We start from the raw sequence: 135,116 nt of genomic DNA, 5'->3' as shown, positions 1-135,116 counted from the left end.
TCTCATGTATCACTCTGCCGTATCTTTCTTCACACATACTAAAATAATGTGAACTCAAATTAGTCATTCATGTCCATTATGCCCTAAATGAAAAACAAATTTGGTGATTATAAAATATCCGCTTTCTGTCAGAGTTTATTTCTCATTACCTAACCATCTGACATTATCCTTTCACATAATACATTCTTTCTCAAACAGTATTCATTTATTTATTTAATTATTACAATTTAATAGGCAGTATACAGTATATACTAAACAGTATGCAGTACAGTATATACTGCACTCTATGCAGTAAACTATTCCATTCTGAAAATAGCCAGCAACTGCAGCACTGTCCACGAGAGCTACAGTGGGCCAAGAGATGGGGGTAGAGACAGAGAGTAAATGCTGCAGAGGTCCCCCCCGTCTGTGTCCATGGCCTACCAGCACTGCTACAACATTACATAACACTACTGCAGAAAGAGAGAGAGAGAGACCCACTGCTACTGTCAGCCAGGGAGGTAATAAATCACACACAGACACACTGCAGGATTCTCCACACCTTCAACAGCAAAACAGGAACGTGTGTTTGCGTATTTACAGAAGGACATGAGTGTGTGTGACAGTCGCAGTGTGCGACTGTGTGTGTTTATTTGATTTCATAACTAGAGCCAGTACAACCCTGAGGCAAAATGAAGATGGAAAGGGGATTCCTCTGTGTGCTGATGCACAGACGAGAGTGTTGTGGAATGAATAACAAGTCATTTACGCAACCACCACTTCTAAATCACCTAGGGAACCTTCTGTTGGATACAGAGTGGGAACATGGAAGATTAAGAATAAATAACAATCAATTTTCTTAAGAAAAGGTGGGTAACACTTTAGATACCCGCAACGTACTGCATAAGTAAACAGAATTTACAGCGTAACTTTTTGTAATTATAGTGTACCTATTTAATACTGTACTTCCATGTAGGTATAAGGGAATAATATGCAAAGTTTGGAACTGGAAACAGCTGGAATGGTGCTTAACGATCGAGTCAGTGTTTGCGGCACTCATGACAGGAATATGTGTTAAAAATACAAGAAAACTAATCAAAGCGAAGAGTATGTTCTCACAATATTGAGCGGTAACTGATGAGCGGTAAAACCGGGAACTGCAAACTAGTCAAAATGGTGCTTGAGAACGTGGATCAAAACGGTAAAATCAAAGATGGTAAAATCCTGTCAGTATGCTTTAATACACAGTATAATCGTGACTTTCAGAGTTTATTAGTGTGTTTATTGGCGTGATGGTTTGGCCATAATAGTTTAACCTCGTCAGTTGGTGAAAAACATAAATTTTATTTAAATTTGTTCTAAAACAAGCTTTTCAAAAGAATTTATTATCTGTTGTCTGTGTTGTTACTGTTGTCATATTGTGTGTGATTTTAATTTAAAAACCCATTTTGGGTTCATTTAACCCAGCAGTATGCCTATAAAAAATCAAAAAAAATAAATGAAATAAAAAAAACAACCAACCATATTTATATATAAACTAACATATATATAATGTACGTATGTATGACCTTGTATAAACAGTCGTTTCGGAATCCTTGGAATAAGTGGGGAACAAGCACTGCTTTAAACTACAGCCCACAACTGTTGTATTTACACTGTAACCACATGGAACAAGGGAGGAACACGTTGGACTTAAACACAGAACAAGTGTATATTTGCACAGTAATTACAGAGAAACATATTGCACTAGTTTTAATTTAATTTCTACAAACACCAAAAAAAACCCAATCTTGTTACAAATTTTGTGCTATAAAAACATCACAGTATACATCCACTGAAATACAAATGTTGTATCATGTATTTTTTTCTACGAACAGCTGGAAAGAGGTAAGCTTGTTTTAAACTGCACTGAACCTTGATGGTATATCATGCAAAGTTATTTGGTGATAGTGGTGTTATGAAGTTCCTGGTGTGAAGATCGACGAATAAGCTTTCATAATGTAAGTAGACTTGTGAATTATAAATCATAGCAGAAACTCATTAACTCATTTCACTAGATGTCCAGTTTTGTTGTTCAGTAATCTTGTATCATGTATCCTTTATGGTTAAAAATAACCTGGCCTATAATTAAATATCAACAGGCCTATAAAATGATAAAAAGTATACTGTCTTTCTAAATCACTCCCAAACTTATTGTTGTTAAGGCCATAGGCTACCACGTAATATTAGAATAAGTACCCCTAAGTTTCAAAATACTTACAGTATAAATGATTAGTAATTTTACAGGTTGTTACCCCTTTTTTCCCCAAACGTCACATATTATTCCCTTATGTACATGGAGGTACTGAATAGGTAGGCCTAAACTAAAATTACAAAAATAAATAAATGCCATAACTTCATACTTATGCAGTTCTTTGCAGGTTGCATATCTGGTTGTTACCCCCTTAATACCCAAACTTAACACATTGTTCCCTTATACCTATTGTATATTCTTTATAGGTACACTATAATTACAGAAACATACACCGTAAATTCCGTATACTTACGTAGTTCTTTGCAGGTTGAAATCTAAAGTGTTACCAAAATGTGAGAGGTGTTTGCATGAGAAAAATTTGTTGCCATGATGCAAGGATTGTTTGTTGTTGATTGTGGTTGTTGCCAGGACATTTTTATGAGGTTGCTTAAAGGGGTCATATGATGTTGTTAAAAATAGCATTATTTTGTGTATTTGGTGTAATGAAATGTGTTTATGCGGTTTAAGGTTAAAAAAAAAAAACATTATTTTCCACATATTATACATTATTGTTTCTCCTCTATGCCCTGCCTTTCTGAAACAAAAAAAACTTTCGGATTTTTACAAAGCTCATCGTTCTGAAAAGCGAGGTGTGCTCTGATTGGCCAGCTATCCAGTGCGTTGTGATTGGCTGAATGCCTCAAGCGTGTGACGGAAATGTTACGCCCCTTACTGTCATGCCATGTCCCGGTCAGAACATCGGGGTGATGAGACAAAAACAATGAAACTCATTTTAAACGAGGCATTTGTTGCGTCCAGTGGGGACATAATTACAGATTATAATGACTTATACTGTCTTTTTATGTGTTGCACTGCATCGCGGCGCGTTAACATAAAACCATGTCTTGCTTTGTGATAGGGGAAACGACAAACATCAAGCACTACTCTAAATTGCTCAAAACTCGCATTTGAATCATCAGTGGCAAATTCTTTAAATATGTAAATGTACTTACAGGCTGTGTACTTAACATGTACTTAACAGCCGGAATTGTGGTCTACTCCCAGGATCAGAAAACAGTCCTCCATAAAATGTGCTGCACACATCTGAATATTTGGGTTGAACTGTTCTGGAACAGTGTTGTAAATACAACTTAACCACTGATTTCTAGTCGTGTCCTCTTTTGGAAGGCCAAACAAAGTATTTTCACTTACACAGTGAAACACACGGCGTCTTCACAACATGGCGCCTGCTGTGGCAGCAACAATAAAGTTACGCCTTCTTTCTTTGCGTGAACATTTGGGCGGTGTTGTGCAAATCTTCCCACATCGTGATGTAAACATGTGGGGGTGTGTTTAAACGAGGCGTTTTAGGAGTTGGTGCACGAGTCTTAACTTTTAGAAAGAATATCTCTTTGGGTTTGAGACTTTAGTCTTTGCAACTTTAGGGATCTTATCTATTCACAAACATACATCAAAACCCCAAACATAAATTAAAACTTTAAATCTCACAATAACCCAGTCAGACTCTGTTCCGTGTTTTGTGTTTGTTTTTCTCTCTGTGACCCAGTTTCTGTCCCCCACATATTCAGTTCATTTGTCCCAGGTGTTTCCTATGTTGTTTCATTAGTCCCAGGTGTTCCTCGTCCTCCCCTCATCAAGTCGTGTATATAAAGTGTTCCCTGTTCTAAGTTTCTTCGTCGGCTGTTAAATGTCTTTTGAGTTCCTGAGAATTCCACATCTTTTAATTAAAATTCCATGTTGAAGAAATCTCCAGCGTCTCCTCACTCCTGTGTAATGTGACAATGACCCCTTTAAGAAACCATTGCCACATTATTAAATTACATTACATATAATTTTTTCTATAAATAAAATTAATTCTGAAAAATGCATCACAGTTTCCACACAAATATGAAGCAGCAATAGCCTTTCTGTTTCTTGAGCAGCAAAAGATTATTAGAATTATTTCTGAAGGAACATGTGAAACTAGAGTAGTGATGCTAAAAATTCACCTTTGATCACAGACGCATTTTAAATTACATTTTAAAATATATTAAAATAGAAAATAGTTATTTTAATTGTTATATTTCACAATATTGCTGTTTTTACTAAAAAATATTACAAAAAACTTAATAATCCTAAATCATGATACACATTTAAAAAATATTACTGACCCCAAACTTTGTGTAGGCCTACATGCAATATTTATTTTAAATAGGCTAGTTTGTGCAAGTAAATTTATTTAAACTGGTTGTTAAAAGTTATTGCTGTTAATAAATCTGTCAGAAAACAAAATATGCTAAAGTTTCACCTTTAGGAGTACAACAGCCTGGCAGCCTTTTACAAAAATTAACCATGGTTTTATTACAGTAACCACAGTTTACCACAATATTTGTAATAAACTGCAGAAACCACAAAATTACCATGGTAATAATAATAATAATAATAATAATAATAATAATAATAATATAATAATACATTTTAGTACTTATGTAACACCATGTTTATTTTTCATGAGGTATCCTCAAAGGCACCTTTGTAACTTATCTACCCGTAAAGCATGCATACTTGTCTGGTACTAATATAATATGCTCCCTTTTAAGGGGTATAGGTGCACCTTTAAGGTACTGCCCCAGTAAAGGGTTAAAATACCATTTTAGTATATTTTATTCCTGGCAGTGTAAACAATTAAGGCCTATGAAATGTAAAAAAAAAAAAAAAAAAAAAAAAAAAAAAACCTTGCCTTTAAAAATCTAATATTAAGTGAAAATAATTACTGATGATATTCTTTTAATAATTTAAAAGATCAGTTTAGTTTAGAGGTATCAGTATCGATATCGACAATACTTAAATACTTGAAAATATTGATATTGGATCGAAAATCAAATAAGAGGTAGCTATAGCCCATCCCTAGTAAACACTTTTAATAAAACATAAATTTGTCCCCCGCAATTTTTTGGCCAAGTCAATTGTGTTCATGGAGGTTTCCAAGTGCCAATGCGAATAAAACTAGATTTAAATTAAAAAAGACACGACATTGTCTGACCTGACGTTTTATTCTTATCCAAAACAAGATGTGATATAAGTGTGATACGCAGGCTACATACATACACTACCAGTCAAAAATTTTTGAACAGTAAGAACGATCCAATAGAAAGAACCAAAGATCAGGATTTATCTGAAATAAAAAAGCTTTGTAAAATTATACATATACCATTCAAAAGCTTTGAGTCAGTAAAATTTATGTTTTTTTTTTTTTTTTTTTGGGGGGGGGGGGTAGAAAGTAATACTTTTATTTAGCAAGGATGTTTTAAATTGATCAAAAGTGACGATAAATACATTTATAATTTTACAAATATATATATATTTATATCAGATAAATGCTGTTCTTCTGAACTTTCTATTCTATTTTCAGAAACCTGAAAAAAATTCTGCTCAGCTGTTTTCAACATAATTTAAAATAAATGGTTTTTTGAGCAGCAAATTGGAATATTTGAATGATTTCTGAGGGAACATGTGACTGGAGTAATGATGCTAAAATTTCAGCTTTGAAATCTCAGAAATAAATTAAATTGTAAAATATATTCAAATAGAAAACAGCTATTTTAAATAGTAAAAATATTTCACAATATTACTGCTTTTGCTGTATTTTGGATCAAATAAATGCAGGCTTGGTGAGCACAAGAGAATATATAAGTGGTGATGGGCCGCCTGGATCAAAAAATACTGGTGTGAAGGGTATACTCTGTTTTCTTGCCGAATCACAGCCCGTGCAAATGCTACAGACAAATGGACAATAACCGATTCTCCAGCCAACAATACTTTTACTGTGAAACTCAACAATTCATCAGACTCTGGATATTACTGGTGTGCTTTGGAGATTGGCACTTGTGCAAACCCTGATGACAGAAAACGTTTGTATTTAATCGTTCAACAAGCTAAAAAATGTTTTTCAGGCACATTATTATTATATTGAAATGTGGTTTTATAATTCAGTAGAAATATAAAAATATTTCAAAGTTTGATAACTAAAAGTTTTTGCTGTCTGTGTTCAGCTCCTGATGTGTCTGTGGTGAGCAGCAGTGTATCTGGACATGAAGGTGGTAATGTCAGTGTTCAGTGTCTCTACAGTTCTGGATATCAGAATAAACTCAGACAGTGGCGCAGAATTAAAGATCAGAGCTGTTACACAGTGAGGAGGACTGACACATCCCAGAATTCATTAGTCCAGATTAGTGATGATGGGAGAAGATTCTTCACTATGCTGATGACTGGACTGAGACTGACTGATTCTGGCTGGTACTTCTGCTCTGCTGGAGAGGCACTGAATCCTGTTCATCTCACTGTAACTGAGAACCAGGTACAATTTTTTCAAAAAATCATAAATGTTTTGATACGACATATGAAATAAAACACAACTAAACTTACTTTTTTTTTTTTTTTGTCCGCAGGCAGTCAGTGACAAAGTGTTAGTATTTAATCTGTTCTATGCAAATGGATTTACATATTACAAATTATTCTATATTTGTCTCTGTTTATTTCATAAATTACAGTAATTTCCTTGTTGCTCTGGGGATCTTCTTCCCTTTCTCCTCCTTTTTGTCTTTGCAGAAATGAAAGTGATTCTCAAGAAACATAATAATGAAACAAAAGACAGAGGAGCCACAAAAGTACTACAGTCGTGGCCAAAAGTTTTGAGAATTACATAAATATTGGAATTTGGAAAAGTTGCTGCTTAAGTTTTTATAATAGCAATTTGCATATACTCCAGAATGTTATGAAGAGTGATCAGATGAATTGCATAGTCCTTCTTTGCCATGAAAATTAACTTAATCCCAAAAAAAAAAAAACCTTTCCACTGCATTTCATTGCTGTCATTAAAGGACCTGCTGAGATCATTTCAGTAATCATCTTGTTAACTCAGGTGAGAATGTTGACGAGCACAAGTGCTGGAGATCATTATGTCAGGCTGATTGGGTTAGAATGGCAGACTTGACATGTTAAAAGGAGGGTGATGCTTGAAATCATTGGTTCTTCCATTGTTAAACATGGTGACCTGCAAAGAAACGCGTGCAGCCATCATTGTGTTGCATAAAAATGGCTTCACAGGCAAGGATATTGTAGCTACTAAGATTGCACCTAAATCAACAATTTATAGGTTCATCAAGAACTTCAAGGAAAGAGGTTCAATTCTTGTAAAGAAGGCTTCAGGGTGTCCAAGAAAGTCCAGCAAGTGCCAGGATCGTCTCCTAAAGAGGATTCAGCTGCGGGATCGGAGTGCCACCAGTGCAGAGCTTGCTCAGGAATGGCAGCAGGCAGGTGTGAGCGCATCTGCACGCACAGTGCGGCCAAGACTTTTGGAAGATGGCCTGGCTGTCAAGAAGGGCAGCAAAGAAGCCACTTCTCTCCAAAAAAAAACATCAGGGACAGATTGATCTTCTGCAGAAAGTATAGTGAATGGACTGCTGAGGACTGGGGCAAAGTCATATTCTCCGATGAAGCCCATTTCCGATTGTTTGGGGCATCTGGAAAAAGGCTTGTCCGGAGAAAAAAAGGTGAGCGCTACTATCAGTCCTGTGTCATGCCAACAGTAAAGCATCCTGACACCATTCATGTGTGGGGTTGCTTCTCATCCAAGGGAGTGAGCTCACTCACAATTCTGCCCAAAAACACAGCCATGAATTAAGAATGGTACCAAAACACCCTCCAACAGCAACTTCTTCCAACAATCCAACAACAGTTTGGTGAAGAACAATGCGTTTTCCAGCACGATGGAGCACCGTGCCATAAGGCAAAAGTGATAACTAAGTGGCTCGGGGACCAGAATGTTGGGTCCATGGCCTGAAAAACCCCCCGGATCTTAATCCCATTGAGAACTTGTGGTCAATCCTCAAGAGGCGGGTGGACAAACAAAAACCCACTAATTCTGACAAACTCCAAGAAGTTATTATGAAAGAATGGGTCAGGATTTGGCCCAGAAGTTTATGATTGAGAGCATGCCCAGTCGAATTGCAGAGGTCCTGAAAAAGAAGGGCCAACACGCAAATACTGACTCTTTGCATAAATGTCATGTAATTGTCGATAAAAGCCTTTGAAATGTATGATGTGCATGTAATTATATTTCAGTACATCACAGAAACAACTGAAACAAAGATCTAAAAGCAGTTTAGCAGCAAACTTTTTGAAAACTAATATTTATGTTATTCTCAAAACTTTTGGCCACGACTGTACATGTGTATTGTTTAAAATAAAATAATGAAAGCTTAATCTAATTCTAAAACCTTTGAAATACATTTAATCAAAGGGCTTTTCACACTGAAATATTTAATCGTGAGTCATTAAACCCTGGATAATCTGAAACACGGTGTTCCTGTGGATCAGTGGTAGAGCATTGCATTAGCAGTGCAAAAGGTCATGGGTTCAATTCCCAGGGAACACACATACTGGTAAAAAAAAAAATAAATAAATAAAATTGTATAGCCTGAATGCACTGTAAGTTGCTTTGGATATAAACATCTGCTAAATGCATAAATGTAAATGTGTCCTGTAACACACTGCTTATAATTTACTCGTGATTAAAGTCACCATGAAACGGAAGTAGCGATTGTCTTTTTTCTCTACTGTGATGTCCAGCGGCATCGGGCGGGACTTGATTTCGTACTTCAGGAATTGATTGGATCGTTTGAAGTTGGGGCGTTGCTAACAAAGTGGAGGCTATGTTGTGTTTTTGGTGTAATGCAATGTGCTTATGCAGTTTAAGGCTCATTATTGCTGCTCTTCTATCCCCCGCCTTTCTGAAATGCATTGATTTTTACAAAGCTCATCATTCATTCTGAAAAGCGAGGTGTGCTCTGATTGGTCAGCTATCCAGTGCGTTGTGATTGGCCGAATTTCTCAAGCATGTGAAGGAACGTAAACAACTCGACTGTGATGGCTCTAGGCACGTAGATGCGGCCTCCATCTTGTAACGGTCAACTTGACGTCATTCACCATACTGTAGGTTCTCACAGAGACGTTGAGCCGTTTTGTGCATGATTGTGTCATTTTTCGAATATTCAGTGAATACTATGTTGAATGACGTCAAGTTGACCGTTACAATATGGCAGACGGCTTTCGTATACTGCGGCGCGACAGGACAAAAACAATAAAACCCATTATAAACGAGGCATTTGTTGCATCCAGTAATTACTGATTATAATGACTTATGCTGTCTTTTTATTGGTTGCGTATCGTGCTGTGTAAACATAAAACCGTGTCTGCATTTGTGATCGGAAAAAGACAAACAACAAGTGCTACTCTACACTGCTTAAAACTCACGTTTGTTTCATCAGTGACAAATATGTAAACGTACTTACAGACTGTGAGTCAGAAGCACCAGACTGTCCTTGTAAAGTTGGAATTGCCCCACTTTATAGAAACAGACACTGGCATCGTAGGCTACTGGTTCAGGAAACAGTACTTGTCCTCTGTAAAATGCGCTGCACACATCTGAATAATTGGGTTGAACTGTTCTGGAACAGTGTTGAAATACAACTTAACCACTGATTTCTAGTTGTGTCCTCTTTTGAAAGCCAGGCAAAGTAGTTTCACAACGAAACACACAGCGTCTCCACATGGCGGAGGCAGCAACAGCGAGAATAAAAGTTATGCCTTCTTTTTCTTGCGTGAACATTTGGGCAGCGTTATGCAACGCTTCCCACATTGTGACATAGACATGTGAGGGTGTTTAAATGAGGTGTTTCAAGAGGTCGTGGATGAGTCTTAACTTTTATAAAGCATATCTCTTTGGATTTGAGGCTTTAGTCTTTGCAACTTTACAGATCTTCTTTATGCACCAAGAGCTTGTAACACTCCAAAGAGAAAGGAAAAATTTTAGTCGCATCATATGACCGCTTTAAGTGTTTCATGTATTAAAATGATTTTATATAAAGAAAATCAAGTCAATTTTGAATCAAGTCAATCATCAATAATAATCAAATATAAATACAGGTGCTGGTCATATAATTAGAATATCATCAAAAAGTTGATTTATTTCACTAATTCCATTCAAAATGTGAAACTTGTATATTATATTCATTCATTACACACAGACTGATAAATTTCAAATGTTTATTTCTTTTAATTTTGATGATTATAACTGACAACTAAGGGAAATCCCAAATTCAGTATCTCAGAAAATTAGAATATTACTTAAGACCAATACAAAGAAAGGATTTTTAGAAGTCTTGGCCAAGTATGAACATGAAAAGTATGAGCATGTACAGCACTCAATACTTAGTTGGGGCTCCTTTTGCCTGAATTACTGCAGCAATGCGGCGTGGCATGGAGTCGATCAGTCTGTGGGCACTGCTCAGGTGTTATGAGAGCCCAGGTTGCTCTGATAGTGGCCTTCAGCTCTTCTGCATTGTTGGGTCTGGCATATCGCATCTTCCTCTTCCCAATACCCCATAGATTTTCTATGGGGTTAAGGTCAGGCGAGTTTGCTGGCCAATTAAGAACAGGGATACCATGGACCTTAAACCAGGTACTGGAAGCTTTGGCACTGTGTGCAGGTGCCAAGTCCTGTTCAAAAATGAAATCTGCATCTCCATAAAGTTGGTCAGCAGCAGGAAGCATGAAGTGCTCTAAAACTTCCTGGTATACGGCTGCGTTGACCTTGGACCTCAGAAAACACAGTCGACCAACACCAGCAGATGACACAGCACCGCCAACCATCACTGACTGTGGAAACTTTACACTGGACCTCAAGCAACGTGGATTGTGTGCCTCTCCTCTCTTCCTCCAGACTCTGAGACCCTGATTTCCAACGGAAATGCAAAATTTACTTTCATCAGAGAACATAACTTTGGACCACTCAGCAGCAGTCCAGTCCTTTTTGAAGCGAGACGCTTCTGACGCTTTCTGTTGTTCAGGAGTGGCTTGACACAAGGAATGCGACAGCTGAAACCCATGTCTTGCATACATCTGTGCGTAGTGGTTCTTGAAGCACTGACTCCAGCTGCAGTCCACTCTTTGTGAATCTCCCCCACATTTTTGAATGGGTTTTGTTTCACAATCCTCTCCAGGTTGCGATTATCCCTATTGCATGTTCACTTTTTTTCTACCACATCTTTTCCTTCCCTTCGCCTCTCTATCAATGTGCTTGGACACAGAGCTCTGTGAACAGCCAGCCTCTTTTGCAATGACCTTTTGTATCTTGCCCTCCTTGTGCAAGGTGTCAATGGTCGTCTTTTGGACAACTGTCAAGCCAGCAGTCTTCCCCATGATTGTGTAGCCTACAGAACTAGACTGAGAGACCATTTAAAGGCTTTGCAGGTGTTTTAAGTTAATTAGCTGTTTAGAGTGTGGCACCAGGTGTCTTCAATATTGAACCTTTTCACAATATTCTAATTTTCTGAGATACTGAATTTGGGATTTTCCTTAGTTGCCAGTTATAATCATCAAAATTAAAATAAATAAACATTTGAAATATATCAGTCTGTGTGTAATGAATGAATATAATATACAAGTTTCACTTTTTGAATGGAATTAGTGAAATAAATCAACTTTTTGATGATATTCTAATTATATGACCAGCACCTGTATATTTGATATTCTGTGAAAATATGCCAAGCACGTCCTTGACAGATTTTGCCTTCTGTAAGCACATTGTTCAGGTGAATGTGTCTGAATTCTAATACCATAAGTTCAGTAATGCTAAATATGGGAAATAATAATACTGATACTGTCAACAAACACCACCAAAAGAAAGAGAAAAAAAAAAAAAAACACAGCAAGCTGGTTACTGCGTCTGCAGCTGTACTGTAGAGAGGTGACCTGACAGATCAGAAGTTCTGCAGTAATAAAAGAGAACAAATGCAGAGTAAGCCTGTATTACCTTCCAGGAAGTACAAGTGTGTGTACGTGTGCGTCATTCTGGGGCCATGGGGCGAGATCTGTACATAAACCACCTCTCAAATCTCTCGCCGGAAGATTCAGCAAGCACAGCTAAGAAAATTCACACCAACATAAACCGACACTCTCCATGTCAATAATAAAACTGCACCTGTGATGGATGTCCTCTCACCCAACAGCCTTCATAAATTACAGGTTATAATTAGATCATTTTATAATTTCACCACAACGTAAATAAAAAGTACAGCTTAAATTCATCTACACACACACACACAAAATTAACACATTTCATTATAGATTGTAAAACTTTTAACACATTTTAGTTAATTGTTTACTTAACTTGTTTGGTCATTTTAAATATATATATATATATATATATATATATATATATATATATATATATATATATATATATATATATATATATATATATATATATATATATATATATATAACTGAACAATCTTTCAGTTAATAAACCAGGCCACATCAAGGTTATTGCTGTTTATTGATGTGTTGTAATGATGAGCGTTTTCAGTCTTTATAAAATATACAAACAAATAACTGCAGGCTTGTTTTCTGGATTAACCACCTAGTTTATTGTAACTAACGAATCACAAAACGATAAAAAAAAATAAAATAAAAATCACTCGTCTTCCTCCTCCTCCTCCTCTTCATCACTGATGACATATTTTTTGGGTTTCTTGGCAGCAGATTCCTCATCTTCCTCTGCCTTCCGTTTTCCAGAGTTCTCTCCCTCCTGAAAGAAAGGTTAAATATTAATTCCCAAAATTAATTTTAATGCCCTAAAGTCCATTTACGTTAAGGTGTCTCAGACCAAAATCATTCAGCATTTATCTTTTCTTGTCTATTTTCAGTCTCTCAGAGCCTGAGAATTAAACACTGTTTTTGCTACTATATCTTTAAGACTTCTATATGTAAATGACCTCGGTTATGATTGGCTATTCTAATAACCTTTAAAAAGAACAAATTAATTGTCCCCCTACAGGAATTAATTTTAGAAAACACTTCACTATGTACAATGCTTAAAATTTACCAATCAGAACCAAGTTGCTGTTACCAAAATAAAAAAATAAAAAAAATAAAAGGTGTACTGTAGTTCAACCAAAATTGATTTACCCATCCTCATATCACTCAAAACCCACAAGACTTTTGTTCATCTTCAAAACACAAAGATATTTTTACTTTTTGGCTATCCAAGTGAAACCAAACTTTTTTTAAGCTTCAAAGTCATTAAAAAAAAAAGTTCATAAAATCTTCTGAAGATACATGATCAATTTTAGTTTAGGTTTTTATTCACACATAAATACTGATCAAACAGAAATGCAAAAACCACTGAGGTTCATACATCAAATAAGCATGGTGATTTACTTTTATAATGTCTTTTTGAAAGTTTTGGTTGCATGGACTTTAATGGATGGACAAAAATGATGAAAGAATACTCAAAATATCTTCATTTGTGTTTTGGAGATGAAGTGAAGTCTTGTGGGATTGGAACAACATGCGAGTGAGTAAATGACATTTAAAGCTGTTTAGTTTGGTTTAAGGGTTAAATCGATTTACTGATGAAAATGAATGGGAAATATACATCTGTTAACGAGGCTGCTGAGAAACTGGGCGGTCAGTGTTGTGCTCATGGTTGTGACGTTATAACCATTCCATTTCTGAAGCTTTTTATTTGACAATAAACTGTCCATTTGAACTGAAAGTTTCACCTCATCACTGTCCAGTCTCTTGGCCTTCATCAGCCGCTGGGCCTTATCTTCGTCAGAACCTTCATCGCTGTCTGAAGAATAGATCCTGGCTCGCTCCTCTATGACCCACAAACAAACAAAAACAATTAAGCACAGCTCAGAATTCAGGACTGATTTTCAAGCATTCCACAGAGATGTTCTTTCAGTAAATACCTGTTATTGGCACAAACAAATCAAACTGAACAAACTAATCCAAATCTCAGTCGGACTCTGACATAATGCAGTATTAAGGAGCCGACAGGTAATCGGCTAACGGCTGTACGGTTACTGTCAGTGAGAAAGGGTGTGCGTGAGACATGCTGTTTTGGGAACACAAGCTGTTGTTGCAGTGCACAATGTTCTAGCTGATCGCAGCAGGTCTCAAACTCACTCAAAGGATCTGTTGTGTAGAAACACTGACCTACAGGGGAGTGAGGGAATACAATATAGACGACAGACACAGCACCCCTCCGCAGTTCAGAGGCCTTTTCACCTGACCTACTTCCAGTTTCACACTATAGCTATTGGTGCAGAGGCAACTGGATTTGATTTTATGTTTGTGTAAAGGGTGTTCCTCAAAAAAAAAAAAAAAAAAAAAAAAAAAGTTTGGGGTACCATGTGTCTCTGCATGGATACGTATGGAAACTATTAGTGATGCACAAATTTCTGCAACTTAAAATTTGTACATTTTGACTGTGTTCAGTATCTATTTTGTTAGCTGTTTAGACACTGTTTAGGCTGTTGATACACAGAACCTAACCATAATAAAAAGAAATATGGCCAGCTGTGTTTATCTCGTGTACGGACATTTGAAAAAGTTAGGCTAAATGGGATTTGTAAAGTGGTCTTTGCATTGATTTGCTACACATACAATCTGAAAACTTAGGGGCAATGTATTAATAATGCCCCGTTTTGTATGTCACCTACCCCTCAGACCTCCACCCTTATATTTGCTCTTGATGGCGGCCAGGCTGATGGATTCTTCACCCTCCTCATCCTCATCATAGCGATCTGGCTCCAGGTACCCAGCATTCAGACCTCGCTGATGCTGTTTCTCTCTCATGCGCCTCTGCTGAGATTCACGACGGATAGATGCACGTAACCTCTCTTCTTCTTTCTGCACAGACAAACACACACAACCTTTGATGTCACTGCAGGATTACACTGAATAAACACATCCATATCCTAGTTTATCAGTCAATGTGGAAAAAAAATAGATGCATTTTATCTGACTGATGAAAAAGGATTTAAGAACTAAACCTTACTGGATTTAATACATAATTTTGTATATTAAATTTTAATCCAGGGTTCCCACACTTTTCACCAGTGATTTTCCATGACTTTCCCATGATCTCTCCAGTCGAGCATGATTATATATATACACATACATATAAACTTTTCTATTTTGAATATATTTTAAAGCAAAATGTATTCCTGGGAAGGATAAAGCTGCATTTTCAGCATCATTACCCCAGTCTTTAATGTCAAATGTTCCTTCAGAAATCATTCTAATATGCCGATTTGCCACTCAAGACAGTTGTGTGGCTTAATATTTTTTTGCGAAAAACTGTAATACATTTGAATAGGAAGTTAAAATGAACATTTATTCTAAACAGAAATTTTCTGTAACAAATTAAGTGTTTACTGTAATTTTTGCAGTAAATAATTATAAACTTACTGACACCAGCATTTGAACAGTAGTGTATACACAATGTAAATTCAGGCCCAGCTAAGTCATAAACAGGTCCAGACGGCATAAACGCTGTTTATGCATGATTATTATCTGTGAAAACCACTTTCAATAAACTTGTGAAATACTTTTATAGCTCTTCATTTACAAGAGAAATTATCCAGAGCACTGTTAATACTTTAACTCCAGCAAGGCTGTCTAATGGTGTCTGGATCTTTAGGACTGACTTATTGTTGTCCATCTGATATGAAATCTGGCTCTTCAGACATTAGACTTCTGGTCAGAGGGAGATAAATGAGAGAAAGGAAATCGATAAAAACATTTACAGTACTCCACTTTAGATGTTGGACAATCTGTTTAAATAACACGGATCAAATCATACACGTATAACCCACTGCTGCCAAGATCTGCTCTGTGTGTGCGTGTGTGTGTGTGTGTGTGTGTGTGTGTGTGACATTGACACTATCTACAATCTCAATTATGAGGGTCAATGGTCTATTTGAGCGATAGGTGGCGGTAATGCACTTATAAGTCTGCGATCCGCCGTAAAGCAAGAAGACGCCGCCTCATGCATAGGCTGAAGAATGCGCTCAGGACAGTTCAGACATTGCGATGAAAAGCAGAGGTAAAAAAACGATATAAATACTGTTCAGTTTCTTGCACAGACCATTCATTTCATTTCTTTACACATTAATGTATCGTCATGAGCCGCAGTGTTTAATTTGGTTTTGTTTGTGTTTTTTGACTCTCAAAGCCGTGATTCCCTTTCACTTCCATTATATGACTGATAGACTGCAACGGTTTGAGTTCAAAATCTCAGTTAGTGTTCTACTGAAGAAACACAGTCACCTACATCTTAGATGCCATTGGGGTAAGCAGATAAACTTTTTTTGGGTAAACTATCCATTTAATATAATAAAACACTATAGGGCTGTTACCAATCAAATGAAACCGTATAAACAAAACCGATCTTTCCAATGCAGAAGAAACAGAAGCAGCTAAAGCGGCATTTATGCTTTTACAGACAGTTTAATCAAGCTGAACTGCAGCATGAATGCATTTACTCTGCAATATTACAACAACATAACGTTATGAGCTTGGTGTTTTAAACCAGTTTTTTTAATATATATGCAAATATGAAAATTAGAAAAAATGCAAAGATAAGCTCTTTTTAAATATGAAAGTTAACGGCCAGTAGATGGCAGCAAGTGACTGTCTTAATGAGTGAGTCATTGAGGTGTTCATTCAAACGATTCAGACTGTCTTTACTAATGGACCATTGAATCATTGACTCAAATTATTAATTCAAAAACACCAAATCATTCAGTAAGGAAACACTGCTGCGTGTTGCTCAGAGATGCGATACTGTTCTGCTGTGATCTTTGTTCACAACAATTACCATAATCAAAATCAAAAAAAAAAATACAACAATGAAAATCTACAAATAAAATGTAAGTCACTTAATATTAATCAGAATCAGAATCAGAATGAGCTTTATTGCCAGGTATGTTTACACATACGAGGAATTTGTTTTCGTGACAGAAGCAGAAGCTCCGCAGTGCAACAGAATGACAGAAACAAAAAACACACAATAAAAGAATAAAAAAATACAAAAAATACAAATCAGTAGGTAAGGAATGACAATATACAAATTGACAATTGTATGGCAGATATATTACGAGCAGTTATGTATGTACAGGTATATTATGTGCAAAAAAAATAATAATTTAAGTGTACACTAAGTATGTGTTTTAGATAATAAGTATATGTGTCTGTAAAAATAAATAGTGTAATGTGTTCCACAGTTATTGTCAAGTGTTCATTAGATGGATTGCCTGGGGGAAGAAACTGTTCCTGTGTCTGGCCGTTCTGGTGCTCAGAGCTCTGTAGCGTCGACCAGATGGCAACAGTTCAAACAGGGAGTGTGCTGGATGTGAGGGGTCCAGAGTGATTTTGCCAGCCCTTTTTGCTCACTCTGGATAAGTACAGTTCTTGAATAGACGGGAGGGTTGTACCGATGATTCTCTCTGCAGTCCGGACTACCCTCTGTAGTCTTCTGAGGTCAGATTTAGAAGCTGAGCTGAACCAGACAGTTACTGAAGTGCAGAGGACGGATTCAATGATGGCGGAGTAGAACTGTTTCAGCAGCTCCTGTGGCAGGTTAAACTTCCTCAGCTGGCGAAGGAAGTACAACCTCTGCTGGGCCTTTTTCACAATGGAGTCAATGTGAATGTCCCACTTCAGGTCCTGAGAGATGGTGGTGCCCAGGAACCTGAATGACTCCACTGCAGTCACAGTGCTGTTCATGATGGTTAGTGGGGGGAGAGAGCAGGGGGGTTTCTCCTGAAGTCCACGATCACCTCCACTGTTTTGAGCGTGTTAAGCTCCAGGTTGTTGAGAGTACACCAGACAGCCAGCTCTTTAACCTCCTGTCTGTAAGCAGACTCGTCACCATCCTGAATGAGGCCGATGAGTGTGGTGTCATCTGCAAACTTCAGGAGCTTGACAGAGGGGTCCTTAGACGTGCAATCATTAGTGTACAGGGAGAAGAGCAGTGGGGAGAGAACACAGCCCTGAGGAGCTCCAGTGCTGATTGTATGGGTGCTGGATGTGTATTTTCCCAGCCTCACTAGCTGCTGTCTGTCTGTCAGGAAGCTGTTGATCCACTGACAGACGGAGGTGGGCACAGAGAGCTGAGTTAGTTTGGGGCAGGAGGAGGTTTGGGATGATCGTGTTGAAGGCCGAGCTGAAGTCCACAAACAGGATTCTCACATAAGTCCCTGGTCTGTCTAGGTGTTGCAGAACATAATGCAGTCCAATGTTTACTGCATCGTCCACAGACCTGTTTGCTCTGTAGGCAAACTGAAGAGGATCCAGTAAGGGTCCAGTAATGTCCTTCAGGTGGGCCAGCACCATTTTTCAAATGACTTCATGACCACAGACGTTAAAGCCACAGGCCTGTAGTCATTTAGTCCTGTAATTTTGGATTTCTTTGGGATAGGGACGATGGTGGAGCGTTTGAAGCATGAAGGGACTTCACACAGCTCCAGTGATCTGTTGAAGATCTGTGTGAAGATGGGGGCTAGCTGGTCAGCACAGGATTTCAGACAAGCTGGTGTAACACAGTCTGGGCCTGGTGCTTTTTTCCTTTTCTGCTTCCGGAAGACCTGGCGCACCGCATCCTCGCTTATCTGTATTGCAGGTGTGGGGGAGAGAGGGGGGATGCAGGAGGTGTGAATGGTGAGGGCGGTTGTTTGGAGAGGTGTTCAGGACGGGTTGCAAGTGTTGTGAATGGTGAGAACGGTTGTGTGGAGAGGTGTTCAGGGCGGGTTGCAAGAGGTGTAAATGGTGTGAACGGTTGTGTGGAGAGATGTTCAGGGCAGGTGATGGGTGTTCTTTCAAACCTGCAGTAAAACTCGTTCAGATCGTCTGCCAGTCGTTGATTCTCCACAGTGCTGGGGGGTGGTGTCTTGTAATTGGTGATCTCTTTCAGACTTTTCCACACTGATGCTGAGTCGTTGGAAGTGAACTGAGTCCTTATTTTATCAGAATAATTCCTCTTTGCCACTTTGATCTCCTTTTCCAGTGTGTATTCAGCCTGTTTATACAAGACATTGTCCCCCTTCCTGTAAGCATCTTCTTTGGCCTGACGGAGCTGACTGAGTTTTGCTGTGAACCACGGTTTGTCATTGTTGTAAATTAGTTGAGTCCTGGTAGGAATACACATATCCTTACAGAAACTGATATAAGATGTTACAGTCTCTGTGAGTTCGTCCAGATCAGTGGCAGCAGCTTCAAAAACACTCCAATCAGTGAGGTCAAAACAAGATTGTAAATCCTGCTCTGCTTCATTAGTCCATCTACTCGTTAACTACTCATTTGCACTCTTTTCTAGAATCAATGCCTGCACTCTCTCAGTCATGTCATGTTTCATAACAAAGCTATATGTTATGAATATAAAAACTATATTTTTACCGCAGTATGTTTCTTCTGTGTGCAGCTGTGTTCTTTTGTTTTGATTTCTTGTTACTGCCAATACATTATCTCTAATCAACTGCAGTTTACACCAAATGTAATAAAATCAGAATCTTTCTCACTGAAATTTCGGTGCTTCCCTGATTATATGTTTTAATCAGATTAGTTGTCCGGTCAGTCAAGTAAAATTCTCTTTCACTTGCCCCTTCAAAAAATCCACTTGTCCCAGACAAGCATTAATGTCAAGCTGTTACTGTATTTAAAATTGAGCCCACCAAAGTGAGAGTGACCATGTTACCCGCCACTGCTGAAATCCCTGACTGTATATCAGAAAACATGTTTCCACACAGATCATCAAAATCATTCTCTCGCACATCCTGGTGGTCAGTCTGCGCACCCCCGTTTGGGAAGCGCTACAATAGCTTGTTAGATTTTTATGATGAGATTTTGTAAAATGAAATGACAAAAGCTGAGTCATTATGTGTAATGTTGTCCTTTAAGTTCCAAAACATTTTGGTTTAACTCCTTTGCAGGACAGCTTTAAGACCTAGTTTCCAGGTTTTCAGGAATAAGAGTTTTTTTATTAAAGAGGATTTAAGTTATGATATAACCTCCCTCTGAAAACACACTGCATTTCTGCATTGATCTGGATCTTGGGCTAAACTCAGATCTCTTTGCTGAGTGAATTAGTGCACTTGTTACCTTTATCATCTCAGTTCTCTGGGATTCTGGGTCTCTGCCGGCCATGGGTAGAATTCGGATCTTCTGTGTCTTTGAGCAGCGGTCAGCGAGAGACAGGGTCATCTTCCTGTGTGTGGCGCTGTCTGTGGAGTGAGGTCTGCAAAGGCACACACATATAAGAATATAAAACCACTTTGAACATCATTTTAGATTTATTACAAATGCACATTAACTGAGAAACTACACGGAACAGGTGTACTTTTAAAAATCTGTCACACTTCAAAAAAGCTTAAAAAGGATTAAAAATATTTAAAAACTTGAAATGCACTTTTCCTTATACAGACCTACATTTAAACCTAAAAATCTTGCTGAAAAAAAACCCTCAAAGCATTCATGTCCATGTTATTTAACAAACCTGAGAGACCCTGCTGGTGGATAAAAGGCTGTTCAACATCAACTGCTTATTTAACAAAATCCATAGCTAAACCAAAATGTTAGTTGAGGATCTGGATGCTGATTGGTCAGTGCAGCATTCCAGTCATGATAAAACATGAAAAACCTGTCACCAGATTCTGTGTAGTGACCCACAGAGTTCAGCTATTTAATCTTAATAAAAAAAATTTTGTATTAAGATTTTTATAGACTTTGTGTCATTAATATTTTCATTTTGTGGAAGCCTTTATGGCCTTTAGCCAATTTTTAACCAATTTAAATGTAATCATGATTAACTTCTTTAAACCCATGATATTTCTTTAAAATAATAAACTTCTATACACCACATGGAGGTATTATGGATCTCCTTTAATGGAAAGAGATGAAAAGGGTTTTTAGTCTAAATAAAAGGCTGGTAGTATGTTTGTAAAATGAATAGATGTGATTATGATCATTTAATAAAACGAAAAGACCACACTGCAATTACATTTGGGATCATTTCACATTTCAGTTTCATATCCTGTCACGGAGACCGCTGAATATGCCTTTTTAAATGATTTCATGGTTCTCTTTGTTGTATTTTAAAACTCAATCACAATGTTTGCAATTGATATTATTGGCATTTACAATTAAAAGATCCCAAACGTAGCTATGGCGCGTGTATGGAATGTCAAAATGTGGAACTAAATAAATATAGAAATAAATACATAAATGTGGAAATAAATAAAAGTATAAATAAATAAAAGAAAAAAATAATTAAATGTGGAAATAATAATAATAATAATAATAATAATAATAATAATATTATACACACATAAATAAGAAGTAAAAGTAAATTTTTTTTTTTTTTTTACTTTTGTTTGTTTATTTATTTTTGCCTTTTTACATTTTTGTATATTTATTTATATGTTTATTCATTTCTAATTTTGTCAGGTTTGTCACGTGGGGCTGTAACGTGCGGTCAGTGACGTGCGGTCAGTGAAATTTAATAATATTTGTTGTTTCTTTTCCCCAATCCTTACAGTCTCACCCTCTAATTTCACAGGTTTACTTTCTTGCCATTCACATTCACATTAGTCAGTAAATCTGGTTCCGCGATTACCGCTAAATCGCCATCACCTGCTTTCAAATGGAGCGGCATTTAATAGACAGAGCCGTAGTTCACTGACAAGGTACGCAATATCACGTTGATTATCGAAGGCGACTCATCTGGGATAATGAACGCGATATTGCGTAGCTTGTCAGTGAACTACGGCTCTGTCTATTAAATGCCGCTCCATTTGAAAGCAGGTGATGGCGATTTAGCGGTAATCAAGGAACCAGATTTACTGACTAGACGCGCATGATCATATCGTTAGATATATCGCCCAGCCCTAGTCACATTCAATTTCAGCAAAGTTTGTTCTTATTAGACAAGGCACATCAAGTTTATTTAAATGAAAGATTTCATGGCCCCAGAATTAAGAATTCGCTCCTATGACTTATTAATTTGTTCCCTCATTTTAGTTTTATGAGAAGAGACAGGCACTGTCCTGCTCATGTCCCACAGCCCCGTCAAAGCACAGAGCCCAATATGAAACAATTATTTAGGGAAGTTATAATTAAACATGACTTAGTTACTAAATTTCTATTGCTTTCCATGTTGAAGGAATTTTCATTGTTTCTATTTTTTTGTACTTTTAAATTTGGATCACAATAAAAGCATAATTTGTACATTAGTGAATTATTTTCGCAAAAGATCCTCACAGTAGCTTGCACGTGTTTACTGCATGAGCCACACACACCCCAAAATGAAACTGCGTAATCGACCATCGATTGCTTTAATCAATTAAATCTCTTATCGACAATTCATATATATATATCAATCAACATTCATATATATAAGTTAAGAATTCAGAATCAAGACGCCTTGCATTATTGCAATTTAATGCTTAGTAAAATATGCCCCATAGTGCCACCTAGTGTTCAACCAGTGAAACATCACTACTATTCAATGCTTTAACAGCTGTAGTGTGCACCTACTTGACCATGTTTTGGGAACAAATTTGCAGCCAGAAGTGAGTTAAAATTGAATTTAGTTTTTTTTTTATTATTATTATTATTATTATTTGTAAAAATGCAGAGTCTCTTCTGTTAAGGTTATACTGTGTGTTCGGTATGTATAACTAGCTGTATATAAAAGCAATAGAAGTCTATGCAATGTCACTGTTTATATAATTAAATAAAGTGTGTGTGTGTGTGTGTGTGTGTGAGAGAGAGAGAGACACACCTGAAGGTGAGTTTGGTCTTGAACACAGCCTGACCCTGCAGTCCTGTACCCTGGCGGATGAAGAGGTGGTTGTGGTCACCCTGCAGTGGAGCTTTATACACGTCAAACACCTCATTCCCCAGGTGCAGAGACATGCTGCAGAAGGACAGTAATGCTGATTTCCATATCTTTGCACAATTATGCCATAAGAACATTATTCGGAGCGATTATTCAACACTAAAATCTGCATGCATATCCTCACCTGCCATCTGACCATTTAACGATTCGAGCGTTGCTCTCCTTGATTTCACTGCCTTCCTCATCGCGCCGAGTGCGCCACCTGATGGTGTTTTCCACCTTCAGCTTTAAACGGGTCCGTCCTTCCTCATCTAACATCTCCTCATCCTCAAACTCATCCTCGTAGTACTGAGGGTCAAACGGCCTGTGCAGAGACAGCAGGAAAGGAGACAGACAGTTCAGATGGAGCATTTAGCAACTCCTTCAGTTCTGCAGGAGACATTCACACACCTGGGCTCCACACTGAGAAAGTTGGGTAATTTGACGAAGTAGAGCTCACTGCCCAGATCTGTGCTGACTTTAGGAATCTCCACCTCAATCCTCGTCTCTGGAGCCGGCTCCTCCTCGGGCTGATCTCCCTCCAGACCGTCCTCAGCATCCTGTTTGTTCAGATCAGTCAGGTGTTAGAAAGGGTTCAAATGGTCATTCTAATGCTTATGAATCTAAATTAGGACAGTTTTGGGAGACAGAAACAGGGGTGCAAGCAACCTCATCAGGGGTGAAAAAGGTGACAATGATCACAATGTAATTTTTATTATTATTATTACCATCACTTAATTTTTATATTAAATAAAGAAATATTTTACTATAGTAATAATGCTATTGTGCTGTAAAATAAAAATAAATACTCATTTTATTTACAGTAAAATTACAATATTCATGGCTGTCGTTTCTTTGCTTTCAAACGTTAAACCATAGAACTATTAGTCGGTGTGAGTTGCATTTTCAAAGGCGCATTTTAAGTGACCCAAACTAATGAAGAGATAAAGTTTGTGTGGAGCAGCATTTACTATAAACCAAGCCCCTCAAGACAATGAAAACACTGGATCATGAGCTGCTCATGTGTAAATGAAGCTGCGCTTCAAGCACAAAGCTCTTTCATTTTGTTTTTATGATTCTCATATCATTGCCTATGACACCTCGCAGACCTGTAAGATCATTTCGAATTTCATTTTGGACTAAAAACAGCCAACCGATCATGGAAAGCGTCTTAACATTAGGAGTGAGCAGTATGACAACAATCTTATAATGGTAGAAGTAATTTTGTATCATAGTTAAGGCATATACATAAACATTATAATTATTTAACCTGGAAATTCAATAAAAAAATGCTTAATTGTAAATTAGGTTTAAAAAAAAAAATGCAAAACAAGAGAGAATATTTTTTTTGAAACAATTATCACAAAATGTTAAGCACAAAAGACTCGATAAATCTAATATTATAAGATGGATATTAGGGCTGTTCGATTAATCAAATGTTATTTTCGGTTCTAATTTTGACCTTCAACAATTATGAAAATAAGAAAATTGAGGCATTCAGTGTCGCACACCTTCCTTTCCTTCACAGTGGCACACTTTCATTCCTCCCTAAAAGCCCAAACTTAATCTCCAAATCAGCTAAATCTGCGAGTGTCGTCGTAAAATGCAGTCAACTGCAGGACATTTGATAATAAACAGATACTATAACAAGCATTAAGTCACGAAAGAGACACGTTCCACATGCAGCTTTCTGTGCACACACTCCTAAATAGAGTGGAACACAAACAATAAGTACACAGGCACGTGCCTAAACAGCCAAATATACAAAAAAATATGCCCGTCCTGGCAAATATTCCTGTGCTTTATGTTTAAGTGAACATAAACGGTTAACATTAAATTGGATGCGTATCACCATATTGGATATATGCATTAGATTAAATAACAGCAGTCTAATATACACCTGCTGCTGTTTGTGGCTTTAAAGTTAATCAAACAAAGACTCTGTAGCTTTAATAAGGATGTATCTTTATTTTTTGGCTTCTTTAATGTCTGTTGTATAGGCTACTGTTTGCCTCAAAAGACCTTTCAGAGAAGCATAAAGCATTATTTCATTTCTCTCTTTGTTCTATTTTACTGACCTTTTGTTTGCAATTTATTACTTTGCTCTTATTGTCTTAAGTTATAGTTTAAGGACTTTTTAAACCTACATTAGTTAGTTACAGTCTTTGCTGAAGTATCAAGATTAGTATCAATAATTGTGAAAATTCACTGATATCTTTTTAAGTCTTTATTCATGTCATGAAATGAGATGTTGTTGATCATAATGCCCACCTCTAACTGTGTTAAATAATCATGACTATGATTTTTACAATAACCAAGCAGCCCTAATAGACATTACTTGTCCTAGTGGACAAGTCATCTGTGGCCTGATCAGTCTCTTTTGCTCTTTTACGTCCAGATTGGTAGTAATAATACCAAGCGTAACAGTGCAAAAAAAACAAAACAACAATTACAGCATAAAACCTGGAATATGTTAAAATAAAGTCTTCATGTCTCAACACCCGAGGTGCAAAAATGAAAACCTTAGTTTGGCTCGGCTCAGCATTGAGAAAATGAAAATTCTGAGGTTGTGTGTGCAAATGTCTCACCATTGGTTGCCCAGGTGTAGGAGGTTTCTCTGCATCGCTGTCTGATGAAATATCATCTGCTTCCCCAAACAGATCATTTGCTGCAGGCTTCTTACCTACACACACACACACACCCAGCAGAGTTTAACAGAGCTGATGTGTGTTTGATCATAGCAAGCGTCTGTCACTCACCCGATGTTTCAGGGTCAGAATCTGAGTCGGAGTCTGAAGCTATTCTTTTCTTTTTCTTGCGAGTGAATTCCTCCTCACTGTCACTGCCCTTCATTGACTCTGAAATAAAGGACCGCAAACACAAGGATTTGTTAGAATAAACAAGTTAGAGATCTGTTTTTATCTGAAATCAACTTTTCAGACGTCGCCTGAGAAGATAGTTCTTTATTTTTGCCACAAATACACTGGGTTTCGTTCTTATCGATGAATAGTGATTTGTTCGTAAAAATGTTCATACCCAGATTTCATGTGCAAATTTGTGTGTATGCATGGAAACTGAATTTGACCTAATGTCACATTTGCAGCACTTGCAGTCTTTGCACTTGACATATTTCCTGTATTTGGTCCAAGTGTTCAAGTGAGCATGAAGACCACCAGTGTGTGTAGAACTTTTCATTACCTGATGGGACACACTTAGTGTTGTAAAAATGAGTGAAAGTATGATAAAGTGTTTACAGAGCTTTATTTTTATTTTCAATACTTCTAAATGTCTGTTCAGTAGTCCCTAATAACAGATTGCTTCTAATTAAGTTACAAAAAGCAGTTGCAAAATAAATATCACCACTAATCATTTGCACCAATAAAACATGCAACTCTTTAATATTTAACATATAGGCATTATTAATATTTAACATAGAGGTTTCCGTGACCTCTCGCGAGATCTCTGCAAAAAGTCTCACGGTTTATTTCCAGAACATGATGCGTGATGGGATACACTAAGCCAAGTGGCCAAGACCATAAGTGTGGGTATTCTGAGCTTGGGATTGTTAAAGACGTACACTGAACCCAGACAGATGTCAATAACAGCAAATTAGACCATTCAAATCTACCTCACCTGATTTTTGTCTCTCCCCTTCATCGTCAGAATGATCCCTCTCCTCATCTGAGTTCTGCTGTTTGTCCTCATCCTCTGATTGGTCACTTTTTCCACCCCACTTCTCATCTCCGGAATGGACGTCTTTCCCTGACACCTCTCCGTCTGAATGAGGTGTGCTGGGTTGAGGTGTGCCGGGATCTGAATGCCCACTTCCTGCTTCTGAGCGTGGGCTGCCCGCCTCTGACCCTGGACTTCCACTTCCTCTCTCAGACCTGTGGCTTCCTGCTCCTGAGGCTGGACTCTCCACATCTGATCTGTGGCCCCTCTCATCATCATCATCATCATCCTCCTCGTGATGGCCCTCTGAACCGCTGTGTTCGTTGTCCGAGTGCATACTCGCATCTGATTGGTTGCCGGATCGTTCTGATTGGCTGCCGCTGTGCTGGCTTCCGCGCTCGTCTTCACTGTCGTCTCCAAACAGCTCTTTATTGCTTGGCTTTACCCCATCTTCATCCTCATCTTCGTCAGGATCTCTGTCACTGATCTCGCTGCCAGAGGCGTTGCTGGCAGATCTGGGTCTCTCATGCTCCGAATCAGAGCCAGAACCAGAGCCGGAGTCTGGATGAAACACATCAACACATGCATTAATTTAATAACTTATTTAATCATAAGCTTTCATCCAAACTGAAAGTATTCTTGAGTTTAACTTCATTATACATGAAACACAGACAGTAAAACAGTCCATCAGAAACATTTCAAATGGCAAATACAGTAGAGCTGCACGATGAGGAATTAATCATATAAATTGCACAATTAGTTATTGTGTATTAACTTTAATTATAAAGCCTACTATCATATCCTATTTATTTTTGATCAGCTTGTGCGTCTGAATCATTTGGGCCTGTTTTTTTTCCCCTCCTCAAGTATGCTCCATATTCTCCTGTCTCATACTATATGTGCCACAAAAGCTAATGTATCAAATATGATACTCCGAAACACATATCCATAAAAAAATAAATAAATCTGTCTAAACGTTCAATAAACCGGATTATTATTATTTCCGGACTACTATTAATCTCAGGCTTTACAGGGCTAATGGGTCAATGCAATAAGGGTGTTTTTGATAAAAATATTTTTATTTTCCTTACAAACATAATAAATTATATCACTTCATATTTTTTCCTGTATTTCGTTAGACCTATGACTGATTGATTTGCATATGTTTGAAATATTTACTATTTACTATTCAAAAAACAGAAAATTTATAAAACTGACACAACTAATGTCAAAAAAAAAAAAAAAAGATCTAATTCAAATTTATCGATTTTAAAATAAACAAATTAATGGATTAAATAAGTGTCTACGTACCCTAATAGAATTTACCTCTAAAAAAATATTTGATATAAATAGGCGTATTTACAAACACTACTATCTAAAGTATGGAATAAATGAGATCAAATGATTGTGATTGTGATTAAAATAATGTAATACATTAACATACCTGATCTGATCATTTTAATAAAATAAAAAAATAAAAATAAAAAAATAGTGTAGCGCTGAAAGACTGATCGTCTTACAACTGCACATATCGCTAAATGAGAGCTCAGCTCATAAAAACATAACATGAACACACAAACGAAACACAATTTCAATAATTAATGCAATAATGCAAATCTAAAGTACCTCGTTGCTCATTGTCGCTATCGCCATCACTCCCGAACAGCTCTTCCATGTCCGCCATTCTCTCCGCCTGTATGATCAACATCCGGGTGAAGGTAGAAATTGAACGCGTCAGTAACACTTTATAAAATAAAAGCTCTGGTGATATTATGATAAAGTAAAAGCACTGGAGCTATATATTATACAGACAAAAGCCTCCTGCATGCAGTGAATCATTTGATTCGTTTGAGGTACCAAAGCAGACGAGAGCAGGCGGCTGTTGTCAGGGGACGAGAGAAATAAATACAGTGGTTTTATATGAAAATAAATAAAAAGAACAACACACCAAAGTAGGCCTGCAGGTCATTTATTTTCCTGGCTCAAAAACGAAAAATAAGAGCATTTCAACAAATAATAAACATAGTACCTGTTCTTATTTTTTCCAACCTGCACATATCTGTTAAAATCTCACCTCTGTTTTTGTTTATTTATTTCTTTATTTCTTTATTATTACAGTGGTATAGAAAATAATCACCCCCTTTTAAAATAATCACCTTTTTATATTTTTAAATAATCACACAGTGTTTTTGTTTTATCCAGCTATATTTACTATATATATATATATATATATCATATATATATTATATATAATATTATATATATATACTATATATATAGCAACTTATAACATCCAAGTGAAAGATATAACACCAACATGTCAGAAAAAAAATAAAATAAAATAGAAAACCTGAATCACTGAGTTGGAAAAGAGGATCACCCCCTTGTGTCAGTAATTTGTGTCACACTACAGACGTTGCAATATTTGCCCTCTCTTCTTTGCAGAACTGCTCGAGTTAAACTTGATGGTGACAGTTTGTGGACTGCAGTCTTCAAGTTATTCCACAAAAGTCTAAGCTCTGAGGCCATGCAAGGACATTCACCTTTTTCTCCTTCAACCACTGTGTGGTCAGTTTTGCTGTGTGCTTTGGGTCATTGTCATGTTGGAAGGTAAACCTTCTTCCCATTGACAACTCTCTCTCACAGATAAACAGATTTTCCTCAATAACAAAAAATTAAATTTGCCCCATCCATTTTTCCTTCTATTCTGACAATTGCTTCAGTCCCTGCTGCAGAGAAACACCCCCAGAACAGGATATCACCACCTCCGTACTTTACTGTAGGAATGCTGTTATTTGGATGGTGAGCTGTATTGGATTTCCACCAGATATATCGGTCGGTGTTGATAATTACATTTTAGTATCATCCTTCTCACAATCTTCAAGGTGCATTTTGGCAAAGCTCATTTATGACTGCATGTGGTCTTTCTTGAGGAGTGCCTTTTTTTTTTGGAGAATTTGTAATATTCTTTTCTCATATACGCAATGACCATTTTATCATGAATTCCTGCAACTGCTTCAAAGTTGCTGTATGGGCCTCTTGGTAGCCCTTGGTTTCCTCCTGGCTCTTTTGTCCAGTTAGGAGCGACATCCTGATCCAGGGAGGGTCTGTGTTGCACCAAATACCTTCCACTTCTTAATAATAGACTTCACTGTGCTACTAGGCATTGATAAAGCCTTGGAAATGTTTTTTTTTTTTTTTTTTTTTTTTTTTTGTCCATCTCCTGACTTGTGCCTGTCCACAACTTTATCCCAGAAATCTTTTGACAGTGCCTTGCTGCCCATAGTTGATTGTTTGCTTCATTGCACTACCAAGAACTGAAATGCTCCAGGAAAGCTTGTTTCATGCTGAGCTATTCAAAATGAAAGTCAGATGGCTTTGTGTGCCATTGGGAAGGTGATTAGCTACACCTGATTGAATTTACAAGCCATTTTTCGGAGGGGGGTGATCCTTTTTCCAACTCAGTGGTTCTGGTTTTCTATTTATTTTTTTAATTCACATGTTGATGTTATATCTTTACAGCTGGATAAAACAAAAACCATGTCTGTCTTCATTTCAGGCTGCAAAGCAATAAAATATGATTATTTTAAAGGGTGGTGATTCTTTTCTATACCCACTGTACCTTCACTACTACTACTATAGACGACAGCAGAGGTGCCCGGATATGAGTAGGGCTGTAACTGTGCGGAAGACAGATGCATTGGTTATTGAAACTTAGTTTTCTAAGGAGAGTGAATAGGTAAGTGCTGGATATGGAGTCATTTATTTATTTACTTGTTTATTTAGTTAGTTAGTAAGTACAAAGACTATAGAATACCTTAAAGGGACTTTGGTAAGTATTGTTTAGCCCTGTGTCTGACTTATAATGTCCTGACACACAGTACATGCCACTGATATTCTCTTATAAGTGTAGTTGTCTACAAGAAGCAAAAGTCTTTGCTGGGTCTATTATACAGTGTAGAGGGTTTCTCTTTAAAAGGCTTTGAAACATCTCAACCCTCCCTCTGGGTATTTTATTTCTGGTGAATGTGATGTGGGTAACAAGTCATTCAGCTGTGTCTGCACTGATCTGACCAGTTTCACTACAAGTCTCCACAAGCATCCTGTTCCTTTCTGATCTTTAAGGAATGATTAGGACGTTTCAATGGAAATTAGTGCTCACTAAAATACCCAAAAAGAATAGCCTATCTGAAAGTGAGCACACCTGAGAAATTCTCATTTAATAACAATATGCTTTCTAATTGTTCCCTTATAATTTATTAATTGACAAAAAACACAGAACAATTAAGAAAATGCAATGATTCAAATAAACTAATGAATATAAAACAATCAGATACTCAATAATCAATGAATAATTCAACTTTAAAAAAAATGACACAATAGCGCGAAAAACAAAGACGCCGCCTATGGACTTCATATCCCATGCTTCTTTTTACCCCTAAAACTTCACATTCTCTGATTGGTTGCGTGTTTCCAGTAGGCGGGAACTGTGTCTTATAGGCGTGTCCTTCCATTCTGATTGGCTGTTGTGGATGTCAATCATCGGGGCATTTCTAGTGTCTGGTTTCCTGTGTTACCGCCCTTGGGCTGAGACAGTGAAGACGGGTGTGGGATTTTTTTTCGCTTTCCGACCAGGAATAGGTCAATAAAGGGTAAAGCGCTTGCAGAAATTTCACTAAGGTAAGAAATATATTTCGTCCCCTGTCAGTGTGAGGTTAATATTAAGACAGAAGGCATAAATGTAGAGGTTTGTGTAGCTCAGGGTTAAGTTAGCTGGCTAAGCGCTCGAGCGCTGATATCCGTATGAGCGTGAGCAGATGGGCCAACAGTTTACGATATTACAATTATCAAAAAAATATCAAATTATCTCATAATTATAGCACACTGAGCCTATTATATATACTCATTTATATATTAAACCAGATGCACGATTAAAACGAATTAACACATGTTTACTGATTTATATCGAGGTGAGTCCATATGTGATATAGTAAATCATACATGTAACGTTACTGTCAAAACTACATAGATTTGATTCAGTCATAGCTGAATTACAGTATCGCTGGGCTACATCTCACAATGCGTATTAATACATTATTTACGATTTACTGGATTAGACATTTCGATCGTTATCAAAAATGCGCTGTGTGTAAATGAAGTTTTGTGTTATTGGCCATCTCTGTATGATTGTGATGATTTTATTGTACACATTTTTCTTTTTTACATATGTAACGTTACATTATTTAGTTGAATGTAAGTTCTGCATGGAGGTCCATTTAGAAGCATTGCAGACGCTGGTGCTGATGCTAATGCAGATCTCGCGGAGATCAGTTGTATGTTTAAAGTCAGCTGTAATAATCAAGTCAAGTCAAGTCAAGTCTGCTTTATTGTCAATTCTTCCACATGTACAGTACATACATACAGAGAATCGAAATTGCGTTACTCTCAGACCCCCGGTGCATACAGATAACACTAACATAAGAGCCTAAAAATCTAGATCAAATATAAAATATAAGATAAAAACTATACAATAAGGGAACGTAAAAAATGACATAATAGAAAAAATAAAATAAAAATAAGGTTGTTCTAAAAGCAGCGCAAGGCACATGGCAGATAGAGTGCAAACCAGTGAACAAACAGTGCAGATAAAAAGATTTTTAGTGCATAAAAAAATAGCTTATTCAGTCTGATTAAAAGTGACAAAGTGACAATTCTGTTACAAAGTGTAATCATTACTGTTATGATTATTATGCTGTCTCGCGCACATGGACGAGAACTGGAAAGAAAAGTTTTTTCCATTCCTGAAATGGCACATAAAAGAGCACTTCTCAAAACTTGTGCCTAGCACCTCCTTCATCTCGTAGCTGTGAGAGTGAGTTCTCGTTATAACGGGTGTGGTCTCCACCCGGGGCGTGACTCTGCTTGGCTTTACATAACTGACTCATGGGATTTAATGCACAATATGGTATAACGCAGTATAGAGCACTGTTGAGAAATGCGTTGTGTGTTAGAGAATGAAAACTTTTCCCAAACGAGCATGTTCTGTTTTCAGAGATGATGATGGATGGATGATCTATCTAGCACAGACTGGTACCGAAATTCAGCTCAATTCAGTTTTATTTCTGTAGCTCATTTCACAATGCACAACTGAGGTCAAATTTTAAAATAGATGAGATCTGACATGAGATGTAGCACTGCAACAGTGTGAAGGATCTGTGTTCTCCCTAGTTTGTCTAAGAACACCACCTGAAGGTTGGAAATTTGTTTGTAATGAGTTTTTTTTCCCTTCCTGAAATGGCACTTTAAAGAGCACTTGTCTCAAGTAATGGTTGCTATGTACCTCTTACACAATAAACATTTCAAAACCCACCCTCCATCTGGGTTCTATAAGCCACGGTCTCTATCTCTCAGAGGAAGTGGTGGATGAGAGAGTGAAGAGCTGAAGAAAATATTCTCGTTGTCACTTCAGCTAATTTTAGCTCTTTTTTTTTCTCCATTTCTAGATTAATGAAGCAGATCTCCTCAGTTGTATACACTACCTACCTTACTATAAGATCTACTCTAAATCTATCTATCTATGCTAACAAACATAATCTATATCTATATCTATCTATCTATCTATCTATCTCATATCTATATCTATGCTATCTATCTAGTCTATATAATCAAATATATAGTACTGTATATATATAAATATATATAATATATTTATAGGAGGGCTCCTCGATTATGGCAAAAATCATAATCATGATTATTTTGGTCAATATTGTCATCACGATTATTTAACACAATTATGAGGGGGCCATATGACCAAAACTTTATATGAGTGATTTATTTAAAGAAAGTGATTGGACATACCCGATTAGGCACGCACCTTGAGCTATTGAATATATATTTTCTGTAAATAAGTTGGCTATGACATCTTCACATTGTTTTTGGCAAGGGTTGCCCTGGTAAATTCACTACCAGCGGAATTTCAAACAAACAAAAAGTCGCTTTCAAAATTTAAAGAATCGCCTGCGAAAAATCGATTTTGAAAAGATTGTCAGTGAATTAAGGCTGTCAGCAATAAAAAGTCTCGGGTTGACAAATACCAATAACGAATAAAAAGTTACAAAACCCTGAAAAAAAACTGTGCTTTAATTTTTTTTTATGGGGAGTCTCAAGCAGTTTACAGCCTAGTACAGAACTGAATAAGCAACTGTAAAATAAAACAGCAAACTTGGCACTGTACGCACGTGCTGGAATATACTACTAATTCTTTACTGAATTGAAATCGTATTCGATTTTTTGCAATACTGAAAAAAAAAAAAAATCACAACTTTTTGTCATTTGGAGCTTCGGAGAAAAAAAATCACAACTTTTTGTCATTTGGAGCTTCGGAGCATTCGCTTATGTGTTTGTGTGTGTTGAGGTTGTGTGACCTTTTGCCCTGAGTCTTTTCATCCTTATTATGGATTTGTTCTGTAACACACTTACAGCAGACAGCAGAGGAAGTAGCAGTACTGGCTTCCTCAGTATTTTGTCTGTCTGTCGGATTAAGAGGTGTTGATACGGTTTGTCTGACGGACAGCTACAGAGAATACTAACATAACTATTTTACATTTTTTAAAGAGAATGAATGGTTCAAAACCTTGATGCTACCTTGTAGTGATTGGATGTTAGATTGTCAGAAGATCCCACCCCAGCACCTCTAAGATTATCTGGTTTTATCATAGTCCACACACAAGGGAAAAAACAAGCCACCATCATGTTTTGATTACTGCAGCAAAGTTTAGTATCTAGGGCTAGGGCTTTGTTAAGATCCCTAACACACACCACTAAATATGAGTACATTAGCAAGGACTATAGTTTTTATAGCTTCCCTCTATAGAACAATACGCTCTATCCATTTAAAGTGGGAAATCTCTTAAAAGGGAGTCATTTTTGTGATTCTTTGAAACATGCACAACTCTGAAACTCCTTTTCGTATTGGGACGTGTTCAGGAAAAGGAAAGAGGCTTGTGGTTAAGGATCTTGGCTGGTTGCAAGTTTGATCTAAGGGGCAGCCCAGTATCAGAAGAGCTATGAATTTGTTCCAGTTTTAGCACCATTTAACTCGTAAGCCACTTTATCGCCTGTTTTCTCCTGGTTTAACGGTTCCTTTGTCTTCTACAGTAACAAACATTGTGAGTAGGGAATCCTTCAAATCTGCTGCTAGTTCATAACTTCCTAAATACGGCTTTGGCTTGTGAAATTGGAAGTTAATGAGAACATTATGGTTCTTTACACGATGAGGGTCTTACTCATCTCACCTTACTGGATTTACCATGGGTTTTTCTTAGTCCTAGAGAAAGTCTAATTTGCTTAGCCATCGCTGTGATTTGTTATTAAGTTTGGCTCAATGTTCGGAGCGCTGGATTTAAAACTCTTCATGAAAAACACTGCTATTTTGCAGATGGATCGGCGCGCAGCTTGAGCTCTCTCTCAGGCCTTGGCACAAGCGCCGGTGAAAAAGAACTCCCTCCAACAGTAATACAGTATTTTATTCTCATGCAACAGTCCAATTTAGCACTTTTCTTCACCTTCACATTTACTATAAACTCTAAACATTGACTGCTGTGTTTACTGTGATTAGTCAGTCAGAATGGCTGAAGAAAATGAGCAGTAATCGAAACGAAGAAATGCTTTAATTGCAGGTTCTGCTGTAAATAAACTATAATCTTGTGCTGTGGTATTTCCCAGGGATTGTCATTACATACTTTGGCAACATCTAATTTGTCTTTAATATGCACTATTTTTGGTTGCCTAGTTGTGGGTCAAAAATGACAGTTTGTTCATGAATTGGCAAATAAATGACATCAGCTTTTCCTGGAGTATTTTTGGTTGCTGGAATTTCCTCGCGTTTTATGGGTCTGTTGGCTGACTTGAGCTGGAAGGGCTTGATTTAGGCTTCCCTGTATAAAACCGCAACCTTAAAGTCACAATTCGCAACCCAGAAATCAAGACTCCTTGTGTTCTGTCTAGCTGCTTTTGAGTATGTGAATGTTTAATCTGTGTGTGATTGACCTGACCTTAACCAGTGTTATTACAGTAAACACAGGCTTGCTAGTCCTTCATACAACACACCAATGAGTGGATTTTGAAAATATGTAGTTTTGTAGCCGTATACAGTACACTTACTGCAGCGATGGTGAGAGAGTGAAGTGTTGCACTCAGAATATAGCAGTGATGATTATGATTCATATATTTACTGAAACAATGCAGCTTGATGAAGTAGCTGTGGAATTTGGGGTTGGTGCAGTTCTGAAGGGAGTGAAGTTCAAAGGTCAAGGTATTTCCAGATGGGAATGATTGTAAAATCAAGTTCCAGTCTGAGGTTAAAGATCATAAAGGGGGAACATCTGTCCGATATCAAACAGAAGACTCTTTCTCATTGATTAGTGGAAAAATCAGCTTGTGTTTGTAAAGTTAGTTATGTAATGTTATTCTGTAAGTGCTTGTACTTGCTATTACAAGATATAGAGTAAATTTGCATTTTCATTTAGCCTTGTAATTTTTTTTTTTGTTAACGCATTGGTCGGAACAGAACAGGACTGTATGCACGTACACGTCCAAGTTTAGCCCCATGCTGTGGTCACACTGCTCTTTGAGCATGAAACATTTTTACCAGAACATAAAAATATTGTACTCCGCTTTACTGCAACACTGCAGTCCTAAGCCTAGTCCCAGACTAAAATGCTAAGCTTAGCTGTCTTAACTGAAAGCAATTTGCATCTTAAAATGTGTCAGTGCGATTGATTTGTATCAAGCTGCACACCAGTAATGTTTTTTTTTCTAAGGCTCATTTAAAAAAAAAAAAAGACTTAAATGTCCTAATTTAACTAACCACTAATTTTTGTGCCGAATATTTGTGTTGGTGTGAACAGGCCTTTATTCTAATGGCAGCACACTCTTCCATTTTTATTAAATATATATTTCATAGATGAATCAATAATATAATGTATTATAGGTTTTGCATTATTGCATTCTAAAATCTGTTAAAAATTTTTTGAAACTTATTTTGTAACGCAGGCACTGAAGTTTGCTACTGACAAGTTTGGTATATGCGTCACTAGGGCTGCACGATAAATATCGGCCGATAATTAATGTGCATCTCGTCAGTTAAGCCGGTTATCTAATCAGCGCTAAATTCCATCAGGTGCGTGATTTCACATAGAGCAGCTGTTACGACACAGAGCCGTTGTTAACTGACAAGCTGCGCAAATCCACGTTCAGCGTTAGAGAACCGGCTTTAATGACGAGATGCGCATTAATTAACACCCGATATTTATCGTGAACCCTTATGCGTCATATTTGTGTATGTATTTTTGACCAAAATTACCTTTGCAGGTACTTAAACTGGACTGCAGTCTCTCTGTGACGGACAGTGTGAATCATGGCTCTTCCGTTTAAGAAAGATCTGGAGAAGTATAAGGAGATCGATGAGGATGAGATTCTGAACAAGCTGTCGGAGGAGGAGCTCAAGCAGCTGGAGAGCGCTCTAGAAGAGATCGACCCTGAGGTGAGAAATTGTAAACTCACAGTTTACTCACATGATGGAGATTTACCAGATCACACTTGATCACACTGCTAGAACGAAGGGATCAGTTAATAAAGAGTTTGTTTACCCAAAAATGTAAAAATCTGTATGACTTACTTTCTTCTGTGGAACAAAAAAGTTGTATGTATTGCAAAAAGGCTTACACAAACCAGACGCAAACAATCACCATGTCATTCCTGGTAATTCACTGATAGCCAAGTGATGATGTAATTCCCAATGTTGTTATTGTGATGATGGGTGTGGTCATATATAATTTTGAACTGCAACGATAAAGTGTTGGTAAAGGAAAATCACTTGTTTTGCTGAACTGTTGAAAATTCCAAAATTTCCAAATCTGCCTTGAGGAGGTTCTGTTAAGACCTCTCATAAACAACTCTGTGTCTGTTTGTTTATGAGTAAACAGACCTCAAGTTTGCTCCCAAACACAAGAGGTTCCTTTTAAGCAAAAATATCTTAGCTGCTTTTCCTATTAAGCAACAATTTTGAAAACAGCCCAGTTTTGACATTCAGTGTTCAGGTTCACATCTGACTATCCTCATTACCAAGCAAATGCAAATATTAATAATTATTTACTTAAAAATTAAGCAATGAATTGGGTGTAACTTGGCATGAAGTTTGTGAGATATAAAAGTTTCATAGTATAACTGGGATCACATCTGTTCTGAATCCATTTTCCAGAATGCTTTGCTGCCAGCCGGCCTCAGGCAGAAGGACCAGACCGCAAAAGCCGCCACAGGTCCCTTTAACCGCGAAAAACTGCTGCAGTATCTGGAAAAGGAGGCTATGGACTATAAAGACAGAGAAGATTTCGTCCCCTTCTCCGGAGAGAAGAAAGGTAAGAAAGATATCCCTCTGATATTTGATAGAGCAGTAAACATTAACAGAAACACCACTAAAAAAATCTCATCTCTCATTCTGATGGGATGGAATGGGAGGAGGCGTAAAGGTCCAGGTATTGAAGATTAGCTACATTAATTTTTCCAATGAATTTCTTAGAATAAATCAGTAGGAATTTTAATAGTACAGCACAGTTTAGATAAATCAATTTGATTGAAGATTGAACAGTACCTTAATCAGGTACAGTAAATGCAATACACAAATATTCACACAATTCACACAAATATGGAAAAACATGTCACTTACTCATCCCCATGTTATTTCAGACCCTCATGACTTAATTTCCTTCCAGGAACACACTGGAAGTTTAGTAGAGTAGTTATAGTACAGTAGATAGTTGTTGTTTTTACAAATAAAGAAACAGTTGCCTAGGAGCTTCCTTAAAATGAAGCAGACTTATTTTTAAAATCAAATGCCAACCTTAATCAATTGAGACTCCAAAACCAACAACTCTACCATTGGAGAAAGAGCAATGGCCAACTTGGATCACATGTGCCTTGATAACCAATCACATAATAGCCTTGACATCATTGAATTGCTGGCAGAGTTGTATGCCAGTCGATCACTGTTTGTGGACACCATAGAAATGAATGAGACATGCCGTAGTTGTCGCAAAATTGTCAGTGATTTCTCTTATAAAACACGTTTTGTTCATCGTAAACTTCAAAAATAGATAAATCCTAAATGAATGTTTAATGGCGAACATGTTGAAGATTAGCTGACATGTCAATTCATTAAGTGATAAGTTGTTTCCTCACAAAAGCGATTTATACAGCATGAAGCCTCTTCTCCTTTGACATCCATTCCTGTTTTAGAACAGCTTTACCCTTATTTTTGCTAACCTTCCTGGACGCTTTTGTTAAGACACGTTCATGGTTCTTTATGTCCGTTTGGAGCTTGAATGTATATGTCACTGTACTTTTTCATTTATATGGAAAATAACAAGTCATGCAGGTTTGCTGAGTAAATAAATGACACTTTTTTTTTTTTTTTTTTTTTTTTTTTTTGGTGAACCTTTATTAGTAGACACAATGGCTGCATCCAAAATTGCATGTTCTCTGAGGGTTCTTGTTTTGAATAAGTACCTACTTTGCAAACTTCTGTTCTACATGGAATGAATGTAATCTGGACGTACTGCATACGTCATGTTGTTATTGTCATGTGACCTACTGCTTCACTGCCACTCGTCCTCTGTGGCCTCATGGGATAGTAAATTGTCTACTGGTAGGTTCAGTGATCAGAGGGTGGAGACAGGTAGGTTTAGGGATATGTAAGGTGGGAGGAGTTGGATCTGGATCCGACCTTGCCCCCTAGATCTTGTGTTCTGCAGTGAGGACCATCTCTGGTTTTGCGGAAGTTTTCAGAGCTTTTCTTGTAATTGTCACTCACTGCCCAGGCTGGGTATGAGCCTTTCATATCCTGCTGTGTGTGTGAGTGACGTCTGTTTCACACTGCAAGCGTGAACAGGGCATATTTTTTTTTCAGCGTGCATGTTAATCAATGAGTGCATTCACATCGGCAGCAGGAGCGTCGCGTAAGCAGCAGTGAAGGGGGGGGTTTCGGCACTGAGTCTATTTTTGCTGCATTGCTGACGCTCAATTAAAGTGAAAGCACACTTTTGATGGACAAAAATTATTTCACAGAAAAAGTGCTAAGATGCACAGAATAAGCATGTCTAGTGTGTTTTAACATAAATTGGAGTATGTCGGGAAAGAAAATGAAAAATGTTAAATATGTATAGAAGATTTGCGTATTTAAACTTTTATTTAATTATTCAGTTTGATTTCTTTTTGCCGGTGGGTCCCCAAACCCATCGCGTTGCCACCACCGAAAACTCACATGCATACATAGATAAGCAAATTATAACTTTTAAAACATTTTATTAAATTCACAACAAACAATTCATCTTGCTCAGGATCTTAAGTTAGATTGGAGTATATACACATAAGAAATTTGTAGAAAACTTATTTACAGCTTCTGCAATATTGTAATCTGTAGGTATTGCATTTGTGTTCACTAACCATTGATGTGGCAAACTTACGCCTTTTATTTATTTTCAGTTCTTCAGTTACAGAAACAGTGCTATATAGACACAATAAATAAACATGACATCTTCAACATTCGGCCTGATAAAAATATTATGAACGCTTGGCGTCTTCACCTACGGTTTGGTTAGAAACACACCTTTGTCATTTTTTTTTAAATGAATCTCTAACCTACATAAACAAATAATTAGGTTTGAAAGTATATTTACAGTGAAATGCACTAAACAAACACGTTTGAATTGAATTAACACCGTCTTACCTAATAAACATAATATTCTCACTTAACAATTAGCTAAAATAGAATGAATAACTATATTTTTCCAGATCTTCAGTAACATAAACGGACACAAGGCACAAATTACAAACAAGGACACAAGACGGACACAGACAAATCTTACTGACAGCTTCTAAGAAAAATATTAGGTATAAGCTTTAAATTATGATTGGCTAGAAACGTAAGGCCTAAAGGCCTAACATAAAGCATATCGACAGCTTCTGTAAGTAATATTATGGACACACACTATAACTTGGTTCAAATAAATAGCTCATATTTGGTGTTTTTCCGCGGATGCTGCTTGGCCATTTCTGTGGGTGCTCGAGCCCTGGAGATTGGCGCCTATGTAGGGCCCTATGAAATCCATTTTATTTTTTTCCAAATTCTGTGTATGTGATATGATGCTAGTTTTACTCAAATCAAAGGGTCAATAGCTTATGAAGTGACTCTCAGAGCAGTTCTGGAGATGTTGTTCATGTGTTAACGTCCTCATTTAGTGAGACGGCAGTCACTGAAATCACCGCGAGTGTCAGGTGGGCACATTATGTGTGTAAGTTAGTAGGCTAACGTTACATGAAACTGCGCGTCTGCACCATTCATTAACAGAAACACACAGAACACATATTTAAATTGACTTTTGCAGCTTAATATTTACAGATACTAGTCCATATAGCGATTTGATTTGTGTAATGACCTACTTTTGATTAATTCATTCAAAATTTGACAAATTCCGCAACATTCCGCGTTAAACCATGAATTCTGTTTTTATGACTGGATTCCACGATTCAGTCTGCGTTTTTTGCATCGTGGAAATCATATGGTCCTACCTGTGGCTAAAGGTATGGTATATTATAAAAAATAAAAATAAAACAGTTTAAACAGCACATTATATTTAAGTATGACTGAAACGACATAGGACCTGTTTTTGTTGTTTACCATTTACACGCGAATCCCCGTGTTAACATGCAAAACCCCATGTTAATAAATTTTCAAGACTTTAAAACTTTGAAGTTTATAACTGACTAACTTCTAAAAACAAATTAATAGTTGTCTTTGTAAAGAAATATGTTGCTTTGGAGCCGCTGCTGTGACGCTGTACATACGCTTCCAGTGTGAATACTCTCGCGCATATGCAGCTGCAGTGACGCTGTAGTTACACTCACGCTTGCGGTGTGAAACAGTGAAGCTGCCGCGAAGCTCACGCTTGGGGTGTGAAACGGGCGTGAGAGTGCTGTATCAGCTCCTGTAGTGGTTTAGACACTGCTGTCTCTGCAGGTATGATTAATTAATACAATCTGTTCTTACATAACCATACATACACTGCGGCTCGAATGCTCCATATCTGTCTGCGTGTGTGGGATTGCCTGTGTGTATGCAGGTGTTGGCTCGGGGTGTGAATGCCCCACCCAGTATATACTGTACACACTGATTTTAGTCTACTGAAGTTGCTGAGGAACACATGCTGATGCACAGCTTATTGATGCAGATCATGTTTGGAGGAAGAAGATCTTTAATAATGAATAATAATAATAATAATTCATTATATTTATATAGCGCTTTACATTGTGAGGGGGGATCTCCTCATCCACCACCAGTGTGCAGAATCCACCTGGATGATGCAACGGCAGCCATAGTGTGCCAGAACGCCCACCACACACTAGCTTATTGGTGGAGAGGAGACAATGATATTGTCTGACGGTACTGCTGAAAGCTTAGCTCTGTGTGTGCATGTTCAACAAAGCAAGGGCTGTTCAACAAAACGAATATCCGGTGTGATAAAATATTTAATTTGAATGAGTTACTGTCTGAATGAAATGCATCTGTTCAAACTGAAAAGAACATTTGCATACCGTCAACGTGACGTTTTTGCTTTTATATAGACTAAGCACCACCTACTGTCGGAGAGTGAATCTGCATTTTCATTAGGCCTGTCTGGAGTTTTTAACACATTTGTCTGAACAGATAAACTGCATGCGGAAATCAAACCAAGTTTTCCTGCCAAACATTCATGTTGGTGTGAACAGGCCTTTTTTTGGATGTAGTTTGTGGACTGAAATTTTCCCACAAAGTTAGCTAAATCTGACAAAAACTCCCATTAGGCACATCCTCAAGTGCAAAGATTTAAGGTAAGTCTGTAGTTATTATTAGCTTTGTTCTAAAAAAAAAAAAAAAAAAAAAAAAAAAAAAAGACTATAGATGTCTGTTATGTCCTTATTTAGGCTTTACACATACACAGCAAGACCTTGCTGAAGGTCTTGTTGTGCCCTGCACACTTAAGTTGTTTGTTCTTGCTAGGCGATGTGTAATCACATCCTGTTGTCTCCTAACTTGGCAGATCACATCAATTGATCCCATATTGATGGCATGCAAGATGTAAGCCTGTTTTAAGAGTTTGATATCACTTTCATGTCATCACCCATGCTATAATTTCAGAAGTATCAAAATAATGAAAATGTGTGTCTAAAATATGTACCTTATTGGGAAATAACAGCCATAGTTTGTAAGATAAATTTGATTCAGCAGTTATAATAGACACATAAGAGATGCGGTCAATATGAAAAGCTTAATAGTGTAATGGCAAACTAATAATAACCAAATTACGTTTTAAATAAATACTGATTACAATATTTGGATTATTAAAATAAATGACAATGTATGTCACGTTACAGTTATGTGTTGCATTTAATATCACTTAAGTTTGTTATTAATCATTCTAGACAGTTTCATCATAGATGTATGTTAATATGGCTATTTAGTTTAAGCTTTGTTATTGTTTTATTTATTAAACATTTATTAAACATTAAAATAATGTAGAACACCTGTATGAATGGCCTCCGAATGGTGTTGCTGTGTGTATTTTGTTTGTGAATTGTTATTCCTTCTATCAACAAATAGGTTCTACAGAAAATCAGAATTCCAGCAGAAAAACTCACATAACTTGGTAAACAAGTAAATCATACCTGTCTGGTCAGTAGTAACCTATGACTCACATGAGGACTGTTTTTGCTGATTGATTTAAGTGAGGACTTATTTCCAAATACAGGAGTCCATATAGATGTTATTTGTTGCATGTGGTCATTCTCACTAATTGATTTTAGAAAATTTAGCTTTATGAATGTTTCCAGGCATTTTCTGGACTGTCAGGAAAGTGAAACTCTACAGAAAGACACCTAAAGAGTGTCTTTAGAGAATATCTAATGTCTCTCTCCTGGGCGTGAGCTTCTCGTCTGTTAAACCCATTATCTCAAAAGGAATTAGGATTTCTCACACTCAGCATACATTAGCCTGTAATGGATTAATACACTCGGTTTTAGCATTAGTGTGAACAGTAGTGTGTGCATAAGTGTTGACAGTAGCCTCTTTTCCAGTTCTAAGAATGGTAAGGAATGGTTCAAGTTATATTTCCACTTGAGCTTAGTTCAGCACGTCACGATTACAAAAAATTCTCGGTCTGGAATTTTCAGTACTGTTGGAGAATGGTTTGGTCTGATGGTGGAAAAAAAACAGGGTTTCCGCGGGCCCTTAAAAAGTCTTAAATTTAGTTGTATCAAATTTAAAGGGTTAGTTCACCCAAAAAATTTAATTCTGTCTTTAATTACTCACCCTCAGATTTTAAAAATCTTGCAGATACCCTGGAAAAGTGGCTAATGAGTAAAATGGATTTATATTCATTTAGTTACAGCTCAGATTTCTCACACACCCTTGTTCTGTTAGTCACGGTTCATTTGCACTGTGTAATGTTCTTTAGATCACTGAATGCTATAGCTATACTGTACACAGAGACGCTTGAGTTATGATGAGACATTATAATGTCTCATCATAACTCAAGCGTCTCTGTGTACAGTAGAAACACAACAGTAGTTTAGAGTTGATTTTGTTTAGAAAGGATGCATTAAAATGATCAAAAGTGACTGTTAAGACTTTTACAACTGTTTTTAATAATGATAATTATAAGAAATGTTCTTGAGCAACAAAATTAGCATATTTTAGATTTTAGAAGGATCGTATGAGACTGAAGAGTAATGGCTGCTGAAAATTCATCCTTGCTATCACAAAAATAAATGAGGTTTTAAATGGTATTCATGATATTATTGTTTTAACTGTATTTTTCATCAAAAAAAAATGCAGCATTGGTGCAAATCTTACAGACCTTAAACTTTTGAACGGGATTTGTTATTAAATTAATTTGATTGTTTTGTGCCCTGTTTGAGAATTGCTTTTTTTAGTTTTTAAAAAATAATAAATCAGCACATCTCACAAAATACTGATTAAGTGGATTTGCAGTGTGTTTTGCAGTGTATTTTTTAACCTTGAAGGTGCATAAAATTTAATAAATGTAATTGTTTTCACAGCTTCTGGATTAAGATTTGCAAGCCTGGACTTTGAGAACATTTGTTTATTCTCAACTTCTGAGAACAAATCAGGAAACAGGAAGTGCTGGAATTCCTCTGGGATGAAGTCTAAATGGCCCTTAGCGACAGAAAGAGAATTTGAGAGATATGCATCTGTCAAGTGCTGCGTATCTCTTTATTTATACTTAGTTTATACGGTAATACAGTCAGGGTGGGTACACATGCCACAATAAGAGTTTGTAGCTGAGGCATCTTTTGATGCACTTCAGTGGCCAGAACTGTTATAATGTGAGTGCAATGGAAAATGCATTGTTGATACCCATGTGTCTTCTCTCTGATTTCCTCTATTTGCTCTGCTGTGCTGTTGAGGGCCTTTAGAGTGCAGCTGGCTATGACAGCCTGAGCAGAGAGACTCGTCGGTGGGGAGGACTCTGTGATTGGGTTGTGAAAGGACAGGAAGTAGTTAGGGAGGTGGAGGTCAGCCAAGATCAGCTCAGCGGCTCAGCTGAGCCCAAGAGACACACTGTGATGGGCCGAGCTCCTCTCTTCTAGTTCTGACTGGTTTTGTGTTGCAGGCTTTTCTCTGTACGACAGTGGTTTACATGAACAGAACAAAAATCAACCCTTAAATAAAGTGTTCCCTCTTTTCTCAGTGTGAGGTCTGCTTAACAAAGATGCTCCTTCAGAACCAGCACAGAACTGCTCTGTTCATATCTGCCCTTCAGAATCAGATTTCTGTTAAGTTTCTCTCATTGTGGAAATGGAACAAACCCCAAATTGAAGTTTAAAAAATTGTTGTAAATTTAAATTATAATTATCTGATAAGTGGTTTTTGATGTGAAACTTGCAGGTTTGAGCAGCCAGCACACTTAAGATTGTTCTCTGGTACTTTCACTTTGGCTCTTGCATTGCATTTGCGCTATGATTGCATCATCAAATATGCTCTGTCATTGTCCTGTACACTACTGTTTAAAAGTTTGGAGTTTTTAAAACATGTTTAAAGTAGGGCAGTAAAACAGTAATTAAAGCAATTTAATTTTCCTTGATAAAATGATAACAAGAGTTTTGTAAATGTTTGATATAATGTTTATGTGGCAAAAAGGAACGAAACAGCTCTGCCCATTTGAACTGCACCACAAGGAGCATTTATCCGCTCGACTCAAAGTTCAAATGGCACCGCAGCACAAGCTTACTAGAGCAGATGTGTTCATTTAGATGTTTACTCATGCGACCGACCACTAAACAGCGCTGTGAGATCCAGTGTGAAGCGCTTGAATTCAGCAAAAAAAACACAAATGTCCAGATGAAACAGCGCCGATAAACAGAAGAAACGCTGTGTGCATTGATACAGTCAGAAGGATTTTCAATCTACAAATTGCCATGATTTACCATGGATTAACTGTAGTAACACTAAATACACCATGGTATTGTGGCAGAAATGTGGGATGTATGGAATTTTATTATATTATTAATTTACAAATACCTAGAAAACATGTAGTTACAATTTTACTATGGTATTGAGGTGCTATATGTGTGGTTTTAACTGTGCTTATCATGATCTAAATGCATGCTTAGACCAATAGTTAATTTTTAATAAAATTCAAACAGTCATAATAATTCCATTTCACCATATAAATGAGCCTCACTCATTAGAACATGCAGAAACTAAGAAATTCATTTTTCTGTTTAGATATTTGTTTTATGTAAAAATGACAGAAAAATTGTAAAGAATTCAAAAATATGAAGTGTTTGTCATGTACTGATCATACAGAGTACTTTAAAACCACAGTCGATATCGGCTGATATGAAAATTTTTATTGTGGTAAATTTTTATCGCCCAGCCAGTTTAAAGTGTTTTTTTCCCCTTTCCCCTTCTAAAGAAGTCTTGTATGGTCTCCAAGGCTACATTTCTTTAATTAAAAATACAGTAAAAAATAATAATAATTTGACATTACTTTTAGTTTTTTAAAATGTAATTTATTCCTGTAATGGCAAAGCTGAATTTTCATCAGCCGTGACTCCAGACTTTAGTGTCACATGAGCCTTCAGAAATCATTCTAATATGCCGATTTGGTGTTTAAGAAACACTAACTATTATCAATATTGAAAACAGTTGTACTACTTGATCTTTTTGTGGAAACCGTGATACTTTTGTTTCTTCAGAATTCTTTGAATACAAAATTCAAAATAACAGCATTTATGTGAGGAACATGAACATTTACATGTTTTTACTGTCACTTTTAAAATTTTTATTAAAAATTGAATGCGTCCTTGCTCAAAAGTACTAATTTATTTAAAGAAAAAAAAAGAAAATCTTGCTGACACTAAGTTTTTTAACGGTAGTGTAGTTTAGGTTAATACAAAGTCTGTTGGTTTATAAATCTGGGCTTTTTTAAAAAAAAAAAAAAAAAGGTTTGATCCCAGATAGTGACCTCAGGTTACCGCAGACAAGCTGTGCTGCAAATGTTACACACTACGTCATACTGAATAACAGCATCTGTGTTATAACCAAACCCTGTTTTATTGTGTTGACATGAAGAGAACATAACAGTAGAGGAATACATGAGTATCCATTACTACAGCAGGGGAGAATTTGCTCATTTCCAGCATGAAGCGTCTTGTTAAAATAGTTGAGGGGTGATCTAACCGGCATCATTCGGTCCTGCTGTTTTCACTTCAGTGTTTATTTTTAGTATTTTTTTTTTGTTTTCTGTTGCATAAGAACACGTTTGTATTAACTCATGTTGTTCATTTTAATCGCAATGTATTGAATGCATTAACGTTGTGTGTGTGGTACATATGAAACTTAAAATTTACTTCTTGATCTGTCAGTGGAAATTAATGTGAGTTTTATTAAATATTTAATTGTCATTGAACACTGTGTGTGGTTGGGCAGATATCCTCTAAACACACGTGAATATTCATCTTTTTATGACAAATATACTCTGTAATACTCTTTTTAAAACACATCAGTCTCTACTTTCCACATCAGCTGCTCCACATTAGTTTTCTGCATACAGTGTTTCTTTTCCTTTTTTCTTCCTGGTTCACATTTATTTTTTGCACTGATAACATGTGTTTGGAATTCAGCCACACCTCAAACACAAAGCCTCTTCTTGCATCCAGATCAGTGAAAAAGGTCTTAGAACCTCAGCCTCAGTTAGACTCACTAAACTAAACAATAACCTGTGTTGTGCCTAACTAAAAGTGGTAAAATTGCTGTAACACACTGCATCTTTTAGTTTATTTGCTTTTCTTTTACTCATTACAGTGTGAGTGTTTCACAGTCACTGAATCCTGTAAAATGAAGAAGGATTAGGAAAAGACAAACTAATCATATGTTTGACATCAGCGGAAAGATACTCTAAACTGCCGTGTATTTCAAAATTTAATCACATCTCTGTGTAATGAGAAGTTTCTGAGCTGTCAGCTGCTATTAAAATGGCAGGAAACATTAATATTATTATTAGACAGAAAAGTCTAGAATCATGTAACGTCATGGACACTTAAAGGAATACTTCACCTATAAATTAAATGTGCCAAACCTTCTATTATTTTAGAGTTCAACGGTGCATGTTTACTTCTTCAGTGGCCTTGGTTCTGGAAGGATTTATTTATTTTCCTAATAGGGATTTTTTTTTTTTATAAAGTCTTTTAGAGTCATTAACAAAACCAAATACCTACAAGGCAAACCAAAACATTACAAACTTTGATTTGAAGCAAGAAATTATTTGAAAATTGGACAAAAAAACAAAGGTGCAAGACTGTGTACTTAAAGGTTGTTTTATTGCAAAAATACAATAAAAATGCATTGGAGTCGTTCCAAAGAGTTCTTTTGGCAAGGCTTACTTGCAAATAGTCTGATTGCAACTCTCTGATTGGTGGAGATTTCTCTGCAAAATCATAGGTATATGTATAATCATGTAGTTTTTACCAGGAATTTCTATGTCAAAAAGTAATTTAAAATAATGTGCACTTTCAGGTTCAACAAAAGCATTTACGATTGATTAACAACCTCATAGCTCACAGTAGGCCTGTCTTTTAAAGTTACCGTTCAAAATCAATTACCTTTCAAACCCCAGACTGATGCAGAACATCCCCTCTAGTTTTCCTTGGAAGAAAGAAATATACATGTTTGGAACAACATGAGGCTGAATGATGACAGAATGTTCATCTTTAAATGTCTCTCAATATCCAGCATGAGTTGGAATGTTTCATATTTGCTTCTAATGGGCTGAGGAGCAGAACTAATCTTGATGGACATAAAATAATGACTTTCCGGAAGTCTTTTTATTCTTTGTGAAATATTCAATTCAATTTGTGACATTGTTAGGTTTTACTGAAACAGAAGAACTGAATGCTTTCACTCTGTAGCAGAACATCTCTTCTCCTTCCCTTCACACCAACTCCGTATAAGAGAGATCAGCAGTCACATGTCCTGAATAAAGCGGTAGAGTGTGTTGTCCACTGTCCAGAGAGAATGAGCTCTTCACAAGACCACAGAACATAATACTAACCACACCATCATCAGTTCAAAAAAAATCCCAAAGCATCATTGGAGTCTAGATGAGGTCAACGTGTGTCGAGTTCATAAACACCAGCCATTCATAAAGCTGGACATCAGGTCTGACCACTACCCCTCTCTCTATGCCGAGGTCTTCAACAGCAATGTAGTCTTTTGACAGTTTACAGTGAAGTAAAGGACTATTCACTTTTCTTGTGATTTCATCATTTGGCTGGGCAGATAAGAACAATCAAGCTTTTATGTTGGTTGCATTTTGATTTATTCATTCTTGCAGTGACATTTCCACATGACACTTCCACGTGTTTTTTTATTTATTATTATTTATATTATTTAGCAAGGATAGATTAAATTGATCAAGACTTTTACATTATGAAAAAAATATATATATTAAAAAAAACGCTTTTTAATTAAACTTCCATTCATCAAGGAACTTCACAATTCCCATAAAAACATTAAGCAGTACAACCGTTTTCAATATTGAGACTAACAGTAAGTGTTTCTTGAGCATCAGTTCAGTTCAGATTTGCTGTCACTGGAATGAGATATATTTACTATTTATTGGTGTAATAATAATTTTTGCAATAGCACTGTTTTTATTGTATTTTTCATCAAATAAATGCATCCTTGGTGAGCATAAGAGACTTTTCAAAAGCATATAAAAAAAAAAAAACTACGTATTGACCTGAAACTTTTGAATGTTAGTCTAGGTTAAATCTTGTAGGTTGCAGGTTAAATATATTTGTGTGGAAGACGGCAAAAGAGTGTGTCAAAATAACTTAATACCTCACCATGTCCTGCGACATGAAATGCAAAACTATCTGAAACTTTTCTAAATGGCATATTTTAAAATTGTATTAATTGAGAGACAATGTTATTTTTAAAGTCATGAAAACCTTAATCTAATCATACATGTTTCCTATAGAAACAAATTACTTAATAATGTTTATTCCCATTTGTTAACTCAAGTCATTTAATCAGACGATCCATCGTTTCAGCAAGGCAACAAGCTGTCGTTTGCTGCTGATTTTTGTCTTTTCATCTGTCTTTTTGTCTTTTTGTTCTACAGGAAAGGCATGGATTCCCAAGCAGAAACCAATGGAGATCCATCAGGAGCAAGCCACGACCCTTGACCCAGAATTGGAAGAGGCACTTTCTAGCGCTACTGACACAGAACTGCATGACCTGGCAGGTAAAAACAGCTACAGAAACTCAGAGTGGTAATAGGAGATCAACAAGAGACGGAGAGAATGCTAAAATCACTATGTTTAGTTTTTATTGCTCTAAGCCTGAACGAACAGCTCTGTGCTATCTATTGTTCTGGTGTTTTCTATTACTCTCTCTGCGATCATTTTTCCCTCCTTGACTCTGGGGGTCTGAACGCCCACACTGCATCCATCACAGCTCCAGATTAAAACAGCAAACACATCCTCTCTCTCTCTAAACAGCCTCTTTCAGCACACTGCTTTAAGAGATTGTCCCTGGCTGGTTTCCCTCACAGCATGCTTCATTATAACCCTGATACACTTTATTCATTTCATGTGCTGAATGTGTTTTTTGGTCAGCTGTGCCGAAACACAGGAATGTGAATGTAGCTTCATGCAGTATAACCCCCATAACAATATAGTGAAAAGCTGCACATAAGCTTTAAACAGCATTTTTTTGTAAATGCACTGTGAATTACTGTACTTCTTTGTGTATATTGTAACAGTTCTTTATTGTGTTGTCCAGCTATTCTTGGAGTGAACACACTAGTGATGGGCTCGCAGAGTTACGACGCCACCAGTACAGATGGTTATAACAGTGAGTTGATTTGATCTTTCAGCAGATGTCATAGCTGTGTTGTCTTTTCAGTTCCTTATTTCTCAGAATATCAATTTATACTGTAAATGAGTTTTCATCTCATGCATTCGTGACACAGTGGAAGATCATTTGTGAATGTTGTGTCTGACATAGATGTTATTAAAGGAGAAAAGGTAAAGCCAGTTTTCGATGAGCCACCAAACCCTACAAACGTGGAGGAAACTCTGCAGCGGATAAAGTCCAATGATTCCTCACTGACTGAAGTCAATCTCAACAACATAAAGGTAATGAGATTCAGTTTAGTACACTCAAACCCTAGGAAATTTAATGGCCAAAGAAAAAGTGCATTTAAGTAATCTTGATATTTATGATGATAATTAATTTTATATTGCCAACAAAATATTACCAAATACAGTTTTTCTAAACTTCTGAAACTTCCTGATATTTGACAATCTGGGATTAACAAAAAATATTTAGGACTGGAAATACAGAGTATTTCATTTATTTATTTTTTGAACATTTTGAACAAACTCAATTTAAATATATTTATATTTGAATTATTTCTGTGTCACTAATTAAGTTAGTTACAGTGATCATGTGGCTCCTTTGTACAGACGGCCTGAATTTCTTGGTTCCACTAAAGCACAGGATGCTCTATGAAGCATTCTCAAATTATGTTGGAGAACATGATTATCAGGTTTTGTTCAGCTCAGTAAAGCTAAAGGTGGAGACACCAAATACTACAACACTCAAATTATGGTGATTTGTGAAACATGCAAACATTTTCACTAGAGGTCACAGACACTTTTGTTATTTGATTAATTATTCCAAAAAATATTATTATTATTATTATTATTATTATTATTATAATATAAAAAAATACATGTTAAATGACAAAGAATGTATCACGTCTTTTTGGAAATTTTGAAAATGGAAAATTTAGCTGATTAAAAACTTCTAAAAATCTTTTAAATATTTGCTATGAAATATTTTTTTCCATAAACAGACATACAAACCAGAACTAGAATAAATATCTTTTTCCTGAAAGCTCCTAACCCACCATTTTTACTTTTTAACTTTCCAATTATGGATTATTTCAGATATCTGTTTTTGGCTCTCGCTGGGATCTATGTTATTTGATTTATATAAATTAATATGATTCTATTATTAAAAAATAAAAAAACTTGCCCTTTTTCCTTGCACTCTAAAGCTCCTTAAAAAAAATAAAAAACCTACTTTTTCTAATCTTTTTATGGATTATTTCAGATATCTGTTTTTGGCTCTCGCTGGGATCTATGTTATTTGATTTATATAAATTAATATGATTATTATTTAAAAAAACTTGCTTTTACTTGCTGCATTCATTTACTGCTTGTTTTAGACTAAAAAAAAAAAAACCTAGCTTCTCTAATCTTTTTGTGTTCTGTCTGTTTTCTTTTTATTTATTATATAATAATAATAATTTTTAAAAACTTGCTACGTGCTGCATTAAGCTAGCTGAGACTTGTAATAGCACTTGCATATCATTGCTCTCTTGTTGATTTTGATTGCTTTCAATATCCTCATTTGTAAGTCGCTTTGGATAAAAGCGTCTGCTAAATGACTAAATGTAAATGCAAATATGATCTAAAATGACACTCATCGACTCTAAATTCATAAAAATGGAGAGTATGTTATAAAATCTCAGAATGAAGACCATGACAATGAGTTTAGTGACATACAGAAGCTGTTTAATTGTCGAACAACAAAACTAATTTTAATGTTTCCCTTCTCTTTTCTTCCAGAACATTCCAATCCCGACTCTAAAGGACTTTGCAAAAGCCATGGAGAGAAACACTCATGTGAAGAAGTTCAGTCTGGCTGCCACCAGGAGCAATGACCCTGTTGCCGTGGTAAGGGACACGATTCATTTCAGATGTTCATGTGTTCTGGGTTGAGATTGAACAAATTGCTGCTTTTTTGTGTCTGAAAAAAAAGAATCTTAAACTCTTGAATCATCTACAGTGAATTGATTATTTTATTGATTCTTCCATTCTTCCGTTTAAGTGTTTTTTCCAAACTGAGCATCTGCTGTTTTTCTATCATTGCTGGTGGTTTCAAATAAGCAGCATTTGTTAAACCTCTGAGAATTGTTGTATGCGCCGTTTTAAATGCATTCCACTCTAAATAGTAGATGATAGTGTCTTTACTTGTAACTGAACAGATACAAGATACAACTGAAGTAAAGACACTATCATATACTATTTAGAGTGGAATGCATTTAAAACGGCGCATACAACAACTGGTGATTTGTCTGTGTCAAGTAGGTTGTCTGTCTTCACTAAAGGTGAAAGGCAGCTTGAAGAGCAAAAGCTAAGATAAATATGGAAGAGATGTAGCTCTCTTGGCACGATGTTAAAGCTTTGTGTGTTTCTCTGCGTTCACTGCAGGCCTTCTCAGACATGCTACGAGAGAATAAGGCGCTAAAAAGTTTGAATCTGGAGTCTAATTTTATCACTGGCACAGGAGTTCATGCTCTGGTAGAAGCTCTGCGGGACAATGATACGCTCACAGAGATCAAGATTGACAACCAGGTACAGCACACAAATTCACCACAATGCTCATCTAAAACCAGCAAGCTTGTTGCAGATCAACTGGTCACATTAATACAGAAATCTGAGGCTAATATTAAGCAATTATTGTCACATGTACTTTCTTTTTAACAGCCTCATCAATGTGGCTTTTTTTTTTTTTTTTTCATTTTTTTTTTTTTTATTATTAATAGCTTAAAAAATAAATAAAAAATTAAAAATAAATGAAAAAGTAATAATAGACCTTTACATTGTTACAAAATATTTATATTTCAAATAAATGCTGTTCTTTCAACATTTTTTTTAATTCGTCAAAGAATCCTAAAAAAAAATTTCTTCATAAAAAATTAGTTTCCACAAAAATTTTAAGCAGGACAGCTAAGTTTGATTTTGATAATAATAATAACTATTTCCTAAGCACCAAATTTCTATATATTTCTGAAGGATCATGTTCCATCGAAGACATTGGAGTAAAGGCTGCTGAAAATTCAGTTTGGTCATCACAGAAATAAATAACATTTTAAAATATATGAAAATAGAAAACTTTTTTTTTGTAAGACTTCACAATAATACTGTTTTTGCTGTATTTTCGATCAAATAAATGCATCCTTGATGAGCAAACGAAACTAATTTCAAAAGCATTTAAAAAAAAAAAATCATACCAACTCCAAACATTTGATTATTTTTGAATCTGCCTTTTTACTTAATGCAGAACTGTTTTTGTACTGATGCCAGATATTTGTGATAAATAATCGTATCTTTTTATAAAAAAAATAAAAAAAAATCAAACGGGTTAACTTTCATTCCCAAGTAGCAACATTTTTGGAGGTTTAAATTCCACAAAATTAATGATTATATAGTGTTACCTTAACATGTAATTACTAGGGCTCTCAAGCGATTTAAATTGTAATCGAATTATTACATAATGTACTGATACATAAATCACAAATGAAATGCACATCAATTTGGGCTGAGAAATTACCCCCAAAAGATAATGTAACTTGTGTTAAATGACATTACAAAATTACAAAAATGCAGAAATATTTGATACATTCATTTGATTCAGATATATTTATTACACAAACTTTTAGGCTACAGTGTGGTTATAACATTGTTTTCAAAAGCTGCATCTGAAGTGGCATTCATGTATATTTACACAGACTGTTCAGAGGTAGCATGAATGCATTTACACTGCAATTAGAGTAAATAATACAGAAAGATGAATGGATTAATGCTTGTGTTAGTCGGCCACTGCATAATGGGCCTTAATTCAGTTATTTGATCAATGTAGGTATAATTAATTATGCTTCAAATGTACATTCTGGCACAGGTCTGGGTACTAAATTCGTTGAAATGTGTTAAAACCCTGCTATTTTCAAGCACTATGCAAACTGAATTCAAATGTTACTCATAGTAAAATGTCTGTGTGTGTGTGTGCTTATGTAAGCATGTGTAAAAAAAATGGTTGCGATGTGTGTCTTCTCTGCTCTCAGCGGCAGCAGCTCGGTACGTCAGCAGAGATGGAGATCGCTAAGATGCTGGAGCAAAATACAAGCATTGTGAAGTTTGGGTACCACTTCACCCAACAGGGTCCCAGATCCCGCGCCGCTGCCGCTATCACAAAAAACAACGACCTGGGTGAGAACACGACCTAATGCACATATGCTCTGATTGACAGAAACAGGCTTGCACAGATTCATTATTGGTCATTTGCCATTTTGTAAAGCAGTGCTGCTTCCTTAGAACTCCACCCACAGAATCTGCTGTTTCCATGGTAAAGTAGCCCTAGGATGGAAAACAGTGGCCACATACACACTGTCAATTTTCAGGAGTAACAACCTCATTTAAATATGGGAATGAATTCCCTATATTATCTTTTTGCCAATTTAAAGACGATATAATTTTGTATTTTTTTTATTCATATTTAAGAAATTTTAAATCATTTTACAACAGACAAAAAATTAAAGTATAAAACAAAAAAAAACAAATATATATTAAAGTATTTTTCACAAATAAATAAATATTTAATAAAAAATATAATTCAAAAGGAAGTGAACACTTTTACCAACAGGGCACTCAGTATTCTGGGAAGTTTGTGTGCATTGGGAATCATATTTTTCAAATAAAGCAAGGGTAACACTCATTTTACATACAGCACACAGTAAAAAAATGACATGAATATGACAGTGGGCAAATGCAGAAAGCGCAGCATAATTTGAAATCACAAGTTTAAATTTAAAGCATTCAATTCACACGGACCGACCGTCACACAGAGATCACACGATCATGCTGGATAAAAATGCACTTCACAAGATCTCACAGCTGGATTCGACTAAGTTTGCAAGGTTTTGAAATTAAATGTTCATTAGCCATTCAAATAATTTGTTTAACTTATATAAATGCGTATTTGCTTAATGCTGACGGCAAACGAGAAAGTTTTATAAAGAAAGTAATCTTTCTATTATAATATTTTTGTATACATGAATTCCTTTGTTTAACTGTTCTGTCTGATTATTAGACAGACTTCTATCTCAGTTAGACAGAACTGTTAACGACAACAGCGATCTCAGCGCAAATGTCAAATATTGGCCGATATATTGGCCTTGGCAATATGCCCAAAACTAAACTTCAAAAACCTAAAATATAAAAATACATAAATGGCCTTCACAACAAATTGTTAACCACTAGTACACTCATAAAGGGTTGTCATGTCTAATTGTTATGTTTCTTACTACTTGTTTTATCATCTCTCATCAAGAAACAAACCACATAATTTTTTTTAATGTAGACAGGTGCAGGTTACTTATAAGATTAAGCATTTGGATTACAGTTTATTATGGGCTTGTTCTTTTTTGCAGTTTTTTCTAGTGGGACCTGGCAACCTGGATAATGAGTCACCCTGTGATTTTTCTTTTCTCATTTCCTATGATTTTCTTGTACCACGTGTGCAAAAGAAAAACACAGCTGCGATACGCACTGAAATATTTTATTAACAACTAATTGTTCAGTTTGTTTCTGTGCACACTAAGTAGAATTTTCACAAATGCGATTGTCATACCTGAATTTTTCAGGCATTAATACATTATAGAATGCGGTTGTGACTCCTGTAAATTACGGAACTGTGTGTGTACAGAACAGGATTAAGCACTACAAGGTGAAATGACAGCTGAACTTAGCTACAGTGTGTACGTGTGAGACTCTAGTTGATTACTGATGCACATCTGTAATTTACATATCAAGTCATATTCAGTACTCAGTAACTAAGCACAAACATTATTTCACAGATACGTCACATGTTGTTTGTCAGTCATAACAGAGCTTATAAAGGTATAGTAGCAAAAAACAATTTTATTATTAGGTTCAGATGAAAGATAAAAATAATGACTTTGGTCCACTTGACTCAAATTATAAGTGGACTTCAGAAAAAGAAGAAAACTGCTACAGAACTATTGAATAAGGTCTTTTATACTTATATTCATGGGACTTTCTTTTCCTTTCTGTGTTTCTCCAATGAAGTCTGGATCTGTCTCCAGTTCGCCAGTCTTATGTTACAGCGCACACACAGTGTGCTTTACACGTGTGTGAGATGATGTCATGCGTCAAGCTCTATTCCAGTGTCTTTAGGTATTATGTGTGAGAGCATGGGTTTGACATTTAACCCTTGGCATGACTGCTAACAGCACATTTTGAAAGATGATGTGTGAGTTTTGTTAAAGACTGTTTGTTTGACTCACCTGTACATTGGACAGGTTATACAGGGTGTGATAAGTTATCAGATCCTCACTGTTGTGAATTCAAAGCCTTATATAGAAGTGAACTAGACAACACTGATTAACCAAACACAGTCCACTGCTGGATATCAAACACAGGAACAAAAACACTAACATGCTTCAGCACAAAGCAGTAGTCTTATGTAGGCTGTCTTTTGAGTTTAGGCATAAAGTCTGGTCCACTTTGCTGCTTATTCTGTCAAAGAATCAGGACATTGATAGCATACCTTCTACAACGGGTGAAGACCCTTTTGTGCAGGGTAACCCGTTTGTTCGTGACACAGAGCAAGTTTTGGCTGAATTTAGTAATTGTGTGTAGCTTTGTATCAGGATGAATGATTGACTAACACACTAATTTATTAAGCGTCTTAAATGAGCAGATCTCATTAAAGTAGCTCACAGCATGAATGCTGTGAATGTATCCAATTACTAACACGTCTGTGTTTTCTCTTTCAGTGCGGAGGAGGCGAGTAGAGAAGGATGTGTAGAGCATATTCTCTCTCTCTCTCTCTCTCTCTCTCTCTCTCACTCTCTCTCAAGCTCATCGGACTCTTGTGCCAAACCCTCTGAGGGAGCCGCTTCACCTGAAGAAGGGACACAACTGGATACTTTGCCTCCCTAATGTTAATACTCAATGATCTTTTTATGTATTATTATTATTGGTTATTGTTGTTTTTATAGCTGCAATTCTTTTGCGTCCGTTTTTTTTTTTTGTTAATTTTTTGCATGTGTAAAACCTTTTCTGCTCTTTTCTTTGAACAAGTTATTTGAAACTAAACTAAACTGGTTGTAACGGTTACACACATGCACTCAAGCACTATAGTGATCTCTTCATGGATGGGCTGGATCAGAACCTGTCAACCACATTCACTCTGAACAAATCTAGACTCAACTGGACTGGATCTGCTGTGTTCCCCGCTTAATGTGAGCTAAATCTAGATTTGTTGAGTCTGGGTTTGGAGCACAGGTTTGAACAGAGGCAGGTTAGCTAATAAGTTGCGCTGATCGTAACAGACACTCCTTAATAAAAGTCATCTATACTCTTAACTGTTAGCTTGAGTTTTATCGGCATGGGTTTAGTTCACTGTAAAAAGTTCACTAGCTTTAGTTCACTGCGGCTGTAGTTCTATCGCAATGGGTTGTGTGTGGATGTCTTTGGGCAGCTGGGTCATCTCAAAAACTCTCAAGCTTCCACACTGCATCTCATCACATGTTCTCTCATCAGTTTTGCTGCTGATTGAGACAATTCGTATTGTAAAATTCACCTCTATTCCCGAAACACACCAGCTGACACTGTGTGTCTTAGGAATTACAGTGCTAATTTAAGATCAGTGCCCCATTTTCATCAAATGTCATTGGAAATGGAAAGACTTGTACTAAATCAGCACTAATTACAACCTTGGGTGTGTAAATGAAGGTCAAAGGTTGACCAGTTTCACTTAGGACTTAAATACTGTAGAGGTTTATTTCCACCGAGCAATGCACTAAGGGATATTCTCTTCTTTTTTTCAACACAGGAAGTTAGCATTTATGTAATGTAGTTGTCAATTATAGATTTAGATGAGAGTTTCTTTCCTGTGGATAAATCTGATATGACATTTCTAATACCATGCCAAAGACTAACACCTAAATACTCTTATTTTCAGGACTCTAGCTGAGGTCAGACAGGAAATAGGGGTTAGGATTTCATTTTTTGAGTTTATTAAAGGAATAATTTACCCTAAAAACAAATTGCAAAATTTCTTGCCCTGAAGTTTTCCAAACGTGTATTCTGGTATTTATTGATTGATTTATTTGTTTAGCTGTAACCACAGCTGTCAAACACCTTGTGTGTTATGAAGATATGATAATTTTGTATGTGGGTTAGAACAAAATTTTAAGTCGTTCACTGAAGCTGTAAAAAAAGAAAAAAAAAAAAAAAAAAAAAACATTTCACCATCAACCAATCACCAAATGGGTTGGGCAAGATTAGGGATGCATGATATTGGATTTTTGCCGATATCCGATATGCCGATATTTTCCAACTCATTTTGACCGATACCGATATATTTCCTTTTGTTTCCCCAAGTCTCTCCTGTGCAGAAATTATAAGCAAAATATTTTTAATTTTGGTTACTTTTTAACAAGAACTTATTAGTTAGAATTAAATAAACAACAATGCAGGTTTTTTGACGGTACATTGAAGCTTTGAAAATAACTATAGCCTAAATAAAGTATATATCAATCGCTGCATTTTTCCCCCCAGAAAGATGCAGTGTTAATCCCAACAGTTTATTTTAAGATTTAACATTTGTAGATGGTCTAAAGCAAAAGTCATAAAAATTCAGAAAATCTTTTAGAGCTTATGATTTTTATTTATTTTTTTATTTTTTATAAAACATATTACACAATGAATAAGTCAGTATATATATAAAATTAATTTACAGGGCTTTTTTTTTTTTTTTTTCATGTAAGCTATAGCTTCTGACAAAACATACTCATTATTTTATGACATCAAGTAATGCTTTATTTAATTGGAAACACAGTCTAAATGTTATTTGGGTAGGCTATTTTACCTTTAATTTAATTAGAAGTAGGCCACCAGCACCCTCTACAGATTAAAACTCCTTACCGAACGGGCACTAATACCTGGGAGAGACCCAAGCTGCTGCCACTGCACGTGCTATTACTGTTTACTCTATCACACACATGCTTTCACAGATAAAATGCAGCGATCCAAAACAGTCAATCTAATCATCATTCAGACAAAACTTTGCTTAAAGAATGAGCCACACTGCTGACATGATTTAATCACTAGCACACCCTGAGACGAGACATATCGGCATAATTTTTCATATTGGGCCCGATGTCGATATTTACATTTAAAGCCATTGTCGCTGATTCCGTTATCAGTCTAGACAAGATGAAATGCACAAGATGCAGTCACTACAGATCTTATATGGAAAATAGCTGCATGAAGTTTCTTCAAAAATTATCTTTTTCTTTTTTTTTCCCATTTAAAAAAATAACCAGATATGGGTTTGGAACAGCATGAGGGTTAGTAAATGACAAAACGTTCAAGTTGTGGTGGATTATTCCTTTAGTTTATGTAGGATCTCTGCATCTAGAAGAACATTTTTGAAGCACATGGTCTGTGCTAAAGAGGAAACTAGTTGAATGAGAGCGAGAGGGATGAGAAAAATTTAGTCCTAAATAGCAACCAATTATTTGCAAATAGCCAGAGCCTCGAACATACATGCACGTTTGCGATCGCATGCATGTTTGGATTGTAAAGCAAAGCTTTCTCTTTTTGCTATCTAACATGCTTTCATAACACCAGTGTAAAATACTGAATTAACCTTTATACTGCTTGCCATTTTCTGTGAGCTTGTATGTCCTACGAGGTTCATTGATTGTGTTATGTAATGTAGAGCACATATGCTTTGGCCAATTTTGAGGAAGGTGGTGAAGCTACCAAATGGACCTTCTGCACAAAAGTATGGCATCTCGGACTAAGCAGTCTGAGCATGCCTGGTTATGGATTATACAGCTGGATTACACAGGGGAACATGTTGTATACCTGCTTTAAATGCAAACGCTTGGACCAATTTTGAAGTGTAACTTTTCTCGCCTTGACATTGCGTTTCATTGTTTTGTTCTGTTTTGTAAGAGCCTTGTGTATCAAGTGAATTTGAGTTTCTTTGTCTTTGTTTTTTCTTTGTGAACAAATGCTGAATTGTGTGTATGAATTTTTTTTTTTCAGGTTATAGTTCATGTTTCATTCCATCTTTGTTTGATTATGGGTTAAAGGTTCATGCTTTGCTAAAAGCTTGTGCTTGTAAGAAAGAGCTCTGCAGTCTTACCATGAGTTCATTTGAAATATCCATCTCAAATCCTCTTCAGAAGATTCCACACATATATAGTTATAAATATCATGTATCGTAAATGCCTCCTATATTGTCACAGTTTTGTATGTTGATACTACATGTCTGGATTCGAGAAGAGGAAAGCTTATGTACTGTTAATAATGTCCTCAATAACACGTATGTTTTTACAGATTGGTCTGTTCATTTTCTTTCTCTAACCCTGCTGTGAGATCTTTATATTTTTGCAACTCATATATAAAATATAAATATATAATGATTTACTAGTGAACATAGATGCTAGTCAGTACTGTAATATTTACTAAAATAAATAAATAATACAAATATATTAGTACGTCTTCATACAAGTTGTAAAATGAAGATCAGTTTGTCTTAAGGTCAATCAGGTACAACCATTCAGGCACTTCTAGACTTGGAAACAAGCTTTAAAAGTTTTTTTTTTCAAACAGAAAAGCAGAAAAAATAGGCAGGTGAGGTTTTATTTTAATCAGATCCAGTTTCTGGGGTTATTTTGGAAATGACTGGTGCATGATGTCATTGAGACTACATCATTCCAGCTGTCTTAAACTCCAGCAGAGCTTATCTCACCCTTAACCAACACCAGTCCAACAGATCTCACTGCTGCTACATGGGAAATGAGTCACAAAGTTCCTTGTGTATGTGTGTGTGTGTGTGTGTGTGTGTCAGAAATGGATGGAAAACGTTTCACTCAGAGGCTGACGTCAGTGAGGTTATATATTTTCACCAGATGTATTCATCAACTTCTAATTAGACTTGTCCCAAATGACGAGAGGGGTTTCCTGTGGACTCATTTTAATTGTATATGTTTGGAATCAAGGAGAAACCACAGTCTTCAGCAGGCAGCACCAGTGAGTATCAACTGCGTTTGGAATCAAATTTCAGAACATCTAAAACATTACTGGATCCTGAAAGTAAATCTAGCACATGGATCTGTGGCATCCAGTGACAGGAAAATACAAAATTCTGCTTATTATTATTATTATGTGCAGATTAGAGAAAACAGAATCTGATCTGAGGTAAAGGTCACCCAGTTGAACAGAGATGAAGTGTGTGTGTGTGTGTGTGAGTGCATTTTGAACTCTTGATGTTTTACATTCTTACCCTTCATTTCTATGTGCAGTTTATATCTGCATCACTGTTGTCATCTGGATTTAAAATAGCAAATACTTTAGATTTAAGGATTAAATCATTATTGCAGTGATTGATATGATTCTGGCATGTTGTAAATTTGGCAACAGTCCTTTTAACCCTAAGTGATGCAGTGCAAAACTTTTTATTTCTCAGACAACCATGTCAGATAACATAACCATGTACATATTCAAGGATGGAAATACTAAAGTGAAAATACTTTATTGTGGCATTTTTTAAACAATGTTATGCAAAGTCACAGCATTTATTTCTATCAAGAGTTGCATTAATTTTTTTGCCAAGATCTTGTATTGACAAAGGAAGAGCCTAAACTGCTATGTAAAGTTGACTCCAGCCCATCCCTAAGTCTTTCAATGGGGTTAAGGTCAGGACTCTGTGGTGGCCAATTCATACATGTAAATGATTCCTCATGTTCACTGAACCACTATTTCACAGTTTGGGCCCAACGAATCTTAGCATTGTCATCCTGGAAACTGTACATGTTTAAGAAATGTAAATATATGCACTGCTATTGAAACTGGACTAGAGAATTGGACCACAATTGTGGTATTAATTGTGGTTTAATATTCTAATATAACCATTATTATTAAAATATAAGTCAAAAATCTTTTGAATAATTAAAATAGTTAAAAGGGTTTGGTTGAAATTGAAAATCAAGGAATGCTCATTCATAAATGTTCTTGTGCTTCTTTCTTTATCTGTTTGAAACAGTGCTGGGTATAAAAAAAAAAAACATTCTTTGATTTCATTTGATTTCAGTTTTTCAGGAATTCTCCAGTCTGCAGGTCTCTAGGTTTTTATATACATGCTCTCTCTCTCTCTCTCTCTCTCTCTCTCTCTCTCTCTCTCTCTCTCTCTCTCTCTCTCTCTCACTTTCTGCATTTGTAGATTTTCAAAAACTTAAAAAATTCTGTATGATTTATAAGCCTGTTTCCTCATGGGGTCCAAAAATGTCCCCACAAGTTAAACAATTACTGGTATTACTATATTTGTGGAGATATTTTCTTTCCCCTATAACTTAGGGAATACCAGAACCCCCTAAAAAATTACAAATACATATTTTTCAGTTGAAACCACTAACACACATACATTTAGTTGTGTGTGTATGTGTGTGATCTCATATCTGTAGTATGTGTAAACACTGAGTCCTTTGTATTAAATGTCCTTGTAAGGCAGATGACAAACACTAGGTGTGACAGAAGTTAAACAATGACCTGTAAACTGTGTTTGTGGTTAGCAGCATCTGAATCCCTGCATGTGAAGAGTCAGGAAGGAAGTTTTCAGAAAGACAGACTGATAGATAGATAGATAGATAGATAGATAGATAGATAGATAGATAGATAGATAGATAGATAGATAGATAGATAGATAGATAGATAGATAGATAGATATTATTCCTTTATAATTTCATTTGAACCCAGGAAAAATGAAAATCACACAAACAGTTATGCGCAAACAACTTGCAAGGTTTTTTGTCTTTTTTTGTTTACAAAAGGAAATAACAGTTTTTGTGATGACATACTGTTTGAAGTAGTTGTCAAAACCCACACTCTGAAGCGTGACAAAAGGTCATTATCTGTTCATGTTCGCCATCTACACCCAGAAAGACGAATTACATGTGATAACGACAGCGACCAGTAGAGGTCAGTGTAGACCTGATAGTATTATGGGGTTGTTTTGTAAATGACAAAAAAAAGGTGCTTTATGTAACAAAGCTGAGCCATGAACCAAACCAAACCAGCTCCAAGATAAATCACATTAGTGCATACTTACATTCTGAGTTAGTGGACTAGCAATGAACTACAATGAATCACAGCATATGACATAGCCTAACTAAAAACTACAGTTTAATACTTTGGATGAACAGGTGCTTTATGTTATATCTGGTACTATATTATGTGTTTTAGTATTACTGAACATTGTATTGACTGATACAGGGTCTCTTGATCACTGATTTTAACAAAGAATAGTAAATAAAGAGCTTTATCACCCTGACACGTTCCTGTTTGATCAGGAGCCTTGATGTTTGAAGTGGAAGATGACTGTATAAAAATTGACATGAGGGACAAGAAAAATAGGAGAGATGATCAGTGGAATAAAGAAGAGGATGATGAAAGTAGACAAAAATGACGTGAATCATCCCTTATTTCAGTATTTCCATTATGATTAAAGGCCATGGGCTACATCTGTCTATTTTGAGATGACCTGTACATGAATCCCTGCGTACACAGCACACTCCTTTTTCCTTTGTTTAATAGCACACAGATGATGTTTTCACACTTCATTAACTATATGCTAAATGAAATAGTGCTTGTGTAAGTGGCATCTGCGTGAGCTATAACACATGAGAAAAGACAGATGCCATGAATAATCCTCCAGGGCCCTTGAACACCTGCCGTAAGAACATCCAGAACCTAAAACAGACCACTGCGACCCCTCCATCAACGACTGCTTGTGTTCACTCAAACCTTGACATTTGTATTCATCACCTGTTTCTCACACAATTTGTCCTCGTCCAGTGAACCTGAATTAAAATTGTCAAATAATGCAGCTTGTTGAGAAGAGGTGTGCTATTATTTTGGTTGGACTTTGGTTTTTGCCTTGTGAATGATAAAAAGGAGGGTGAGCGAAGGGGGCAAAGATATTTTTTTTTTATAATGAGAGTACAGTGTGCTAATAAGGTTTGATAATAACAAAAACATCAAATAAATCACTGCTGATTTTTTTTTTAGAGACCGATGCAGTAGAAACCTTTTTGTTGTTGTTGAATGCAACAACATGGATTTAAGTCAAATTAATTTTGTGCGTCCCACATTATTTTCTGTCTATAAAATAATATATATTTAGAAATTGTATATAAAAATTTAATTTACAACAAATGTCATGTTTGTAATTTTATTCATCAAAGGTTTGTGATATTTAAATAAGCTGTCAACAGCATACTGTAACAAAACTGTATTATATATTATTAAATAATATACATAAAATTATTTTATGTACAAGAGGCAAGATTGTAATAAGTATTCATTACTGCCAAACATGTATATAAAGATACAGATAATGATATAAAGAACAGTAACATTCCATCAAGAGAAAATAGATTGAGGCTGGTGAAATACGCTGCTATCCAGTTAGTGTCGGTTTAACCTAGTAAACACCCTAACAACTATCCAGAGCACTCTCATAGCAACACACTAGCCTCTGCACACTAGCACCCAGAACATAGCATCTGCAAAGTTGATTAATAAATCAAATATACTTAGGTATTTGGAACATCTAGGGTACCTAATATACCTAAATAAATAAATGAACCTATTAATAAACACTGTGCTATATAATCTGGAATTGTGAAATCTTAAATAATGTTAATTTGCCACTCTAAAGATCCATGCAATGCATTCTTTATGTCCCTAAGAAGTCCTCCACCATGATTAAGAGACGTGTTCCTGCTCCAGTAGAACATCTGTCCATTTCTTCTCACCTGCAAGTGGGTACAGTGAATATCATATGATGCCCTGGGTTTCTCTGTTAAAATATGCATGACCCTGTGACCCCTCTGCCACACTTCAGCTCTATTCTATTAGAGCATGTAAGTGCATGTGTGTATGAAGTGGAATGCACCAATGACATTATGGAAACATTAGGCTTTAAATAAACAAATCATGGTGCAGATTAATTCAGTCATCCAGTAATGAGATTTACAGAAGGCCTGTGAGGCAGAACGGCAGGTCTATTGTCTGCTGAGGGTGTTGGGTAACATACAGCATCTGCTGGTCTTAATGACTGCAACCTGGATTGACATTAAAGTCATATAGAGTACATGACGTCATTTATTAAGTCGGGGAAAATTATTGAATACAAAGGCAATGTGAAAAACATGCAGATATTAATAATTAAGTGAATGAATACATATATTCCTTCCTTAACACTTTTACATTACATGCATGTTCACTTGTACTTGTATGTGGTACCTGTGCCTTCCTGTAGGGGACAGAGCAGTTTTTAGACGTGAACAGTACACTATATGGCCAAATATATGTGAACACCCCCTTCCATTTAACAGGTTTAGATATTCCAGTAATTCCAGTGGAAACATAATGTGGCATACAATGACATATACAACTTTCTTGCAGCAGTTTGATGAGGGTGCTGTTCTGAACAATACCTTTGTGCCCAAAGCGAAGAACTTACAGAAGACCTAGACCTGGCCTCACTGATACTATATTGTGTCTGAATGTCACTTATGCTCACCAAGGCTACTTTTATTTGATGACAAATTTTGTGAACAGTAATAGTGTGAAAAATGTGTGTCACATGATCCTTCAAAAATCATTCAATAGACCTTAGTCAGGTTAGATGCCATATTGAATTTTACATGTATAAAAGTGAGGCTGTGAAGGACAGAGTTTTACAGTGGCATGCAATGTTTAAAGGTCCTAGATCACATCAATATGGAGTTTTTTTCTACTGATAGTCTTTTGGAAACATATTTTGTCAGCAAAAAAAATTAGTATGTTGTTAAGTGACCATACAAAACATATTGTACTTTTATCTGTTACAGCCTCGTCTTCATTCCTGTTAAAAACTAATGTCTATATGCTCATTTGATTTGGTGTTCAAGAAACAGTTCTTATTATTAGCAATGTTGAAAATAGTTGTGCTGCTTAGCTATATTTATGGAAACCTTAAATCATTTTCTTCAGGATTCTAATGCTCTAATTCTAATCTAATGCACCCTTGCTGAATTAAAGTATTTTTTTTTAATTACTCATCCCAAACATTTTCTTGAGGAATCAGTACCACTTTTTATTGCTAGTTTAATGCATGCTCTGACGGTTGAGGTACAGGAACTTTCCTTATGTATTACCAACTATAAATCTACACGTCACTTGTGGTATTTCACTTCTTGCTAAACAGGTGGACTTAAAACTTTGATGGTTTAACACTTTTAAATGTAGCTACTTGTACAGGAATCATAAAGATTGCACAAAACAGGACAGTGCATTAAGCTTGTTGCCACAATTGTGAGCAGTGCCTAATGCACACAAACTATGTTACAGACAAAAAAATCACAACAGTCCAGTTTCAGTTTGCAATAACAATAGAAAACTGATGGGAATCAGAAAAGATGTATGAGAGCACTGTCAAAAGTGAAATGATGTATTGGTTTCTCTCTGTCGGCTGAATCTGTTTGCCTTCTGATTGTTTGCTTGCCTACAGCTGAACCTGTGCAACCACAATCCAGCAACTTGTAGAAACCTGTTGTTTCTCAAATCAGGTCATGTTGTTAAAAAAATCCAAATAAAATACAAATATTGGATTATATGTTGTGTCCTCACTGTCCATGTTTAATGATTAGATACATAGAAGCAGACTTAAATGATTCACATTTCAGGCAGTACTGTCTGTATGTACACTACTGTCATTCAGTTTAATCACTAGAATTGTTTTTTATACTTCATCCAACATCCAGAAGCATTTCAGAGTGTCGTGTAATTTCTTAGGTCACATTAGAGTGTTAGATTTCTTCAGTCTGCGCAAATGAACAGCTGCGACTCTAAACAAATAACTCACAACATTCTAAACGAAACTGGCAAAATAATTCATTATAACATGTTTTCTACGTGTACTCCTGTTTTGAAGATAGGCAGGCCTATTTTGAAAGTATTACCCCTATAAAATGTATCCATTTTCCCTTTTAAATAGATGCTTATAAATATACACTGTTTAAATTAAAAATTTAATAAATACATATTTTCTAAAAGATTGAGAACAAGAGACACTGTTGGACGTCATAGCGTTTGTGAATTTATAATACAGTGCAAGGGACGCGACGCTCGCTTGAAGTCTTTGATTGGTCGACTGCCTGAAAGACGCGACGCGCTAGTTTTGCAGCTTCTGTGGATGGAAGCGTCATCATCGCACGCGCGCAGGTCAGGTTTCACTGGATGAACTTCGGCTCCTCGCGCAGACAGGCCCACGGTAACGACAATGGCGAATGGAAAAATCACTCACCTTTCCCGTTTCCTCTAAATATCACCGCTGAAAACACGCTGCTCTGGGCGTGACGCTGGAAACATGCGTATTTATACCCTGTGAATAATATTAGTTTGTTGGTGGTGAAGCGCGCGCGTCACGGCAGCTTTAATAATAAAGGATTGAAGATGGCGGAGTTTTCTCCGGTGCTGCCTCCGCTGCGGGACGATGGAGGAGGCGGACGGTACGGACAGCCGCTGTTCCCGAGATCCCGGTGCGGTTCGGAGTCGGACAGTGAATTGTTTCAGAGTTTGGCCCGCACAAAGACGCGCTCGTACGGCAGCACCGCGAGCGTCACTGCGCCGTTAGGAGAGAGATACATAGAACACCGGGTAACGGACGGGGACACACTGCAGGGTATAGCGCTCAAATATGGTGTTACGGTAAGAATATAATCACACGCATACAAGAATCCACGCCCTAGTAATTTCTCCACATGCTCAACATTGTTGTACGTGCCTTTTGGGCATCATATAGGCGCGACGTGGAATGTGTCTCAAAAACTAGTAAGCTTCCTATCTAGACAACATTTTTTTTCTTTCAACATTATAAGCAGTATTTTTGGCCTTTGACGTTGTTTGAATTTTTTCAAAACCTAGTGAACTCCCTAATTATGCAACGTTGATGTGCATCATAATAGCGTAACGTTACATTTTTTGTTTGTTTGTTTTCATGTAGACTAGTGTTTCTCAAGGGAGCATCGGGGGGCGCTGGAAGAAATGTTTTTGAAAGGGTGGTGCTGAGGTGTTCTTGAAGGGCCTTTGGATAAGGCTAGATTACACCAAAGATATATGAATTGACACTTGCAAAAAAAAAAAAAAAAAAAAAAAAAAGGTCTGCCAGCAAAACCCCACGCCGCCTCTACACTGGATGCATCAAAACGCACTTTCTATATGCATTTGTCAACTTGTCGGTGACGCAAGCACTCCAAAAAAAGAAACCTCAATCCTTTCACAAAAGCGCTCGCTCTCAGGCCCCGTTTACGGGGGGCGTCAACGCCTCTCGTTTACTCTAAATGGAGTGACGTCAAGCTTTGCCGAAATGAATTGTGGGTCCAGCGCACCAGTTAGCCAATCAGATCGCCTTATGCAAATACCCTGGTGAAAACGCTAACCAATCGCTTTCATACAACACCAGAAAATTAATATGATTGGCTATTGTCACTATGTCAGTAGCGCCAGCACCATAGACTGTGTAAAAACATGGACGTAGTGTCCGTGACGTCACCCATAGACTCCTGAAGAGCGGATTTGAAGCTCAAAGGCCCTGTCCCAAATGGCGCACTTCATGTGGACTTTTGGTCTCGTGGACTTAAATTGCACGTGCTCGCCGAGTCTACGAGTCCGTAGGCCGTCCCATTCAGCATTTTAACACTCTGAAGTGTGCTCAGCAGCGCCCCCTTTGTACCCTTGAAGCGGTCTTCGGTGAAGCCCGCATGGATGCAGGCTCTGCACACTTTAACGAATCCTTGCGAAATGCCAATCAGACGACGGATGGGAGGAGATTTCGCTCGAGCAATTGATGACATGGCTGAGAAGAAAATATTTAAGTGTAGGTATCATTACGGTTTTTATGACCTAGGTGTACACTTTACCAGTTGTTACCTACAATTTAATCAAACATTATGGTCATCGACCAGTGGTTGATATCTCAAACATAATAATAGTGCGTTGAATAATACGATCGCATTATGATTCATTAAATAAATAGAACAGAATGACAGGGCTTTACTGAGTCATATGTAAACCTAGTATTTATATTTAAACCTGTAAATTCATCTGAAACTCACGCACATGTTTTTTATGTGTTAAAATTGTAAACTTAGTTCAAATGGAACATAGGCAGCATATTCCCTGAACCCGCAGCTCCTGTCAAAAAACAACCAGACCGTTATTTCCGGCGTGACGATCGAGTCTGTCCCAAAAATACCTCTCAATGCGCTCTCGTGGACTCCCGCCAAGGGCCCTATAGGTCTGCACTACATGACGTCACCAAAGTGTGGACTCTGAGGAAGTCCACAAGTCCGGAGTGTGCCATTTGAGACAGGGCCAAAGTGTGCAGAGCGGGCCATCGCCATCTTGGCAGTGCGTCACCACGTGACTCTCCCGGATAATTGAAAATGGGCAAAAAGGCGGGAGCTGGTTGCTGAAGCCACGCCCACCTAGCGCGACGGCATGGTCAGCAGTAGCAATCCACCTGTCACTCACATGGCCACGCCCTTAATTATGCAGAACTTTAAGTCTTAATATAATTTAAACGGATGAGTTATAAAAAAAATTCACCCCCCTCACAGTTGTCATGAAGGGCAAAATTAACTATATAGACAAAAATATTTTTTTGCACCAGGCTGTAAACATGTTTTTTTCTGCTGTAACATGGGGAGTCTATGGGACTGACTCCCTTTTTCCCCAGCACCAAGCTTCAGAAACGCCCTCTATCAAGCGTCGAAGCCGACGCCCCGTGTTAATGTACCATTACACTAGTGCGTTTTCATTATAAAACGGCGTTTTAGAATGAAAACGATCCTTGTCTACACTGGCGTTTCTGTTGCGTTTCAGAAACGATCTCAGTTTACACTACACAACCTAAAACGCATGTCACGTGAACATTCATGCAGGTACAGCCATATATAGGGGAAGTCGTGGCCTAATGGTTAGAGAGTCGGACTTGCAATCCAAGGGTTGTGAGTTCGAGTCTCGGGCCGGCAGGAATTGTAGGTGGGGGGAGTGAATGTACAGCACTCTCTCCACCCTCAATACCACGACTGAGGTGCCCTTGAGCAAGCCACTGAACCCCCAACTGCTCCCCGGGCGCCGCAGCATAAATGGCTGCCCACTGCTCCGGGTGTGTGTTCACGATGTGTGTGTGTTCACTGCGGTGTGTGTGCACTTTGGATGGGTTAAAAGCAGAGCACGAATTCCGAGTATGGGTCACCATACTTGGCTGTATGTCACGTCACTTTCACTTTCACTTTTCACTATATATAAATAGGTAGATTCCCTATTATTTAGATCGCGGACGCGTCTACGTGCTTGGAGCGATCGAATGGGGAATCTACCTGTACATCTATGGGTACATCAATGCGCGTGATGTTATTGTTTACACGGTCGTCAAGGATACGCAGAGCTAATATGGGCAGCCACGCCATCGTTTTCAAAAGTCTCCTGCTGCGTTCAAGTCCTCCTCGGACGTTCGTACTTATGAGTTGACTAGTCGTAATCACGACGTCAGGTGGGTTCAAGTCACTTTGTTGGTGTCACAGGTGTTGTCAGACCAGAATCACAGAATAATAGTAATACATTTTCTTTTAAAAAGCAGTTCGTGAAATGCAACATGCCATATGGCAAATCAAATGATTTTTCACCTATAGCTTAAAAAATGATAGGATTTTTTTTCCCCTGGATTTCATTAACTAGCTGCATAACAAGAACGTAACCAATTTAAGTTTATACAACAACTAAAATATTGATTTCAACACACATTTACCATCAACAACAGACGCTGCATCCATCCATTCCGCCATGTTTCTCGTTGACACGCCCCCAACTCGAAAACTCTGAGCTTAAAGAAAATTCCGAGTTTTCCACTCGTAATTACGACTTTGTGGTGGCGTTCATGTGCGTTTAACTCATAAATACGATGTATCCAACATGACTTGAACGCACCATCCGTTTTGGTCCGTTTACACTGAAACGCAACCCCGGAGTTTTCAAACTAAAATGGGGTCTGCAGCGTTTTCAAAAGTCTCCGTTTTCGAGGGTTGAAAACGCCGGAGAAGTGTAAACGATAGGCGTAACAGTAGCAAAAGTTATGCGTTTTAAAACGAAAACACACTAGTGTAAATGGGGCCTTAGTTACTGAACGACTGATTAAAATGGGATCTATATGCTTTGACGCAACGTGTCGTGCCGTAAAAACAGTAAAATCAATAAATCTACAATTTGATAGAACTGCTTTCTATTCGAATATATTTAAGATGTGTTTTCCTCTCATAAAGCTCCATTACTCCAGCTTTCAGTGTCACATGTTCCTTAAGAAATCATAGTGTTTGTTGCTCAAGAAACATTTCTTCTTATTATTATTATCATTATCATTATTCTTATCTGTTGCATAGGCTGTCTCAAAACCTAGTATTCTCCTTGTACAATATTTTAGGTCAAAAAGGCAGTGAACTGTTACCCGCTTTTTAAAGCATCATAAGTGTGAAGTTTGAGTATCATTGACTATATACAATGCCCAGAATTGCTGTAATATGGGCTGTGCAGCTCAAAACCAAGTAAGTTGTCTGTCTAGGCAGCATTTTTGGTATCGGAGGCACTTTAGGGCATCTTGAATACATACACAACAAGCTAATGTGATAAAAAAAAAAACTCATAAGATGCCCAAAAGTGCTGTAAATGAAAATCCAACATTTTGAGCAGTCTAGCCTACTTGTTATGATGCACCTATGATGTCCAGGTTGGGGCTTTGTACAAATATAAGATATGATTGCTTATGATGCCTATATGATGAACCTCAAGATAATTGTGATCAGTGAGTAATAACTCACTGATCTATAATACCAAACGTCCAGCCATTACTGAGTGTGTTGAGAGAGATTTGGAGATCAAATGGATATGTAAACTGCCTAACCGGGATTTGTAAATGGAATTGTCAGGAGTCATCTAAGGAAATCAAATATTTCATTATAAGCTGATCTCTAAACAAATATTTGCTCATGTAGTTTGATTAGTTACATTAGACACATACTGGTAATGTAGATCAAGCAATCACTAGATAAACAGGTTCATGTTTCTTGAAAATAAATGTTAATTTTTGATATTTTCACATGTTCATATTTTTTCCTTTATTTACACAGATGGAGCAAATTAAAAGAGTCAATAAACTGTTCAGCAATGACTGCATATTCCTGCGAAACACACTTAATATTCCTGTTAAGTCAGAAAAACGCTTTAACGGACTGTCTCTGGAGTCGCCTGACAGCGAGGGAAGCACGCCGCAGGAGTCACTGTGCGTGAGTCAGGACGTGGACGCTCCATCACCCCCACCAGAACCGGCCGGCCCGGAGCCCAACACCCGACCTGTGCAGGCAGAAGAGCTGTCAGCTAAAGACTACCTACATCGGCTGGACTTACAAATCAAACAGTCCAAACAAGCCGCCCGCAAACTGAAAGAGGATGGTGAGAGGTAAATGAACCTTTGACCTGCATGATCCTCTCTCTTATTTTAACAATTCTACTGACCCTTTTTAATAACGATGAACAGAAGCTCTGTTCCAAACCTTAGAAAACTGCAAAAAATGTAAGTAAAGACATTTATAATGTTCCTCATTCATTGGTTTACAGAAAAATATTAAGCAACACAACTTTTTCCAACATTCATAATAATAAGAAATGTTTCTTGATAAGCCAAATAAGCTCAGGTCATCAGATCATGTGACACCAAAGACTGGAGTAATAGCTACTGAAAATTCAGCTTTGCTATCACAAGAGTTAATTATATTTTAAATTATATTCAAATAGAAAACAGTAAAAACATTTTATTTATTTTTTTAACTGATTTTGATCAACATTTAAATGGTAGTGTACCCCCAATGAAAATTTCCCATCTAAAGATTTCAGTAGTTTGATGTTAGCATGTAGCACATTCTAATAATTAATTCTAATATTCCAATAATCATTCTAATATAATGCAAAAATATTGGATAAAAAAGTCTTGAAATTATGTAATTAAATATTTAAAATTTAAAAAATCAAATGTTCAGATTTTGATTAAACAGACCATTTTTTTTTTTTGACCAATAACAATAGCAGGCATTGTACATATTCGTCCAATTGTGGCGCATGAGAAGCTGGGATCTACAGAGAATAATCAAAACGATGCAAATACGCGCAGGGATGGGCAGTATTTCAAATACATGTATTTGAAATACAAAATACTATTGTATTTAAATACCTTTAAAAAAATATCAAATGTATTTTGCATTTAAACATTTAATCAAAATTTTCAAAATACATAAGGTATCAACCTCCTTATTAGACTGCTGATTTCCTGCAGGGATGGGCAGTATTTCAAAAACATGTATTTGAAATACTATTTTGTATTTTAATACCTTTGTAAAAAGACAGATGTATTTTGTATTTAAATACATTTAATCTTAGTATTATTGTATACTTGATACAGGAAATCAGCAGTCTAATGAAGAGGTTGATTGGCAAAAACTACAAAAATAATAATGAAACTACAAAGATACCAAGATTAAATGCATTTAAATAAAAAATACAAAATAGTATTTTGTAAATCAAATACATGTATTTGAAATACTGCCCATGGTGTGTTCGACTTGAAGCAGCTCTGTGTGGACCGATCGGTGTATGACATCAAAATACCACGAGAGTGATTTGAAAGTATAAGGAGCCATCTGCTCATGGTACTTTGATGTCAATCAATGTTCGGTCTGCGCAGCGCAAATAAAGCCAAAACCTGGATATTTTAGGCAATTTAGAAATCTTGGCCAGGACGTGTCCGGGAAAAAGAGCAGTATGGTCACCCTACTTTACATGTTGAAAAAATTACATTTCTAGCATTCCTCCCAACTGTGTTGGACATCTTAGATGATTTTGTTTTTCTTACGTTGTCGCAATACATTGTGGGATCTGTAAGGGTTACATGAAGTGCTGTAGAAGAAATTGCCAAAACAGGCTTAGAATTGTAATGTGTGCTTTTTAGAAGCAGCACATCTTTTTTAAAATGATACTGAGGACCATTTTGGTCAGCAGTACACCTGTGAAAATGCCCACGAGGTAGGAAGCTCACTGGAGCAGAGGATGATTGAAAATGAAGTTTGCTGGCCTTCTGTGTAAAGGGGCGGTCACACTAGAGTTTGAACGTGCAAATTTTCTTCGGACACCGCTGCGAATATGGGCGGGAGCAGGTTAACGGTCTCCCCTCAGTTATCACAACATGGATTAATGTGCTTGTACTGTGCCTTTTGCGATGGCGTCGAAAGCGTTTTATGTTTTACTCTCTGTCTGTCTCTCTCTATATGTAAATACATACACACTAAGCAATAAAAAAAATATAAAATGTGTCCTCATTCAAATGCGAAATGCGAAATTTTTCACATGAGCTTGCGTTTCCGGTCTGAAGCATTCGCATGCGTATGAATGGAAGTCAATGGAACGAAAAGTGCAGTGTGACTGCCCCTTTAGGCTGCAGGATTAATAATAATAATAAAAAAAAGATCTCGATTCATACATAAATGCGATCTCATTTCTAAATGACGGCGATTCACTTGCATGTATTTCCCTGCATTCAGTTCAGTGCATTAAATCAGTGCAGCAGATCTCTATGAAGTGAAATAGTGCTGGGCGGTATACCGGTTTACACCGAAAACCGGTGTATATTTTCGTTACGATTTTAATTTTTAATATACCGCCATACCGATGTATTTAATTACTCAACGTTCAGAACGTTATGCTGCGCCGCGGCCGTGGGACACTGTTTCAGACGGACCCTTTACAATGTTCCACTTCTAAGCAGCGACAGCGGTAAACACAGTAGTGCTCTGGTGTTACATTATAACACCCGTTTCACACATACTCCGTGTGCAGTGCGTATGCAGTGCGCATTTTTTTTTTACGCACCCATGTTAACGGATTCCATCGTTCATACTGCACGAGGTTGTGGTCCGTCAGTGCGTTCCAGGAGCGGTGTGTCTGCAGCAGTGCAGCGAACGTTTATGTACCGAGTCTATTTTTGCTGTACTGCACGCGCTGCATTAAAGTGAAAGCGCATTGTTCGCGGGAAAAATGAACATGGATTGACAAGGAAATGCAGTCATTTCACAATAAATGTATACTAATTAAAGCTGTTTCACACGCAACACATGGGTTTTTGGCTAGGTTTAAAACAAGAAAAAGTGCACTTTTAGATAAACAAGGAAAACAATATATATATTCACTTTTATGGAGGCAGAAAAACAAAGTTGATTAAGACCCGTGGGATTGCTTGTGATAAAGATTTAAATGCAAAAGGCACGAGACTGTTTCTGTCTGTGGTGTTTTAATTCTAAATATTTTAAAAAGAAAAGTAGGCTAATTATTGTTTAAATGTTTTGCCGCTTGCTTGAGCAGCTTATTATACAAACCTAGAAGTAAAATGCATGAATAATGCGTTGTTTATATTTATTGAGTTTAAACTAATGTCTATAACTATGAAAGATTGTTACTGTTCTGTGATAAAAGACTCACAATGCTGAAAAAAAAATATATGTGTGTTTTTTTTACATGATATGAAATCAAAACAATGAACAAATGTTGTAAACAGCCGCGGATCAGTAGCGGACTGCAAACGCGTCCTGTGTGAAAGCACAATGAGTCCGTGCTGCGGACTGCATATGCACTGCAGACGGAGTATGTGTGAAACAGGCGTTACAGGGAAGATGGATGCTGCAGAACTAGTAGAACATGACACAGAAGAACTTGTGCCAAAAAGAGGAGCCTAGTCTGTTGTTTGGAGGGTTTTTGGTTTCCAAAAATCCGACGTCGACCAAACAACCATTTTATGCAAGTGCTGTCAGGCTAAAAGCACGTCTTGGAATATCAACCAGCAGAAAATGCATTGTACACCTGATTATGCATGAGAGAAAAAGTCAACATCTGTGGTATTAACAGTAACAGTCAAAATATACAAAAAAAACCACATATAAAAAACTTAAAAAATCAGCACATCAATAAACAGTGTCAGTCAACAGATGCCTTGAATATCACTTGTTTAAAACTTAAATTATCAGGATCTGTATCTGCTGATCATAACGATTTTTTTTTATTATTATTTTTATTTATTATTGTTAGCATTCTGTTATTTATGGTCAACAACTTACATCTTTTAATTTGTTCACTCAAAGACTTATAAAATTAATAAAAAATAAATACCAACAACAACATATTTTAATACCATTATTTATTTATTTAATTTATTTTATTTATTTGAGTGCAATAAATGTTTTGGTTGAAAAAATGAGAATCGTGTGAGAGAATCATGATCTCAATTCCCATGGGGAAAATCGGGATTCACATTTTAGCAAGAATCTTGGAGCCCTACTGCTGTGGTAAGAAATAAATCTGTCTATCAGATCCATTAATCTGAAATACTGCAATTTTAAATTAAGCTGAATCAGTCAGCCAGATTTGTTTGCATGCACATCTAGTGGATAAGCCAGCAGTGTTTAGAGAGGCCTTGTTGTCCTCTCTCTAGTTTGAGGGCAATGAAAGTTGTTTGTCTCATATTCTTAGACAAACATATACTTAACATGTTTCTTAGAGTGAAACCAGTCAGGGCTGCGTTTCCCAAAAGCATCGTAATCTTAAGTTGATCGTAGCTCCATTTTTTTCATTCGGTGTACTTAAGCTTACAGTCAGTTCTGTGTCAGAGCTGAAAAATACATGTCATTAACATGTCTACAGTCAAGCTCACCCACACGCTTATTTGCTCAAGAATTGTCGCATTTTGGCACGTCTCCACTGATGGCGGTAAATTACAGGTTGTCTTAAACTCTGTTCTTTGTGTGAAGATCAAGAAACAAGAAGGCTCAAAGTGTTTAACTTCATGCAAAAATGAAGACAGATTCTCATCGTTTACTTAACTTCATGTAGTTCCATGTCTGTTAAGCCTGGGATACACCAAGCCGATGGTTGGCCGTTTGCCATCGTCGGGCCGATGGCAAGCGACGGTCGGGCTAGTTTGTTTGGTGTGTTTCACTCGTTGACTCTCATCGGGCTCACATCATCTGCGTCAGGGCCGCGGGCGAGAGTGAGAGCTCTGATTGGATGTTCAGTTCAGCAAACGAGTCAGTGCCGAGAATTAAAGCAAAAGTGATGAAAACAAACATTTGAATGAAGGCGGTACAGACAGAAGGCTGTTTAAATGTTACATGATCTTTCCCAATCATTCTAATACGCGAATGTTTTCATAACATCACGAGCAGCTTAAAATGATTAAAGTTATCAACGTTACTGATATTCAAAATGGTAAGCAAGCCCTGCTTTGTTTACATTTCGAATATCTGCGTTTATCTCGTATATCTTTGTTTCAGTTTCTCCTTTTGAATGATGAATATATACTACTAATAGCTGCTGATATGAACAGCTCGTTCCTCTCACGCATGTGCAGAACACGCGTGTTAGTTTGCTGTCGGCTGTAGTCTGTTCGGTGTGTTCCAGCGCAGCTTTTTGGTCTGACACTGCTGACGCGAGGCGACAACACCGTCAGCTTTCGTCGCCGCTAGTTCTTTGAAGTCGGCTCGGTGTGTCCCGGCCTTTATGTCTGTATTCTTCTGTAGAATTTTTTTTTGATGTGGCTATACATCTTGGTGAGCCTGTCAAGCTCCAAAAAGGACATAAAAGCACCATACAAGTAGTCCATGTGAGTCATGAACTATATTCCAAATCTTTTGAACAATAGCTTTTGAAAAGGACAGAATAAAAGTTCAGTATTTGAACCATTGTTTAATTTCAGTGTTTAATTCTTCTAGAGGTTCCTCAGGTGTTCTGGGCAGTTGAGTTAGTGTTCAGTGCTTCTCAATCTGTCATGAGACACACAGGCACCAATTGTGTTTGCTGCCTTTGCTGTTATGATTTAAATGATGACAATTATTTTGATTATTGGGTGAACCATTACTGGAATTCATTTCCTGTAATATGTTCCTCATTCGTTTGATAATTGAAAAGCGATTGATGGAAATGTTCTCTCAGTCTGTGTAAGATATATGAGCACAATGGCAGAAATCTGCATAATTAATCATGAAGCTCTGGAAAGGAACTAACAAACCCTCAGTACTGTACATATGCCCTCAACCATGTTTCCCCTACATGCTCACACTGAAATGCCAGCGTCCTTTACACGCACAGAGCAAACAGAAGTGATATTTTCATCATATCAATGCTGTGACTGAGTCATGGAAATGATCGATGGCCAACCCTGATCAGCAGTTGTTGTTTTCTCCACATACACTCCCAGGAATTGTCAATCCAAAATCTTCGATTTGGAAACATTTATTGACTGGAGAACATGCTAGTTTCAATTTAAACAAATTTCCTGTTTGGGTATTACAGGAAGTCAAACAGGGCTAGACCAAACAATTTCAGTTCCCATTCACTTCCATTGCATGTTCAATAGTAACCAGTACTATTTGGCTTGATGATTCCAGAATTTTAATTTTTGAGTGGACAATCCCTTTAACCTTTAACCAAATATTGATCAAGAAAGACATTTAAAATATTGCATTCAGAGCTTCTTGAACTTCACTAGTTACATTGTAAATGGAAAGTCAAGTCAATTGCGTTGCCTTGTAGCATGCGGTTCCCCTTCTGGAACACTAGCTGCGCCAATGCACTTTGGGAATGCCTTCTGCGTGACCGCGCTCTGAATCATATGTGTAATCAATCCAATGGAATGGCAAGACGTCATGCGACCAGGAAGCTTAAACTATGTCTAAAGCTCACGCTAAGACCAAGCACTCTATGGGGAAGCTGGTGTTGTTTGTCCAAAATTATAAGCTGCACTATGTCTAAAGCTCACGCTAAGACCAAGCACTCTATGGGCAAGAGCAAGCCGAGTTATAGGCTATAGGGGATACACCCGCCAGATCCGGTGCCCGATCTCTGGGTTACTTCCCCCCGGGGTGAGGGCTTGACGCTCCGCCTGTCTTCCTCCGAGAAAAAATGATTGGCCCACCAAGTAGCAGGCCGAGCTGCAGCGGAAAAAAAAATAGCTTTCTGCGGTCGAGGCCACCACTGGCCAGCCTGCCATTTTTTCCCGACCTTCACACAGGGCAGGGACCCAGCTCGAGTTCCTGAAGGGGAATGTTTCAGGTTACGCATGTAACCATGGTTCCCTAAAGAGAACAAGGTGGTGCGTCTCGGTGCCATACTTCCGGCATCCCTGAGACATTTTCCAAGAAGTGTACTCTTCTGCATTCTGCACCATTTGGCAAATCATAGTAAATCATACAAGTGTTCCATGCATACAAAAACTGAACTTTTGCACACAGTGAACAGTGTACATACTGCACACTCAAGTGAGGTCTGGGTCACAACCCATGACCATAAAGTGGGCAGAATGAATTTAGGTACAAATCCAATTAGAGCTGCATGATTAATGTTAAAATGAAAGAGTAATGGTGTGATTATGAAATCAGAGAGGCTGCTATTGAATGTCAAAAATGTGTGCACGCAGAGTGAATTGCTTATTATTACTTCTTTACAACACAGGCATTTGGGAACAATGTGTGCCACTCATTTTACTGGATTTGTAATGAGTCATTTATGAATCTATTGCTAACAAAGGGGCTTGAAGGTCTCCATGTGATTTTCAGACAAAATAAAAGGGCAATGGTTTAATGTTTCAAAATGAAAGAAATATTACAGAATTAAGATGCAGTTTAATAAATTAAGATGTAAATATATGTATTGTAATTTTACAGCTGTGAAAAAATAAGATAAAATTATTATTTTATTAAATACTCTTATTTTACAGTACAGTAAGTTATATTACAATAGTAATATTTCTTGATCTAAAATGTAATAATGAAAATTATTATTATATCAGGTTGCTCAAAAATAGTGGGAATGTGACCTATGAGGTTTGAGTTGAACACCCACATTTTTCCAGGTTTTCCCATGTATTTCAGTCCTAGCTTATACGAAAACTTTTTTTTATAGCAGATGCACTGAACTACAAAATCGCCTCGATATTTCTACAATGTTTAATTCCAAATAGAGGTTTTCAGGTAATCTGCAAAACAATTCCTGCATTTTATTTCCCAAATCACAATGTTTATTGCAGTGCAGATATTAACAAAATTAAGCTATTTCTAATGTTCTGTTTTTAAATCTTATCTCTCATTAGATTAAAAAAAAAGAATACCTATCAATTAGTTATTTTTTTTATTTTAGATTTTGATATTTGCTATAGACTTTATACAGGAGTAGTGTAAGTTTATATCTAAAATGATAGACAAGAAAAACATTTATAGTAATATTTAACATTCACTTTCAGTTCTTTGAAGCCTCATATTAAAGTGACACATTTGCTGTATATTCAACAGTTTTTTAAAATATTGTTCGCGTGTGTTTAATTACAGAGAGGAAGATGACCCAGCAAACTCAACATCATCATATCAGGAGATCTGATGGACTCTTCATCTGTTTACCAGCAGCGCTGACAATGTTTGTTTGTTTGTTTTTTTACTCTACCGTTACCCAAACTGTAACACCGGACCATATGCCATACTCTTTGTGCTGAAGGTCCATCATTGCCTTCTTCAGCAGTATTATAGTGATTTTATTTCTGATTTTTATCATCAATGCTCCATTTCACATAACCGTAAAGAAGCTACAGCTGAGTTTGTCTTCTTTAGGAAGAGCAATAGCAGTCCACAAACTTATGATAACCACTGCTCATATGAAACACTGTATCTGCAGTCTGTCCAGTAACGTAACTTATCAGATAAAACATCACAGATTCTGTGTGGCTGCCTGCTGATTTTAATTTAACATTTTTGTTTGTTTTGTTTGCTTATAAAAGCTTTATGTGTGGGGTTGAAAGGGATAAATAATGCTGTTTTGGTGTGAATGTTGTGTTTTTGTGTGTTGGGGTTTAATAAAAATATTTTACTGTGCAGTTTGATTTGGATTATGCAGAATAAATGCTTCTGTGAACTGAGAGTTTCTTGTTTCCTGGATTATAGATCTGCAACAAAGTTTTGGGTTATTATAAGATGGATCTCACCATAGAAGCTTTAACTTACTCTTGAGGCAGTAGAGATAATAAACTCTTGGCAAAAAAAAGTTAGTTACAACTTTGCATTTTAGCTGTATTGCTAAATATTTAGTTCTGTGTATAGACATTACATTACATTTACATTTATGCATTTAGCAGACACTTTTATCCAAAAGCAGTGTATTGAGTGCACAGTGCATTCAGGCTAACATTTTTTTTTTTTTTAACCTAACAAGACTGTTGACAGGATATACAGACATCTGTTTACATTCACCTGACAATAATTCTGTTTAATGAGTGATGCTATACACTGACAAGACTTAACGTTTTCTATACCTCAAGTGATTTTCACAAAATTTGCATTATTATATACACATCAGATTGCAGGGACAAGGCACAATATGTCAAACTGCATGTTGAATATAAAATATATATAAAATGGAGCAAACGCTCTTGTGAATGATTGTTAATTGATTATCAGAGCCTGATTGCTTTTAGCTTCTAATGTAGTGGCCTGAGAGATCATAAATGTGACGATTGATATGCAATCATTAGCCATAAATGAAACTACTAACCTGAAAAGACCTGTAACATATTTGTGTATTCACATAATGAAATCAGTTTTGAGAGACAAATTTAACCACAAAATTTCTTTCTTTCTTTCTTTCTTTCTTTCTTTCTTTCTTTCTTTCTTTCTTTCTTTTTCTTTCTTTTAGCATTAAATTTGTATATAGGATCAAAACCTTTAAAAAAAATGACAACCACAGAAGTAAAGTAATTAAAGAAAGGCAATGTTTAATAGATTTTTGGAAAATCACGATATTTACATTTAAAAATACTTGATTTTTGAGAATCTATAGCATGTGGAATATACAGAGTCAAATAGTGGAGAAACAAAACCAAGAAACCCAAAATTAAGATAGAGAAGGGAGATATAAAGATTATAGACTGCCCCCTATAGACTGGGAGACAAAACAACAACAGAGGAGGAAAGCAATTCACTGACAGTTGAACTGATTTTTTTTTTCTTTTCTTTTTTTTTTTTTTTTTTTTGGTTGGTTGAGAAAGAATAATACAGGTTCATCTGCTTCATCAAATAAGAGGACAAAATGATATACACCATACATGAATGATTGTTAAGTACAGATATATGCATATGATGCTGTAAAAGTCTATTGCAAAAGTAAGACAGGTGCAAAAGCTTCTATTTTCTCTGATTTTCAAGTCATACCAAAAAATCCACTGAATTTCATTCTTCTAGGTAGCCAGTGGTGTTATTCTGTCCTAATGCGTAAGAACACTTACAACTCAAATGTGATTTGTGGCTTATCTAGAACTAGATTGTGTTCTATTGCTAAAGAGAGGATATTGCCTTTTGGAGGGAATTATTCTGCAGAAATACTGTCTGAGTTGCAGACTAAATCTTATTTATGAAGAGCTAAAGCATTAGGATCTGTGTTAGTATGCCCGGTCCAAGTATTTAGTAGACAGTCTAACTGTTACATGTGAAGCTGGACTTGTGGTTCCTACAGGCTTCCGTAGATTCTCTTGATGACGTCACCGTCCTCCTTCTCAAGGATGCCTTTGTCGACATATGCGTCCACCTGCTGGTCCATGAAGTCCCTCAGCTTGGAGAGGTCATAATCTTAACAAACCAAGAGAAGATACAGGAACTGATCAGTACAGAAATTGAATAGTAATTTCTGAATTTAAATAGTTCTTACACCAGTTTTTTTTTCCTTCTAGTGATGTTACATGAAATAAAAATAAAGTAATATTAAATAAAAAGTAGCAATATGTTTTATAATAAAGTAATTAATTAATATTTGTTTTTTTTACAGTTAAGTATAAGATTTAGTTAAAACTACCAAGATAAATAAATAAATAAAAAACCTTATTTAACAGAGAGAAATTATATATAATTTTTTTTTTTAGTTGTTTTAAATAACTAAAACTATTCAATAAAAATAAAAATAAAATGTTTATTTGATAAATCTATAAAGGAAATTATTAACTATTTATTTAAAACTACAATATCTACAATAAATACATAAATAATTGTGCTACAGTATTTCTCCCTTAAAATTAATGGTTTGAGCTTTCAAACATCATTTTTAACATCAACTTTTTCTGGATCTCTTTTTTATATGTTAATGTTTAATTGTATATTTGCCTTATCAAGCTCAATAATTAAACTCTGCAGGACTCTTGTCTTGGAAAAATATTGTGGTGATAAATTTTTTATAGAAAAATATTGTTCTTTGTTTAAACTGCAAAAATATTAACAGAATAATGAGTTGTGGTGCAATAATATTTTTAGTTCAGTGTGTTGTTTAAAACAATGTGTTTCATGCTAAATGGAAGGCTATAACCTAGAATCATTTAAACAAATGCTTGAAATGCGGGAGGCAAGCCACATGATGACCTGATTGTGTTTTCTTCCTAGAAATGATGCTCTTATTATAAGTGGATGTCAAAGATCATCCATAAATGCCTGTTAGTGTATGTACTAGTGTAAGCTTGCATGAGAGTGGGTGTGTGTGAGAAACAGCTGAAAGCCACAAAACTCACAAAGCAGTAAATATGTATAAATGCACTTCCAAATTCACAAGTTTTTGCACAGCATGTGTGTGTGTGAAAGTGTTTTGAGTACATTTTGTGGGTTGAAACAAAAATGCTGGCTATCAGTAAAGCGTGTGTTGGTGCATGTTTTTTTTGTGCGTGGGCTCTGGCAAAATTTATAGACCAGTGGATTCTTCCTGACCATTGACCATTACAACAGAATAAGACTGGACAGTCCCCACAGACACAGACGAAGACCTCACATGCTTCCTGACTCATTGAGTCCTACTATGTTTGTATTAAACACCAAAACAAACACAAACAAACACACACATAAAACACTCACACACACACACACACACACACACACACACACACACACACACACACACACACACACACACACACACACACACACACACACGTCTTGATGTGTATGATATGAGATTTTACAACTATACTATACTACTATAAATGAATCATTATAATTTATTATCACTCTATAGTTTGAGTTTATCAGTTCAATGAACTGAAAAAAAGGCTCTGACCCAAATTTTTCTTTGTGAGCAAAACAATCTTCCCGTTTTTTTTTTTTTCCCCACGTCTATCTTAAAATCATTTTCCAGATCCCCATGCAATGCATGCCACTGTTAATTAATTTTCTCCTAAAATCAATGGACAAAGATAGGCATAAACATTAGCAAAGCCTTTCAGACTGTCTGTAGATGTTTGTGAAAGAGAGAGGGAAGTGAGTGTGTGTGCACCTGAGGAATAACTGTGTATATGTGTTTGTGTAAATGTTGTCTGTTTAATTTGCCTATTTTACAGCTTTCATAAAAGAATGTGCTATTTCATAAAGAACATGCCTATTTTCACCCAGAATACAGCAGCACCATAAATACAGAACTAACTTCACTTTTTAAAAAAAATAATATATATATATATATATATATATATATATATATATATATATATTACAGAACTAACATATATATATATATTTAAATACAGAACTAACTTCACTTTTTAAAAAAAATACAGAACTAACTTCACAAAAAAAAGATTATGCATTGAGACATAATCTAAACATATTAACTAAACATATATTTTCCCTCTATAAATTCTTATTACCATAATGCAAAAATGTCAGTTTCCATTGCTGTAATGAAATAAAATAAAATAACTAAATAACTAACTAAATAAATAAATAAATGTGTTACCACATCATGGAATAGTTTATTTTGCTTCATTTATTCTGATCAAAACAAACAAACAAACAAATAAAAATAATAATAAAAAACCCCGTTACAGTAATGAAAATTGCCCTAAAATAAGCTTAATTTGCTTTATGCAGAATATTTTCTTCGTTCTTTTGTGATGAATATGACCTGAACATGATTCACCCGTCTAGATGATAACAGGCTGCCTCTAATGAGTCTGTTTTGAATTTGAACAATAAAACAAGAGTTCTCATCTCAAAACACACTCTCATCTTCTGAGCTGAGCAGATGATGCCTGAAGAACACACACAGTGTTTCAGTCTCATGCTGGCAGGTATGAAGAGAGGAATACACAGATCTTTTGTTAGAAACGCAGCAGACTTGCACTGCTGTAATACAGCCAAGCTCATCAAACCGACGCTTATTCATGAGCGAGCTCACCCACGCTTACTTTAATTGCAAATCAAGAGAAAGAAAGAGTCTTAAATTTGACTGTTTTTCTCCATATTTTTATGAAATTGTGTATAACCTTGGGTTAGGGAGAAAGCCTTTGACAACTTAAAGAGAGGGAGAAAAGGCTGTTTATCAAAGATTACCAGTGTGTTTACTAACAGTATAGGATGATATACTTGTGTCATTTGTTATTTACAAAATCTAGCAACAATTTTGTCAATTAATTTGGAGCATATATTCTGTAAAATGGGTGTTCATTTATGTTGGCAACGTGTAGATCTACATATAATTTTGCATCTTTAAATTGTGTCATGCATATAGGATGCTGGCCTATATTACACTAATGCAACCACTAATAACCATGTAGAAATTGCTGCGCAAATGCAGTTTAATTGAAACAATGTTACAAACAAAACCACCTAAAATAAGAGGGCAGAGCACATATCCTGCTGGCTTCATCCTGATAAGAGCACACAATCCATTCCATTTCATCAGCAGTAAAATAACAGTCATAACTGATGATGAACATTTACCTTCTTTGTTGCTGTCCTTGTTGTGTTTTTTCAGCCATTCAATGTTCTTCCTGATTGCCTCCAGATAACTCTCAGACTTTCCAGGATGACCTGTCAGACAGCAAATATATTATTATTATTATTATTATTATTATTATTATTATTATTATTATTATTATTATTATTATTATTGGGCTCCAGTATCTCCATGACCCTATATAGCACAATTAGTTTAGAGAATGGACAGTAGTATTATTATACTATATTTTTGTTTAAACACATTTTATATATATATTTCATCATCTTCTTCATTGTTTTCTACTTTGTCTTCTACTTTAATATATTTTTAAATAGATTGTTTGTTTAAATATATCTCTTTGTATTTCTTCTTTTTAGTATATTGTTATCATCATCCCCTCAACCTTATATAGGACAAGCAGTTTGGAGAATGGATGGATGGATGCATGGTTGAATTTTATTTTCTTCCTCTTCTTCTTCTTATTGAGAAAAAAAATACTAATAATAGTTTATACACACACACACACACACACACACACACACACACACACACACACACACACACATATATATATATATATATACATCGTATGCAATGTTCACTATTTTGCAAGAGTTGAAAAAGTTAAATTATAATTTTTTTTTAGATTAGCAAGTGGTCTTTTTTTTTTTGACATTAAATACCAAACTGTACATGGACAATTTGATGTTATGAGCGTTGCTATAGTAACAAATAATTTCCGTAAGTGCATAAGTTCTCATAACTGTGGCAATGCAAACATGAAAGCAGCATTAATGTATAATGGGTGTGTTCTAATTGCTTCTTGGGTAATAATCGAAGGTGATTATCACAGCTTTTAACAATAATGTTCAGTGCTTTTCAAAGAATCAATAAAAGTCTCCCTGAACAGGGCCTCGTGATTTGTTTCATTACACTGTTAGTTCACCGTGAGCGTGTTACAGCGATGCCCTCATTCTGCTGGACTGCTGCAGAGTCTCTCTATGGGACTCTCTCTCTCTTATACACTCCAATCTGACTGTATGTTTCCAGTGAAACTGCAGATTAGTGATGAATTCTGTATTTGATACAGGCTTATCTGTGTATCTACCTTGGCACTCAGTTAAACAGCTCAATTACACCAGCAGAAACCATAAACGTGAAGATGATACAGGATCCTTGTATTACTCACTGATTTCAGCATCTGTCTGGACGTCTTTGGGGGAGTCTTTCAGAGACTCCTTCTGCATTTTGACAGCTTCTGTTTTGGTGTTGTCATCATCCTCCAATGCTTTTCCTGGAACAAGGGAGCAATGATGGGGGAAAAAAACAGTATAGTGATGCCAAAGTCTTCCTGAGCAGAATCTGCAGTGAATGACTTGCAGATTGCAGTGTTATAACCTGTGGTGGGTCTGGTTTACCTGTAGGGGGTGTAATGCTGAGAGGAACCAGAGATTTGCCCAGCTTGTTCTTGGTCTGCAGGGCAATCATTGCATCCAGATTTTCTGTGTGAAAAACATAATATTTATAAACACACTGATGATAATGTAAGCATCAGAAGCCTTTTGGAGACTATTTTTCTGTTAACACTATACAATAAGGTCCCATTAGTTCAAATTATTAACAAACAATGATCAAGAATTTGCTACAGTATTTATTAATTGTTAGTTAAAAATATTACTGTTCATTGTTAGTTCATAGATGTGTTAGATAGATACAGTCACCTTACCTCACGATGGTTTTGAGAAACGCAACCCAGGTCTATAAAATCATTTCAAAAGATACAACTTTTGATTTTAATATTAGTAATTGTTAAAATTAATATTAACATTAAATTAGATTAATAAATGCTTTAAAAGTATTTAATTGTTAATAGTACATATTAACTAATGTTAACAAATGAAACCCTACTGTAAAGTATTATCAGCTTTATAATATTAATTAACAATATTTAAGCTATTCAAATCAGTTTGTTGTGGCAATGAACTAATAAAAAAAGCATTAACTGATGACAAAAATAAGAAAATCAGACCAAAATTTTTCAAAATTTTGTCAAAAATCCCCTTTCTCCATAAATTATAAGTTATACGTTTTATATTAGACGTAATATATTATATGTATAGGCCTATATAGTATGTCACTAATTTGTACCATACTAATTTGTATTTTTTTTCATGACAACATTCTAATTTTTATTTTCTTTTAATTTGTATTTATTTATTTAAAGTGAAAGGCTACAGTAATTTCTTCTCTTTCTGAGGTCAAAGTGTCCCATTACAATGATTCTAGTGTTTTTTATTTTTTTTTAACTGATCAGAATTATCTTTGACAACACAGAGCTTTCTCCAGCACTCCATATGTAGATGTGGATGTACCCTGTACTCATTATGTGTTGTGTACACACTTTTGTGTTTTGGAGCTGTTTGCTAATGACAAACGCACATATTAGGACAGAATGATAAGCGCCTCATCTCATGTTTAAACCACAGCAGATCAATAACCAGCCGTATCCTGGCAACACACCCTGCCATTCAATTTAATCTTTACAGCTCTGTCATCTTGTGGCACAGGTTGCCAGAGTAACCCTATTATTACACAGTAGAGAATTCCAAATTGTTATCTGTGTTCTATCATAACGACTGTGACCATCTCGTTAGAGAAACAGACAGAATTAATTAGACGGAATGAAAGAGAGAGGGTACAAAAGAGAGAACACTGGATGAATGAAGCAGGATGCTGTTTGCTTGAGCAGATGTCTTGAACATATATGGGCATAAGACGGACATGGCTCATGTCCCCTTAAAATAACACTGATCAGTGATGATTAGTGACACAAAGTTCAAATGTTTTTGATAATTGCAAAGTTAATGAAATATAAACAAAAAATCCTTCTTTATTCACTAAGCACCTGCAATCAAGTTTAACCAGGCTCTAATCTGAGCATTTGTGTTCCCCTTTTGCTGTTGTAGTATGGGAATGCAAAAATGATTTTAAAATGATTCCTTATTTACAGCTGTAGGACTATATGCTGTAGTTCTCTTTGGTTAATTTAGGCTTTATTCACAAAACTTATTTGTGCTAAAAATAATGTTGAACAATTATTAATAATCAACATTATACTTAAAATCTTAAAAGCATGTTAAAAAAACAACAACTTGCAGATAATATATTATTAATGAAATAAAAGTCCACTTAAGTGTACTTGAAGAGAGTACAGTTTCATGACAATGCTTTTCAACACACTTAAAAAACACTTAAAAAATCCACTTTGTGATAACATCTAATTAAAATGTTTTACTTTAAAGTACATTTTAAGTCATCATGTTTTTAATAATCTTTTGGTATGCTTTAATGTAGACTTATTATGATGTGTTGTCTAAGATATTGGCCCGGATTCAAAAACCGGGCTTAGACTAAACCAGGATTAGGCCGTACTGTAGTTCAATTAGGACATATAAGTAAGTATTTATTAAAATGCCTTAGAAAAAAAAACATTTTTGGTGTGCATCTTGAGACAAAACAAAGGCACTGATATATTTTAAGATCAGTCAGTGCAAGTTTATTTCAGTTAAAACAGCTCGGACTTACATTTAAGTCTGGGACTAATCTTAAACCTTGTCTGTGAAACTGACAAAAAAACAAAATTAAAGTACTATATTATAAAATAAAAATACAGCAATACTTGTACAAAATACTATACTGCAATCCTTGTGCAAATGTGTAATTACAAATATTAATGAAATTGGTAATACTTGTGAGTAAAGTTTAATCTTATTTCAAAGACAACAGAACTTATTATGAAATTACATGTAAAGATGTACTAAAAAAAAAAAAACACAAAAAAAAAAAAACCTATGAGGTTCACCTATAGGTGCCTTTAATGTGAATTTAATTTTAATACTTTTTTTTTCAATATTCTAAACTACTTTTAAAAAAAACAAAAATTTTAATTATTTTGGAAAAAAAGTGAAATCATAACTGCCACCAATCACACAAAGACATTCACAATCTATCAATCACAAGCACTTTTAGTCATGGTCAATTACCCCAACCACCAATTTGGTAAGTAAGTATCACAGTGAAAGTAGATCTGGCACTGAAAATTGTACTTCTACAGTAATTGTTTGCTGAGTGCTTGTTATTGTTGTCATCAGTGAAGGAAATAAAAGTAGCAATCAAGATTCATGAGTAAAGTCTTCACCTTTACATCATTTTATAAATGGCAAAATATACACAGTGATTCTACCACCACTGTCCCCAGCACTTTTTTAAAATAAAGTGATGTCCATGCTGTTATGTACATAGTGCAGACACTGATACTCCATCTGCAAAAATCTTGGTAAGAGATTACCAAGATGACTGCAGGCTGGACTCCTTTTTTTTAAAGAGTAAATACTGTATAATGTGACACAATAACCACCAATCAGAATAAATTTGCTGTTTAACACAAATAGATGTAAGCTATTTCCTGTGAATGTGCAACTCTTCAGTTTCATTAGATAAATAAATAGAAAAATAACGTGCTGTAAACACATATACATAAATAGAATAATAAGGGCAGTAAAAATTGCAACTATTTGCGCTACAAACTAGTGTGTTTTTTGACGCCTTGAACATTCAAATAAAAAATGGCTGTGCCCATTTTTTGTTAAAAATAAGGTGGACAGACAACTTTGGTCTTACCCAGATAAGACACTCCTTCTTCAGGTGTGATGCTTCCATATTTGACCATCATCTTCACAAAGTCGATCAAGGTCTTCATGATGGTGATCAGGGTTTCTCTCTCCTCTTTATCTTGCTCTGTAAAGTCAGAGAAGAAGGATGTGATAGATTAAGCGATGAGACCGGACTTTAATCTGGATTAATGTGGTGTTTGCCAAAGAGGAGGGCAGCAGAAACCACAGGAAATCTGTTTAACCAGAAGTTTCTATAGACCTTATAGCTGCTGATTTACTGAATGAGTTGTGTTGTGCTATGAGGTGTGTTACATTATTGTTTGTGTGGCTTCTGTGTGTGTTTTGTTATACACACACTATACTCTTGTGTGTTGCATTTTTTCTGTACATCTGTATGTGTAATTTCATTATTATTTCTATTTTCTTTGAAATATGGTTAAATTGTATTACTAAATATACTGACAAGCATTTATGGTGAATTTAAATAGGCCTATTCTTTAATGTCTTTTCTGTTGAAAGTTGTCTATCATGTATTTGGTAACACTTTATTTAAAGGACCAATTCACACTATTAACTAGTTGCTTATCGGCATGGAGTTTATGAGCATATTGGCTGTTTATTATTACTTATATAGCACATTTTAATGTATTATCCTGCATGAACATATTTTAGATCCCTTAATCCTACCCCATACCTAAACTTAACAACAAACTATTAATAAGTAGCAAATTAGGAGTTTATTAAGACAAAAGTCATAGATAATAGTTGGTTAATAGTGAGAACTGGTTCCTAAAGTGTGACCATGTATTTAAATATATTTGTTATTATAATAATGACGTTTTTACTACATTGACTTACTGCTAATGTAATATCAAATTTCACACTACAGTTAAAATTATAATCGAGTACTTTATATGTGCTTTATATGTGTAGTCAACACATCAAAATGAGGCACAACATCATATTATTAAAACAAAATGATTTAAAAAATTGTAACTTTTTAAAAGTGTACTTAAGTGTGTAAAGCCCAAAGTATACTTCAGCTGTCAGTGTTCCGTGATGGTTCGTGCATTGTCCTCGTGATGCAATTTCCGCTATCAAAAGTATGCGTAAAAGAGTACAATGGGCCAGAAAATTGAGTAGGTGGTTCTGAGCATATCTCGAGCTCGTCCATACGTGGTTGAGTATACTTTGAAAGCTCTGTGGATGCGGCTGTGTGCGAAAGTGGAAAGTGAAGTACACTTGGGCCTTGGGCCCTAGATTTGAGGTACACTACAAGTGCATATTCGACACAGTTAATTGCACTTCTTTTTCACAAGGGTGGTTTGTGGTGAAAAGTATCCTCAGTGTGTTGTGTCATATATGTGATCCTGGACCACAAAACCAGTCTTAAGTCAATGGGGTATATTTTTAGCAATAGCCAAAAAAAAAAAAAAAAAACATTGAATGGGTCAAAATTATGGATTTTTCTTTTATGCCAAAAATCATTAGGATATTAAATAAAGATCATGTTCCATGAAAATATTTTGTAAATTTCCTACAGTAAATATATCAAAATTTTTGATTAGTAATATGCATTGCTAAGTATTCATTTGGACAACTTCAAAGGCGATTTTCTCAGTATTTAGATTTTTTTTGCACACTCAGACTCCAGATTTTCAAATAGTTGTATCTCAGCCAAATATTTTCCTCTCCTAACAAACCATACATCAATGGAAAGCTTTATTCAGCTTTCAGATGATGTATAAATCTTAATTTCGAAAATTTGACACTTAAGACTGGTTTTGTGGTCCAGGGTCACATATATCATATTGTGTGTTGTATTCTATTATGTTGTAATGTATACGTGCGCTATGTTTTGTGTTGTATTGTTTGTTGTATTGTGTTGTCTACCTGAGTCGAGACTCTTAAGGAGTCTGTAAAAGTTGGGGAAGAATTGAAGATCCTGCAGTCCGTCTTCTGGATTCAGTTCGTTTCTGTCGTTCCCATCGCTCACAGCATCCCATGAGTCTTCAGCCCTCACTATATCATCTCTGCTCTCCTCCTCCTGTTCTTCATCACCATTATTATCATTGCCACCATCATCATCACCACCTTCATCCTCATCATCATATCGTCTACTGGTCCTGTCTTCCTCATTCTGAAGAGAAGAATCCAAATAAATAGAATGCTTTTTTTTTTTTTTTTTTGCAGTTGGTAGAAGCACAACAAGCACACAGTCACACACTCTTACCATACTGTTCTGTGTATCCTTTGCTGCATTAACAGGGTAATCCATACTGAGGTCTCCAATCATGTTATCTTTGGCATTTTTGGTGATCAGCTCCTGCAGGGCTTCAGCAACCTCATATTCCAGCGTCTCTGCCTGACTGTCTGTGATCTGAAGGACAAACAATAGAACACCTGCTAGAACAATCAATTCACAAAGGGATTATTGTATGACAATCTATTTTCCATGCTATTTATGCTGGTTAAACTGGAATATGTTTCCCTAGAGGAATTAATACATTATGAATGATGTTTATTGCATGGCTCTTCAATATGGTAGCTATCAGAATTTGAATCTCTTACTAGACCCAACTTCAGCAGTTTAGACACAATTCTGTCAAACACTCCTCGGTCATCCTCTTCATAGATTTTGTTGGCGATTTTCTGGACGATGTCATGAGCTGTTAGTGGGGTCCCATCCAGCTGCAGAAAACTTTCAGGATCATCTGAAAAGGAACACATTAAAATAATTCACAAAAAAATTTATCAAAACTGAATATCAAGGGCAGTTCACACCAAGGACGATAACATTAAGTATACTTTTTTAATAATCGTTCTAATTTGTCCACACCACAACTATAATAAAAATAATATCATTTTGATTTTATCCAGATGATGAGTGATAAAAACATTGACAGCATCATAATCCACCTGACTTTGAAGAGCTCGAGCATTTAAAGTGTCAGCTTGTGCCTGTAATAAACAGAATATTATTATCCTTTGATGTGGACACTTTATTGTGTGAAAAAAAGGATACAGTACAATTATATAAAAAACCAGAAAGATCCGTTTTTTTACATAACTGTACTGTATCCTCTTTTTTCCTTAAAATAAATAGTTCAGTTCAAAAGAAATTAATATTTCATGTCCATTTATTTAACAAGCCTTTTGCCTCTAGGTCCTGATCACTTTGTCAGGTTTATTTCACAATACTACCAGCTGACTATCCCAAAATTGCCCCCATTAAAAAGGGCCCCCTGACCAAACTAAAGAGGCCCATAAAATAACTGTTGACAAACTGTATGGTGTCCCCAGATTAAACATATGCGAATCATGTCCAAGGTTTTTTTGTGTGTGTGTGTGTGTGTGTGTGTGTTCACACAGCTAATGTGACAAAACCAAGTGTCATCCCATTCCAACAGGCCCATAAAATAACTGTTGACAAACTGTATGGACTGTAGGCTGACCAAACTAAAGAGGCCCATAAAATAACTGTTGACAAACTGTATGGACTGTAGGTAACCTAAATATCCACCTCATCCAGCACTCTTTTGGTTGTCTTTTTCTGTGCCATAAGTTTATTTTCTAGTGCGTTGTATTTGAAATTACTTTATCAGAAGTTTACAAGCTCAAAGCTCTTAAAAAGCAACAGGAGTAGGAGGAGAATGTGTGAAATAGAGATCTGAATGTTGGAGTTAAAATCTGCCAGCAATTCTTGTCTGTCTGTTGTAATTCCTGTAACCCAGTGAAAGCACACAAAAACACCTCCCACTCGGTTATCTGCCATTATCTACCACAGAGATCAACTTACACTGCCTTAAGCGCTTCCAGTAAACTCGCCATCTGCCTGAAATGTGACACTGATTAAATGTCTGACGCTTATTCTGACAGAAACAGAGTGAGAGGTCTTCGATAGTCTGAGTGCCTTTATGACATGACATTGTCATAAAAAAAGATTTAAAGCGGTCATATTGTAAGTTCATAATTAAGTAACTATTTAAGCAACAGATAAATTGAGCTGCAAAAACTTTTTGTCCTTGGACAAATGAATAAACACATGACTGCCCATATGTATATATCAGCAACACCTCTGTGTTCAGAAACATGTCCCACCCAGACTCGGTGAGGTAGAAAAAAGTCTGTAAAATCTTCTCTTCAACTGTGTGTAGCACCTATGACTCTGCAGATCATTTGGAAACATCCCAATGATAGAAACGAGCAGCATGATCTTAATTTGAACTGCAAAATTTAGGATTTTCATAATTTTGTAATTTCTCTTATGAATCACAAATCACAATAAGTCACAGTGCAATTGTGGCTCTGCAAGTGCAAGGAGGTTGTTTGAAGGAAAACAACATATATTTCAAAAACTACATTTAACCCATGCAGCATGCATTATTAGTTAATATAGTAATTTCACATGCAAATACTGTTGGTTAGCCAATCATAAAAGAGGACATTTGCTTAAAATGCACAAAAACTGTAAGGGTTAACTGTAAGGGTCGTAAAGTTGAAAATGGAATCAATCAATCAATCACTGTGCTATTGCGCTATTATTTTTTTTTTTTTATTATTTTTTTTTTTTTGTTATTGTGGGTGTATGTTTAGACTGACTGCCCTGTTGTAGGAGACTGTTGGGTTTAATGTTATAAAACATCCAGTACTGTCGAGGGATAATCCTCTGATCCCCCCCCCCCATAGCTCTACAAAATCCTCCTGATTGACCTATGGTGTCTGCCACCTGTTCCTGTATTTAGGATCACATAGAGTCATATATGAATGGATTAGCACTTTCAAAGAGGAAGATAATTTGTTTTTTGACAGGTCACAACAAAAACAAAAATGTTCATGGATGTTTTACTTTTTCTTGACAAGACAAAAAACTATGCTGTTAATAGAATATTAACAGTAAAAAGTGCATACTAAATAGTGAGTGAAACAGTATGCAGTTTTAAAGGGACATAAAAGTAGTTAATTTTTTTTTATATTTAACTTTATGTATAAATGTCTTGTCTTTTGTTAGTCTGATAAAATGATCAAAAGGGTATAAATCAAATACAGATGCTAAAAAACAGGTGTAAGAACCATTTAATTGCGAGATACTGTTTTCCACTGAGTGTGCTCTTTAACAATCAAAGAACATTTGTGTGCAAACAACATACTGTACACAGCGCACATCAGGGGCGAGGCGGGTGTTTAGGTGGGTGTGCTTAAATAAAACAGGGTGGGCAAAGTGTAGCGTATATGAAAACCACATATTAAATTGGCTACAGAAAATTCAGCACAAAGGTTCAATACACAATGCTTCTAAAGCACTGTTTAACATTAATTTCAACATTTACTAATACATTATTAAAATTAAAAGTTGTATCTGTCAACATTCAGTTGTATTTTTATTAATTAATGTTAACAGAGATTAATACATATTGTAACAAATTGGTAATATTAGCTAATGCATTAACTAACGTTAACTACAACTGGGCTTCGTAGATGATCTCATAATTAAGTGTTTCGGTCAGTTTGCGTTCAAAGGATGGTAAACTCTGAGGACCACAGAAATGTGCGTGGTTGCAAATATGCAGTTTGTTGTGGAGAACAGTATCCACAAAGGACACATCTATCAAACACTGTACCTGAGCTAATGATGCTTTAAACACGCTTAGCTCAGAAGTTTCTAATCTATAAATCCATCAAAGGCAGGTGGTCTGGTTTCATTTGTACAATTCATTGTAGGTCTGGATTCATTGCTAAGACTTAGTTTCAATTGGGGTATCCAATATATTAATTTTAAAGAATGGACTGATTGATATTTGTTTCACTATTTTTAAATTCGGCCCCACAAATGCGAGCATTTTACTATTATGTCCTTACATCGTAAACATAACATTGTGGGTGGGACTAACAGAAACTGATGAATCATCATTTTGACAAGTGTATGGTATGCACTTATAGGAAGATAGAAAATTAAGAAACTGCTTGTAATTGAACTTACGTTTAGTATATTTTTTAAGCTAAATATATAAAGCAATAGTGAAATAAGTCATTTATTATTATTATCCTTTTAATAAATGACATCCATTTGGAAAATGGATGGGCCAAAGTTGAAAGTAGGTGGGCCCAGGTGGTCAAGTAGCTTCGCCACTGGTGCACATTCTACATACTACTACAGTATGCTATTCTGAATAAGACTTTGTTATCATGTTAATTGTATTTACTTTTTGTTTGTTTTTACCTTGGTATTTGTAGTCCATCCCATTCTTAGTAGAGTCATAATCACCAGTCAGTCTTTTGTTTTTGGTAGTGTCGGCCTCATCGTTTGACCCTTTGGACTTCTCAGCCAGAGACTTAAGGCCCCCCCCCCCCCAACCCCCCCCCCCCCCCCCCCCCCCCCCCCCCCCCCCCCCCCCCCCCCCCCCCCCACACCCCCACCCCCCCCCACCCGGTGACTCTCATTGTTTGACCCTTTGGACTTCTCAGCCAGAGACTTAAGGAAAGTGATATCATCATCCTCAGAGTCTGACTCTGCCTCAGCTGGTGACGTTGGCTTGGGTTCTGCATGGATGAACAGCAAACACTTGTGAGCTATTGATCACTGTGAAGCACTATGTCTGCATAAGATTATATCTCACCTGTCCGCCTGATGCTATCAGCTTCTGCAATCTGTTGGGCGAAAAAATAAAATAAAAACACAGTTTTGACTTTTGCTTAATTTTTAATTTGAATTTATTTTAATTTAATACATAAAACATCTTCTATACGCAGTCAGAAACAAGGGTACAAAAGTGGTCACTGGTACACATTTGTACATCTACTCCTAATGGATGCATATAAGTAAAATAAACATATTAGTACCTTAATGGTACATATTTGTACCTTTTGAAAATAAAGCATATTATTCTGTGTCTTTTACATAACATAGTGATTAACAATAAGTTCATATTTCACCTGCTGTTCTAATGGCTTCTCCTCAGTCAGCTCTCGGTCATACATGCTTTTGTCTGGATCAGGAAAGAAACACACACACACACACATTCAATAAAGGCAAAGATCACTGATGGCTGATCAGTAATTTCTGTCCTTCAGGAGACACTTCATCCAAAAACTGAATTTATTTTTGTGTTCCACAGAAGAAAGAAAGTCACACCATTTAGAACATTATGAGAGTGAGTAAATGATTACAGAATTTTTATTTTTGGGTGAACTATCCCTTTAATACACTCACACCGGATGACAAAAACACTATGACAAAAACAAGTATCACTACAGTATCAGGCTCAGATTACTATTGGTGGGTTATTACATTGTAACTATAATGTAAAGACATTGTAACAACATAAATTCATTTAAAAAAAAAAAAAAATCTGTGCACCTCACCTACGTTATATATGAATAGAATTTATAATTTTACTATAATTTTAAAGGAATCAAGGCACTGTACGTTACACAAGACTATTTTCACCCTAAAATAAAAATGGTCATTAATATGCATTTTCTTCACTCTGTCTATGGTTGTTCAGATCTTTGATGCATTTAGTTGCAGTCCAAATTGTCCAAGAGAAGCTGCCACCAAATAATCTGATTAAAGGACAAAAGATTACAGGCCTTTGAAAACTGGGGCTAGAGCTTCCTATACAATAAATCATGTAAACAACAACAAAAAAAATAAACCATACAATTCATTCACCTTCTTCCCACATTTAGGCTATATGGAATTTTCAGCTATGGGTTTTTCAATGGTAATAACTGATGTCCAACATAATCCATATACAGCCCTGTAATTTTATATATTTAAAATACAATTTAATAAATAATTGTTGAAATTAAACAAAGATCTTTTACTCAATATTCACTTTCATTTAAAAACAAAGCATGTGCATGCTGAAGTCCAGACATGTGTTAATGAGTTAGATGGACTCTCTCGTTAACGTCAAAATAGCAAAACATTGATTAATTTACGTGGCCTATATGAAGCATTTTTAATTTTATTACACGTTGTGCATTTTTTTCCGCCATTCAATTAGATGAGTCTTCTAAATCAAATAACCCATATTTTAAAATATATTCGACCGATGTATTGGACTATAGGCTTTTTGGCTATTCAGTAACTCACCGTCGGGTCCGGCAGGTGTGGGAAACGCGCTGATCTGCGATATTACAGCAAGGATAACCACAAACCCTACGCGTTTTGACGCCATTCTTCAGCTGGTGTCCGAATTGCCGTGGACTTTCGAGATTTTTTTCTCTCTTTCTCTCTCTCTCTCTCTTGTCCTCTGTGAAGATAAACGCGCCGTTGGTTTGGTTTTGTGGCGCGCGCTGTGTTGGCTGGATGCCGCGCGCTCTCAGCGCCTCCTATATAATCGCAAAGGCTTTAGTTTTGCGGGAGCTGTTGAGTCCCTGCAGTGCTGAAACCAGGTCGCTGGCTATAATTAACAGCGGATAAGCTGATGGGAGCTCCTTGTGTATAACGGGCCCTATAACTCCCGCAGCTCATGGATGGATGGAGGAGGAGGAGGACGGCGCGGTCACATCCGCCCATGTGCGTCAGTCTGAAGCACCTGCGTCACGCACGCATCTCGCATCCATTCCTGATGCGGGGCAGTAAACGTCCGATGAGCGCAATAAAGAGCAGATAAAAGACAAAACAGCACTCTAAAAAGAACCGATTCTTGATAATGCAGACTGAAATGCAAATTAAAGGTTTGACCTGTTTTGGTAATCCACTATTATTCTTTGAGGTACACATGCGTTGGCTGGGATAGATAGATAGATAGATAGATAGATAGATAGATAGATAGATAGATTTATGATTTTAGATTCAATAAATTATTTGTAAAATACATGCAAAACTTTACCTCAATCAGAATGTGACATGCTAACCTCACCTGACATTTATGGAGGAAAAAAACAAAAACCTTTTCTTACAAAACTGTTCACAGATCAATATACTCATTTGTTTACCCAAAGCTGCTATAAAAATGAGATTAGAATTTTAGTTTCAAGGACAGAATTTACTGAAATGATTCTAATTTAAAGACGTCTTAAACTAGAGAGCTAGTAGACAAATTTAAAAATTGTTTCATTAGACTTTTGATCAAAAACCTTGAGCTATAAACCTTGTGACAAGGTCCCCATGTAATACAATAGGAATACTTTTGCAATATGAATTAGCTGAAATAATACAAAGAGGAAAAAAAAAATCAAATGATTAATTTCATTTTCCATTTGTCTTTGCTTGTTAACTTTCAGATGCCTTATCATATTTGTCTTACTATACTTACAATTATGGAGTCTGTATCTCTATTATATATGTATTACATTTATCTAATCCTTACTTAAGTTGATATACATGCTTATGTGACTTTATTGTGAAAATATAAAGATACATTAAATATTTTATACATATATAGACCAATTATCTGTTAAGCATTATTTAATATTACAGTCTTTGTTATTATTTGACATGATTTATGTAGATTATCTTGAGAGGCTGTGAGCTGCTCATGGTGAATGTGTTCTGTGCAGGAGGAGTGTGTTAAACAGCTCATGATTGCCTCTGCAGGTCACATGCATGAGCTGCCTGTGTCAGTGCATACAGGCTGTCAGGTGACATGTGACCTCAAAACCTTTATTTTCAACCAGTAATTGTTTCTTAATGTCTTCTTACCATTTAGGGTAAATTTGTCTTTGACCAGTCAAACTGTTTGCTTGGTACACTGAGGGAATGACAGGGTTTGTGGGTACTGTTTCTAATTCACATGACAGGTTCACTTTTCACCCACCACAATCATGTCAAAGCAGATTTTCACTGATCTCAGAGCAGTAATGTTTTATAAAGTATACAACGTTCCATATACATTCATAATATTCATTTATGCTAATCAAGGCATCACCTTTTGCTGTGTATATGCTGATATGCTTCTGTCCATGTGTGTTTGGAGCAGACAGCTCTGTGTCTGTGTGAAAGTGGGACAGAGGTCAGTCGGCTCTTCTTATATGAGTCTGAACACAACAGGCTCTTTGTTCAGATTCTTCATTAGCGCTGCTCCACATGTTCTGCACTGCATCAGTCTCTCAGCCTGTGACACGCATGCATCAGTTTCCGCATCATTAGGAAGACCAGGCTTTTCTTGTTAAAGTAATGCAGCTTGTAATCATTACAGCCAGTGAGTTGAGAATGCAATGAGGCAGCACTGATAAAACAAAACACAAGGATATTCACAAATATGCCAACACAATAATATTTCATATTATCTAACATACAAAAATTATATATATAATCTTGAGTATAAAATGGCTAGTAAATTTCACAAAAAGTTACAAAGAAAAATAAGGGATTTTTGATGTGTTTATTATTAGTGTCCAGTAGATGTCATTAATGTTTTATTTCTCTATTAGAATGGAGAGAGAGAGATTAAAAAGAGGTGGATGTTCTTACCCAGGGATTATGACACATTGTAGATTTTTGCATCTATGATTCCTTGTTGCAATACCTGAATTGCTCTTGAGGAAGCTTCAAACGGATGGGAAAAGCGAAAGTGACCTTAATGTTAAATTTGTCTTGGCAAATATCTTGGTGTTAGGAAACTCTGCAAAACATAGTTTGTACAAATTAGATGTGTCCTAGGATTACAACAAATTGAACAGACTGTACTTCAACATCCGCTGAACTGAAATGGTGTACGCTACTCTGTGTCAGCTGCAACACAAGGATACGTTTACTACGTGTATTTATGCTTTGATTTGAATGAAAACAGTGCATCTGTGCAGCACGGCTGACACAGAAGCGCATACGCAGTTTGAGTTCATTGGATGTTCTCCAAAATGGCGCTACGGTGATGCAGAGAGATATAGAGGAGACAAATTGTTGAATAAATCATTAATTTTGCTTTATTCACGTACAAAAAGTATTCTCGTCGCTTCATAAAATTCAGATTGGACCAACCATGTCAAATATACTATACCGAAACACATCAGTGCAATTTACTTGACAGTCAGTAGGACAGTCACAAGCCTTCTGTTTTTCATCCAAAATATCTTAAATTGTGTTCCGAAGATGAACGAAGCTTTTATGGGTTTGGAACAACATGGGGGTAAGTGACTAATGACAAAATTTTCATTTTGGGGTGGAGTTTCCCTTTAACTCCACCATTCAACATTCACTATTCTATAAAAGGCATATATATATATAATAAATAAATAAATAAATAAATAAATAAATAAATATATATATCTAACAAATATTTCATAATATAATATAATATAATATAATATAATATAATATAATATAATATAATATAATATAATATAATATAATATAATAATATATTGTTTTTGGAGGAAAATGTGCCAATAGTATACATTAAAATATACTGAGGTGTTCACTTTCGTGTAACCAATAGAGCTTCAACCTGCCAAAAGAGGAGCAGCCAACCTCTATATAAGTCCGTTCTGAGAGCCATTCCATCAGAATTGTTCTCCTTAAGCAATGAAGATAATCTCCTCACTGACTCTGCAAGAAGCCAAAGAAAGGAGAAGGAAGAAGCTCAGCCTGTTGCTCGATGCCACAGTGAGTGCGTCGCCTGCTTGGGCAGTGCCTGAGCAGAGGTATGCTCACTGAGGCAGCATGCTCTCACTGCGAGAGCATGAGTCTCGTCCTTCTCTGCTCACATATCGCCTTCTTTAAGGAGTGTGGTGCTTCCAGGTCTGCTCTCCCATTTCCTCGCTCCCCTAGGAGAAAGAAACAGCGGAGCAGCGGGGCTCTAACAAGGGACTGGAGTGATCCCATGCCGGCACAACCCCCACGTGCTTCACTCTCCCCTTAACACCTTGATTCACCAGTGTGTTTCAGCGTTCCTCGTTGGCTGTGACCGGCTTGATTTCCTTCGGTGCATCTGAGGAAGACATAGCCGTGGATGACTCCATGTCATTGACTGCTTCAGATGTGGAAGAATGGGCGTGCTCCGGCGAAGATCCAGAAATCCTGCCTCTAACGCAAACAACACGGCCCAGCTTGGAAAGTGAGCTGATCCACGTTCTTTCTAAGGCTGTGGAGGATCTCACTCTGGCTTGGTTGGCTCTGGCAGAGCCCGCTCTTAGCCTCCTCAATAAGTGGTGCCTAAAGGAATGCCACCAAAATCCCTCCCGTCCACGGCCTGCCCCATTCTTACTGGCAGCTCATGAGGAACTCACCGTGTTAATCCCTCTACTTCCACGCTCTCACTACTGGTCCAAACTGCAAACACTGCTTGCAAAAGGAGCCATGGGAATGGTTCCTCTAGCGAACAGTGAGTCAGGCTTTACAAGCCGTTACTTACTCATTACTAAGAATGATGGTGGGCTCAGACCTATTCTTGATCTCAGACATTTGAACCGCTTGCTTATGTGATGGCCATTAAAGATGTTAACTTTGAGGCAGATCCTCACACAAATATGCCCCGAGGACTGGTTTCTGTCAGTGGATCTGAAAGATGCTTACTTTCATATCCAGATAGCCCCCCATCACAGACTGTTCTTGAGATATGCATTCGATAGAGTGGCCTATCAGTACACAGTATTGTACTACCATTCAGACTGTCCCTGGCCTCCAGAAGGAAGGTGGTCATGACAGATGCCTCCAACTCTGGTTGGGGAGCTCTGTAAGAGGGCAGACTAGTGTTTGTCATAGTGCAGTGCTCACATAGGGGAAGTCATGGCCTAGTGGTTAGAGAGTTTGACTCCTAACCCTAAGATTGTGGGTTCGAGTCTCGGGCCGGCAATACCACGACTGAGGTGCCCTTGAGCAAGGCACTGAACCCCCAACTGCTCCCCGGGCGCCGCAGCATAAAAATCTGGGTTTCTGCTCTGGGTTTGTGTTCACGGTGTGTGTGTGTGTGTGTGTTCACTGCAGAGAGTGTGCACTTTGGATGGGTTAAATTCTGAGTATGGGTCACCATACTTGGCTATATGTCACGTCACTTCACTTCACATATCAACTGCCTTGAGATGATGGTGGTTTTATGAACCCTAAAAACCTTCCTACTGGCCTTAAAGGGGCACCATGTCCATTACTTGGTTATCAAATTTCTGATGGGGGCTCCTTGGACCTTGGACTTGTCTATAGCCCTTAGGGCCCACAGGGCTCTCCCTTTGAAGTGAAGTGACATGTGGCCAAGTACGATGTTGAATATTCGGAATTTGTGCTCTGCATTTAACCCATCCAAGTGCACACACAAAGCAGTGAACACACACCAAGAGCAGTTGGCAGCCAATGCTGCGATGCCAGGGGAGCAGCTGGGGGTTCAGTGCCTTGCTCAAGGGTCTCACCTAAGTCGTGGTATTGAAGGTGGAGAAAGCACTTGTTATTCACTCCCCCCACTTACAATTCCTGCCGGACCTGAGACTCGAACCCGCGACCTTCAGGCTACAAGTCTTTCTATCCATTAGGCCATGAGCCACTCCAGTCAGCCGACTTACAGCCCCTGTCACTTAAGACCGCACTCCTTCTAGCTCTAGCATAGGTCAAGCAAGTAGGGGACCTGCAAGCACAGTCAGTCAGTGCTTCCTGCCTGGAGTTTGGACCCAATGACTGTAAAGTCATCATCAAACCGAGACATGGCAATGTGCTGAAAGTGCTCTCCACTCCAATTAAGAGCACAGGTCATTAGATTCAAGATTCAAGATATTATTATTAATTATATTATTATATTATTTATTATTCATTATTTGTCACGTACAGTACAAGTTATATGACATACAACAAGCAGTGAAATGTAGGTCTGGCATACTCTTTTTAGACTGTGCAAAAAAATAAGAGAAAATTAAATACAAATAATGAAATGTACAAAAAAAAAATAAGAAGAAGAAAAAATAAGAAGAAAATTAAATACAAATAATAAAATATACACAATATATTAAACTACTACACAGATAATGTGTAGAGATGCTACACAGAAACTGCTACACAGATGATGTGCAGGGATGTAAACAATATACATGTGAGGATGAGTTGCATAGCTAGCTTATCTCAGAAAGGTGCAGTGTGCAGAGAGTTATCTCTGGAGTCTTTGAGAATCTTAACAGCCCTAGATTTGCATCTCCTGGTTTGGATGTCTTGCAGAGAGGGGAGATCAGTTCTGGAGATGGGCTCAGCTGAGCGCACTACTCTATACTTTCAATGTACTTTCTATGGCCCCGATATAGTAAGTTTTCAGGATTCCAGGGAAAACCTTGAATTTTCTCAGGAGTCTCAGATGGTACAGTCGTTGTCTGCCCTTTTTAACTTGAGTTTTAATGTGATTAATCCAGGTCAGGTCCTCGGAAATGTGTACACCAAGGTATTTGAAGCTGCTCACTCTCTCCACTCACTACCTGAGGTCTGCATGACAGAAAATCAAGAACCCAGTCACAGAGTGGGGCATTCAGTCCGAGGTTTCTGAGCTTGGAGACCAGATTGTGGGGGACTATAGTGTTGAAGGCTGAGCTATAATATATAAACAGCAGCCTCACATAATTCCCTTTATTGCTGTCAGTGTGGGTGAGAGTGGCGTACAAGAGATGGGAGACAGCATCCTTAGTAGACCTATTAGGGCAATAGGTGAACTGGAGTGGGTTAGTGTTGTTAGGGATAGAGGAGCAGATGGTGTTCTTGATAAGCCTCTCAAAAACCTTCATAATTAGTGATGTGAGTGCCACTGGTCAATAGTCATTTAGGCAAGATGGATTGTTGGTTTTTGGTACAGGAACGATGATAGATTTTTTAAAGCATGTATGGACAACTGACTGGGCAAGGGACTCGTTAAAGATGGACGTAAACAATCCAGCCAGCTGCTCGGTGCATTATCTCAATACATGACCGGAAATTCTGTCTGGCCCAGCCGCTTTCCTGATGTTCCCATGCTTCAGAGCTGTTCTTTTCCTCTGTGCACGTCGGCAGACTGTTGATATCGCCAGAGCGGTTTGTTTCGAAACGTGCATAAAACGTGTTCAGCTTGTTGGCTAGTGAAGAGTCAGCACTCACCGCGACGGAGGGTTAACTTTAAAAAGAACTGTTAGTTCTCAGTCCCTGCCACATTTCTCCCGACATGCATTTCTCCCGACACTAGCCCCGCACTATACACGTGGCCGTGTGTGCATTCACCACTGCCCGGATTGATTTATCGACCCATGGTTTCTGGTTTGATAAAGTTTTTATCGTTATGGTCTGTGTTAACTCCTCAACCAGCGTGCCAACTAAGCTGACAGCAACATCCGCAAACTCACTGACGTCATTGGAACCTGACCTAAACATGTCCCAGTCCACATCATCGAGCGCATCCTATAATGCTGCTTCTGATTGGGCGGACCAGACCATCACCACACCACCCTCCTCACCTGACCTCACAACACAATCCCACCCCAACACAACAATAGCAATCTCCTTCTCCTGGGTGTAGACCAGTGGGATTTCTATTTGTGACATCTGTGCAGCCGCCAGCTGGCCATTGCAGTCGACCTTCACTAGGTTTTATAACTTGGACATCCCTCCCTGCAAGCATGGATTCTGTCTGCTTAACTCTAACCAATCCCCTTGTAAGTGGAAAGGGGATTGTAGTTTTGGATTTTGTTTTCCCTTAATAATAAAAACCTTCATTTAGAAAACTGCATGTTGTGTTCACTTTGTTATCTTTTAATAATATTTAAATTTGTTTGATGATCTGAAACATTAAAGTGTGACAAACATGCAAAAAAAATAAGAAATCAGGAAGGGGGCCAACAATTTTTCACACCACTGTACATATATTACTTTTACTCTGCACTCCGTGTTAAAAATGTAAAAGATTGGATGACCAATAATTTTCTCCTATTAAATTCGGATAACACAGAGATATTACTTATTGGACAAAAAAAAAAAAAAAAAAAAAAAAACAGTACACAGAATCTATTGGATAACAATTTGCAACTTGACGGATGTACTGTTACTTTCTCGACAGTCAAGCCAATTCCATCTTACAAACACTGCCAAGCTACGAAACATGTTACGGGTTCTCTAATGCAGAAAAGCTAGTTCATGCATTCATGACCTCTAGACTGGACTAGTGTAATGCACTGCAATGTGGTTGTCCTGCATCCTCAATAAACAAGCTACAGGTAGTCCAAAATGCAGCGGCTAGAATCTTACCAGGTCAAGAAAATATGATCATATTATCCCAATTTCACAGTCTCTGCACTGGCTACCTATTAAGTTCCGTATCAGTTACAAAATATTATTACTTACCCATAATGGTTTAACTCCTGTGTACCTAACTAGTCTTCTACCACGCTACACTCCATCACCCTACCTAAGGTCACAAAACTCTGGATATTTGGTAGTACCTAGGATAGCAAAGTCCATTAATGGAGGTAGGGCTTTTTCACATTTGGCTCCCAAACTCTAGAATAGCCTCCCTGATAACGTTTGGGGTTCAGACACACTCTCTCTGTTTAAATCTAGATTAAAGACACAGCTCTTTGGCCAAGTATTCAAATAATGCATCTCATAATCTTGTACAGTTATATCTGATCAAATGCACATTATTATTCTTTAGCTTGCTTGCCTTAAACAAATAAAGTTTGATTGCAACATAATAATTGCTGTTAATAGTGTTCATTGTCTGTTTGATTACGTCTTTGATTTTTTCGTACATTTCTGCCATATGTTACATTAACTGATAGTCACCACTGATAAGCTACTACTAAAGATATTGTAGAAACTTAATTTTCTGTAAAGTTGCTTTGCAACGATTTGTATAATGAAAAGCGCTATACAAATAAACTTGAATTGAATTTTAATAACTTTAATGTACTTGAAGTGTGCACAAAACATACATTCCTATTGGAATATACACGTATCAGATCGGGACTCTGTATTGGCAGATACTCAATATTCAATGACTTGGATCAGATCAGAGAAAAAAAAAAAAAAGAAAAAAAAAATGGGACATCTTTATTATGTACTCCCCAGCTTGAATGGCTTGGGTCTCATTATTGCCTCATGCTTATAGGAGCCCTCAGTATGGGTGCTCCAGGGCTGGGCTCGCAGAGTGGCTTCATTCTGCATCTGCTTATAGCACGGCGCTATAGGATTCCCCTATATTAAGCCCGTTCCCTGCAAAGCGTTAGTGACACAACGGTATAGAGACCGTTCGAAAGGGAACGCTTTGGTTAATAATGGAACCTCGGTTCCCTAAGTTAAGGGAACGGGCTTTGCGTAGGCTGCCGTGCTATCAGGCTCTTCAGTCGAAAGATTCTGACTCAGAGCTGATTTATATAGCGGTCGGCTCCTCCCCTTTTGGCAGATTGAAGCACCATTAGTTTGTGAAGCTACATGAATGTGAACAAATCAGGCTTCAGTAAAAAAGTAAGCAAGAGTTTCCCCAAAGCGTCAGTGATGCTACACTCATTCTCTCAGGGAACCGAGAGCAGCAGCAGCAGAAGTCGTAGTTGGGTAAACCCATTTTCTTAAATAGCAAAAGAAAAACTCCATGTTAGTGTTTTTATGACTTTGAAAATAATAATAATAATAATAATAATAATAATAATAATAATAATTAAATAAATAATTAAATAAATAAATAAATATATAAATAAAAATAGAAGAGAGAGAGAGAGAGAGAGATAGATTATCTTATTATATTATTATTATTATTAGTATTATAAAAAATAAATAAAAAAAACCCTCGTATTAGCGTTAACTAGCTTTTTTTGTCATTTGATGCAAAGGTAATATAATATAAAGTATAGTGTTATAAATGTACATGCATAAAAAAAAAAAAAAAAAAAAACTTTGGAGGATTTACGATGCTGATGACCGTTGAAACGCGTCATCACAGTCTTGTTAAAAGGTTCTGTTTACTTCAACTTGACATCAACGACGTTAGAGAAAAAGAACTCTTATTTTGATGTGTTGACTTTAAGTCTTCAGACGTAAGAGTCTTTTCTTTTATTAGAGTGAAGGTCGCGTGCGAAATAGGACTTGACTTTCAGCGTTTGAGTTGGTCACGTCCACATCAGCATGTTTGCACTAAAGGCACTAAGGAGTTTTTCTCCTGCGACGAAAAATGTTTATTTGCGGAGTAAACAGGCGTTTACCGTGAATATATCGAGGCGAGTCTCCTTTGTGTTTTTGTTGTATTTTCATTGCCTTTCATGTTTTAGCGTAGTTATGTTTCATCATAGTTCATAGAAATGGTTAACTTTAGTTGCTCCCTTTTTAGTTAATTTAGTTATGTATTTCTCTGATGCATTAATTAATAATTCGCAAAGGAAAATAATGCATTCTTACGTACGAATAACACTTTACTGGTTAATTAATAAGAAAACTGTTAGGCTAGGTGTTGTTACCAATACATTAGTGTAAAAATAAAGCTAAAAAGTACCTCTAGAGACATTTTATATATTGTCTTTTAAAATAAAGCAACATTTTATTTCATATGGTAAGGCAACTTAATAAGGTCGACCAAATAAGCAATGCTATTATTTTTTCAGGTTAACTTTCTACAGTAAAGAATATGATAATCTCAAATCTATTTTAATGTGTTAATTTGATTCCTAGAATGCAGCATGGGCAGGTCCAGCATGAGGAAACAGCGGCACCTTTTCGACCTGAAACACCCATGGCCAAGACTCTGATGGACATCGGCACCAGACGGATCTTTTCAGAGGAGCATGACCTGTTTCGTAAAAATGTGCGGCGGTTCTTTCAGGAGGAAGTTGTTCCATATCACGCTCAGTAAGTCACCAGTGTGGTTCATTGCTTTCTCATCCTGAATGACATTATAGATACAGAATGAAAATGTGTCTCAAAATATATGCACATACTGTATGGTTATAGGTGGGAGAAGGCTGGAGAGGTTAGCAGAGAGGTTTGGAAAAAGGCTGGAGAACATGGATTACTAGGAATATATACACCTGAGGAGCATGGAGGAATCGGAGGGGACCTATTTTCTGCTGCTATAGTGTGGGAGGAGCAGTGAGTAGCTCCTCCCTTACCTGTCTGACCCTACAGTGGATTGGGCAAAATTCTGAATTTTAAAACTGCCTTTCCATTTTAAATCATGAGTGTGAATTTTAGTGGGACATCCCATTGGAATTTGAATTTTAAAGGACAGGAAGGTGAATTTACTGAACTGTTATTCAGTGAAATTTAACACAGTTCCACAACAGGAGTTATGCAATAAAATATAAAATAAATTGATTGGACTGATTAGACATGTTTCATGTCCAGTCCTGTCAAAATAATTACCGCAGTCATCAAAACAAATTGTAACTCTGCTACCACAAAACAACACAAACACCTCAAAATGTCCTCTATATTCTGAAAATATAAAATAAAAAGATATTAAATGTAATAATAAAACAGAATATTAAATAATAGATACAAATAAATACAGACATACATTTAATTTCAATATTATTAATAAAAATGTATATAGAATTAAATACACATTTCTACAGGTGACATTTTAATCACTGATTACTGATATCAGATGTCTCTGGAGATACCTCAAGTCATCTGTTTGATGTGTTTTTGAATAATTATTTAAAAGCACAATATGTAAGATTTTTGCAATAAAATATCAGAAAACCACTTACATAGTGTGATATATTTCATGCAGTTGTGTACTTGCATTATATCAAAAATTCCCAATGATTTGTAAATCTAGAGAAATTCCAATATTAAAAAATGACTCCTGGTGAGTCCTGGTTCATTGTTGCCTATCAATAGCATAATATCCGCTTGTAGAAACTATGGCAACACACATGGACAAAAATGCTGCTGTACATTTAAACTAAATCCATTAAGGCTTTCGCAAATAAAATGAAAATTGTTGACTTCAGCATTAAAATTAGATCTGCTCAGTGTTGCACCATGATTCTTTTTACACGTTTTTACAGTGTTGCGCATTTTAACCAATCACACACGAGCCTGTTGAAAAAAGAGGTGCTCAGATAAGTCATCAGTGAAACACTAGTTTCTTGTTCAGTGCGCGCTCACTGACTGAATTCAGCTCTCTTGCGAATTTTCTCCATAAATAACAAAGTGCAGATGTACTGTACAGGTCAAAAGTTTGGAAACATTACTATTTTTAATGTTTTTGAAAGAAGTTTCTTCTGCTCATCAAGCCTGCATTTATTTGATCAAAAATACAGAAAAAAAAATGTAATATTGTGATATATTATTACAATTTAAAATAATTGTTTTTAAATTTATTATACTTTAAATTATCATTTATTTCTGTGATGCAAAGCTGAATTTTTAGGATCATTATCACATGATCCTTTAGAAATCTTTCTAATATGATGATTCATTATCAAAGTTGGAAACAGTTCTGCTGCTTAATATTTTTTCAGAACATGTGATACTTTTTAAGGATACATTGATGAATAAAAAGTAAAAAAAAAAAAAAAAAAAAAGAAGCTATGTTTTTAAAATATAAATATTTTGTAATAACAATATACACTACTGGTAAGTAATTTGGGGTCAGTAATTTTTTTTCTTTCTTTTTTTTAAATAAAATCAATACTTTTATTCAGCAAGGATGTGTTAAATTGAAAAAGTGATAGTAAAGAAAATATATTATTAGAATATATATTATTAGAATTTTTTTTTATTTTGGATAAATGCAGTTCTTTTTAACCTTTTATTCATCAAATATATTAGACAGCAGAACCTCATATATAAATCAGAAAATTAGAATGATTTCTAAATGATCATGTGATAGACTGGATGTTACATGTGACACTGAAGGCTGGAGTAATGATGCTGAAAATTCAGCTTTGCGTCACAGGAATAAATTATTTTTATAAATAGAAAACTGTTTTTTTAAGTTGTAATAATATTTCACAATATTACTGTTTTTTCTGTATTTTTGATCAAATAAATGCAGGCTTGATGAGCAGAAGAGACTTCTTTCAAAAACATTAAAAATAGTAATGTTTCCAAACTTTTGACCTGTACTGTATGTATGATGTAAGTAGGAGATTCATTCATTAAACGGTGAATAGACAGCTTTACTGATTATAAGGGGAGTTTTTTGAGAGTGCTTAAACTTACAGCATTTTTTTTAATCAATTCAGTTGTAATTCTACTTCTTTAATTTCAAATTTGAATTCCAATTCCAATCTTGTGTTCTGCTTGCTGCCTCCGTTCAAATTTAGAATTGAACTGGAATTTAAAATGCATTTCAGTTTTGAATGGAGTACAACCCTGAAGGTATTTAGGTTTTTTCCTTGGCTTTGTGTGTTTGTGTGTGTGTAATGTATCAGGTGTTCTGGCTCTTTTTGTGTTGTAGAATGTACTGTAACTGCACTGGTCCTGGGTTTTCGCTCCATTCTGAGATTGTAATGCCTTATATCAGTCACTATGGCTCTAAGGCTCAGATTGAGCACTATATTCCACAGATGACTGCTGGGAAATACATCGGGGCCATTGCTATGACAGAACCTGGAGCCGGCAGGTGGGCTTCAGTGCAGGCATGACATTTAAAGAATGAATTAAACTTTTAAAGATACAAAGACACTGACTCACATTTTAATGCTTTCAGAGTCATATTGTGATATATTCATTTGTTCCCTGTGTCGTCCTGGTTTACATCTTTAATATTCTCTCTGAAGTGACCTTCAAGGAATGAAGACATTTGCAAAAAAAGATGGCACTGACTGGATTCTTAATGGGAGCAAGGTATGAACAGTGGCTTCTGTGATGCAGAGAATTTTTCAATCAATTAATCGATCAGTCAGTCAGTCAGTCAATCTGACTGCACCTTTCAAACAAATCCATTGCAAGCACAAACAATCAACTGACACAAAATACAAGAAATGAAAATAACACAAAAATAGTAAAAAAATTTTTTTTTATAAATGTTGATAAAGCTTAATATAATTGAAATAATTGATTATGGTAATAAATATAAAAGCCAGACTAAATAAGTGTATATAATTAAAATATACAAAATTAAAATCTGCTTATTGCCACTGTAACAACATATAAAGTGAGAGATGCAGAAGATACTGATATGTTTTAATGCAAATTAAAATAATTTTTAATTTACATTTAAAAATGTCAATATCTTCTGCACCTCTGTCTTCATTTGTTGTTACAGTGGCATTTAGTGTAATAGTTGAATGGGACATCACAAAATATTTTAATTCTACTGTGTAGAACAGCTAAAAGAGAGGAACCAGAGGATCCGAGGGGCCTTCTTGCTTTATAGACCTAATGTGTGGTCTCGTTTTGGTTTTAGTTAGCCCTCATGCAGCAGAATTTTGAGTTAACTGTTGATGATTTATTGTATTCTTTGGTAGACCAGAAAGGAGAGCATTACAGTAGTAGTCAAACCAGTTAGTTTTAAAAACTTGCATCAGTCTCTATGTGCCTCAAGAAATGGCCTCATTTTATCAATATTCTTCAATTATTCCATGGTCTGTCTGAAAACTGGATTCTGATTGGCTGGCAGGTATGCAGTAAAACCGTTTAATGCACAGGTAGTTCCAAGTCAGTTTAAAGCGATAGTTCACCCAAAAATGAAAATTTGATGTTTATCTGCTTACCCCCAGGGCATCCAAGATGTAGGTGACTTTGTTTTTTCAGTAGAACACAAATTATGATTTTTAAATTCAGGCGTTGCAGTCTCTCAGCAGTACAGTGCTTGGCAATGGTCACAGAATCTATGAGAGAAAAAAAACATGCACAGAAAAATCCAAATTAAACCCTGTGGCTCGTGACGATACATTGATGTGTAAAGACACAAAACTATTGGTCTATGCAAGAAACTGTACAGTATTTATATCGTTTTTTACCTCTGATTCACGCATCGTCTGAACTGTTAGAACTCTTGTGAACGCGCTTCACAGCAGCCTGCATCTTCTTCTTCTTGTGGCTTTATGGCTTTTTACCGCCACCTATCTCTCAAGTGGACCATTGACACTCCTAATTGAGATTGTAGATAGAGTGTTAAACATAAAATTTTTTTTTTTGGGTGAACTATCCCTTTAATCACCGTTCTATATTAATGCGCTGCTTTAATTGATGCACACTAACCAACACGCATTACTCACTCACACACACACACAGAGAGGGAGAGGTCGGAGATCACAGATTGTGCTAGGATTTAATGCACGGATAGCCATTGATTATCCCTATATATATAGCCGTTATAAATGTTTGCTCCTTGAGGTGGGTTAAGTCCTAATATATTTTGTTTCACTCTGAAATGTATGCAGATTGACTCACTTGCTAACTAAAATATACTAAAAAAAGCAAGTGAGTCAATCAGTAGCATATACAAATTAAAAAGTAATGGTCTCAAAAACTATACAACACATGACACTTTATAGTGTGTGTCTGAGTTGCCATTTATAGATAAAAAAAAAAAAACCCTTTCACAAAATGATGAGATAAAGTGATAAAAAAAAAACACAATTCCAGTGATGCCAACATGTTCATTTAAAGAATCTGGTAAATCAAAGGCAGCACTTAAATCAAGTAGAACCAGAAAGCTTGTTTCTATCATGATTTGTTGTGATATCAATCACTACTTTTAGAAGTGTGTGCTGTGGTGTGTCCTAAGACCTGGCTGAAATATTTCTAATTTAGTATTTGCATTTAATAAGGTTCTTGACTGATTAAAAGTTTTTAAAAAAAAATTGAAGCAAAAAAAATTACTTTGTGTTAAAAAGTTCCCTTTCTTTGATAGAGGTTTTATTAAATTAGTTTTATTTTAATTTTTTTCCAAATCAGTGGCACAATACAGCAAGCTGTTGGGTGTGATGCACTATAGCAAGGATGTCTTCAGAAAACCAAATTAAAAATAATTTAAAAAAGTGATGCTGCATATGCATCTAACAAGTTAAAATGTTCCAACTTGATAGACATCACTTTGTACACAACATAATGGAAAAAATGTTGCGTGCTTGTTTTCCTCGCAGATATTTGATCTAATATCCATTCTTTTCTCCTTAAAGTAGCCAGCAAATTTTTTACATTAATAAAAGTCCAGTACTGTAGTTAATATTCAGCAGAATTTTCGTGCTTTTCTCTTCTGTGTAACCAAAACAGATGGCAGTGAATGCTGCTGCATTACAAGAAAAAAACATAAATATCATAAATTAGTCTAGACGATTCTTGCACTGTTTTCCAAGTCTTTCATTTCATGTGAGAAACAGACTGAAATATAAAGGGGTCATAAACTGCAATTTTTATTTTATAATATTCCTTGAGGTCCACTTATAATGTTTATCAGTGTTTACATCAAGTGTTGTTCAGTCAGTGTTTACATCAAAACAGTCATAATTTTAAAATTAATTAATTAATTAAATTATAGCTTTGAGTGAATCTTCTACCCAATTAGTTGGTTAGTTTTTTTTCCATCAGGTTTTATTAAACCACAGTCTTCTACAGTACTTCTGTAACTTTCTTTCAGGTGTTCATCAGTAATGGCTGGATTAGTGATATGGTGATTGTAGCTGCTGTGACAAACCGTGAAGCAAAGAAAGTAGCTCATGGAATCAGTCTGTTCCTGGTTGACAGCGGCACTAAGGGCTTCCAAAAAGGCCGCAAACTGGAAAAGCTCGGACTCAAAGCTCAGGTTCCCTTTAAAGCTTTCCATATACATAACCTCTGTTTAAATGCAGTTTCCAGCATGTGTAAGAGTTCACTTAGAATTTATTGAAACATGTAAGAATTAAATGTACTTTATAGTTTAGTAAAGATTAATAAAGAGTTCTACTGTAGTTAGAAATGTATTGGGTCTTTTTCTGTGCAGGATACAGCTGAACTGTTTTTTGAGAATGTGCGTTTGCCCGCTGAAGCTTTGCTGGGTCATGCCAATAAAGGATTTTATTATTTGATGAACGAGCTGCCACAGGTATAAGAGTTTTCCTATTCTTATTCTTGATAATACTGCAACAGATTCAATGGTTTGTGTGTTTGTGGTAGTTGTGTGAATGTATCTCTGAAGTTACCTCCCTGTAATGAGATTGTAATGAGTGATAAAGTAGTGTTTATAAGCACAGTGCTGCTTTTTTTTTTAGAAGAATTTACTGATCATAAATGAGTATTATTTGTATTATAGAGTTAATCTCTCAGTCTTTCTAACAACCTGCTGTATGACCCAATCAATTCTCCCTCACATATTGCATCCATCCGTGAAGATCTTTTGTACATGGATTGCATTGTCGGTATAAGATATCAAAATATCAGGGGATTAAGATTCTGGGAATTTGAAAGCTCTACAATAGGGAGAGATTTCAGCTTGCTTCTTTCTTTCTATGTCATTCTGAAGGAGCGCCTTTCTATAGCAGTCAAAGCAACTACGAACAGACAATTAACTATTGAAGAGACAAGGAACTATGTGATGCAGCGGAAGGCATTCGGCAGGACCATCGCTGACCTGCAGGTAAACATGAAGGGGACATATATATATATAAGTTCTTTTTTTATATATTTGAAAGAAAGAGAGCACACATTTCTAATACAGTATTACTAATTTTTGTTGATAATGATTACAATATATACATTTTTATGGGAAAGTAAATAAAAACTCCCTTTGACCATTTTCAAAGAAATTTTTTGGAAGCTATAAATATATAATACAGATAATTAACAGAAACACAATGTTAATCCAGATATTACTCATACATTAAATTCCTGAGGTAATGTTATCCTATAATTATTTTATTATAGAGTTACTAATATACTAATGTAGTTTTGACCTGTTGCATTTTTTTTATACAGTAGGTAGACAACCAAAATGGGTAAAACCGCCGAGCGTACCGCTGCCGCAGGGCCGCGGCGTTAACTGCCAAATCAGTCGTGGATTGTTAAAAATCATTTGCGAAACTACCACCAGGTGGCGCAAAGGGACGGATTCTATTCTGAATGTAATTGTAAAATGAAAGGAAGACGCTAAAACAACAATAACATTATAATATACATTATAACATCCTTAAAAGCCATTTAAAAAATAAGATAGTCTTAGGCTACAAAGTCTACTCATCAAAAAAGTAAAGAAAGACCTTTACACAAAGGCTCTTATGCATGCTATTGTTTTTAAACAGTCATTATTATATATAATATATATATATATATATATATATATATATATATATTGCATCCATATATATATCTTTTTAAAAATGTTCATTTCGGTTCATTCTTGGTTAAAAAAAAATATAATAATAATGTGTCAGGTTCCATCTGCAGAGTGAAATGAGGGTGGTCCAGCATTTACAAATAATTCTTATTAACTCTTTCTTTTTCAAACTTCTGAACACTTTGCATTTTTTAATTATGTCTTTTACTGTGTGACCAATAATTGTGAATTGTGACTTTGATCGCGCTGGTGCCTCACGCGCACATATTCATTGGAAACAGCAGTCATTATACGAGCCATGCGGCGCGATTTGCAAGCGGGACTTTGGCATATTTTTGCTAATTACTGATTTTTTTTTTTTTTGTCGATACTGAATTTTTTATGTGTGAAATCCAAAAAAACCTATTTGACCACCTTCAAAGAATAAGAGTTTTGGAGCTTCAAATGGGCAACATAATGGATTTGTACCGAATGAAACAGAATAAGCCCCACCTTATGTATCGCTTTACATTAAATTCCTGAGGAGCCTGCTGCAATTATATTTATCCAGTAGAATTATATATTTAATTCTTTTCTGTTCTGATAATTTTTTTTTTTAAAGGATTTGTTAGACAAGTGAAGGGAACTAAAACCGTCCGAGCGTACCGTACATGCCGCCCGCGGCATTATGCAGGCCTGCCGTTTAAAAATCATTTCGAAACTAATAAAATGCGCAACTCTTTCTAACTGAATGTAATTGTAAAATGAAAGCGTGTAAATTTCAATAACATTTACATATCCAGCTAACATCCTTAAAAGCCATTGCATCTAAAAATGACTTTGTGCATCACATCACTCATCAAAAAATTGAACAAACAAACCTATAACTTCAGGCTCTGCCTCCTGTGTTTTTAAACGCGTTGCTCAGCTGTGGACGATTTCAAAATGTTTGATATAAAGGTTGCTGTCACATTTTATACAGGAATTGTTCATAAAAAAAAAAATCAAATTATATTGTTAGTTTTATGCTATCATGCACTCAAGTCTTCAGATACTATACAAGATACAAGTTAATTTAGACTATTTAACATGCACTGTGACATTTTACCGTTTCAGCTTATAAACTTTTTTAAATCTATGAATCGCTCGCATATATCCTACAACCTACAAATAAGGGCTAATAGAGGTTCTTTCTTTAATTATTTATTTATAATGTTTATTCTTGAAGAAAATAAGTATTTATTCTTTAATAAAATAAGGGACGATCCAAATATTTGTAATGTACAATAATATAGGCCTATATCTGCCTGCAGTTAAAAAGTTATATTTGTTTTGATTCATCCATTTATGTAGGCTACAATTAGCCTATTCTAAAAATAAAAATAAATAATGTCATAAAAAATTCCAATCGGTTTGAATAAATTTTACCATTATAGAATTGGGGTAGTAATTTAGGAGGTTAAAATACAGTGAAATTACAAATGGCATGGGATTTTAAAGCATGACAACTGAAGGTCTATGAAACATTTGATGCATTTTTTTAAACAATGGCACTTAAGTTTTCAACTAAAATATTACTATTTCAACCATATAGCCTGTGAATAAATAAATAAAATGCATAATTTTCAGTGAAAGAACACTGAGAGTGTAGGTTGCGTCTGGTGTTTGGATTTGTACTTCAATATAATGAGCTCCAAGTATAAGAATAGCCTACTCTAGGGTTTTTTTTTTTTTTGTTTTTTTTTTTTTTACTCTCTATTTAACCGCATTAACTTACAATGAAATACGTCTTCCTTCAGGCAGACTGAATGTTTTCCTGCCTTGCCAAATGTTGGGTCAGTTTGTGCGAGTCCCGTGCGCTGTGAAGTGGCAGCAGCTGACGGAGGATTCCGCTTGGTCTTAAAGACTTCCGCAAACGCCTACGTTCACAAATAACAATGATTTTGGCAAAAATAATGATTAATTATCAACTGATAATTTGATATTAATTTGTTCTAGTGAAAATAATAATATGGGCTGAGGGAAAATAATGAATAAAAAGAGAAGGGCTGCTGTGAGTGCAGGCATGTTTCAACCCAGTAACATGAGAGCACCGTTCCTCACAGCCCCAAAACAGACCGAGTTCAGTTTAGCTGGAGGGGGTTGGGGTAGTTATGTATAGCTTGTGGGGGTCGAGATAAAGGTGTGAATTTCTTGCTCTTTCATATGGACAGTCTTATGAGGGTTTCAAACTTGCAGAACAGGTTTTAGGACAACTTTAAAGAAAGGTTTGATCCACTTCAACGTTTATTAGTTATTATAACTTAATTTCAGAGGAAGTTGCCTTAACCAGGTGTAGGCCTAAATAAATTTTCTAGTCTATATTTTCATCTCGTTATGCCGCTGGTTTAGGTTATGTATATATTTTTATTTCTTATATCAATTATTTGTAAATATAGCAGACACTGTCTAACCGTGTCTACACCGGACGGCCTTGTTCATATAGGTCGAAACATCTCTCTCACTCGGCAGTACAGTAGGCCTATTTGAGCGGAGTGGAGCAGCAACAATTTCCCTCCGCGCTCCTAGCATTTAATAATCACTAAGCTCCTGCGTTCATTGATACCAGAAACACTGCTCCGCCTTCACTCCGTGGCTAAAGTTGAAATGTTATGTTCATAATAGCTTATAAAAATAAAATAAAAATAATTTAATAATAAATTAAATTACAGGAGAGTTTCAAAGGGGATTAGGCTATTGTGTGCAAACTTTTTGTCCTACCAAACGCCAAACTAATAAAATTGTCAGCATTAAAAGGTATAATTGCTGCTTTCTGCTGTGCAAATTTTGTTTGTGATGAAAATAACAGTTTACATTTTCGTCAGTTATTTTATCTACAGATCGATGCATTTGTTACAGATTTCTGCTCATTCAAAATCAGATACAGATGAAGTAGCCTACTGTAAGATTACATTTGTTTGAATGCATTATTGCGACAGCGATTACGGTGTGAATGTGCTGTATCTGTTTAAATCATGCTTTAACCCGAAAATAATCAGTAAAAGGAAGACAAACTCCTTGAGAACTAGCCTGTAACATCCCGCTCGACTATTGCCGTCATTATAGTCTTCTGATCGGAGAGATTATGTGTATCAAGCTATAGCTAAATATGTTTATCATGTGAATTATTGCTAAATATGCAGTTATATTAAGGGCTGTTGGCATGAATTGTACTCATGATGGAGTGGTGCTGGAGCGAGTGAAAACCACGACGCTACGACTTTTAAAAAATCCGCTCCTCGCTCCAGTAAAAAAAACAACTCACCACACACACCCCGCCAGCCAGCCTCAAACAAACACGCATGGTATAGTCCAAACCAATCACAAAAAAAAAAAAAAATATAGTTTTTTATTTTTTTTCATTACAAAGGAAAAATCTGTGTTAAGGCATCTCTCCATTACAGACAGTTCTGAAAGAAGAATTTATGCAAACGCGTATAAAATGCTTTAAAAACTTTAACAGAGATGTCTAGAGGATATTTAATAGGTCTTCTTCCCATGTAAGATTTTTCTAGTTATAGTCGTTCATTTGTCATTATTACTAATCGCAGGTTTATAATAAATTTACAACTATAATCCAACCTTAATATATTCCGCGCTCAAGAACATGCATTAAGTTTGTCACAAAGCACAGGCAGAAGTAGCCTAATAATTATGAAAAAGGAGACATTTTAATTATTTATTAATAAACAAATGTTTTCTTGTCGGCTGCAAGATGAAATTCACAGTGCTGACTCTCTCCACATGGACGCGCCTTTAAAGAGAAATGCAACCTTCACAGATTACATAATGCTTTCATTTTTAATTTATTCGTTTAAAAGACATTTCAAGTTTTCTGTAGATATATTTCTCATGTATGTGAGACGCCACAATTTTCAGTTATTTCATTATTAGGAAAAAAATCACGTGATTGAGAGGGCGCCTCCCTGTCCTGCATGCACATTAATAATTTTTGCACAAACACTTGAATATGAATAATAATTCACATTTGCATATGCATTACAAAGTAAATAATTTTTTTACATGCAATTATCCAAAATAAAACCAAACAAGATTTGTAATGAAGATAAAATATGTAGACAAATAAGAATAAATGCTGCACGTGCACTCAGCATCATGCGCAGAGCAAATCTTGCACTGATATTTTACGGAATATTATACAAACTTGCATTTAAATGCGGCTGCAGTTTATTTATTTATTTTATTTATTTATTTTTACTTTACTTAAATTATATGAAAGCAAGTAAAGAAGACTCCATTTAAAAATCACTGAAGTTGTCAATTAATGAAGCTCTTTTTTTTTGTTTTTACATCGTGTGCACTTTGTTGATAAGTGAGGACATTTTATTAATCCATACATTCTTTAGAGTTTCAATTATTTAGTTAAGTCATGCAGGTTTAATTTATTCGTTTCTTGTTTTAATTAGGCCTAAATAATGGGAGCGAAATTATACAGTGCCTCACATTTTACTAAAATAAAGAAAATAATTTATAAAACACGCAAGCCTAGCTCACAATAGGCTACCACTTTTAATGCTCTGATGCAAAGTATACCACATTTTCTTTTTAATAATATAACACATAATTCATATTATATAAATAATACTGCACACTATTTAAATGTGTCTAATCTAAAATATGGTGTAGAGAAAATATAAGCACAGGCTTATAGGCTTGACATTTATCCTGCTTGAATTCGTTCTAAGAAATGCACATATCTTCATAGGGACTAAACTTTCATCTGTGAATATTAAATATTTTTTCTTTCATTTTCCCCGACTGCAGTCAAATATAACACTTCGGTGATGCAAAGCTGACGTCTATTTGCGACAATGTGCCCTGATGCGCTTGTTTGAAAACTTGTGATTAAAGCGCCACTCAGCGGTCAAAAGCTGCAAATGCACTTTGCAGACGCCGCGGCGGCGGTAGGAGCGGCGGTAGAACCAACGTTTTGGATGGCCACCTACTGTAATTGCCTAATTGACTGGTTCACAAATCAATATGCACTGAAATATGCTACAAAGGCTATTAAGATTAGGCTGAAATGAGCAGGAAACAAACTACACATAAACTTCAGAGGGATTTGCAGAGTTGCAGGTTCTAAACACAACCAGCCAGAGCAAAAGGTTTGGTGAAGTTTGACACATTTTAGTGAGTTCACCAAATAATGATGCTATTGTTAGTTCTTCTGGAGATACAGGTGCTGGTCATACAATTAGAATTAGAATCAAAAAGTTTATTTATTTCACTAATTCCATTCAAAAAGTGAAACTTGTATATTATATTTATTCATTACACACAGACTGATATATTTCAAATGTTTATTTCTTTTAATTTTTATTATTTAATTCTTTTAATGTTTATAACTGACAACTAAGGAAAATCCCAAATTCAGTATCTCAGAAAATTAGAATATTGTGAAAAGGTTCGATATTGAAGACACCTGGTGCCACACTCTAATCAGTTAATTAACTCAAAGTACCTGCAAAGCCTTTAAATGTTCTCTCAGTCTAGTTCTGTAGGCTACACAATCATGGGGAAGACTGCTGAATTGACAGTTGTCCAAAAGACGACCATTGACACCTTGCACAATGAGGGCAAAGCACAAAAGGTCATTGCAAAAGAGGCTGGCTGTTCACAGAGCTCTGTGTCCAAGCACATTAATAGAGAGGCGAAGGGAAGGAAAAGATGTGATAGAAAAAAGTGTACAAGCAATAGGGATAACCGTACCCTGGAGAGGATTGTGAAACAAAACCCATTCAAAAATGTGGGGGAGATTCACCAAAAAATGGACTGCAGCTGGAGTCAGTGCTTCAAGAACCACTTCACAAAGACATATGCAAGACATGGGTTTCAGCTGTCGGATTCCTTGTGTCAAGCCGCTCTTGAACAACAGACAGCGTCAGAAGCATCTCGCTTCAAAAAGGACTGGACTCCTGCTGAGTAGTCCAAAGTTATGTGCTCTGATGAAAGTAAATTTTGCATTTCCTTTGGATATCAGGGTCCCAGAGTCTGGAGGAAGAGAGGAGAGGCACACAATCCACGTTTCTTGAGGTCCAGTGTAACGTTTCCACAGTCAGTGATGGTTTTCGGTGCCATGTCATCTGCTGGTGTTGGTCCACTGTGTTTTCTGAGGTCAAAGGTCAACACAGCCGTATACCAGGAAGTTTTAGAGCACTTCATGCTTCCTGCTGCTGACCAACTTTATGGAGATGCAGATTTCATTTTCCAACAGGGCTTGGCCCCAGCACACAGTGCCAAAGCTTCCAGTACCTTGTTTAAGGACCATGGTATCCCTGTTCTTAATTGGCCAGCAAACTCACCTGACCTTAACCCCATAGAAAATCTATGGGGTACTGGGAAGAGGAAGATGCAATATGCCAGACCCAACAATGCAGAAGAGCTGAAGGCCACTATCAGAGCAACCTGGGCTCTCATAACACCTGAGCAGTGCCACAGACTGATCGACTCCATGCTGCAGTAATTCAGGCAAAAGGAGCCCCAACTAAGTATTGAGTGCTGTACATGCTCATACTTTTCATTTTTATACTTTTTAGTTGGCCAAGATTTCTAAAAATAATTTCTTAGTATTAGTCTTAATTTATATTCTAATTTTCTGAGATACTGAATTTGGGATTTTCCTTAGTTGTCAGTTATAATCATAAAAATGAAAATAAATAAAGAAATAAACATTCGAAATATATCAGTCTGTGTGTAATGAATGAATATAATATACAAGTTTCACTTTTTGAATGAAACTAATGAAATAAATCAACTTTTTGATGATATTCTAAATATATGACCAGCACCTGTAAGTATCTGTCCTACTTCCACTTTGTTACCTTGTTGTAACTGGGCGGACCAAGTTTCTGAACACTATATTGGCTTTGTTGACATGTAAATCAGATGTTTCACAGCATTATTTCCTTTTTTATGAAAAATAAAAGACGAAAAAAAATTTTTATTCTTCATGTTATGACCCCTTTAAAAAATCCTTTCAGTTGTATTAAGTTTCTCTGCCAGATCCTCACAATTAGTTTCCTCATTTGTTTAGTGTGCTTTTAACCTCACGTAAGGTCACGGCAACACACTCACTTTGTAATTGTATCCCTCCATCCTTCATGCAGTTTGAGACAGATGCTCAGAGAAATTGAATAAGCTCCATTACACCGTTCATTTATACATATGGATGAGTATAATCAGTGAGGGCTAAATTAGGTTTGCACTAATAAAGTCTCATTATCATCAGAACTATCTGTCTTTCAGGTGGTGCAGCACAAACTGGCTGAGTTGAAAACAGACATATGTGTAGCTCGAGCTTTTATTGACAGCTGCCTTCAGCTACACAGTACGAAGAATCTGGACTCCAGCACAGCGTCCATGGCCAAATACTGGTGAGACTCTTGATGAGTAAACCTGATGGACACTAGTGGAGATTGCTTTCGAAACATTACTTCAGGAAGCTTCGAAAACTTTTGTTTCGAATCAGTGGATTGGAGCATGTATCAAACTCCCCATGTAAAGGCTGGGACCCACTGCAAGACTTCTAAAATCTGAACAGAGTTTAAAACACTAAAGTTCAAACACTTGCAGACTTTGTAAATAGTTACAGAGAAAAACTGGGCATCCTGACTAAGGATCACATGGTACCAGACTTTCAAGTCGTTCAGAACACAACATCCTTGGTTTCAAAACATTTAAAAAAAATTCTGATGGATTGTCATTAGAGATGTTGATCTGGTGAACCTATGAAAGAGTGATCTCTGGTCAGTTTGAATTAATTTATTTATTGCACATGCTCGAAAGTTAATTGTTTCTGATTGGAGTAGTTTGCCAAGCATTGGCTAAAGGTATGGTTACATTTACAGTTGACCTATCGGTAAGCTCCACCCCCCCTTGTTTGCTGTTGCTTACTCGGACAAACAAACGAAGTTGCTAACTTTTTTTACTATGACAGCTGTCATTGTGAAAACAAGATGTTTTTGATAAATTTTTTAACAAAGAAGGAGCACCATTCAAGTGGGAATTAAATATGCCATGGAGGGATATATAAAAGATTTTAAAATAAATATGGTGGGTAACAAGATTAATTTGGAAGCGAGGGTTTACAGATCACAATGCAAGCAGGAGAAGCCTCATTGCGGTTGTCACGATCGCAGATGACAACATCCAGGATTCATGTACAGCAGGGTAAGATTAAGTTAATTTACATTTAACTACTTTTATATGGAGAGGCACTGAAATGTAGACCTCTGGTCCCTGTGCAACTGATACTCAACTGCCATTGGCTCACCTGCGTTCGAGGGGAGGGGTTTACCGATAGGTCAGTTGCAAAAGTTTTGAGGGCAAAAACCTATGGGGTTAGATCTCTGCCACAATTCTGCATGCGTAAGGTCATATTTTGAGCACACAAAAGTGCATTTTGCACGCCCACGATCTGAGTTTTGAACAGAAAATGTTCGTCTCGCAAAGAAAAAAGTATTTTGAGTGCACTAAAATCAATTTTGCTTTTAAAATAATTTTTTGGATGTGTGCAGACCTTCCCTTTTGCGCATGCAATGTTTCACTATCTTGCTCCCTTGATGCCCGCCCTCAGTGCTCTCTAAATGCCGACGGCTGGCTTGCTCAACACAACCCAGTGTTACAATATGCCATAATTCCAGCCATTCAGAGACGAGGCTGCTAAATTCTGATTGACAACCAATCACAACATTCCTTGCGTTAGTGATGACAGTGGAAGAGGGAAAATACAGTGCATGCATAGTTATTATGCAAATTGATATTCTGATTATATTTTTTTTCCAAGCACATTTTACCAATTCCAAACAACAATCTTAATAACTACTATTAATCTTGACCACTTATAACTGATATATAATTGTTCATGAAGGCTGGAAGTATAAAACCCCTTATATATAAATCAGTCTTCAAGTATTTTATTACACTTCAGTATGTGATTCTTATTAAGTAGGGGTAATTTTTTAGTATTCTATACTTAACTTAAGTCTCTGAGAACCTGACACCTTGTACTTCTGGAGACTCCAGGTAGGTTGCAGTTCTGGAAAATGGTGGCGCTGGAGACTAAATGGTTCTTTGTGATTTCACACCTAAATCTTCACCTTAATTCCTAATTCTTTTGCACTTAACATGCATCATTTCTTCTCCACATGTTTTTAACTGACCCTGCTGACCAACTGAGCATTTTGCTGTCCAATGGTTATACATTAACTTTGAAATTTCTAGTATTTTTTTAGTTTTGAATATTTCTCATGGGCATTTAATAATTTCTGACTTTCAGTCTAAGTTAAATCTCTTTTTTGGCTCATTTTATCTGTAAAAGAAAATCTGCTTAATAATTATGCACACCTGAATATAATACATTTTTCACTTACAGCCTTCATGAATAATTATATATAAATTATAAATGATTAAATACAAAATTTATAGTAGTTATTCAGATTTATGTCATTTGGAATTGGTAAAATGTGCTTGGAAAAAAATATGATCAGAATATTAACTTGCATAATAATTATGCATGCACTGTATTTTTCCTCCTCTGCTGTCGTGGTAATGCAAGGAATGTTGTGATTGGTTGTCAAGGCAGCCAATCAGAATTTAGCAGCCTCGACTCTGATTGACTTGAATTATGGCATATTGTAATGCAGGGTTGTTTTGAGCAAACCAGCCATTGGTGTTTAGAGAGTAGTTAGGGTGGCCATCAGGTGAGCAAGCTAGTGAAACGTTGCACGTGCAAAAGAGAAGTTCTGCACAAATCCAAAAACTTATTTTAAATGCAAAATTGATTTTCGTGCACTCGAAATACTTTGCTCTTTGCGAGACAAACATTTTCTCCACAAAACTCAGTTTGCATGCGTGCAAAATGCACTTTTGCATGCTCAAAATATGATCTTTAGCTTGCAGAATTGTGGCAGAGATCTAATCCCATAAAATCCAGTCATTTCATTAGGAATCTTTGCGTTTGGGAATTTCGCTTAAGGGCAAAAGATTTCCCAACACAGATGATACAGAAAGCTGCTTTGTTTGAAAGTGACTTTTGTGTGAACTGTACTTCATACACAACTTTTTTTTACTAATGAAATAATGAATCATTTTGCTAAGCAAGTGGTTTAACTGATTGGGAGTTTCAAAAACTCTCATCATTACTGAACACTGTAGTACGGTCAAAAGCTAATGTGTTTTGAAATTTGAATCTAACTGATTGAATCATCCAGATCTCGTCTCCCCGCCACATTTTCTTGTTCAATAAGTCATTTCACTTAGAAATGCATTATACTTCCATTCCTTGCTGACTGATTGTGGCATAATGGCAGTAACAGATTTTAAAAAGCGCTATCGTTTGGATTAGTTTCGTGTTAAGCTTTGCATTCCTGATGAAGTCAATAGAAAGCACCACTTTTCTTTCATATTAATGCACACTTAATGTTATACCAGATTTGTGTGTGACAATCTTTTTCCCTCCCTAGGGCCTCAGATTTGCAGAATAAAGTTGCTACTCAGTGCCTGCAGCTTCATGGTGGATGGGGCTACATGTGGGAGTATCCGATAGCCAAGTGAGTAACAGTTACTGAGAAGTGTACCATCAGTGCTGATGGGTCAACACTGCACTTGTAACCAGATTGCAGTGTTTGTTCTGTGACAGTGATTGCATACAGTGGTTAAAGTGATAGTTTACCCACAAATGAAAATTCTGTCATCATGTACCCCTTTAGCATAATTTTTTGATGTGCAGGATCCTCCATTGCTTTAAATAATAATAATTATAAATAAATAATAATAATAATCAATATGCAGACACAAAAGGCATTGGAAATTTTATTGTCATGAATAAATTATATTTTGGATAATAATTTTGCCATTATTGCATATATGTTGGGGTGTATTTATTTAATTATTTTTTTTATTTAAACAGTCACAAAAATTTACTTACATGACATTACACATTTACACGTTTCTGAGCACATAACCCCTGCACCTAACCATTTGTCAATATAAAACACAGGATATAACAGGCAGATACAACAACAGTCACAATTTATTCAAAAAGTGTTCCAAGTCTTCCAAGGCAAAACGATTGATTTGTGAGAGGAACAGACGCGATCACCGTCTCTATCTGCTGTAAAGCTCAGATCTTGTGTGCAGTCTGTGCACAAATTAAAAAATTACATTATCTTTGGTTGTGAAATGCCATTGACTCGTTTGTCTTGTCACCAATTGCGTCATGCTAATGATCGGGAGTGTCTTTTTGAATGAGATATGATTACAGTATATAAAGTTTTAAATATGGATATCTTTCTTACACAAACGCATTGCTTTGCATCAGAAGGCCTTTATTAAAGGGTCATAGGATGCCCATTTTCCTCAAGTTGATATGATTCTTTAGGGTCTTAATGAAAAGTCTGTAACATAGTTTTGTTAAAAAACAGCTCTTTTCAGATCAAGCCATTTTTGTAGCATTTTCCTTTAAATGTAAATGAGCTCTGCTGATCCCGCCCCTTTCTTCCGAGCTGCTCTCAGAGACACTGTTTACTTTAGCCGCAGTCATCGTGAAACTTGCTAAACCCCCCATCATGTACACCTTCTACAGAGGCACCATCGAGAGCACTCTGACGAGCTGCATCACTGTGTGGTATGGCGCCTGCAACGCGTCATGCCGGAAGACTTTGCAACGCATAGTGAGAGCAGCTGAGAAGATCATTGGTGTCTCTCTCCCCTCCCTCCAGGACATTTATGGAACCTGTCTCACTCGCAAAGCCCTCTGCATTGCAGGTCACACAGCTTCTTCAGTCTGCTGCCATCAGGGAGGAGACTGCGGAGTCTCCAGGCCAGGACCAGCAGACTGAAGGACAGCTTCATCCATCAGGCTGTCAGGAAGCTGAACTCGCTCCCGAACTTGCCCCCCCCCCGGTCCCTCTTCTGCCCCAGGCACCACTGAACTATGAAACCCCCCCCCCTCCAGATCCCACATCTCCAGATCCTTCCACCCCCCCTCCCTCTAACATACGATGACATGCACCAGTCACTTTGTGCAGCATTGGTCTGCTCACTACCTCATTCACCATGGAACTGACGTAATTCTACCACCTCATCAGTCAGTTTAAATAAAATAACTGCTCTTGAGCCCTTTGTCACTTTAATCAGACTGAATAAGCTATTTTTTATGCACTAAAATTTTTTTTATCTGCACTGTTTGTTCACTGGTTTGCACTCTATCTGCCATGTGCCTTGCGCTGCTTTCATTTAACCTTATTTTTATTTTTATTTTTTTCTATTATGTCTTTTTTTACATTCCCTTATTGTATAGTTTTATCCTATATTTTATATTTGATCTAGATTTTTAGGCTCTACTGTTAGTGTTATCTGTATGCACCGGGGGTCCGAGAGTAATGCAATTTCGATTCTCTGTATGTCTGTTCACCACATTCATAACAAATGACAATAAAGCAGACTTGACTTGACTTGATAAGCTCATTATTAGGAAAGACGATTTGCAAAGATTTATTACAAAACATTATACTCACTTCTTCTGTTGATGAGGCTGGATCATGAATATTTTGCGTGAACATGGACGCACTAAGGCAGATCGGGGGAGCATTCCCTTCAGAAACAAATGTAATCCACTACGTCTTCAGCAGCTCAGATTTCGAGAGTAAATGACTGCTATGTTCATTATTACATCCAACAACAGAACACCTCAATAGCTTATGAGTCATTCTTGTCTACATCTGCTCCAGCGGTGAAACAATGGTGGACTGATGACAGCTCACTCAGGGTGGGTCTAAGGTAAGACACAAGTCCAGTCTGTGCTGAAACGCTACTGTCAGTCAAACTATTGCGGAAGGGGCCTGGCTTGTTTTGAGAAAGGGGAAAACATTTAACGACATAAATAAAAAAAAAAAAAACACTTGGTGGATTTTTATCATTATAACTGTAAAATTTCATTTAAAACAACATGAAAAATTTAATGTAGCATCCTATGACCCGTTTAACCCCACAGAGCTGTGTGGAGTACTTTTTATGATGGATGGATGCACTTTTTTGGGCTTCAAAAGCTCGAGAGCAGAAGTAAATGTTGAAGTTTTCAAAGACCAACAATTTTTTTTTCAGCTGATTAACTTGCACGGATTAATTGTTCAAGACTAGCTATGTGTGCTAATAAAGTAAATAAAGTCAATTTTGATTTCATTTGAACTTTAATAAACCGTTATCCTCATAAATAAATAAAACCTCATCATAAAACCTGTAATTCAAAAAAACATATCTTAAGGCTAAAAAACACTTATAACTTAAACAAAACAAGTAAAATTCTTAATACTTTTATACTTTTTTTTTTGGTCAGATATTGCAATAAATACCTGTGACTGTAGTTTTACTTGCCTGTTACATGTTTTATATTATTGAGGAGAGGGTAGGGGTGGGGTTAGGTGCTCCAAAATATCTATGAAAGTATAAATGCATGTAAAATGATTATATTTTTACAAATGCATGCAAAAAATTAAATGCGTCTTGATCTGACGCAAACGACTGAGAGCAACGGAGTAGGCTGCACGTTGGAAAGTGACACTAAAGGGGTACCCTAAGCGTTAAAAAGCGATGCTAAGGGGTCCTGACCAGGAGTCAATGACACTGTCCCAAATGGCACCCTAAACCCTCATGGTCTTTCTCTGAGTCTACACTTTCGTGACGTAATGCCACTTTGATTGTCGGGTAGAAGTCGGCTGCGTAGCTCGCAGGCTTGCAGGCTCAGCAGAAGTGCTCAAGACCGAAAGTGCACATGAAGTGTGGCATTTGGGACAGGGCCAATATGTGACGATTTGGGAGTGAGAACATGTCGCTTGGTGCTATTTCCTTAACTGTTATTCTTTTGTCCAGCAGAGGGTGAGTTTCTCTCAGCTCTGCACAGCAACACCACAATATCTCTCACAATCTTTAAATGGAGCTAAAACTGGGTTCATTTGAATTGTCATTTCATTAGTCACTCTTGATAACGGCAGTCAGTTAGTTGGTATATATTTGTATATTTTGTTGGCAGCAGATGTACTCTGTGTAGGTGTAAAATGCCTCTTTCAGAACCTCCTGGAATATTCATACATGATGAGAGTCTTTAAAAATCTGCTGGGGTTTTAATGCAATATAAATACAGCTTTAGAGGTTAGCTCATCCCAAAATGAGATAAAAATATTATATATACGTTTGTGTGTGTGTGTGTGTGTGTGTGTGTGTGTGTATATATATATATATATATACATATATACACACACAGTGGGTACGGAAAATATATGAAATATATGTTCCACAAAAAAAAAAAAAAAAAAGATACCTGTATTTATATATTACTTATATATAAATATATTTTAAGTTCCACATAAAAAAAAGACACCTGTTGTTTGGATATTATTTACAATGAAGCATATCTTCTCCCCAAATTTTTATTTTCTTGTCCTAATTACTGGAATGTAAAAAAGTATATATTATTTAAATTGTGAAATATTTATAGATATTTGAAGTATCTCTTATGTGTTACAGTAATGAGAATGAATATTTTTCTTAATGAGAATTTGAGGGGAAATGTGCTTGCCATAAAAATGTCACTAAGTAAAAAATCTTAATGATCCTAAAAATAGGCTTCAGTTAATATAATTCTGAGGTGAAATATGACCTTAAGATTCTTGAGATTCACCCAGCCAGTCTTTCAGTCTTGACTTGACAAATAAAATGCGTTAGAAACATTTTAATGATTGTCTTAAGTGCTGTCTTTCAGGGCTTTTGCAGACTCCAGAGTTCAACCCATCTACGGAGGAACCAATGAGATCATGAAAGAACTAATCTCACGCAACATTGTTAGTAAAAAATAAATGCAGGAAAAATTGGGGGGGGGGGCGGGGGAGCAAAAGAAAAGAAAAAAAAAATTCAAGTTAACCATCTGTAGAGGGAGTTTCACTGATTATCTCAGATGAGTTATATACTTAAAGTTCATGTCATGTGAAAGTCTGCTTATATCATATGATGTCTTAAGAGAGAACATTTCTTCTGTTTTTGTTCTTTCTGTTTCTGACTACGCTGTATGTATGGATATTTTAAGCAACATTTGTTTTCCAGGTGAACAGTTTGCACCACTAATTTGCAGGGTTTGTTGTACATGGTTTTTTGTTGTAAAGTTCAGATACTTTTGTTGTGTTTTGACTGTTTGATTTGTGAATACCAGCTTTGTATGTACTAATAAATCCTAATAAAGATATTTCTAAAGATGGCCCTTATGTTCTTTCATCTAACAGTGTGATTCTCTTTTCTCCAAAGACACCTTTAGGATACTAAAATCAGTTTGTAAATTGTAATCACTGTTATGATTTGTGTAAACAAAGAGAGTCTGTCTAAGAGTGTGTTTAAGTTTATGTGCGGTTGAGTCTCTGGCTGGCTGGCATGTTCATAGTGAGTCATGGAGCAGAGGTGGGTGGTCTGTGAGAGTTAGTTGGTGGGTGTTATAAAGAGATTAAAACCAGAGTGTTCAGCTCTCTCTCTCCATCCCGCCCTCTTTCTGTCATGGGTGTAATTATAGAACAGTTTTCCTTTTATTCAAAGACATTCAAACATAGAGCCGCACTATGAAAGTTCAGAGTAGCTATAGATTAGACAGAGGAGAGGAAAACGTCTTTCAAAAGTAAGTTTGACTAACGGTCAGAAGATCAAAGTCATGATTCACAAATGAATTGCTCTTTTGAGCTGATATTTCTAATGATGTGAGTGTTTCAAAAAGCGTTTGTAAATCACTCTTTTTTTATGATAGAGAACAAAATGTAACAAAGTAAAAATATTGGAACAGTAACCACACTGAAAACAACATTTAAGACACAATTTGTCTTCCTAGTTAGTGAAAGTGAGACAATTTTATGACAACAATTTAGATGATACCATTAAACAATTTATTTCATCAACGTACCTTACTACCCCCAGTGTTACGCTCGTTATTCCACAAATGTAATTTATTACTTGTTACTAGTTACTCTTTTCAAAAGTAATATTATTACTTATTGCTTACTGGCAACAGTAATTAGTTACACTACTAGTTACATTACTTTTCCTTACTAAAATTAAAAAGTTAATTAGTAAAATTAATTAACTACATGTACTTACTATATGGTTAGGATTAGGGTCTGGCTTAGGGTTATTTGCATGTAATTATATGTGACGTGACATACAGCCAAGTATGGTGACCCATACTCAGAATTCGTGCTCTGCATTTTAACCCATCCAAAGTGCACACACACCGTGAACACACACCCCGGAGCAGTGGGCAGCCATTTATGCTGCGGAGCCCGGGGAGCAGTTGGGGGTTCGGTGCCTTGCTAAAGGGCACCTCAGTCGTAGTATTGCCGGCCCAAGACTCAAACCCACAACCTTAGGGTTAGGAGTCAAACTCTCTAACCATTAGGCCACGACTTCCCCCGTGGAATTATGCATAATTAATTGTTATTATAATAATACATGTAACCTGTATCAAGGACACCTTAAAATAAAGTGTTACCGAAATCTTAATAGTAATTAGTTGCACTACTAGTTACTGTGAAAAGTAATATTATTACTGTAACTAGTTACAAGTAACTAGTTACTGCCCAACACTACACCTCACAGCCAGTGGAAACACTTTTGTGTGATAAATCAAACCGTTTCTAATTGATTCAAATCATTTAAACGAACTGATTCCTTTAATGAGTCAGTCTAGCCTCATGATATTAAAATAATAATAATAAGGAAAACTTTTCCCCATTGAAGTCTGTGGTTCCATGCAAAATTGTGCTTCCTTTAAAATGTTGCTGCAGGTTTTTTTTTTCTTCTTTTTTTTTTTCTTCACCCGTGGGTTTAAGGTTTGACATATTGCAAATCATATTTGAAATGCTTGTACTGAACCAATACTGTGTGTTAACTTTTGTGCTGAAGAGCCACTGGTAAAGGGAGCATTGGAGCTGTGTTTATGGTCACTAGTAGTTTTCAGTTTGCATAACAGTGACTGTATATAAATGTGTTTTAGGTATGGGAATTGCATATTTTGAGTTTTGATATTTGGGATATGGTCATTGAGTTATTTTTGAATGGCCATATTTGGGCTAGTTTTGTTATGCAGACCTGGCAACCCTGCGCTTACCCATAGCATTGATCTGCGCTCTGTCATTCATCTTTCTAAGGCTCCCCTGTTGGTGCACACTGTGAGGGGGTGTTGAGTGTGTGGGTGC

At 36.3% G+C, this 135,116-nt stretch overlaps 5 protein-coding genes across 5 annotated transcripts; 3 read left to right on the top strand and 2 right to left on the bottom strand.

Annotated features, from left to right (window-relative positions):
* Positions 1–12,746: 12,746 nt before the first annotated feature.
* LOC109110294 (RNA polymerase-associated protein LEO1) lies at positions 12,747–28,443 on the bottom strand. Its single transcript, XM_042774966.1, has 11 exons — positions 28,299–28,443; positions 26,634–27,233; positions 25,760–25,858; positions 25,589–25,683; positions 23,412–23,560; positions 23,146–23,325; positions 22,905–23,039; positions 20,225–20,360; positions 14,785–14,974; positions 13,840–13,937; positions 12,747–12,863 (listed from the first exon to the last, which is right to left on the bottom strand). The coding sequence occupies exons 1-11, from the start codon at positions 28,378–28,380 to the stop codon at positions 12,750–12,752; spliced, it is 1,878 nt and encodes a 625-aa protein (XP_042630900.1). The 5' UTR covers positions 28,381–28,443; the 3' UTR covers positions 12,747–12,749.
* A 2,754-nt stretch (positions 28,444–31,197) lies between these two features.
* Positions 31,198–59,429, top strand: LOC109110295 (tropomodulin-2-like). The gene is made up of 10 exons (XM_019123352.2): positions 31,198–31,352; positions 37,044–37,215; positions 37,933–38,089; positions 50,414–50,536; positions 51,076–51,147; positions 51,301–51,431; positions 52,932–53,039; positions 53,577–53,720; positions 55,211–55,355; positions 57,944–59,429. The coding sequence occupies exons 2-10, from the start codon at positions 37,090–37,092 to the stop codon at positions 57,973–57,975; spliced, it is 1,038 nt and encodes a 345-aa protein (XP_018978897.1). The 5' UTR covers positions 31,198–31,352; positions 37,044–37,089; the 3' UTR covers positions 57,976–59,429.
* Positions 59,430–68,384: 8,955 nt separating this feature from the next.
* Positions 68,385–83,397, top strand: LOC109110296 (lysM and putative peptidoglycan-binding domain-containing protein 2-like). Its single transcript, XM_019123353.2, has 3 exons — positions 68,385–68,939; positions 73,415–73,743; positions 81,701–83,397. The coding sequence occupies exons 1-3, from the start codon at positions 68,685–68,687 to the stop codon at positions 81,747–81,749; spliced, it is 633 nt and encodes a 210-aa protein (XP_018978898.1). The 5' UTR covers positions 68,385–68,684; the 3' UTR covers positions 81,750–83,397.
* On the bottom strand, positions 83,109–100,278 carry LOC109110297 (secretogranin-3). Its single transcript, XM_042774965.1, has 13 exons — positions 99,876–100,278; positions 98,711–98,763; positions 98,395–98,425; positions 98,205–98,317; positions 97,998–98,109; positions 94,349–94,491; positions 94,011–94,157; positions 93,671–93,917; positions 91,785–91,901; positions 88,523–88,606; positions 88,294–88,398; positions 87,107–87,196; positions 83,109–83,983 (listed from the first exon to the last, which is right to left on the bottom strand). Exons 1-13 carry the CDS (start codon positions 99,958–99,960, stop codon positions 83,865–83,867), a joined length of 1,446 nt encoding a protein of 481 aa, XP_042630899.1. The 5' UTR covers positions 99,961–100,278; the 3' UTR covers positions 83,109–83,864.
* Positions 100,279–109,585: 9,307 nt separating this feature from the next.
* LOC109108344 (long-chain specific acyl-CoA dehydrogenase, mitochondrial-like) lies at positions 109,586–132,780 on the top strand. The gene is made up of 11 exons (XM_042774964.1): positions 109,586–109,864; positions 110,313–110,489; positions 110,592–110,729; positions 113,053–113,217; positions 113,375–113,441; positions 116,182–116,346; positions 116,524–116,625; positions 117,043–117,156; positions 125,137–125,264; positions 128,355–128,441; positions 132,650–132,780. Exons 1-11 carry the CDS (start codon positions 109,773–109,775, stop codon positions 132,741–132,743), a joined length of 1,329 nt encoding a protein of 442 aa, XP_042630898.1. The 5' UTR covers positions 109,586–109,772; the 3' UTR covers positions 132,744–132,780.
* The last annotated feature ends 2,336 nt before the right edge of the window (positions 132,781–135,116 follow it).

Source organism: Cyprinus carpio, chromosome A18, assembly GCF_018340385.1.
Source record: "Cyprinus carpio isolate SPL01 chromosome A18, ASM1834038v1, whole genome shotgun sequence".
Classification (NCBI taxonomy): Eukaryota; Metazoa; Chordata; class Actinopteri; order Cypriniformes; family Cyprinidae; genus Cyprinus; species Cyprinus carpio.
The sequence above is the reverse complement of the archived record's forward strand: the minus strand, read 5'-3'. Positions and strand labels throughout refer to the sequence as shown.

What these genes read in the sequence shown, in the direction of transcription:
- LOC109110294 (XM_042774966.1), bottom strand. Translation starts at nt 28,380, where the DNA reads ATGTTGATCATACAGGCGGAGAGAATGGCGGACATGGAAGAGCTGTTC. An exon ending in TTCTGACCCTGAAACATCGG is followed by an intron (nt 25,684 to 25,759) that starts GTGAGTGACAGA and finishes GTGTGTGTGTAG; the next exon opens with GTAAGAAGCCTGCAGCAAAT. An exon ending in AGAGACTGGACAGTGATGAG is followed by an intron (nt 12,864 to 13,839) that starts GTGAAACTTTCA and finishes CCTTTCTTTCAG; the next exon opens with GAGGGAGAGAACTCTGGAAA.
- LOC109110295 (XM_019123352.2), top strand. Translation starts at nt 37,090, where the DNA reads ATGGCTCTTCCGTTTAAGAAAGATCTGGAGAAGTATAAGGAGATCGAT. An exon ending in GCAATGACCCTGTTGCCGTG is followed by an intron (nt 53,040 to 53,576) that starts GTAAGGGACACG and finishes CGTTCACTGCAG; the next exon opens with GCCTTCTCAGACATGCTACG. An exon ending in AGATCAAGATTGACAACCAG is followed by an intron (nt 53,721 to 55,210) that starts GTACAGCACACA and finishes CTCTGCTCTCAG; the next exon opens with CGGCAGCAGCTCGGTACGTC.
- LOC109110296 (XM_019123353.2), top strand. Translation starts at nt 68,685, where the DNA reads ATGGCGGAGTTTTCTCCGGTGCTGCCTCCGCTGCGGGACGATGGAGGA. An exon ending in CGCTCAAATATGGTGTTACG is followed by an intron (nt 68,940 to 73,414) that starts GTAAGAATATAA and finishes TTATTTACACAG; the next exon opens with ATGGAGCAAATTAAAAGAGT. An exon ending in CTGAAAGAGGATGGTGAGAG is followed by an intron (nt 73,744 to 81,700) that starts GTAAATGAACCT and finishes GTTTAATTACAG; the next exon opens with AGAGGAAGATGACCCAGCAA.
- LOC109110297 (XM_042774965.1), bottom strand. Translation starts at nt 99,960, where the DNA reads ATGGCGTCAAAACGCGTAGGGTTTGTGGTTATCCTTGCTGTAATATCG. An exon ending in CCTTAAGAGTCTCGACTCAG is followed by an intron (nt 91,902 to 93,670) that starts GTAGACAACACA and finishes CTGACTTTACAG; the next exon opens with AGCAAGATAAAGAGGAGAGA. An exon ending in AGAAGGAGTGTCTTATCTGG is followed by an intron (nt 88,607 to 91,784) that starts GTAAGACCAAAG and finishes TTTTTCACACAG; the next exon opens with AAAATCTGGATGCAATGATT.
- LOC109108344 (XM_042774964.1), top strand. Translation starts at nt 109,773, where the DNA reads ATGTTTGCACTAAAGGCACTAAGGAGTTTTTCTCCTGCGACGAAAAAT. An exon ending in GTTGTTCCATATCACGCTCA is followed by an intron (nt 110,490 to 110,591) that starts GTAAGTCACCAG and finishes GTATGGTTATAG; the next exon opens with GTGGGAGAAGGCTGGAGAGG. An exon ending in GGACCATCGCTGACCTGCAG is followed by an intron (nt 117,157 to 125,136) that starts GTAAACATGAAG and finishes TCTGTCTTTCAG; the next exon opens with GTGGTGCAGCACAAACTGGC.